Source organism: Hevea brasiliensis, chromosome 16, assembly GCF_030052815.1.
Source record: "Hevea brasiliensis isolate MT/VB/25A 57/8 chromosome 16, ASM3005281v1, whole genome shotgun sequence".
Classification (NCBI taxonomy): Eukaryota; Viridiplantae; Streptophyta; class Magnoliopsida; order Malpighiales; family Euphorbiaceae; genus Hevea; species Hevea brasiliensis.
Genome location: NC_079508.1, coordinates 59,269,444 through 59,411,624, shown reverse-complemented (window position 1 = coordinate 59,411,624; position 142,181 = coordinate 59,269,444). Strand labels below are relative to the sequence as shown.

The 142,181-nt window shown below is 34.5% G+C and overlaps 13 protein-coding genes and 1 pseudogene across 25 annotated transcripts in view; 9 read left to right on the top strand and 5 right to left on the bottom strand.

Annotated features, from left to right (window-relative positions):
- Positions 1-1,479: 1,479 nt before the first annotated feature.
- On the bottom strand, positions 1,480-3,884 carry LOC110634337 (protein RADIALIS-like 3). 2 transcript variants are annotated; one of them, XM_058137461.1, is made up of 2 exons: positions 3,251-3,884; positions 1,480-1,669 (listed from the first exon to the last, which is right to left on the bottom strand). In XM_058137461.1, exon 1 carries the CDS (start codon positions 3,537-3,539, stop codon positions 3,282-3,284), a length of 258 nt encoding a protein of 85 aa, XP_057993444.1. In that variant the 5' UTR covers positions 3,540-3,884; the 3' UTR covers positions 1,480-1,669; positions 3,251-3,281. The 2 variants fall into 2 exon arrangements, with proteins under 2 accessions (XP_057993444.1, XP_021638979.2); XM_021783287.2 differs by having other exon boundaries at positions 1,480-1,608; positions 3,251-3,878.
- A 50,669-nt stretch (positions 3,885-54,553) lies between these two features.
- On the top strand, positions 54,554-62,280 carry LOC110645347 (U-box domain-containing protein 5). Of its 3 annotated transcripts, XR_002492975.2 has the most exons (7): positions 54,554-55,299; positions 56,195-56,248; positions 56,740-56,925; positions 57,375-57,482; positions 58,182-59,350; positions 60,104-61,046; positions 61,783-62,280. XR_002492975.2 is itself a non-coding variant. In XM_021798473.2 (6 exons), exons 2-6 carry the CDS (start codon positions 56,216-56,218, stop codon positions 60,861-60,863), a joined length of 2,256 nt encoding a protein of 751 aa, XP_021654165.2. In that variant the 5' UTR covers positions 54,554-55,299; positions 56,195-56,215; the 3' UTR covers positions 60,864-61,230. The 3 variants fall into 3 exon arrangements, 1 of the variants encoding a protein (XP_021654165.2); XM_021798473.2 differs by lacking the exon at positions 61,783-62,280 and having other exon boundaries at positions 60,104-61,230; XR_009145006.1 differs by lacking the exons at positions 54,554-55,299; positions 56,195-56,248; positions 56,740-56,925 and having other exon boundaries at positions 58,213-59,350.
- A 1,382-nt stretch (positions 62,281-63,662) lies between these two features.
- On the top strand, positions 63,663-65,398 carry LOC110645346 (transcription factor BEE 2-like). The gene is made up of 6 exons (XM_058138743.1): positions 63,663-64,044; positions 64,223-64,411; positions 64,528-64,662; positions 64,743-64,814; positions 64,909-65,100; positions 65,202-65,398. Exons 1-6 carry the CDS (start codon positions 63,970-63,972, stop codon positions 65,265-65,267), a joined length of 729 nt encoding a protein of 242 aa, XP_057994726.1. The 5' UTR covers positions 63,663-63,969; the 3' UTR covers positions 65,268-65,398.
- Positions 65,399-66,238: 840 nt separating this feature from the next.
- LOC110645341 (anaphase-promoting complex subunit 10) lies at positions 66,239-69,909 on the top strand. Of its 6 annotated transcripts, none has more exons than XM_058138289.1 (9): positions 66,239-66,486; positions 66,595-66,699; positions 66,843-67,021; positions 67,450-67,641; positions 67,743-67,803; positions 67,928-68,020; positions 68,138-68,208; positions 69,370-69,474; positions 69,568-69,909. In XM_058138289.1, the coding sequence occupies exons 4-9, from the start codon at positions 67,463-67,465 to the stop codon at positions 69,635-69,637; spliced, it is 579 nt and encodes a 192-aa protein (XP_057994272.1). In that variant the 5' UTR covers positions 66,239-66,486; positions 66,595-66,699; positions 66,843-67,021; positions 67,450-67,462; the 3' UTR covers positions 69,638-69,909. The 6 variants fall into 6 exon arrangements, with proteins under 6 accessions (XP_057994272.1, XP_021654156.1, XP_057994270.1 ...); XM_021798464.2 differs by having other exon boundaries at positions 66,245-66,486; positions 66,846-66,919; XM_058138287.1 differs by having other exon boundaries at positions 66,245-66,486; positions 66,846-67,021.
- A 1,479-nt stretch (positions 69,910-71,388) lies between these two features.
- On the bottom strand, positions 71,389-74,257 carry LOC110645360 (tubby-like F-box protein 5). Its single transcript, XM_021798490.2, has 5 exons — positions 73,945-74,257; positions 73,012-73,395; positions 72,827-72,914; positions 72,368-72,497; positions 71,389-72,289 (listed from the first exon to the last, which is right to left on the bottom strand). Exons 2-5 carry the CDS (start codon positions 73,366-73,368, stop codon positions 71,617-71,619), a joined length of 1,248 nt encoding a protein of 415 aa, XP_021654182.2. The 5' UTR covers positions 73,369-73,395; positions 73,945-74,257; the 3' UTR covers positions 71,389-71,616.
- A 12,572-nt stretch (positions 74,258-86,829) lies between these two features.
- Positions 86,830-89,732, top strand: LOC110645343 (laccase-11). 2 transcript variants are annotated; one of them, XM_021798468.2, is made up of 6 exons: positions 86,830-87,012; positions 87,118-87,269; positions 87,492-87,736; positions 87,957-88,085; positions 88,287-89,216; positions 89,388-89,732. In XM_021798468.2, exons 1-6 carry the CDS (start codon positions 86,899-86,901, stop codon positions 89,516-89,518), a joined length of 1,701 nt encoding a protein of 566 aa, XP_021654160.2. In that variant the 5' UTR covers positions 86,830-86,898; the 3' UTR covers positions 89,519-89,732. The 2 variants fall into 2 exon arrangements, with proteins under 2 accessions (XP_021654160.2, XP_021654159.2); XM_021798467.2 differs by having other exon boundaries at positions 86,844-87,269.
- Positions 89,733-94,324: 4,592 nt separating this feature from the next.
- LOC110645349 (syntaxin-112) lies at positions 94,325-100,787 on the bottom strand. The gene is made up of 7 exons (XM_058138446.1): positions 100,451-100,787; positions 100,264-100,335; positions 99,593-99,652; positions 98,995-99,089; positions 97,593-97,662; positions 97,356-97,454; positions 94,325-95,468 (listed from the first exon to the last, which is right to left on the bottom strand). Exons 1-7 carry the CDS (start codon positions 100,568-100,570, stop codon positions 94,548-94,550), a joined length of 1,437 nt encoding a protein of 478 aa, XP_057994429.1. The 5' UTR covers positions 100,571-100,787; the 3' UTR covers positions 94,325-94,547.
- Positions 100,788-104,075: 3,288 nt separating this feature from the next.
- LOC131174679 (uncharacterized) lies at positions 104,076-105,966 on the bottom strand (annotated as a pseudogene).
- A 1,669-nt stretch (positions 105,967-107,635) lies between these two features.
- On the top strand, positions 107,636-109,100 carry LOC131168986 (uncharacterized). The gene is made up of 5 exons (XM_058138445.1): positions 107,636-107,810; positions 107,926-108,021; positions 108,282-108,369; positions 108,817-108,987; positions 109,079-109,100. Exons 1-5 carry the CDS (start codon positions 107,636-107,638, stop codon positions 109,098-109,100), a joined length of 552 nt encoding a protein of 183 aa, XP_057994428.1.
- Positions 107,667-116,058, top strand: LOC110645361 (uncharacterized). Of its 2 annotated transcripts, none has more exons than XM_021798491.2 (17): positions 107,667-107,810; positions 107,926-108,021; positions 108,282-108,420; positions 108,817-108,987; positions 109,839-110,068; positions 110,183-110,274; positions 110,562-113,333; positions 113,469-113,579; positions 113,684-113,716; positions 113,987-114,164; positions 114,257-114,438; positions 114,662-114,798; positions 115,050-115,145; positions 115,335-115,404; positions 115,493-115,567; positions 115,641-115,686; positions 115,841-116,058. In XM_021798491.2, exons 7-17 carry the CDS (start codon positions 111,975-111,977, stop codon positions 115,900-115,902), a joined length of 2,349 nt encoding a protein of 782 aa, XP_021654183.2. In that variant the 5' UTR covers positions 107,667-107,810; positions 107,926-108,021; positions 108,282-108,420; positions 108,817-108,987; positions 109,839-110,068; positions 110,183-110,274; positions 110,562-111,974; the 3' UTR covers positions 115,903-116,058. The 2 variants fall into 2 exon arrangements, with proteins under 2 accessions (XP_021654183.2, XP_057993809.1); XM_058137826.1 differs by having other exon boundaries at positions 110,534-113,333.
- On the top strand, positions 109,430-110,807 carry LOC110645342 (pheophytinase, chloroplastic-like). Its single transcript, XM_058138444.1, has 4 exons — positions 109,430-109,508; positions 109,839-110,068; positions 110,183-110,274; positions 110,534-110,807. Exons 1-4 carry the CDS (start codon positions 109,430-109,432, stop codon positions 110,805-110,807), a joined length of 675 nt encoding a protein of 224 aa, XP_057994427.1.
- A 611-nt stretch (positions 116,059-116,669) lies between the features above and the next one.
- On the bottom strand, positions 116,670-119,198 carry LOC110645362 (protein RER1B). Of its 2 annotated transcripts, none has more exons than XM_021798492.2 (4): positions 119,041-119,198; positions 118,407-118,788; positions 117,118-117,298; positions 116,670-117,038 (listed from the first exon to the last, which is right to left on the bottom strand). In XM_021798492.2, the coding sequence occupies exons 2-4, from the start codon at positions 118,745-118,747 to the stop codon at positions 116,988-116,990; spliced, it is 573 nt and encodes a 190-aa protein (XP_021654184.2). In that variant the 5' UTR covers positions 118,748-118,788; positions 119,041-119,198; the 3' UTR covers positions 116,670-116,987. The 2 variants fall into 2 exon arrangements, with proteins under 2 accessions (XP_021654184.2, XP_021654185.2); XM_021798493.2 differs by lacking the exon at positions 119,041-119,198 and adding an exon at positions 118,899-119,034.
- Positions 119,199-132,472: 13,274 nt separating this feature from the next.
- LOC110645359 (soluble inorganic pyrophosphatase) lies at positions 132,473-136,420 on the top strand. 2 transcript variants are annotated; one of them, XM_021798489.2, is made up of 9 exons: positions 132,473-132,728; positions 133,359-133,503; positions 133,636-133,664; positions 134,211-134,276; positions 134,820-134,927; positions 135,028-135,093; positions 135,545-135,665; positions 135,832-135,913; positions 136,019-136,420. In XM_021798489.2, the coding sequence occupies exons 2-9, from the start codon at positions 133,371-133,373 to the stop codon at positions 136,059-136,061; spliced, it is 648 nt and encodes a 215-aa protein (XP_021654181.2). In that variant the 5' UTR covers positions 132,473-132,728; positions 133,359-133,370; the 3' UTR covers positions 136,062-136,420. The 2 variants fall into 2 exon arrangements, with proteins under 2 accessions (XP_021654181.2, XP_021654180.2); XM_021798488.2 differs by having other exon boundaries at positions 132,517-132,728; positions 133,353-133,503.
- A 5,442-nt stretch (positions 136,421-141,862) lies between these two features.
- LOC131174822 (auxilin-like protein 1) overlaps positions 141,863-142,181 on the top strand; it is a 7,143-nt gene continuing 6,824 nt past the window's right edge. Inside the window, exon 1 of the mRNA XM_058138858.1 lies at positions 141,863-142,181. This exon is cut by the window's right edge and continues 454 nt beyond it. The gene's annotated coding sequence lies outside the window, so the exon portion shown is untranslated.

Below are 142,181 nucleotides of genomic sequence, written 5' to 3'. Positions count from 1 at the left end.
GATAATTTTATTAAAATCATTTAATAAATTTAACTCAATACAAACTAAGAAAAAGACCAAAGACATCCTAAGTCGTGCTGAAAATCCGGCAGAATCTTCCCTATACCTAGGACCTACCCAACCTGCAAATGGGTTTAAAACACACTTTTATATCCACCAACAATACACCCACAACTCAATCATATCACACAGCCCCTCCTGAACCCATCCAAACAGTCATCAATCACAATATATAAAATTACAGTTTAGTCCTTATAATTGACCCTTTTTGCAAAAACTATCCAAATAAACTCTAAAAATTCTAAAATTTTGCCCCGCGGTCCTTAGCAATATTAGTAGACTATTGCAAAAAGAATTATAATTTTCTGAGCTATCACGAATATTTTATGGATTTTTAATCCCATTTAAGCACTAGAAAATTATGAAAAAGTAAGGTTCGGGTTTACCTATGCCGATTCCGACTCCGGGGACACGCACGGGACGTCTGACAATGGTGGGTAGCCAAAATCTAGATCCAATTCGGAGACCTTTTTGTTAGTCAGTCTGTCTGGCCAAAAATTCACAGACCTGGACAACTGTCGGATTTCTGCTAATTGAAGGTACCTCCACGAAGCCCACAACACGGGGGTTAGTATATAATTTCTACGAAATTTTCTAAGCTCATTTAATGCTCGAAAAAATACTACGAAGTTCCGTGGGACCCACCGAAAATGGTGTCGAAAAATTTTGAAATTTATATTGCCGCGAAGCTATCGACGAGTGGAGCGTTCTGGTACTCTCGGTTTTCTCGTGGGGTTCACGGTTTGTGAGAAATCTAGCCCAAAAGTCAAAATAGGTTAAAACTTCTCGGACAAAAATTAGACAAACCGCTTAATGGATTTTGGTGTTCTTGGTGTCTATGGAAAGCGCTCGAGGTGTAGATGGTGTTTGACACAAGACCCGGCCCAATCGGTAGCCGGATCGACCGAATTTCGGCCAGAAAGTCGAAACGGCGCGCGCTCATCGGGTGGTCTTCGCGCGCGTTTTCCGGCCGCCTGGAGCGTCGGCCGGCCGTGGGGAGGTGGTGGGGCGGCGCGCCTGCGAGTTGGGGTGGCTGGGGAGACGGCGGCGCGGCCGGGGGTGAGGGAGGAGAGAGAAAACGGGAAGGGAAGGAGGAGAGGTCGGGCGCGTGAGGGAGAAGAAGGAAGAAAAAGAAAAGGGCCGGTCTGATTCGATCGGTCCAATCCAGTCCAGTTCGATTCGGCTGGTTCGATTCAGGATACAAAATTTTAAATTTTTACTCTGCCTTGAGATCGAAAACAAGACCCAAAAATTCTGAAAAAATTCTAAAAACTCAGAAAAATTCGTAGACTCCAAATATATTTTTAGTTTTGCCACATGGTCTTTAAATTAATTTTTAAAAATCATCAAAGTTTTATATTTTAGGAAAATCAAACCCGATTTCGAAAATCCAAAAAAATTTTAAATAATTTCCTAAAATTTAAATAAAATTAAAATATTAATATTACTCACAAAATAATAACTTTAAAAATTTGGAGTATTACATTCTCAATCATGCCACTGAGCTGCATCTTTTGGTCAGCTTTAGCTTTTGACACATGAGGGAGCCTGCATGGCAGAGAATAGGGTAGAAGAATCACTTTTAGCCCAAAATAAAACAGCAACTAACCTGTGGAGGTAGTAGTTTAGGAGTTTTCAATAATAACTAATAAATAATGCAGACATAAGTTCCATATAGATTGGAATGAAGACAATGTCATGAATCCTAGAGTAAGAATAAAATATTAAGTTTAATGGTTTGCAAGTGAAAAATAAAAGGCTAGCGGCTTAGATATCACATAGGAGCTTTTTTTGTTTTTGGTTCTTTTTAACTGCAACAACTTTGGACATCCCTCCTGCAAATTCCAGCTATTGATCAAATATTGAGTAGCGGACACCATTAAATATCGTGTTACCAAAAATAGGGATGTTTGGTTTATGTTCAGTTCAGAGTTTTGTCAAGAACTAGAACTAAACTGAAATTTCGATACGGTTCTGGTTTGATTTTTCATTATTTCGGTTCCAATTCGATACGGTTCTCGATTCTTCGATTTTGGTTCGATTCAGTATGAATCAGATTCGGTTCTCAGTTCTTAAAATAATTTTATGTCATTATTTTCTTAAAAAGTCATTCTTAAATTAGCATTTAAATTTTAAATTGGGTTATTAATATATAATATATCATATAATATATCTTTTAGTTATACTTAAAGTATATATATAATTTAGGATTAAATGTATAATATAATAGTATAAGTATGTCATATAATATACATTTTAATTATTTATTAATCATATAATATTTAACTATAAGATATAAATATAATTAAGAATATATATATATATATATATATATATATATATATATATATATATATGTAAATGATAATAGTATATTTATAATTAAGAATTATAAGATAATTTAATATATTTATAACTAAAATTATTAAGAAAATATAGAAAAATAAAATATAATATTGGGTTGTATTTAGTTCAAATTATATATACATATATAAATATATATAATTATATTGAAAGTATATAACACATCTAAAAAATAGAAAAACATATGTATAAATTCGATTCTTGGTTTGGTTTCAGTTCGGTACGGTTCCGATTTGGTTTCGATATCGTTCTGATTTGATTCTTAGTGAAAAATTATAACCGAATTAAAATATCAAAATAAATTCAATTTGTTACGGTTCTGTTTCCCAAAAAACCGAGCACAACCCTATCCAAAAATAAGTAATGTTAGGCTTAGATCTCATGTGATGTGAACAATCTGACCTATGGCTTAGAGACAGGATAACAAGTTGAAGAGATTACGTTTCAGGGATAGCTTTTTCTATGTTAAGCAGTTAGTGGAATATGATGTTGGCCTAGCCTGATGATAAGTGGGGATATCGGTGGACCACATAAATGATAAAACTGACACTTTAGAGTTCTCCATCTCTACTTTCTTGGATTATTCCATGGTCCCCAGGCATGTCAATAATTTTCTCAGCTCAGGGCTCATCACTTATTGCTCAATTTTAGTCTGCAAAAATCTACTTATACGGAGGGTAAAAGCAATAAATTTAATATATCAACTACCAATACTATGACATTAAAAGGAAATGGGGAATGCATATATACTTATATTGAATACAGGAACGAAGCAGTTCTTATGAAAGAGCTCAGATACAATGAAACCATGAAGCTCTGATATTACCTCTGCACTTGAAACTTGGAAGGCAATGCCATTAGTTGGTTTTTCGACCGGACCTGTAATTAGGAAATGGAACTCGGCCGGATTCAATTTCCCTGACATCCTTAATAAGAATTTCATAGTGTCTCTTGACTTCCTCTGGAGATTTCCCACCTACAGCTTTTGCCACATTCTGCCAGCGATCAGGGGTGTCCTTATCGTATAAAGCCAGGGCCTTTTCGAACTGCTTGTTCTGCTTAGGTGTCCAAGAAGAGGAAGAGTTTCTTAAGGAGGTGAGAGAATTGGATGCCATTAGCTTGAAAGAATAAATGTGATTGAATTTTGATTTCAACAGAAGAAAAACAGATTATGGATTGCTATGGGAGCTGGAAATCACCATAGGGAGCTCCTTATAAGCAGGAGGAAAAAAGGTGGTGGGGGAATATATCCACCTAAATGGTAGAACAAAGGGTGACTCGTCCCTTTGACAACCACATGATGGTGGACGACAAAGAACCGCAAGCGAAAGAGAAGAATCAGTATCGAAAGGACAGCCTCTTTAATTTTCTGAATGAAAACAATATTCTTTGAATTTTTTTTCAATCAGGTGGCAAGTGGGATTTGAATTTGATTTCACTTTGATAGTTACTGGTCAGAGGATAACAATATGGTTTGAAGTACGGCATTAGCTACCACATGTAGTGTTCTGGCAAAGTTGTGGATACAACACAAGCCTCTTGCTCACTGCTTAACGTGGCAACTCAAATTACTATCTTGTAGGACTCATCTCTTATATAGGATTTTGACACCACACCAACCCCACCCCAACACCCCCACCCATCCTGTCTATGAATAGGTAGCTTGGCCGCTGGTCGTCGTCGTCTTGTAGTAGGACGTAATTGAGAGGTACTTTTTTTTTTCTTACTGGAAAGTAAAAAATAGCTGCTACTAATTGTGAGGAATATTCTCCTTTCAAGATAATATCTTAGCAAATCCTGAGAAGACCTCATTTGCCTACATAGCAAGTTGGCTACATCTGCATGGAATGGCCTTTCGCAAGTGGATTACGTCATTCTTGTTTCACTCCAAGATCCAGAAGCTGCTTTTCCAGGTCCAAAACAAAGCAGCTATGCCGGAAAAAAAAAAAAAAAAAAAAAAAAGTGAATTTCTACTTCTCCGTGCTCTTTACTTCTATACGATAGATATTATTTTGTATTAGAATATAAACTCATAATTTTATAATTTTAAAAATAATTTAAATATTATTAATTTATAATTCATTAATACTTTGATTCTGTCCAATATCAAGTCAAATCGATATTTAAAAAAATTCTAATAATTAAATTTAATAAAAATTAAAATTAGAGAACTCTCAAAATTAATTCCAGTTCTCTTAAACCTTAAACTTAACCACCGATTCTAGTTTGAATTTTTATTTTTTTTTGAATTACAAAAAATAGAATTCCCCTCGCATGACGATTTGAATTTTGACCACCAACTGCACAATAATATTAACTAGCGGAATACCGTGCTATGCACGTAATATATATATATATATTATTTTTTAATTAAAAATATTTTAATATTATTATTTAATATATTAAAATTATAAAATATTAACAATAAATTTTAATAAAAAAAGTTAATAATTATTTTCAAATCAATGAACTCAATAGCTATAAGTTTTTTTTTAATGGTCATAAATTATTTTTCATATATAATAATAAAATAATAAAAATAAAATAAAATTAAAATAAATTAAAATTTATTAAATGCATAAAAGAAAGAGAAAAAATTTTTAAATATTAATTTTTCTTCAAATTAAATATGAGTTTTGATTTTAGCGCAATTAACTTTTTAAATTAAAAATTAAGAACATAATAACATGTGATAATTATATTATATCTATTTAAAAAATATAAAAAATACTTAATGTTGATTTTTCTCTTTTAAAAAATTAAAAATTAGATAGGCATTACCTTTAATAATTCAATATATTTAAAAAAAATTAATCATTAATTTCTCACAAAAATTCAAATATGTTTGATTCTAATTTAGAGGAGATATTTTAAAGGAAATTAAACTTTTAGTTGTAGTAATAATCGGATAATCATTATAATATTAATTGAATTTTAAAATTAAATGTCTTGAGTTGTCAAATTATTAGTAATTAAATATTAAATTTAATTGTAGTAAATGTGTTCAAAAATATTTAACTTTCTTTTAAAATAACTGCCATTGACTTTTTAAATTAAAAAGTAAGAAACTTATAATGAATGACAATTATATTTAGTAATCAATACTTTTTCTATTATTTAAATTTGGAACATCAAAATAATTAAGATTCTTATTTAAAAATAAAATTATATAATAATTATATATCACAACTGTTAAAGAAATAAACTCAACTCAACTCACCTAAACCTTTATCCAAAAAATTTAGAGTCGACTATATAGATTTATTTTCTCCACTCTAAACGATTTTGGGTTAAATCCTCATAAATATGTAATGCTTCTAGGTCATGTTGTATCGCTCTCCTCTAAGTCAATTTAGGTCTACCCATTTTTTTCTTTCTATCCTCTAACCTAATGCACTCTACTTGTCTAACTGCAGCCTCCGTATGTCTATGCTTCACATAACCAAACCATCTCAATCTCCCTTCTCTCAACTTATCTTCTATTGGCACTACTCCTATATTTTCTCTAATACTCTCATTACGGACTTTATCTAGTCTAGTATGGCCACTCATCCACCTTAACATTCTCATATCTGCAACTCTTATCTTAAACGCATACGACTCCTTCAGTGCCCAACACTCACTATCATATAACATAGTCGGTCGTATGGCTGTACAGTAAAATTTTACTTTCAACTTATTGGAAATCTTGCGAACACATAAAACTCCCGTGGCGTGTCTCCACTTCAACCATCTGGCTTTAATCCTATGACTAATATCCTCCTCACATCCTCCTCACATCCTCCATCTACTTGAAGGACTGAGCTGAGATATTTAAAGTGATTACTTTGGGACAATACCACACCATTCAAACTAACTCCTTCCCTATCACTAGTTTGGCCTTCACTGAACTTGCAATGCATGTATTCTATCTTCGTTCTACTTAACTTAAAGCCCTTTAACTCTAGAGTACTTTTATGAAACTCTAGCTTTCTATTGACTCATTCTTGCGTCTCATTTATTAAAACAATATCATCCACAAACATCATGTACCAAAGAATACTCTCTTGTATATGTTTCGTCAATTCATCTAAAACTAATGTAAAAAGGTAAGGGTTTATGGCTGATCCTTGGTGTAATCCAATTGAGATCAGAAAATATCTTGTGTCCCCTTCCACTGTGCACACAATAGTAGTTGCTCATTCATACATATCTTTTAACACTTGTATGTACCTAATAGATACCATCTTTTATTTTAACACATTCCATAAGACATCTCTTGGAACACTATCATAAGCCTTCTCCAAATCAATAAAAACCATGTGTAGATCTTTCTTCACATCTCTATATTTCTCCATTAAGCTTCTAATGAGAAAGATCGCTTCCATAGTTGAACGACCAGGCATGAAACCAAATTGATTGAGAGAGATAGAAGTATCATAACGTAGTCGATGCTCCACACATCTCTCCCACAACTTCATAGTATGGCTCATGCGTTTAATTTCTCTATAGTTTGAGCAACTCTGTATGTCTCTCTTATTTTTAAAAATAAGTACTAAAATACTCCTCCTTCATTCATCAGGCATTTTCTTTGAGTTTAGAATCTTATTAAATAATTTAGCTAACCATGCCACTCCCATATCTCCCAAACACTTCCACACTTCAATTGGTATACCATCGGGTCTACAGACTTTATCTACTTTCATTCTCTTAAGTGCTTCATTTACTTCTAAATATCTAATCTTTCTAGTATAATTCACATTCTTTTCTATTGTTTCATAGTCTATATTCACGCTATTACCATTTTGACTATTATTAAAGAGATCATTAAAATAATTACTCCATTTTTCTTTAATATCCTCATCTTTCACCAATACTTTTTCTTCTTTATCCTTAATACACCTAACTTGATTTAGATCTTGATATTTTCTTTCTGTCCTCCTTGCTAATCTATAAATATCTTTCTCCCCTTCTTTAGTTCCAAGTTTCTCATATAACTTTTCAAAAGCCTGTGCTCTTGCTTGACTAACTGCCTTTTTTGCCTCTTTCTTTGGTATCTTGTACTGTTCATATGTCTCATTATTATCACATTTAGATAATTTCTTATCCATTCCCTTTTTCTCTTCACTGCCTTTTGTACTTCCTTATTCCACCACCATCTCTCTTTTGAGGGTGGTCCATGTCCTTTAGACTCTTCAAGTACTTTTCTAGCTACTTCTCTAATCTTTGATGCCATCTGTATCCACATATCATTGTGTGCTCTTGCTTGACTAATTGCTTTTTTTTCCTATTTCTTTGATATCTTGTACTGTTCATATGTCTCATTATTATCACATTTAGGTAATTTCTTATCCATTCCTTTTTTCTCTTCACTGCCTTTTGTACTTCCTTATTCCACCACCATCTCTCTTTTGAGGGTGGTCCATGTCCTTTAGACTCTTTAAGTACTTTTCTAGCTACTTCTCTAATCTTTGATGCCATCTGTATCCACATATCATTGGCCTCCATATCCAGCTTCCATGTTTCGGACTCGAGAAGCTCATTTTTTAACTTTACTTACTTTACTCATTTGAACTCCCACCACTTTGTTTGAGCTATACTATTTCTTCTGACCTTACTTGAATTATTCCTAAATTTGACATCTAATACCACTAACCGATGTCGACTTGTTAAAGCCTCTCCTGGTATGACCTTGCAATCCTTGCATAGAGCTCTATTTGTCTTACTGGTTAAGAGGAAGTCGACTTAGCTTCTATGTTGCCAACTTTTGAAAGTCACTAAATGTGACTTTCTTTTTATGAAGTAGGTATTTGCTAGTATTAGGTTGTATGCCATTGCAAAATCCATGATGCTTTTTCCCTCCTCATTTATACTACCAAAACCAAAACCTCCATGAACATTATCATAACTTTGCCTATCACTTCCTACATGTCCATTCAAATCTCCACCAATGAAAACATTCTCTTCATTCGGTATTCTTTGCATTAAATCATCCATATATTTTCAAAACCTTTGTTTACTCTCACTATCTAGCCCTATTTGTGGGGCATAAGCACTAACTTCATTTATTGTTTCTCCTTCTAATACTAGCTTTACTAGTATAATTCTATCTCCTACTCTTTTCACAGCTATTACAGCGTTTTTCAATGTCCTATCTATGATTATGCCCATTCCGTTCTTGTTTCTCTCCTTTCCGATAAACTACAGTTTGTACCCTGAATTATCCACTTCCTTGCTTTTCTCTCCTACCCATTTAGTCTCCTGAATGCAAGCAATATTCACCCTTATCCTTTCCAAGGTATCTACAAGCTCCATTAATTTTCCTGTAAGTGATCCAACATTCCAAGTACTAACCCTGATCCTCATCCTATCCTGTTCCTTCCTAATTGGTCTCCTTCTATGATATCTTCTATTATTTTCTATATCTGTCTTGTGTTTTGTTCCACCATCTGTTCTACTATCTTTCTATGGACTAACTTCTTTATCCATATCTGTCCATGATGTGGGAACCCTTGCTCACTTAACACCACACCTGGGCGCCGGCATGGCGAGTCACTTTCGGTGAATGCCCTACACTCTTGCATATTTCTCACTACACTCGAGCTCCGATGTAGTTCGTTGTAAGTAGAGGACGCCTCAACTTTTATATCATTTGAATCCATATCATAAGGTGTGACAAAATTTTTATGTTGGTTGTCACCTACCACAACCCTCCTCCTTTATCTGGGCTTGGGACTGGCTAAGAACAAAGTACTTAGGCGGAGTTTGTGTGTTCATTGAGTATAATTAATAAATTAATATGATTAACTCTTAGTTTTTCCTAACTCTAATTAAATTAAACTTTTCTAGATATTTATAATAATAATAATAATAATAATAATAATAATAATAATAATAATAATAATAGCTACTTATTAAAATATAATAATTATATAATTTGTAACTTACATATACATAATTAGGGAATTAATAACTTAATCACAATTTATAGAAATTGTATCATTAATTAAATTTTCTAAATAATAATAAAATAATATAACATAACATGATTAATATTAACTAAATTAATAATATTAATTATTTATTAATATACTATAAAAAATATAAAAAAATAATGAAAATTAAATATCAATATAAATTTATTATTTACCATAACTATGAAAATAAAATTTTATTTTATTTTATTTTTTCACAATTCATTTTATATAGCATTCAATATATAATTAAAAATATGTATTTGTTAAATGAATACTAAAATAAGATAAATAAAAATAAAATAACATTAAAGTAAATTAAAAATTATTAAATATATAAAAGAGAGAGAGAAAGAAAACAAAGTATTTAACTCCATGTAACTACTTTCATAGCATAATTTTAAATTATTTTATTAATTTTAAGATTTATATATTTATTAATTTTTTATAATTAAATGAAATAATTAAAAATTTATGAATCATTAAATAAGAAATTTATAAAATTATTAAAATATATATAATATTTTTAATTAGTTAACCATAAAAATTGTGATAATAATTAATTATATTAATTAATATAATTATTAAATATAACCTCTCTATATATATAAAATAAAGAGTTTTTCCTATATCTAATTAAATTGAGGTTTCTACATATTTGTTATAATAATAATAATAATAATAATAATAATAATAATAATAATAATAATAATAGCTACTTATTACAATATTAAAGTAATAACTAAGTAAATAATTTGTAACTTATATACACATAATTAAGGAATTAATAACTTAATCATAATTTTAAAAAAATTATATCATTAATTAATTTTTCTAAATGATAATAAAATAATATAACATAATTAATATTAACCAAAGTAATAATATTAATTATTTATTAATATATTATAAAAAATATAAAAAAAAGTGAAAATTGAATATTGATATAAATTTTCTATTTACCATAACTATGAAAATAAATTTTTATTTCATTTCATTTTTTCATAATACATTATATATATATATATATATATATATATATATCATTTAATATATAATTAAAAATATATCCCTAATTCCTGATTTTAATTTAGAGTATATATTTTAAAGAAAATTAAACTTAATAAAAAATTTTAACATTAATTTCTAAAAAAAATTAAAATATTTTCTGATTCTTAGTTCTAATTTTAAACATATATTTTTAAAGAAATTAAATCTAATTATGGCGGGTGTGTGTATATATATATATATATCACTAATAATCTTGGTCTTAATTTAGAGTAGATATTTTAAAGAAAATTAAATTCAATTAAAGTTATTTAGGAAATATAAATAAAATTTAATGTTAACTTTTCATTCTTTTTAAATTGAATATTAATTACTTTTAAAATTTCAATCATTAATTTCTCATAATAATTTAAATATCCATAGATTTCTTATTTTAATTTAAAGCATATATTTTAAAGAAAATTATACCTAATGAAAAATTTTATCATTAATTTCTAAAAAAAAATTCAAATATCTCCTGATTCTTAGTTCTAATTTTAAACAGATATTTTAAAGGAAATCAAACCTAATTATAGTAATTAATAATTTTTTATTATTTAAATTTGAAATATCATATTAATTAAGAATTGTATTTAGAAAATTAGATTATATAATAATTATATATTACAACTATTTACGAAATATAGATAAAATTTAATTTTGATCTTTTTTTTTAAATAACCTTTAATAATTAGACATCTTTTAAAAAAAATTCAATTATTAATTTCTCACAAATATTCAAATATCATTGATTCTTTGTTCTAATTTAGAACAGATATTTTAAAGAAAATTAAATTTAATTAAAACGACTATTTAGAAAATATAAATAAAATTTAATGTTGACCTTTATTTTTTTTTAATTTAAAGATATTTAAATTGAAAAGTTATATAATAATTATATATTTAAACTCTTTAGAAAAATACTGAAAATATTAAGCTTCCAAGGCAGAGTTTTTTTTTTTTTTGTAGTTACCATTCTTTTCTTTTTCTCCTTCATTTTATTAGTGTTTTATTTTAAAATGACAATTCCCCTTGTGATTCTTTCTGGATTTCTACTTTTTCTATCACTCTTTATGGTAATTTTGCTATATTTTTTTTTATTTGACTTTGTTACACTCGGTTATGTACTCTATTTCTTATTGAGATTGTTGATTTTTTGCTTAATTTCTCTAAGAATAAAAATATTTTAACTTTATTTTCAAAGAATAAGAGAAACCTTCCTTACTAAGAAGATTATTTTTTTTTTTTTTGCTTATTCTTTTGTAAGAACATGATTATTTTATTCTAATGCCAGTTAAATAAAATTGTCTTTATTTATTTATTTATTTTTAATACTATGGGAGGCATGTTTTATTTGTTGAAGTAAATCTTATTATGGATCTTCCTAGTGTTTAATTTGTAAATTTGATATTGTAGTGCTGATCTAATAATATGTTTGTGGTACAACCTCTAAATGAAGACACATGGCCTGCAGTGACTTCTTTGTCTCACTTCAAGTCTGAATAATCATTATAATTCACAAATGATAGAATTTGGATCACAGAGAATATAATATTATTCTTTTAATTTATTGTACTTAAGAAATTGAACTTTGATATTGATAAAAAAAAATATGTATATTTAGGCATATTGAAGATCTTTTTTATATGTATTTAGACAGTAAAAAATTAAATTTGGATTATAACTTAAAAATTAAATAGGGAAAAAAATTATTATCAATAAAATTGACAAATAAGGTAAGGGAAAAAATTACTAACAATAAATTCAATTTAATATAATTGGCATATGTGGGAAGAAGAAAATATTGCTAGCAATAAGTTCAATTTGATATTGCCACTTGGCATTGCACTTAGCACAAGAGAAAATTTGACTACTTAAAATATTACCACGTGATATAAATATAATAGTGTTAGAATCTTATGTGACAGCACCAGAGGAACACTACTCTGCTTTATATATATATATATATATATATATATATATATATATATATATATATATATATATTTAATTGAAAATATTTTAATATTACTATTTAATATATTAAAATTATAAAATGTTAACAATAAATTTTAATCAAATAAATTAATAATTACTCTCGAATCAATGAACTTAAAAGCCATATGTTTTTTTTAATGGCCATAAATTATTTTTCATATATAATAATAATAAAATTATTTTAAAATAATAAAAATAAAATAAAATTAAAGTAAAATAAAATTTATTAATTGCATAAAAGGAAGAGAAAAAACTTTTAAATATTAATTTTTCTTCAAAGTGAATATGAGTCTTGATTTTAGCGCAATTGATTTTTTAAATTAAAAATTATGAATATAATAACATGTGATAATTATATTATATCTATTTAAAAAATATAAAAAATATTTAACTTTTCTCTTTAAAAAAATTAAAAATTAATTGATAGGCATTACCTTTAATAATTCGACATATTAAAAAAAATTAATAATTAATTTCTCACAAAAATTCAAAAATGTTTAATTCTAATTTAGAGCATACATTTTAAAGGAACTTAAACTTTTAGTTATAGTAATAATTGGATAATCATTATAATATTAGTTGAATTTTAAAATTAAATGTCTTGAGTTGTTAAATTATTAGTAATTAAATACTAAATTTAATTGTAGTAAATATATTCAAAAGTATTTAACTTTCTTTTAAAATAACTGCCATTGACTTTTTAAATTAAAAAGTAAAAAACTTGTAATGAATGACAATTATATTTAGTAATCAATACTTTTTATATTATTTAAATTTAGAAGATCAAAATAATTAATATTCATATTTAAAAATAAAATTATATAATAATTATATATAACAACTGTTAAAGAAATATAGAAAAATTATTATCAATAAATTTAATTAAAAATTACTACTTGCTATAAATATGATAAATTTAAAATTCTATATCTTATTAAATTTATTTTATAAAATTTGAACAACCTCTTTATCAGAAAGTGAACATGAAATATACATAAATTAACATATGTGTATTTATTGAGTATAATTAATAAATTAATATGATTAACTCTTAATTTTTCCTAACTCTAATTAAATTAAACTTTTCTAGTCATTTATAATAATAATAATAATAATAATAGCTACTTATTAAAATATAACAATTATATAATTTGTAACTTACATATACATAATTAGAGAATTAATAACATAATAATAATTTATAGAAATTGTATCATTAATTAAATTATCTAAATAATAATAAAATAATATAACATAACATGATTAATATTAACTAAATTAATAATATTAATTATTTATCAATATACTATAAAAAATATAAAAAAATTAATGAAATTAAATATTAATATAAAATTATTATTTAACATAACTATGAAAATAAATTTTTATTTTATTTTATTTTTCCACAATTCATTTTATATACATTCAATATATAATTAAAAATATGTCTTAATTAAATGAATATAAAAATAAGATAAATAAAATAAAATAACATTAAAGTAAATTAAAAATTATTAAATATATAAAAGAGAAAGAAAAAGAAAGTAAAGTATTTAACTTCATGTGATTACTTTAATAGCATAATTTTAAATTATTTTATTAATTTTAAGATTTATATATTTATTAAATTTTTATAATTAAATGAAATAATTAAAAATTTAAGAATCATTAAATAAGAAATTTATAAAATTATTAAAATATGTGTAATATGTTTAATTAGTTAACCATAAAAATTGTGATAATAATGGTAATAGTAAAAATAATTAATGGTAACAGTAATGGTAATAATTAATTACATTAATTAATATAATTATTAAATATAACATCTCTATATATATAAAATAAAGAGTTTTTCCTATATCTAATTAAATTGAGGTTTCTACATAATAATAATAATAATAATAATAATAATAATAATAATAATAATAATAATAATAAAGTAATAACTAAATAAATAATTTGTAACTTATATACACATAATTAGATAATTAATAACTTAATCATAATTTAAAAAATGATATCATTAATTAATTTTTCTAAATGATAATAAAACAATATAACATAATTAATATTAATAAAAGTAATAATATTAATTATTTATTAATATACTATAAAAAATATAAAAAAGGTGAAATTTGAATATTGATATAAATTTCTTATTTATCATAACTATTAAAATAAATTTTTATTTCATTTCATTTTTTCATAATTCATTATATATATATATATATATTTAATTAAAAATTTATAATGAAATAAAAATTTAATATATAATTAAAAATATATCCCTTATTCTTGATTTTAATTTAGAGTATATATTTTAAAGAAAATTAAACTTAATAAAAATTTTTATCATTAATTTTTTTAAAAAATTAAAATATTTCTTCTTTCTCAGTTTTAATTTTAAACATATATTTTTACGGAAATTAAACCTAATTATGGGGTATATATATATATATTAAAAATATATCCCTTATTCTTGATTTTAATTTAGAGTATATATTTTAAAAAAAATTAAACTTAATAAAAATTTTTATCATTAATTTTTTAAAAACTTAATATATATATATATATATATATATATATATATATATATATATATATATATCTTAATCACCAATAATCTTGGTCCTAATTTAGAATAAATATTTTAAAGAAAATTAAATTTAATTAAAATTATTTAGAAAATATAAATAAAATTTAACGTGGGCCTTTCAATTTTTTTTAAATTGAATATTAATTATTTTTAAAATTTCAATCATTAGTTTTTCATAAGAATTTAAATATGAGAAAACTTCCTTATTAAAAAAAATTGTTTTTTTTTTGGGCTTTTCCTTTTGTAAGAACATGATTATTTTATTCTAAAGCCAGTTAAATAAAACAGCCTTTATTTATTATTTGTTTATTTTTAATACTATGAGAGACATGTTTTATTTATTGAGGTGAATCTTATTATGGATTTTCCTAGTATTTGATTTGTAAATTTGAGATTGTAGTGCTGATCTAATAATATGTTTGTGGTATAACCTCCAAATGAAAACACATGGCCTGCAGTGACTTCTTTGCCTTACTTCAAGTTTGAAGAGTCATTACAATTCACAAATGATAGAATTTGGATCACAGAGAATATAATATTATTCTCTTAATTTTTTATACTCAATAAATTGAACTTTGATATTAATAAAAAAGAAAATATCTGTATTTAGGCATATTAAATATCTTTTTTATATGTATTTAGACAGTAAAAAGTTAAATTTGAATTATAACTTAAAAATTAAATAAGGGAAAAAAATTACTATCAATAAAATTGACAAATAAAGTAAGGGAAAAAATTGCTAGCAATAAATTTAATTTAATATAGTTGACATATGTGGAAAAAAGAAAATATTGTTAGCAATAAATTCAATTTAATATTGTCACTTAGCACAGGAAAAAATTTGATTACTTTAAATATTACCACGTGACATAAATATAATAATTTTAAAATCTTATGTGACAGGAGAACACCACTTTGCTTTATATAAATATATATATATATATATATATATATATATTGTATTCCCTTCTTCATTTCACGTGCTAGAGCGATTCACAGTTTTGGTAAACTTGTATGCTTGGAGAGCCTGCAATTGATAAATTTCATAAGTGATATTATTATCTGCTTCTTATTTTTACCTTTCTTTTTTTTCAATGTCTATTGCTGATGATATGACTATCTATTTTATATAAAAACAAAAATTATATGTATTATGGTGGTTCTTACGGTGCAATATCTTCTTGGCATTAATTGGGATCTTTATCGCCTCTCAAGTTGGCCTCCATGAAAGCGATTCCATAGATTCTCATATGCTGTTTGCTTCCTCAAATATGAAAGCATGTGCATACACAGAAGTCTTTTTTGGATTTGGATTCAATTGTATGATTTACAAACTCATAAATCAAATTAATTAGTTGGGCGAGTATTATTTGTTTTAAAACGATTTATCAAATTAAATCGACGAATTGGTTTAATTGGGAATTTTTATTAATTTTTTAATAAATTCAAGTTAATTTATTGTAAATTTTAAATAATTTTACTATTTTTATTTTTTAAAAACTGAAATAATTAGTTCAAATTAAACAAATCAATTTAATTGAGTTATATTAATTCACTGCAGTTGTTTCTTTTCAACTAAATTGATTAAATGATTACTCTTAAAATTAGCTTTTTTTTCTTTTCATAATTCTAATAGGTTTTATTTAGAATAAATTATTTATAAAAAAAAAATTAATTCAATTTTTATAAAATCATAATTAAATTTTTTTATTTTAAACATGAAAATTAATTATAAAAAAAATTAATTAAATTAATTTTTATAAAATTTTATATTTCAAATAATAAGATGGTGAAACATTTTTAAAGAAATTTACTTCCGAAGGGAAAAAATCTAAAAATTTAATCAAAGGACCTGCGTTAGGAGAGAGAGAGAGAGAGAGAGAGAGAGAGGACATGGCCTTCCAAGTTTAAACCACATGTAGGTTCAAGGGTTTCTTGTTTGGACCTTTAGCTCTTCAGTCATTCTTGCGCTCTTCTTAGCCCTTCGGCCCATTTAAAGACTTACAATCACAACTATTTCAGTCTTAGAGATGACAGTCACTTGATTATATGCATGACTTTCTGTGATATATTCATTTGTGTGTATGCAATCCACATATATAACAAAGTAATGTAAAAATTATTATTTTTATAGCAAAAGTGAGATTTCTTTTAACAGTCTAGTAATATATAATCATAGATATTCATTAAATCAATTAAATTTTAAAAATTTATTTTATTAGGCTCATAATTAGACTTTATTATATTATTGTCGCAAGGTATTTTGTGGTCGCCTGGACGAACACTCACCGAAGTGGGAAAGAGTGAGGAGTCGCCACTTTAATTTTGAGGAGAAATTAAAGAAAACCATTGGTGAAAATAAATTAAAAGAAACCACTTCGAAAATAGAGATTCTAGGTTTGGAGCCCTTATACGAGCGGGGAATGTGTTAGCACCCCTCCTCGTCCTTCAATGAAGGTAAACAGATTTAATATTATGCTCTTTTATAAATTAAAAGGGTAATTATGGGGGTTGGGATAGTGACAATGTTAATCCTTTGTGCAAAATAAAGGAATATTTGATATTTCACTTATTTTAGATTGTCCCAAGAACACAAGTTCATGAGATGACCCTTTAGTGATTAGGTGTCAAGTAAAATTATTTAATGTATTGAAATTGCTTTGTTTTAATTTGAATTTTGTTAAGAGAGCTCGGATAAGAAGCTTTCCACCGATCTCCAAGTATGTTTTTAGTGTTTTAAGCGGAAGATTTCGGATAAGAACTCTCCTCCGATCTCCCTGTTTTAATTAAGGCGAGAATCAGGTAAGAACTCTCTCCTGATCTCTTAGGGTGTTTGTCTTAAAGTTCGGTGAAGGATCTCGAATAAGAACTCTCCTTCGATCTCCGTCTTCTTATTTGAATGAGGATCAGATAAGAACTCTCTCCCGACCTCTTAAAGTATGTGGTTTAAGGTTTTTAATGAAGGATCTCGGATAAGAACTCTCCTCCGATCTCCGTGTTTTTATTTGAATGAGGATCAGGTAAGAACTCTCCCCTGATCTCTTAAAGTATTTGGCTTAAGATTTTAAGGAAGTATCTCGGATAAGAACTCTCCTCCGATTTCCTCGTTTTGTTTAAATTTTGAATGAGAATCAGGTAAGAACTCTCCCCCCGATCTCTTAAAATATTTATTATGATCGTATATCGTAAGAACCTTTGATTGAGGGTTCTGGCGCCTGAAGACGCCAGGAACCCGAGCGAGGCTTTTCTTAACCCATTGATGCCTTATAACTAGGGAGGGGATACCAGACTGAGTCTTTGCCGATCCCCTTTGTGATCGCCTTAGCAGTACTCTTTGGCAGGCAATGTCCGATCTTTTTCGTTTACTAGTCTGGGATCCGATCTTATATCGATCCCCACTATACCAGGTTATCCCTTGAACTCGTTTAGTGGTTCGACTTCATAACTTTTTTTTTCGATTTATTATTCAAACTTTTATTATTTGTATTTGTTTAAAGAAACTCTCGTGTTGAGATACAGCTACCAATATTTTATTAGACTACCTACACGTTACTCGTAACCAGAACACCTATATTTGAAGGTAATAAAAGCTAAAAACAAATAAATAACATGAACTGATGAATAAAAGGTAAACTTCAGAGAATAACTATCTACGTGGGGCTCTTTAGCATAACTAAACTTAATGAAAATTACGAGCATTTGATAAAGCAACGGTCTAGACACTTACCTGTGAGGGATTGAGTCTATTGAACTAACAGTGGAGCCATAAATATTGTAGAGCTGCGAGCTAATAGTCTGGGAACTAATGCTTACTTTGAAATAAAAAAGTACCAAGTTAGAATGCAGTTGAGCCGAAGTGACAGTGACCGGGTTGGAATGAGATTAAGCTTGGAGAATATAATGTTGATACTAAGACAATGAAGACGAAACTGAATTGAGAAATGGTATTGCAGAGTAGTGAACGAACTGAAAATGAAGAGTTTCAGGGTCCAACACTCTTTCGATGGAGATACTTAAGAAAACTGGTTTCTGAAGTTTCTCTATTTCGAAAGCTTAAAATAGCAAAGTAGCAAGACTGAATTAAATTTCAGAGCTTCTCCACTATAATTACCACCTTTTTTCGTCTGTCCTCTTCAACAGTATTGCATGCAAGTATTTATACGGAACGGGTGCTCCTAATGAAGGGTCAGGATCTCTTTTGGGGAGATGGAAAGTTTGGATTTAAAAGGACATGATCTGATGCCTGAGAATCAGAATGGATGATTGAGATCCTATTCAGAATATTTGTTCTTTCTCTTTTCCAATCCAACGGCTTAGGATGTTCCTGTCAAGATGGATCCAAAGGCCGAGAACAAAAGGCGTCGGTCCTGTCGTCTACTTTTTGATCCAAAGGCTTTGAGTTTGTCCTTACGAGTAAGATCAACAGTGGAGATTCAGAAGCACAGGACTGTCATAACCGTCCTGGCGTCTGTCAGCTTTGCGGGCGATTCTGCAAATGAAGCGTGCGGTGAAGATTTGATCTTGCCTACAACGCTTTAACTACATCGGCTCTGATTATGAAGAGGGTTATTGGAAATTGTCTCATCTTCTCCTTACTTTCCGATCTCCCATTCCTTCCTATCTTTCTATTATGACCCTTTTCTGATCTCTCATACTGGGCCTCTCTACCGATCTCTCCCATTCTAAAACCTTTCTTTCTATCCGATCTGCCTCAGTCAAAGCATTTAATCCTTCGGTTACTAATGCATCCACTTCGATTTCTGCTAGTAATAAATGCTCAAACCCCCTATATATATGCCTCAGCGAGGAATTTCTCCCACATTCCATTTCTCCTCCTTCTATTTCTCTCTTCTCCTGTTCTAATTTCTCCAGTAACATTCTAGCTATGGTGACCGCTTTTGATCTTTTTTTGATTATTCTCTTAGTTCCCGACTGAAAATGTATGACCCCGATGATCGAAAAATCATGATAACCACATCTGATGACAGTGAGAAAACCGGACTAATTTACCAATCAGGATGGAAAATATCAATCATACCGATCTCGGGTCGATCTACCGATATAATCGATGAGCCGATTTCGGGCGAGAAGACTGCTAATTTTCCTCTTAACATCGGTGACTGCCTTTTGAAGTTCATTTGGCTTCTCACCACATCGGGCGTCCCGACTGCGGCTCGGTTCTGGTCGATGACATCGATGATGACTCCTCTCATTATCATGAGAGTCATAGTTACTCCATCTGAGCTGTACATCTATCCGATGCCTATGGCTGGCTTTCTGATCAAACACATCTTTTGATTCAGCCACGAGACTAGGCTTTGACATAGGTCCCTACTAGCTTAGATGTACTGCCGATCTCTAGATATCGCCCAAATGATGTAATCTGACCTTTAAAGGTTTTTAATGATGTAACCCGATCTCTTGAGATCGCCCAAATGATGTAATCTGACCTTTTGGAAATGAAATGAAAGTTTTATTTTGACAGTTATCATTTTATTATTGCATTGGTTATTTTTCGATCTCTGATGTGCATATCCGATATGGTTCCTAATTATATTACCCTTAACCGATCTGTAGCTCTGAATATTCGCCTTAATCCGATGATCTTTAGCCAGCCAATTTCCTCTCATTTTATTTATGGGGTTTCTGGAATGTTCCTGCGACGTGTCAGAAAAGTGGGCGGATTTTGCTTACCGATGCGTCGCTTGGGACACTGTGAGCATTGAATGCTCAGACGGTATAAATAGGGGAAGGGTCAGTCAGTTGTTCTCTTATGTCATTTTCTGCACTTTGCGAGCGATTCCAAAATCCTTTCATTTCTTTAAGTTTCTCCGACACCGATCACATTCCGGTAAGAGTTTTGATCTTTCCTCAATTAAACTTCTTTGGTTTCTTTGAAAATGAGCGGCGCCGGAGGTCAGAGAGCTGCGAGTCCGTCTTCCGTCCACATTTCGTGGACCTTGGAAGAGGGTGAAGTGATTAGATTAGGTGGTCAAGCCAGTAGAGCCCTCGTCCCGGTAACTAGTTCGGGTGCTAGACCGAGGCGAGGGGCATCTTCGAGAAGAGACAACTTGCCAATTGATGAGCTGCCTTCAGTCTTGAGGGACGCCGATCTCCAATCTATAAGCCAGGAGTATAACCTGCGGATCGACTCCTTCGAACTGTTCAAGTGCCATGGCGATCATCGGGCCGACCATTTCTTTGAGGAGGGTGATCTCATCATGGTGTATAAAGAGCAACTGAAGGCCGGGCTCTGCTTTCCCTTGGACGAATTTTACAAAGCCGTCCTAAAATTCCACCATGTCTCGGTAGCCTAAGTGCATCCGAACTCCTGGCGGACTTTAATAGCCTTTTGGGGCCTCTGCCGAGATAAGGGACTGGAACCCATGGCCAAAGTTTTTGCCGAGCTGCATAGGCTCGCTCGAAGGAAAGATGATAAGTTTTGGTTCTTCCAAGCTAAACCCAATTGCTCTCTCTTTACCGATCTTCCTTCTTCATTGAAGAATTGAAAGAATCGGTTCTTTATTTTGAGGAGCAAGATTCGGAACGGCTTTGAGGGAATCCCCCGGAGTTGGCAACACCTGGTCGCTCTGACCCCAAAAAGGATCACATTAAATAAGGATGAGGACACTGTGGTAAAAGAGTTAAAGTCTCAGGCGTCCACTCAAAAATTCTCTTACTTAGACGCAGTGATGGCTGAACTACACCATTGGATGATGCGGCTGGTTACTGGCGAAGAACACGAGCTTCAGCTCTCTGACCTCGGCCCTGGTATTGTCCATATCTCTAGTCTTTAAACCTCAGCAAACTCACTGAATTCCTTTTTCTTGCAGGTATGGTGAGCGATGATGCTTCTAGGGAGAGCAGCAAACAAAAGAGGGAGGTTTCTAGATAAGTGAGGGCGATGAAGGGGGCCGCCACTATTGATGCCCAGACCCCTCATCGTGAATCAATGGAGGTACCGAGCTCTCCTCCCCGACCTCAAGAGCAACCGATCCCTGAGGTAGAAGTCATCCCTCTGGCTCCTCAACCAATCGAGCTTCCACCTCCCCCTCCTCCTCCGACTTCTTCCCATGTAGAAGGGGAGTCTTCCAGTCCCACGGTCAGGGCACTTTCCCGGGAAGCACAACTTCTGATCCAGTCGTTGGAAAGGAACCGCTCTACTAGGGGAAACCCTAACCTAGCCAAAGTCCTGGGAGCTTCCATTTGCTTTCAAGAAGATCGGAACCGGTTGGCAGAGGAGAGCTTTGATGATCTTTTGGCTCAGATAATGAGCTTAGGCTTAGAGGCCATTACAAACCAGCATATGCTCAGAGAGAAAGCGCAAGGCTTGAAGAAGGAGATCCTCTAGGCGGCCCAAGATGCCTCTACCGCACAAGCTCAGGTCTCCTCTACTAACGAGTATATCACCAGAATGGAGGATCAGATGAAGCGTTATGAGGAGAGGATCATTGAAATGGAATGGGAACTCGAAGACTCTCGGGCTAGTTGGTCTGCCGATCTCGCTCGCTATGCTGAAGAGCTTCGGACGAAGGAGGAAGAGCTCCGAGCCAAGGATGAAGAGCTTCAAGCTAAGGAAGAAGAGAGCACAACGAAGGAGGCCGGGGCTTATGTGAACGCTCATAACGACCTTATGGCCGAGCTGAAGAAACGGTATCCTGAAGAGGATTTTTCTTGGATTAATGAGCTCGGCCCAGAGGCTGAGGATGAGAGCGATGAGGAACCGGAGGGAGATAGAGAGACTGAACGAAACGTAAAAGAGGCTGGGGGTGATCCTCCAGCCGAATGACTTGTATTTTATTTTGATATGAAATGTGATTCCTTCTTTTCAATTTCTTGATGAGCTCGAAAAATATCCAAATTGCATGAATGCTTGATTGCTCGAACATATTGGGACATTTAACTTAACAGCGATTATTAATCTAAGTATAAGAGGTCAAAAGAACATTGTAACCATGAGATCGGCTTGAGCTGAGACCAAACACCGGATAGAACTTAGATCATTAAAATTGGAAACACCATTAAGTCTGACTGAAACCTTAACTTTATTAAACGATTATCCACAATATTTATAAAAGAGAGATTGAAAATAAGACTTGATGGCACGGAGACCTGATGTTGGTTTGATTTCCTTTGACGAGGGATTGAAAATATGATGAGGAGACTTGATATTGGTTTGAGAGATCAGAACTGAGGTTGAACGACATGGAGACTTGGCATTGGTTTGATCTCTTTGAAGAGAGATCGGTAATGATATTGGATGGCGTGGAGACTTAATCTTGGTGTGGTCTCTTTTGTCGAGAGATCAGAAATGAGATTGGATGACATGGAGACTTAATATTGGCGTGGTCTCTCATGTCGAGAGATCGGAAATGAGTTTGACTAGATGTGGGATCGGTTTATTTCCTGATCGAGTCACTTGTAACCGAAGAGTGTTGGTTGGGGTTAATTTCAAAGTTTATTGACTTTGGTGATCGGCCAAAATATGGTGTCGACAGCTGCCCCTCTTTACATAATTTCTATTGAAGGGAATGACATTTTCCGTATAGGAATTATGTAAAGATTCAGACCCATATTTTGGGCGATTGGTTTGAGAATTAAGAATTTGGCTTGTAAGTCAAAGTCGGAAACTAAAACCAGTTTAGGTCAAGGGTCCAAAGATTTATGGCAGAAAATTTAAATGCTTAAAAATTAAAATCATCTTAGATCAAGGAACCAGAGGTTGATAGCAGAAAATTAAATACAAAAAAATTAAAATCAACTTAGATCATGGAACCAGAGGTTAATAGCAGAAATTAAAATGCTGGAAAACTAAAATCAACTTGGATCAAGGAACCAGAGGTTGATAGCAGAAATTAAAATACTGGAAAATTGATTAAAATACTGAAAAATTAAAATCAACTAGGATCAAGGAACCAGAGGTTGATAGCAGGAAATTAAAATGCTGGAAAATTAAAATCAACTTGGATCAAGGAACCAGAGGTTGATGGCCGAAATTAAAATCAACTTGGATCAAGGAATCAGAGGTTGATGGCAGAAATTTAGATGCTAAAAAAATTAAAATCAACTTGGATCAAGGAACCAGAGGTTGATGGCAGAAATTTAGATGCTAAAAAATTAAAATCAACTTGGTTCAAGGAACCAGAGGTTGATAGCAGGAACTTAGATGCTGAAAAATTAAAATCAACTTGGATTAAGGAACTAGAGGTTGATGGCAGGAAATTAGATGCTAAAAAATTAAAATCAACTTGGATCAAGGAACCAGAGATTGATGGCAGGAAATTAGATGCTGAAAAATTAAAATCAACTTCGATCAAGAAACCAGAGGTTGATAGCAGAAAGTTAAATGCAGAAAAATTAAAATCAACTTGGATCAAGGAACCAGAGGTTGATGGCAGTAAATTAAAATGCTGGAAAATTAAAATCAACTTGGATCAAGGAACCAGAGGTTGATAGCAGAAAGTTAAATGCAGAAAAATTAAAATTAACTTGGATCAAAGAACCAGAGATTGATGGTAGGAAATTAAAATGCAGGAAAATTAAAAATGCTTATAAAGCAAGCCTAACCTGACATAAGAAGTTCTTCCATGATGAAGTGTACTTAACAGGATCCCGAGGATAAACGATTAATGGAGGACGAGTTACAAGACTTGACCTACAACTTCGCTTCCCTTACTCACTTCCCTGAATACCCCTTTTCTGTTCTCGACTTTCTTCTTGTTTTGCGGACAGCGCCCTTGCGGGTTTTCACTTTCCCCTCTGCCCATTCGACTAGAAGTGCCCTTTCAGGTTTTCACCCCTATTTTTTTTTTTCAGCTATTGACCATTCCCTGCAAATCTCTTAGCAAAGTATATGAGGTTATCAATATCCAAATCCTAATCTTATGACAAAATTTTAACAGATTAATAGCGCACGAAAAACAGCATTAGAGTGTGAGTATACGAGAAAGATAAATCCGAGTATAAGCAAAACAATAAATTAAAATGTAAATGTGTAAAGAAGATAGATTGAAGTGAAAGGATGACTTTATTATAGTTTGAGAGAAAGGTACAGTTTCAAAAGAAAAGGGGTATAAGAATGGATCTCACAGATTCCTTGTAGTTAACTTTGAGGTCCTTTAACTGCCATTATTTCAAGTACTCTATTGACGAACATTCATACCGTGTTGGTTTATTTCCTTCCCTGGTCCAGTATCCCCCCTTATTTCTCCATTTTCTGGTTCTAAGGGCTCCCTTTCGAGTTTTCATCCCTAGTTTTTTTTTTCTTTTTTTTAGGCATAATACCTTTTGACAGTGTCGACGTTCACGGGTCTTGGAAATTTTTCTCTGTCCATATGGGTAAAGATCAGGGCCCCACCAAAAAATGCCTTTTTAACCACGTAAGGTCCTTTATAAGTTGGCGACCATTTACCCCGGGCATCGTTTTGATTCGGGAACACCTTTTTTAGGACCAGATCTCCTGGTTGAAATTCACATGGGTGAATGCCTTTGTTGAATGTCCTAGCCATTCTCCTCTGGTATAGTTGCCCATGACACGCTGCTGCTAGTCTTTTCTCGTCCAGCAAATTCAATTGGTCCAACCTCGACTGGATCCATTCTGACTCATCAATTCCTGATTATTTCAGAATTCTTAGGGAAGGAATTTCTACTTCAATAGGCAAAATAGCTTCCATCCCGTAAACCAGTGAGTATGGAGTTGCCCCAGTTGAGGTCCTTGCGGAGGTCCGGTATGCATTAAGGGCGTAGGGAAGCATCTCATGCCAATCCCTATAGGTAATGGTCATTTTTCGGATGATCCTCTTGAGATTTTTGTTAGTGGCTTCCACCGCTCCATTCATCTGGGGATGGTATGGTGAAGAATTGAGATGTCGGATCTTGTATTGGTCACATAAACTTTGGACCTTTGGACCATTCAAATTCTTGGCATTGTCAGTGACGATTTCGCTGGGGAGGCCTTATCGACAGATGATATTATTTCGGAGGAATTTGAGGAATGTGTTCTGTGTGATGTGGGCATATGACGTCGCTTCGACCCATTTTGAAAAATAGTCAATAGCTACCAGGATAAACCTATGCCCATTGGATGCCTTGGGGTTAATGGGACCAATTACGTCGATTCCCCACATTGCAAAAGGCCATGGCGAGACGAGGTTGAACAATTGGTGAGGCGGAATATTTATCGGATCTGCATAAATTTGGCATTTATGACATTTTCGAACGTAATCCATACAATCTCTCTCCATAGTAATCTAGAAGTATCCTCGTCTCATGATTTGTTTGGCCATCATATGTCCATTAGCATGGGTCACACAATTTCCCTCATGAGTCTCAAAAAGGATCTTTTTTGCTTTTTTTGCATCCACGCACCTCAACAGTTCGCCATTGGAGCTCCTTTTGTACAGAACTTCACCACTAGGGAAGTATCCCAAAGCTAGTCTCCTGATCATTCTCTTTTCATTTCTGATTGCCCCTGGAGGGTATTCTCTGGTTTTGACATAAACCTGGATATCATGGTACCAGGGTTTGTCGTCAATTTCTTCCTCGGCCATGAAACAGTAAGCTGGCTCACTCCTTGCTTTGATTTGCAATACCTGAGTCGTCTGCCCCTCTTCCATTTGAGCCATGACAGCCAGAGTGGCTAAGGCATTCGCGAATTGATTCTTGTCCCAACCGAGGTGAGTGAAAGAAATTTCTTCAAATTTCTTGATCAATTCCAGTAGGTACTTCTGATATGGAATTAGCTTCGGGTCCTTGGTTTGCCATTCTCCTTTGACTTGATAAATGATCAAGGTCAAATCTCCATATACCTCTAACTTCCTAACTTTCATTTCGATGGCAGCCTGCAAACCCATCACACGGGCTTCGTATTCTGTGACATTGTTGGTGCAGTCAAACCTTAGCTTGATAGCTATCGGGAAGTGTTTTCCGTTAGGGGATACCAGCACCGCTCCAATCCCATTACCAGGCAAATTGACAGCTCCGTCAAAATACATTTCCCATACATCAGCTGATTCTTTTTCCTTGCTGTCGACTTCGTTAATATGCTCATTAGGGAACTTGAAATCCAGGGCTTCATAATCTTGGATGGGGTTTTCTGCTAGGAGATCAGCGATTACACTATCTTTTACTGCTTTCCGGGTCATATAGACAATGTCATATTGAGAGAGTATGACCTGCCATTTGGCTATCCTCCCTAGCACAAATGGGCTTTCGAATACATACTTGTTGGGATCCATCTGCGATATGAGCCATGTCTTATGATTCAGCATGTAGTGTTTTAGCCGATTCACCGTCCAGGCCAATGCGCAACAGGTTTTCTCTAGGAAAAAGTACCTTAACTCGCAATCATTGAATTTCTAGCTCAAGTAATAAATAGCCCTCTCTTTTCGCCCTGTATCATCATGCTGCCCCAAAACACATCCCATCGAATTCCGCTGGACTGCCATGTATAGAATCAACGGCCTTTCCGCCACCGGAGGGACCAATATCGGCGAGTTTAATAGGTACTGCTTAATTTTCTCGAAAGCTTCTTGACAAACTGAATCCCATTGAGAGGTGTTATTCTTTCTGAGTAATCTAAAGATGGGTTTAACTTTAGCAGTGAGGTTGGAGATAAATCTTGAAATGTAGTTCAGCTTCCCCAGAAAACTGCGCACCTCCCTTTCTGTTTTTGGGGATGGCATTTCTTGAATGGCTCGAACTTTGTCTGGATCTACTTCTATTCCCTTCTCACTCACTATGAATCCCAACAGCTTTCCAGATCTAGCTCCAAACACACATTTGGCTGGGTTCAACTTCAACTGATACTTTCTGAGCCTTTCGAATACTTTCCTCAGCACCTGTACATGGCTTTCTCCCTCCCTGGATTTGATGATCATGTCATCCACATACACCTCCACTTCTTTGTGCATCATATCGTGCAATAACGTGACCATTGCGCGTTGGTAGGTAGCTCCAGCATTCTTTAACATAAATGGCATGACCCGATAACAGAGTACTCCTCACTGAGTGATGAAAGCGGTTTTCTTCTTGTCTTCTTCATCCATGGGGATTTGGTTGTAACCCGATGCCCCATCAATACATGAACATCTTCCCAATCCTACAGCATTGTCTACTAGCACGTCTATGTTTGGGAGAGGGAAATCATCCTTTAAACTTTCTTTATTGAGATCTCTGTAATCAACACACACCCTGACTCTCCCGTCCTTCTTCATTACCGGGACCACATTAGCTATCCACTGAGGGTACTTGACCACTTCCAAAAATCGGGCCTCGTACTGCTTTTTGACTTCATCCCTAACTTTAAGTAATGTGTCAGGGTTCATTCTTCTTAGCTTCTGCTTCACTGGAATCATCTCTGGAATTAGGGAAATCTTGTGTGTCACAATTTGAGGATCTAAACTGATCATGTCGTCATAGCTCCATGAAAATACATCCAAGAATTCTTTGAGCAAACCGACCATGTCTTCTAATTCCCCATTCTCCACTATCTTAAGTTCCCTTTTTATTTCTTCTGTGCCTAGGTTGATGGTATGCGTTTCATCCCCGCAAGGCACCAAGGAAGGTTCATTTCTCTCACCTCTTTCTTTAGCCAGTTCTTCTTCAGAGTCACTTGAAGTAATGGCAGTTATGGGAGTTTTAAAATTAACGTGAGGAATTTCTGAGTTTATTGAATTATTAGGCATTAATTGATGAATGGTCCTGAAAAAACGAAAGTGGGATATATTATAAAAATGGATTTCAAGAGAAAAAGGAAAAGAGGATCGGATGTAAAATGCGCTATTAATTCATTAATATTTGTATCATAAGAAAATGGTCCATTTACAGTATTGCACTTGTCACCATGGACAAAATGATCAAGTGTTGATAACCAAAGGTACTTTACTCGAGATTGAGTACAGGAATGTCCTCTACTATTTAGTTGTCCAGTTCTTGCCCCTCATCAATTGGCGAGATTAGGGCTTCATACAGGGAGTCCAGTTGTATGACATCAACAGATGGTTCTTCGGGTAATTCTTCACCCTTCTCGGGGTTCTCGAGGATTGGTTTGGTGAAGACATCTATGATTTTCGAGACAACCTTTATTTTCCCGATTCCCTGGTCAAATCTCTGATCCCGAAGGAGGTTCCTCTTCCAAAATCACCCCTCTATAAGAGCATCTTCCTCAAATCCCAGGCCGAAATGGCCAATCTTCTGGATAGCCGATATGGATTCAACAATCCCCTGTAATGTGGTGCCCAGCCCCTTGCCTATCTCATATCCGCTTTTAAGCATCACCTTGGCGACCATAGCCATGGCCCTTTCATCCCTCAGGATAGTTTCTTGTAACTCTAGAGCCTGGAAAGAACTTTCCAAGGACTCTTCAGCTTCTTCCACATAAGGAAGTGATTGCGGCTTGGTGACCAGCATGGCTTCCTCCCCTTTCACAGTGATGATTCTGCCGTCCATAATGTATTTAATCTTCTGGTGCAAGGTCGAAGGTACGGCATTTGCTGAATGGATGCATGGCCTCCCTAGCAGCATGGTGTATGCAGGTTCAATGTCCATCACTTGGAATGTGACGTTGAAAGTGCATGCCCTGATTTGAAATGACAAGTCAATATTTCCCAGTACTTTCCTCCTTGTGCCGTCAAAGGCTCTTACCACCATGGTACTTTGCCACATGTTTGACTGGTCGACCGGTAGCCTAGCCAAGGTGGCATTGGGAAAGACGTTAAGTGCAGACCCGTTGTCAATTAGGACCTTAGCAATTATGCAGCCATTGCATTTTACTGTCACATGTAAAGCCTTGGTGTGCTTCAAGCCAGCTGGGTCTATCTCTTCTTTGGAGAAGGTGACAAAATTGGATGCCTGAATTTGTCCCACTATCTTCTCAAATTGCCCCGGTGTGATATCGGGGTTTACGAAGGCCTGATCCAGAATTTTCTATAGGGCTTGGCGGTGCACTTCCGAGCTTAAGATCAATGACAATAATGAAATCCGGGCAGGCGTTTTCCTCAGTTGCTCAACAAAGTCATATTCACTTTGCTTCATTATTTGAAGCAACAATTCCTCTTCCCCACTTGGTCCGACAGGTTCTCCTCTCTCCACTTTCTCAACCTCCTCTTCCATGTTCTCTTGTGGCTCTCCCATTTTTATTTTCCCTCTCTCCTTTTCCTTCTCGTCATCCCCGTAACATCTCCCGCTTCGGGTTATAAATTCTACCTCTTGCTCAGGTAGACAGGAGTTGCTGGTAGTGACAGGCTCGGGGTTTGATTGGGGAGTAGCATCACCGGAGGGTCTGGTGTAAGTTATCTTGAAGTGCTTATGAGGAGCAAAGCACGGTTTAGGAGGTGCTGAGGGTGGGGCATGGGTAAGGCTAGGAGTTGATGTACTGTTTGATGCTCCTTGAGTGTAGACTTGGAAATTATAGTTCCAAGGCACAGCATGAGAGTTTGTGACAGGGAGCTGAGGCGGGGTTCGGATGACTGTCACTGGTGGTGGTGTTATTGGTGTATTGGGGGTGGAGAAGGTTAATCTGGGATTGGGGGTTGAGGCATTCTGGCTGAATCTGGCGGTATTAACTTCGCCTTCCACTTTCAATCTTTTCTGGCATCTCAAAATTTTAAGGGACAACAAGTTCTGGACCTCTTGCCGAAATTCTTCACAGTCTCGCAGCTCGTGGTCAGTTGCCCCTCTATGATAAGGACATCTCATACCCCTTTCTACTCCTGATGCTTGGGGAAAAAGATAGCCCTCCCTTATTGCCATAACAAAGATTTCTTCAAGGTCAGGAATTAGTTGATCCATCTTTGCAGTTAACTTCTCATCCCTGGACTTTACCATGTTCACACCACTGCCTGTACCATGATTGGGCAGAGGGTTTAAAGTGACATTGGGGAGGGAGCAATTTCCTTCAATCTTTAGCCACCCATTTCTAATCAGGGCTTGTACCCTTCCTCTAAGGGCCCCGCAGTTGTCAGTTGAGTGTCCGAGTGCCCCTCCATGATACTCGCATCGGGCACTAGCATCATACCACCTGGGATATGGTGGCTGAATTGGGTCAAGGGGGATTGGCACTATTTGATTTGTACCAATAAGGTATCAGTATATTTTGCCGAGTGGAAGGGGAAGGGGTGGATCAGGATGCCTCTGCGGTCTAGAATTATTTTGGGGTGGTCTTGGTTGAGTAGGTTGAGGAGGTGGTCTAGGCTAGTAAGTTATTGGTGGTGGATATTGTGGGCGTGGATGAGGATAATTTGGGAAAGGGGGTGGAATGTTTGCAATTGTTGGGCCATGAAAAGGTGGATATGGCCGAAAACTGTTTCGTGGGAATGAAGATTGGGTATTCTATCGAGTGATGGAGTGCACATCACCTTCCTTCTTTTTGCTAAAACTGGCAGTCTTCTTTGCAGGATTCTCAGTCATATCTTGCAATCGTTCTAACCTGAGGTTAGCTTCGATTCTCTAGCCAGCTTGAATAATGTCTGAGAAGCTATTGGAGGTATTTTCAATCATCAGATTGAAATGTGGAGCCTTCAACGTCTCAATGAACAGGGAGCAAAGCTCATTATCAGTAACCAGAGGATACACCTCCGCTGCCTTTTCTCTCCACCTCTGGGCATACTCTTTAAAACTTTTCTTGTCTCTCTGCACCAGATTTTGGAGGTCTCTCCTTGTGGGGGCAACATCACAGTTGAATTTATACTATTTTAAGAAGGCGTCAGCCAAATCTTTCCAAGAGCGCAGCTTGCTCCTGTCTAACTGAATGCACCATCTCAGGGCTGCCCCGGAGAGACTCTCATGGAAGAAGTGGACCAGGAGCAATGTAAGTAGCTAAGTGAATGTGAGGGTCTGAGTTTCCAGTGTATTTGTCGAAGTCCGGGACCTTGAACTTGGGTGGTACTACCACATCTGGTACCAGTCTCAGTGATGATACATCTACTGAACCGTACATATTCAGTCCCTCTATTGCTCTTAATCTCTCCTCTAGGGCAGATAACTTCTCATTCTCTCTTATTTTATTTTCTCCTCCTACTGCATGAGATATTCCCCCAGTTGGGAAATGAGGGGCAGAATGAATCGGAGGGATCGAAATTGAAGGGTGTGGTTCGGCATTTGGGACAGCCGAATAGTAAGGGAAGGGTAGGTCATTATTCAGGGAAGTCGGATTGAAAGTGATTGTCAAATCCAGAATATGTGGCTGAAAAGTAAAAGAGGCTGAAGCTTGGTGAGAATCAACCGTTGTAGGAGGTGGGAGAGGTAGTGGCAAGTTGGGCTCTGATGCAGGCTTATTTTAGGACATCTCCCTCATTAATCTCATGAGCTCTGAGACTTAGTCTTTTAATTCGGAAACTTGTCCCTGCAGGTTCTAGACTTGCTCCTGATCTTCCATTAGCTTATTCGTTCGTGATCTCGTTAAGTACACTCATCTTGGTTGAACTGCTTGTTTGGTCAAGCTTGCTTTGCTTGAATCAATGTTAATTTCCTGTGAGGAAAAAAAAAGGTTCTTTAATGAATATCGAATTTTTGCTGAAACTTAAAAGGTCCTGGTTTGGACAAAGGATACGGTGGCATCTGAAAGCCAAGAATGAAATCTGCAGAAGAATAATTGCATCAATTTTATCATGGCATCATTCGATAGTCCGACGGTGAATGACTGGATTGAATGTGTGTCTATGATACTTGTCCATATGGCGCATTCAAATTTTCACATAACCCTTGCGAGGGTAGTTCCTACGGGAGTCATACTATTCATTCACAATTTTGCTAAACCATGGCTCAAAGCTATTTTATTGATCAAATAGTTCATACATAGCATTATTTACATTGGCCTAGGCTCAAGAAGACTCTTTATAATGTAATGACATCTTTTGAGATACTTGTAAAGCCTTTCTTCTTGTCTAGCGGGGTCAAATATCTTCAGGGCATACTCGGATTCTGGCAAGAGCTCTTGTTTTCCCTGTGCTATCATTCTCTCCAGCTGGTCAACATTTTCCCTTAGCTCTTGATGGAGAGTTGCTTGTCTTTCTTTTTCTTTTCTTTCTTTAGCACATTCTTTCAGGATATCATTGATAAGTTGTGCTTGCTCTTTCAGCTCAAGCTTCTTCTTTTTGCTCTCTTGTTTATACTCTTCCATGAGTATTTCTTGGTACTTCATTTTCTCTTGCAATTCGTTATTCCGAACTCCTGTCTCCTTGATTGCGTCTTGGAGAAGGGTCTTTTCTCTTTCCCATTGCACTTCTTGTTTCTCAAACTCTGTCTTTCTGGACATTGCCTCTTCCCTGAGCCTTCTTACCTTCCTTTTAAGGATCCACTGTTGGTCCTCCAACTGTCTTACTCGTTCTTGTAATTGCCGGTTCTCGGAATCCGCTTTTTGTAGAGAGTCGGTCGAACGAGCACTAGCTTTTTCTGAAAGGATGTTCCAATGAGGGATGCTACCTTCGAGTTCGATTGGATCTACAGTTAGGTGTCTTTGATCCTTGCTGGCCCTCCATTTGAGATAATCTTCTGTGGCACCCGGACCTTTAGGCGATCTTTCCATCATAGTGACGGTCTCCCAGGATTTGCGGGCCATTTTTAATTCTTCCTCACTACCGTGCTCATGGTAGAAGTGATCTTGATGGTATTCTTCAACACTGAATACGGACTGGGTTGAGCCGAACTGCCTCATTACCAATGCTGGGATGTAACTTGTATATCCGGTTACTCCAATCAAAGATATTGAATAATTACTCCCCGTGCTTAACAAAATAGGTAGACCTGGCACCCACAATTTCCTCCAGCAGTAGTTGTGACTGTTGAAGCTCAGAATATGCTCTTGCTACTGCAGCTCGTTCTTTGGGCTGATTACCAATCTGGTTATTTTCTCAATAAGGGGCTGGTTCGGGTACCAAGTTAACCCTTTTCTTTCTATAGGGCACATGTGACTGACGATCCAGAGGTGCAACAACTGAGAACAGCACTTAATGGATCCCCTGCCTTGTTGTCTACAGTAAGTAAGAGTCAACAGAGTTTTCGCAAGGATATTCGATATTGGATTGACCTTCTGCTTCTTTACTGCCCAAAACATCTCTGTGACACTGCAGGTTATAATTCCCGAAGGCCCAGGGAATAAGATCAGGCCATAGATCCCCAAAGCTAGTGCTAATGTAGCTTGCTCCCATTGTTCATTTTGGATGTACAGGTCCAACTGCTTCTTGAGGTAGATCCAATACCACTCGTGTGTGTTCCCTTTGACAGTTTCTCTTGCCTTTGCTTCTTCTGGGGGAATCCCCAACATATGTGCAAGTCGTTTCTAGGTTTGCCTATGCTCGAGGTGGAGGTAGATCAGATCCTATGCCACATAAGGAATTTCAAATAGCGCCTGATATTCTTCCATAGTGGGGGTCGTATCGATGTCGTTGAAGGAGAACACCCCATACTTGGGGTTCCAAACTAACAGCATGGCCTTTAACGCCGGAATTTGAACTTTGACCCTTAACAAGGTCGCAATCCTCCCATATTTTTCCTCGAACTTTGCCTTGACGTGATCGGGAAGCGACCTCCAACTACTAGATAAACCCTCGAGACCGGTCATTCTGACTTCGATTTTGCTTGGGTCTAATGAAGGTAATAGGCTAGCATCTGTCCTGGTGACATCACTTTGTGGGGGCGCTGAACTATGAAGTGGTCTGGACCACGGTCTAGCATTTTGTTCTTGTCTAGGAACCTCTTCTGCCGACTGACTCGAAGATGCCATGTTAAAGTTGATGATTATTCTTTTACAGACCTTAATTCTGTGATACCTATGGAGAAAACTTGTTGGCGGGGTGATACCTACACATTTATCAAAGTAGGAAAATGTGCAGATCCTCCTAACGGTATGATTAAAAATTGCTCTTAAAAATAAAAACATAGGAAAACACAAACAGAGTAGGGTGAGAGCAAGTATGTCCCTTTTGTCCTACAATAGGAAGAGTCCTAGTACTGAGTAGGTACTACCTAATTGGATAGTTCTATCTTATGAGGTAGTTTGCTACGGCTTCCAACTATTGTGATAGTTTAGCTCAAGGTCTAATTTTTCTAAAAGCCACAGGTTCCCAAATTGCCCCTACTGTAAATAGTAGAGCCCCATCCCATCACCATGATACCAACGGGAGAGTTCCACGGGTATCACAGTAAATAGAACGAGTTTTAATTTGAGCAGAAGCCTTCACGGATACTAACGGGGTAAAACCCACGGGTACCGCTACATGACTCCCTCCTACTTTCCTAAAGGGTGAGAAAGCCCGGGTATAGGGCTGAAGTGTGTGAGGACATTGTGTGAGTATTCAGTGTGTGAAGAGACATATTTACCTCTTCCCTTCGCGAGGGGGATAGTTCTTTCCTCTTTTTTTTTTAGACGAAGAGTGCTGTGGGGGTAAGACAATCAAGATAAGCAAAACAGTTAGCAAGAATAACAATAATCAATATATTGAGATTTCAAATTTTGCAAATCAAGCCCACCTAACTACGATTTTAGTTTATATGAGCATAAAATCAAACCTGCTTTTGGACCTCTAAACCGGGGGTTAAGGTTAAGTCCCCAGCGAAGTCGCCAAGATATCGCAAGGTATTTTGCGGTCGCCTGGACGAACACTCACTAAAGTGGGAAAGAATGAGGAGTCGCTACTTTAATTTTGAGAGGAAATTAAAGAAAACCATTGGTGAAAATAAATTAAAAGAAACCACTTCAAAAACAAAGATTCTAGGTTTAGGGCCCATATACGGGCGGGGAAGGTGTTAGGCACCCCGCCTCGTCCTTCAATGAAGGTAAACATATTTAATATTATGCTCTTTTATAAATTAAAAGGGTAATTAGGGGGGTTGGGATAGTGACAATGTTAATCCTTTGTGCAAAATAAAGGAATATTTGATATTTCACTTATTTTGGATTGTCCCAAGAATACAAGTTCATTAGATGACCCTTTAGTGATTAGGTGTCGGGTAAAATTATTTAATGTATTGAAACTGCTTTGTTTTAATTTGAATTTTGTTAAGAGAGCTCAGATAAGAAGCTTTCCACTGATCTCCAAGTATGTTTTTAGTGTTTTAAGTGGAAGATTTCGGATAAGAACTCTCCTCCGATCTCCGTCTTCTTATTTGAATGAGGATCGGGTAAGAACTCTCTCCTGACCTCTTAAAGTATGTGGTTTAAGGTTTTTACTGAAGGATTTCGGATAAGAACTCTCCTCTAATCTCTGTGTTTTTATTTGAATGAGGATCGGGTAAGAATTCTTCTCTGATCTCTTAAAGTATTTGGCTTAAGATTTTAAGGAAGGATCTCGGATAAGAACTCTCCTCCGATTTCCTCGTTTTGTTTAAATTTTGGACGAGAATCAGGTAAGAACTCTCCCCCCGATCTCTTAAAATATTTATTACGATCGTATATCGTAAGAACCATTGATTGAGGGTTCTGGCACCTGAAGACGCCAGGAACCCGAGTGAAACTTTTCTTAACCCATTGATGCCTTATAACTAGGGAGGGGATACCAGACTGAGTCTTTGCCGATCCCCTTTGTGATCGCTTTACCAGTACTCTTTGGTAGGCAATGTCCGATCTTTTTCACTTACTAGTTTAGAATTCGATCTTGAATTCGATCTTATATCGATCCCCACTATACCAGGTTATCCCCTGAACTCGTTTAGTGGTTCGACTTCATAACTTTTTTTTTCGATTTATTATTCAAACTTTTATTATTTTTATTTGTTTAAAGAAACTCTCGTGTTGAGATACAACTACCAACATTTTATTAGACTACCTACACGGTACCCGTAACCAGAACACCTATATTTGAAGGTAATAAAAGCTAAGAACAAATAAATAACATGAACTGATGAATAGAAGGTAAACTTAAGAGAATAACTATCTACGTGGGGCTCTTTAGCATAACTAAACTTAATGAAAATTATGAGCATGAGAACAAAGAAAATAAAACGCGAGCATTTGATAAAGCAACGGTCTAGACACTTACATGTGAGGGATTGAGTCTATTGAACTAACTGTGGAGCCACAAATATTGTAAAGCTGCGAGTTAATAGTCTGGGGACTAATGCTTACTTTGAAATAATAAGTACCAAGTTAGAATGCAGTTGAGCCGAAGTGACAGTGACCGGGTTGGAATGAGATTAAGCTTGGAGAATAAAATGTTGATATTAGGATGATGAAGATGAAACTGAACTGAGAAATGGTATCGCAGAGTAGTGAACGAACTGAAAATGAAGAGTTTCAAGGTCCAACACTCTTTCAATGGAGATACTTAAGAAAACTGGTTTTTGAAATTTCTCTATTTCAAAAGCTTAAAATAGCAAAGTAGCAAGACTGAATCAAATTTCAGAGCTTCTCCACTATAGTTACCATCTTTTTTCATCCGTCCTCTTCAACAGTATTGCATGCAGGTATTTATAGGGAACAGGTGCTCCTAATGAAGGGTCAGGATCTCTTTTGGGGAGATGGAAGGTTTGGATTTAAAATGACATGATCTGATGCCTGAGAATTGAAGAGAATCAGAATGGACGGTTGAGATCCTATTCAGAATATTTGTCCTTTCTCTTTTCCAATACAACGGCTTAGGATGTTCCTGTCAAGATGGATCCAAAGGCCAGGAACAAAAGGCGCCGGTCCTGTCGTCTGCTTTTTGATCCAAAGGCTCTGAGTTTGTCCTTACGAGTAAGATCAACGGTGGAGATTCAGAAGCACAGGACTGTCATAACCGTCCTGGTGTCTGTCAGCTTTGCGGGCGATTCTGCAAATGAAGCGTCCAGTGAAGATTTGATCTTGCCTGCAACGCTTTAAGTACCTCGGCTCTGATTATGAAGAGGGTTATTGGAAATTGTCTCATCTTCTCCTTGCTTTCCGATCTCCCATTCCTTCCGATCTATCTATTATGACCCTTTTTCGATCTCTCATACCGGGCCCCTCTCCCGATCTCTCCCATTCTAAAACCTTTCCTTCTATCTGATTTGCCTCAGTCAAAGCATTTAATCCTTCGGTTACCAATGCATCCACTTCGATTTCTGCTAGTAATAAATGTTCAGACCCCCTATATATGCCTCAGCGAGGAATTTCTCCCACATTCCATTTCTCCTTCTTCTATTTCTCTTTTCTCCTTTTCTAATTTCTCCGGTAACATTCTGGCCATGGTGACCGCTTTTGATCTTTTTTCGACTATTCTCTTAGTTCCCCGACTGAAAATTTATAACCCCGTTAATCGAAAAATCATGATAACTACATCTGATGATAGTGAGAGAATCGGACTAATTTACAGATCAGGATCGAAAATATCGATCGTACCGATCTCGGATTGATCTACTGATATAATCGGTGAGCCAATTTCGGGTGAGAAGACTGCTAATTTTCCTCTTAACATCGGTGACTGCCTTTTGAAGTTTATTTGGCTTCTCACCACATCGGGCGTCCCGACTGCGGCTCGGTTCTGGTCAATGATATCGACGATGACTCCTCTCATTATCATGAGAGTCATAGTCACTCCATCTGAGCTGTACATCTATCCGATGCCTATGGCTGGCTTTCTGATCAAACACATCTTTTGATTTAGCCACGAGACTAGGCTTTGACATAGGTTCCTGCTAGGTAAGATGTACTGCCGATCTCTAGAGATCGCCCAAATGATGTAATCTAACCTTTAAAGGTTTTTAATGATGTAACCCGATCTCTTGAGATCGCCCAAATGATGTAATCAGACCTTTTGGAAATGAAATGAAAGTTTTATTTTGACAGTTATCATTTTATTATTGCATTGGTTATTTTCTGATCTCTAATGTGCATATCCGATCTGGTTGTAACACCCCCGTTTGCATAGCCTAGTATATTTCACTGTTCCGGTGACCGGTGTCGGTCCGGACAATTAAGGAGATTAGAGCCACACTTAAGACAACTTGAGAAGCTATAAACACAAATAATTAGTAATGTTTAATTAGTTAACTATAAATAAGAAAAACAGAACATAAGAAGTTAAACGAGCCGAGAGTCACAGCGATGAGTGACCTCCTCGGGAACGACTGCGAAGTTATTTTAAACTCAAATTTCGAACCGTAAAAAGTGACGCTGCGGTCCTTAGGACCCTTATGAACACAGTGGAAAAGAGAAAATCCCGAAAAAGAATTGTTAAGTCAGTCAAATAATTAGGTCAGGGAGCCGAAAGAAATATGAAATTAATTGCAAACCGGGATGAACCGGCGAGGGGCAATTTGGTCAATTGACCCCGAGAGCTGACTCCTGACCTAACTATCCAATAAAATCGGAGAAATAAAAATTTTTGAATCAAGGATTAGATTAAAGAACTAATAAGAAATTTAAGAAAATTTAAAAAGAAAAGAAAAAGGTTTATTGCATCATGTGGATGACATCATTGTGATGTCAAAAATCAATTTTAATTTCCCAACTTTTTTGACCAAGTCAAATACATAAAATTTCACTTAAAATACTTAAAAAATTTAGAAGGAAAAGTCATTTCTTCTTCTTTAAAAAAATTCAGCCGGCTCCCTTTTCTTTTCAATTTCCTCCATTAATGGTCATTTAAGCTTCTTAAACCCTATTATTCCTTCACAAATTTCATACTCTTCAAAGTAAGGTCTTGCTCTTTGGCTTTGATAGAGAGATTTGAAATAAGAAGGATCAAAAAGAAGTGAAGATTTGGAATTACAAATTATGCTCAACAAGTAAGTCCCTCTCTCTAACTTAATTTGAGTAAAGTGCATAGAAATGAGCTTGAATAAGTAGCAAATTACATAGAAACTCAAGAAATCACTCATGTATGAAGCTTTATGAAAGTTGGTCTGCATGAAATTAATTAGGGTTTGATAGAAATTGTTAGAATTAAAGAGGTACTCATGCTTGATTGAGTAAGTAAGTGAGACTTGTACACTTAGAATTCATGAATTGAGGAAATTGAGGAATTAGGGTTCTTGACCCTTAGGGTTTTGGGAGAAAATTTAAGAAATTGGTAAATGATGACTTTGATTTATTGTGAGATGAAAAATGGTCAATAATGACCAAAAGAGATGTGTGGGAATTGTTGGAATGAAAACCAAATTCGTAGGTCCAATGGTCATGCTGCTGGCAGCATGACCAAACCCATTTTGAAGGACCAAAACTCAAATTTTACAAGTCCAATTGATATGCCACAAATTGGGGGTGAAAATAGACATAAAAGAGCACAATTTTCATTAAGGAACCATGCCCAAAAACTGACCAAAACTTAGTGAACCAATTGACCAAAGTGAAATGAGAGCAGGCTGCCACTGCACAAATTGACTAAATGAACAGTAACTGTTTATTTGGTCATAACTCGAGCTAGGAAGGTCAAATTGATCTGAAATTTTACCAGAAATTAGATAAGGTATAGATCTAAAACTGTTATGAAGAACACCACCCAAAATTATGCCATTAACCCATTCAAATTATTGAGCAAAGTTGAGTTACCAAACCTGCAACTCTGCAGAATTTATATTGAGCAGTAATGTTTGAAGGGTTATAACTCTCTCAACAAAACTCGGATTTAGGCGATTCTTGAATCGATGGAAACCTAAGACATATTAGAACATTTCATGTGAAGAAATTTAGGCCAAATTATGAACTTAACTTGATCAAATTACTGAACAAAGTTGGACCAAAAATCTGCCAGAACCAAAATCTCAGTATGAACAGTGCACGTGAACAGTAATCTTATTTTGGCTATAACTTGAGCTACAAAATTCCAATTGGGGTGATCCAAAAATGAGAATACACTTAAGACAATAAGGAACATTTTCTATGAAGGAAGTTTTGCCAAATTCCAACAGTAAAAGGGCCAATGAAATAGTACAACTTAGGACTCCAAAACCGAAAATTTGCAATTTTGCCTAAAAGACCTAAGTTTTGAGAAAATGACCAAAACCAACAAGTTTAGTGACCAAAATGTGGTATGTGGGTGAATTTGGAATTCTCATGCCTATTAAGCCTGAGAAAGTCAACAATTTGACTTGAATAGTGCAGTGAATAGTAACTCAAAACACAAAAATTTCGAGAACGTCGAATTTAAAACGTTAGAGCTAGGTATAAGTGAAGCTAAATTTATTTTGGATTTATGTTAAGTTCTAGTACTAAAACATTGTAAAATTATGTGTTTCAGTTAAAAAGAATATCGGGAAGGAACCCGAGGAACCGAGTCGAGGCTAAAGGCGACTCATTTGAGGTTTGTGCACAACATCTCCATGCTTTAAAAATTCATTGATAAAGTGAACGAAATATGTATTCTACTTGTGCTTTGAAATTGTTGAAAGTTTATTTGTGACATTATTTATGATGTTTTGATTAAACTGTGAAAGTTATTGTGTATATTTGAAATAGCAATGTTTAGCAAATTGTTAAGATAAGTTTTGAAACCACAGTGTCATGATCATATATTTGAACACCTCACTAGCACGACTAGTGGAGGTAATTAGTTTCGAATTTTGATTCCTTCTCTGGAGAAGTGTTGAGGTGTGCCAGTAGAAGAGGATGTGAATGGATATCCATATATTTGAGCTAGCTAGCCTTGTGATATGATTTCTCTTTAGCCTCTGGCTATTGAGATTCTATTTGTTTCGAATGGCATGATCTAACTGTGGGTTTTATGAAATGTGTTTTGATACTTCGAAATGAACGTGGTTTGCATTAAAATCTCATAATTCATGTTTTGTATTTAATGCTCATGTTTAGTCAAATTTTTGAATAAATGCGATTTTATTTTTGCATAAAGATTATTTTAGTATGTTGTGCACCACTGAGTCCTAGTACTCAGCGATGGCTTCTATTGCTGTCGCAGATATAGAGACTAGAGGAGCAGCAGACTGAGCTGCTGAAGTGTGGAGAGCTATCAGCCTAAAGTCATCGAGTATAATTTATACCCTAATTGTAAATATTTCTTTTGATGTATATATTGCACATAAATGTATGGACATGTAAAAATGGGTCTTGAGCAGCTTGTACAAAATCTGTATAAAATTTGTAATAAACTTTAGTTTGGATTTTCTTAATGTAAATTTTTGTATGATGTATACATAAATTGTTTATCTTTAAAGAAATATGAATGTATGAAATTGATTGACTGTACCTTGAGGACTATTGAATTTTGAACTTGAGAAATTGTTTGAGATTGAGTTTGAAATTGAAGCAGTTGTTGAGAAAATTTTTAGAAGTGCTTTTTACAGGTATTTGAAGAACTGTTTTCTCAAAATACAGAGGGAACTCTGTCAAAATTTTTATAAAATTTGCGGAAAAATAAAATGGGCCAAAATTTCCAACTAGCTTTTCACTTAAGTACATGTTTTAAATACTTATTAGAAATGCTCACCACTTACCAAAAGTAAGAAATTGTTTTAAAATCCCTTGTAGGGTGCTTAATGAGTTATCGGTAGGTGAAGTTCGGTAGTTCATTAAGTATTCTACGGGATCATGTTATGCCTTACAGAGGGGTAAGGTGTGACACTGGTTCCTAATTATATTACCCTTAACTGATCTGTAGCTCTGAACATTCGCCTTAATCCGACGATCTTTAGCCAGCCGATTTCCTCTCATTTTATTTATGGGGTTTCTGGAAATTTCCTGCGATGTGTTAGAAAAGCAGGCGGATTCCGCTTACCGATGCGTCGCTTGGGACACTGTGAGCATTGAATTCTCAAACAGGTATAAATAGGGGAAGGGACAGTCAGTTGTTCTCTTATGTCATTGTCTGCACTTTGCGAGCGATTCTAAAATCCTTTCGTTTCTTCAAGTTTCTCCGATAATGATCACATTCCGATAAGGGTTTTGATCTTTTCTCAGTTAAACTTCTTTGGTTTCTTTAAAAATGAGCGACGCTGGAGGTCAGAGAGCTGCGAGTCCATCTTCCGTCCACGTTTCGTGGACCTCGGAAGAGGGTGACGTGATTAGATCAGGTGGTCAAGCCAGTAGAGCCCTCATCCCGGTAACTAGTTCGAGTGCCAGACCAAGGCGAGGGGCATCTTCGAAAAGAGACAACTTGCCAATTGATGAGCTGCCTTCAGTCTTGAGGGACACCGATCTCCAATCTATAAGCCAGGAGTATAACCTGCAGATCGACTCCTTCGAACTGATTAAGTGCCATGACGATCATCGGCCGACCATTTCTTTAAGGAGGGCGATCTCATCATGGTGTATGAAGAGCAACTGAAGGCGGGGCTCCGCTTTCCCTTAGACGAATTTTACAAAGCCATCCTAAAATTCCACCATGTCTCGGTAGCCCAAGTGCATTCGAACTCCTAGCGGACTTTAATAGCCTTTCGGGGCCTCTGCCGAGCTAAGAGACTGGAACCCATGGCCAAAGTTTTTGCCAAGCAACATAGGCTTGCTCGAAGGAAAGATGATGAGTTTTGGTTCGTCCAAGCTAAACCCCATTGCTCTCTCTTTACCGATCTTCCTTCTTCATTGAAGAATTGGAAGAACCAGTTCTTTATTTTGAGGAGCAAGATTCGAAACGGCTTTGAGGGGATCCCCCGGAGTTGGCAACACCTGGTCGCTCCGACCCCAAAAAGGATCACATTAAATAAGGACGAGGACGCTGTGGTAAAAGAGTTAAAGTCTCAGGCGTCCACTCAAAAATTCTCTTGCTTAGACGCAGTGATGGTCGAACTGCACCATTGGATGATGCGGCTGGTTACTGGCGAAGAATACGAGCTTCAGCTCTCTGACCTCGGCCCTGGTATTGTCCATATCTCTGGTCTTTGAACCTTAGCAAATTCACTGACTTCCTTTTTCGTGTAAGTATGGCGGGTGATGATGCTTCTAGGGAGAGCCGCAAATGAAAGAGGGAGGTTTCTAGAAAAGTGAGGGCGATGAAGGGAGCCGCCACTGTCGATGCCCAGACCCCTCATCGTGAATCAATGGAGGTGCCGAGCTCTCCTCCCCGACTTCAAGAGCAACCGATCCCTGAGGTAGAAGTCATCCCTCCGGCTCTTCAACCAATCGAGCTTCCACCTCCCCCTCCTCCTCTGACTTCTTCCCATGTAGAAGGGGAGTCTTCCAGTCCCACGGTCAGGGCACTTTCCCAGGGCACACAACTTCTGATCCAGTCGTTGGAAAGGAACCGCTCTACTAGGGGAAACCCCAACCTAGCCAAAGTCCTGGGAGCTTCCATTTGCTTCCAAGAAGATCGGAACCGGTTAGCAGAGGAGAGCTTTGATGATCTCTTGGCTCAGACAATGAGCTTAGGCTTAGAGGCAATTGCAAACCAGCATATGCTCAGAGAGAAAGTGCATGGCTTGAAGAAGAAGATCCTCAAGGTGGTCCAAGATGCCTCTGCCGCACAAGCTCAGCTCTCCTCTGCTAACGAGTATATCACCAGAATGGAGGATCAGATGAAGCGTTATGAGGAGAGGATCATTGAAATGGAATGGGAACTTGAAGACTCTCGGACTAGTTGGTCTGCCAATCTCGCTCGCTATGCTGAAGAGCTTCAGACGAAGGAGGAAGAGCTCCGAGCCAAGGATGAAGAGCTTCAAGCTAAGGAAGAAGAGAGCACAACGAAGGAGGCCGGGGCTTTTGTGAACGCTCATAATGACCTTATGGCCGAGCTGAAGAAACGGTATCCTGAAGAGGATTTTTCCTGGATGAACGAGCTCGCCCCAGAGGCCGAGGACGAGAGCGACGAGGAACCCGAGGGAGATAGAGAGACTGAGCTAAACGTAGAACAGGCTGGGGGTGATCCTCCAGCCGAATGACTTGTATTTTATTTTGATATGAAATGTGATCCCTTTCTGTTCAATTTCTTGATGAGCTCGAAAAGTATCCAAATTGCATGAATGCTTGATTGCTTGAACATATTGGGACATTTAACTTAACAACGATTATTAATCTAAGTATAAGAGGTCGGAAGAACATTGTAACTATGAGATCGGCTTGAGCCAAGACCAAACACCGGATAGAACTTAGATCATTAAAATTGGAAACTTGATTTGAATACTTAAGATTGGAAACACCATTAAGTCTGACTGAAACCTTAACTTTATTAAACGATTATCCACAATATTTATAAAAGAGAGATCGAAAATAAGACTGGATGGCACGGAGACCTGATGTTGGTTTGATTTCCTTTGACGACAGATCGGAAATGTGATTGACTGGCGAGGAGACTTGATATTGGTTTGAGAGATCGGAACTGAGGTTGAACGACATGGAAACTTGGCATTGGTTTGATCTCTTTGAAGAGAGATCGGTAATGATATTGGATGGCGTGGAGACTTAATCTTGGTGTGGTCTCTTTTGTCAAGAGATCGGAAATGAGATTGGATGACATGAAGACTTAATATTAGCGTGGTCTCTCATGTCGAGAGATCGAAAATGAGTTTGACTAGATGTGGGATCGGTTTATTTCCTGATCGAGTCACTTGTAACCGAAGAGTGTTGGTTGGGGTCAATTTCAAAGTTTATTAACTTCGGTGATTGGTCAAAATATGGTGTGGCCAATTATAATGAAATATTTAATATTATGAAACAATAATAATTTTCAATCTTAAACCCATGTCAAATTACATGATTTATTAAAATTAATTAAATTATATGATTTGATAAATCGTACAATTAGTAATTAATTAATAAATCTATTACAAACATAATTAAATAAATTAATTAAATATCAAAATAAAATTTTAAATTAAATGAAAGTGTTACCCAAGTCTTATTATAATTTAAGAAAAAAAAAAGATATTGTGAATTATGTGTATATATTATTATATGTAATAAAAAATATTTAATAAAATTATGAAAGTAAAATATTAAAATAATTTAAATTAGTGATGAATTTGATTATATATATATATATATATATATATATATATATATATATATATATATATATATGTGTATATATTTAAGAAATCAGAATTTTGTAGTTTTGACTTTGAGCTCTGAGAACTCGAAGGGGTTTCTCTATTTCTTCACGGTCGATCCATGCTACGTGAAGCGAAGGAGCGTTGTGCTACGAGCGTGTTTGTCTCGGGAACGAGCTTGATAGCCATCCGCTCCATCGCTGTCGATGCTCCCTAAGTACGCATAATTGTGGAGTCGAGGCGTTGACGTAGTAGCTTGGCTGCTTCTAAGCTGTGAATTAAGTCTTCACCTCACGCTTGTATATATATATTTTTTAAATTTATTTTCAACAAAAATCTCTATTTAAAATAATTATATTTTCAAGCTTTATTTTGTTAATAAAATAATTTTTTCTATCCAAATTTCACAAAAATTAAAATATATTATTATTTACTTATTTAAAGCGCTATTTTTTTAGTGGAAGAGTTGTGTTTCTCCCAATAAAAATTAGAGACATTTATAGTGATGGGAATCTTATTGATAGAATTTAAGTCATTGGACACGTTCAAAGCATGAAAATCAATTTATAGCTTACTATAGCTATCAAATGAAGCGTTATTTCTACATAATTATAAATTTAAATATTTTGCCAATATGATTGGAGAATATTAGAGAAAATGATCACTTTTTTAACATTTATATTTCTCTATTTATTGATACATGTTTTATTTTTATATTTATTTAAACAATGATACATATATATGTGTGATATTATTAATAATAATATATTATAAATTAATTAATATTTTAAACAAAATTTCATAACTCAAACTCAACTCAACTCAACTAAGCCTTTATCCAAAAAATTTGGGGTCGGCTATATGGATTCGCTTTCTCCACTCTAAACGATTTTGGGTTAAATCCTCAGAAATTTGTAATATTTCTAGGTCATATTGTACTACTCTCCTTCAAGTCAATTTAGGTCTACCCCTTTTTTTCTTTCTATCATCTAACCTAATGTGCTTTAATAGTTTAACTAGAGCCTCCGTATGTCTACGCTTCACATGACCAAACCACCTCAATCTTCCTTCTCTCAACTTATCCTCAATTGGTATCACTCCTACCTTTTCTCTAATACTCTCATTACGGACTTTATCTAGTCTAGTATGGCCACTCATGTAACGATCGAGAACCAACCACTAGAGGAATTATCCGCTTTGGCCATAAGCCTCACGGTTTTGTCCCATAGGTGGAATGAAGAACTTCCCAGGAGGTCACCCATCCTAGGATTTCTCTCAAGCGAGCACGCTTAACCCTGGAGTTCTTCAAACTCTCCAGGTCATTCCACCAAAAGGCGCCTCTAGTGATTAGTTCTCTCATTTTATATATCATTACTTTTTGAACCCAAGACCATCTTCGTGCTTTGCCGATGTGGGATTTGCCTAAGGGACCTTTCTCCCCCCCTTTCGAGACTCAGCGTCCTCGCTGAGGTTTGCCCCACCATTGCCCAAGAGGACACGCGAGTGGCTCTGATACCAATTGTAATGATCGGGAACCAACCACTAGAGGAATTGTTCGCTTTGGCCATAAGCCTCACGGTTTTGTCCCATAGGTGGAATGGAGAACTTCCCAGGAGGTCACCCATCCTATGATTTCTCTCAAGCGAGCACGCTTAACCCTGGAGTTCTTCCAACTCTCCAGGTCATTCCACCAAAAGGCACCTCTAGTGATTAGTTCCCCCATTTTATATATCATTACTTTTTGAACCCAAGACCATCTCCGTGCTTTGCCGATGTGGGGTTTGCCTAAGGGACCTAATTGTAACGATCGGGAACCAACCACTAGTAGAATTGTCCGCTTTGGCCATAAGCCTCACGGTTTTGTCCCATAGGTGGAATGGAAAACTTCCCAGGAGGTCACCCATCCTAGGATTTCTCTCAAGCGAGCACGTTTAACCTTGGAGTTCTTCCAACTCTCCAGGCCATTCCACCAAAAGGCGCCTCTAGTGATTAGTTCTCCCATTTTATATATTATTACTTTTTGAACCCAAGATCATCTCCGTGCTTTGCCGATATGGGATTTGCCTAAGGGACCTGTATTTATACTTAACTAATTGGCAATTGCTAATTATTTGTGTTTATAGCTCATCTAGTTGTCTTAAGTGTGGTCCTAATCCCCTTAATTGTCCGAACCGACACCGGTCACCAAAACAGTGAAATATACGAGGTTATACAAATAGGGGTGTTACAACTCATCCACCTTAATATTCTCATCTCTGCAACTCTTATCTTAGACGCATATGACTCCTTCAATGCCAAACACTCACTACCATATAACATAGCAGGTCGTTTGGCTGTACGGTAAAATTTTCCTTTTAACTTATTAAGAATTTTACGATCACATAAAACTCCCATGGCATGTCTCAACTTCAACCATCTAGCTTTAATCCTATGACTAACATCCTCCTCACATCCCCCATCTACTTGAAGGACTGAGCCGAGATATTTAAAGTGATTACTTTGGGACAGTACCTCTCCATCCAAAATGGCCTTCACTGAACTTGCAATGCATGTATTCTGTCTTCATTCTACTTAACTTAAAGCCCTTTGACTCTAGAGTACTTCTCCAAAACTCTAGCTTTCTATTGACTACTTCTTGCGTCTCATCTATCAGAACAATATCATCCGCAAACATCATTCACCAAGGAATACTCTCTTGTATATGTTTCGTCAATTCATCTAAAACTAATGTAAAAAGGTAAGGGCTTATAGCTGATCCTTGGTGTAATCCAATTGAGATCGGAAAATCTCTTGTATCCCCTTCTACTGTTCGCACAATAGTACTTGCTCCTTCATACATATCTTTCAACACTTATATGTACCTAATAGATACCCTCTTTTGTTCTAACACACTCCATAGGACATCTCTTGGAACACTATCATAAGCCTTCTCCAAATCAATAAAAACCATGTGTAGATCTTTCTTCACATCTCTATATTTCTCTATCAAGCTTCTAATGAGAAAGATAGCTTTCATAGTTGAATGACCGGGCATAAAGCCAAATTGATTGAGAGAGATAGAAGTATCACGACGTAGTCGATGCTCCACAACTCTCTCCCACAACTTCATAGTATGGCTCATGAGTTTAATTCCCCTATAGTTCGAGCAACTCTGTATGTCTCCCTTATTTTTAAAAATAGGTACTAAAATACTCCTCCTCCATTCATCAGGCATTTTCTTTGAGTTTAGAATCTTATTAAATAATTTAGTTAACCATGCCACTCCCATATCTCCCAAACACTTCCACACTTCAATTGGTATTCCATCGGGTCCACAGGCTTTACCCACTTTCATTCTCTTAAGTGCTTCCTTTACTTCTAAAGATCTAATCTTTCTAGTATAATTCACATTTTTTCTATCGTTCTATAGTCTATATTTACGCTATTACCATTTTAACTATTATTAAAGAGATCATTAAAATAATTTCTCCATCTTTCTTTAATGTCCTTATCTTTCACCAACACATTTCCTTCTTTATCCTTAATGCACCTAACTTGATTGAGATCTTGACATTTCCTTTTTCTCCTCTTTGCTAATCTATAAATATCTTTCTCCCCTTCTTTAATTCCAAGTTTCTCATATAACTTTTCAAATGCCTATGCTCTTGCTTGACTAACTGCCTTTTTTGCCTCTTTCTTTGCTATCTTGTACTGTTCATATGCCTCATTATTATCATAGTTAGGTAATTTCTTATACCATTCTCTTTTTCTCTTCACTGCCTTTTGTACTTCCTCATTCCACCACCATCTCTCTTTTAAGGGTGGTCCATGTCCTTTAGACTCTCCAAGTACTTTTCTAGCTACTTCTCTAATTTTTGATGTCATCTGTATCCACATATCATTGGCCTCCATATTTAGCTTCCATGCTTGAGACTCGAGAAGCTCATTTTTGAACTTCACTTGCTTTACTCCTTTGAACTCCCACCACTTTGTTCGAGCTACACTATTTCTTCTGACCTTACTTGAATTGTTCCTAAACTTGACATTCAAGACCACTAACCGATGTTAACTTGTTAAAGCCTCTCCTGGAATGACCTTGCAATCCTTGCATAGAGCTCTATTTGTCTTTCTGGTTAACAGGAAGTCAATTTGGCTTCTATGTTGCCCACTTTTGAAAGTCACTAAATGTGACTCTCTTTTTATAAAGTAGGTATTTGCTAGTATTAGGTCGTATGCTATAGCAAAATCCAGGATGCTTTTTCCCTCCTCATTTCGACTGTCAAAACCAAAACCTTCATGAACATTCTCATAGCCTTGCCTATCACTTCCTACATGTCCATTTAAATCTCCACCAATGAAAATATTCTCTTCATTTGGTATGCTTTGTATTAAATCATCCATATCTTCCTAAAACCTTTGTTTACTCTCACTATCTAGTCCTATTTGTGGGGCATAAGCACTAACTACATTTATTGTTTTTCCTTCTGGTACTAGCTTTACTAGTATAATTCTATCTCCTACTCTTTTCACAGCTATTACAGCATCTTTCAATGTCCTGTCTATGATTATGCCCACTTCGTTCTTATTTCTCTCTTTTCCGGTAAATCATAGTTTGTGCCCTGAATTACCCACTTCTTTGCTTTTCTCTCCTACCCATTTAGTATCTTGAATGCAACTAATATTCACCCTTTTCTTTTCCAAGGTATCCGCTCCATTAATTTTACTGTAAGTGATCCAACATTCTAAGTACTAACCCTGATCCTCCTCTTATCTTGTTCCTTCCTAATTGGCCTCCTTTTATGATATATTCTATTATTTTCTATATCTATCTTGTGTTCTGTTCCACTATTTGTTCTACTGTTCTTTACCCACACTCGTCTATGATGTGGGAATCCTTGCTCACTTAACACCACACTCGGGCATCAGCATGGCGCGTCGCTTTCGGTGAATGCCTTACACCCTTGCATATTTCTCACTACACCCGGGCTTCAATGTAGCGTGTCGTTAGTAGAGGACGCCCCAACATTTATATCATTTAAATTCATATCAAAAGGTGTGACAAAATTTTTACGCCAGTTGTCACCTATCTACCGCAACCCGCCTCCTTTATCTGTGTTTAGGACCGGCTAAGCGCAAACTACTTAGGCGGAGTGTACAAAATTTCCTAACTATATTATGTTTATAATGATAAATAAATTTCATTTGACATATTTAAATAATTCAAAATTATAATATAAACAGGCAATTATAAAATTGGGCGGACCCTTAAACTTATTAATGCTATCCGTTTCTCATTATTTTAGAATTAAGGAGAAAAAAAAAAAGAGAAAATTTTCTTAATTAGCAAAGCATAATAATAAATAATAATTGACAAGCAAACTCCATTGGCCTATTCGCCTGACACTCTGAAAGGGACTTCTGATTTTTAAATGGTTTTTATTCAGAGACTGGGGTCAAACGGACCCTACATGCTTTGTTTCACATAAATATTATATACACTATTTTTACGTAAGTGAAACTCCATGATATTTCCTCGAAAAATCTCGTTGATATTTTTAAAATTTACATTTTATTTTTTATTTCTTCAGAACAATTTTTTATTTTTTAAAATATAAAAAATTAAAAAATAATAAAAAGTTATTGTAAAATTTAAATATAATTCGTTAATTATTTAAACAACAAATGAAAAATATTAATTTTATACTCAAGAGATTCTCTCTTGAACTAATAAGGGAAATATTATCTACAAAATTATGAGATTTTAAATTTAATTATTAATTGAGGATAAATAAAAAAATATTAAACATAACAATTATAAATAATCGATATTTAAACTTTGTAGAGAAGAAAGAGAGTTTAATGTAATATCTGATTTTTTTTTATTAATAAAATTTTAGTTTAATGATATTTAAATAAAATGATGAAATTTTAAATTTAAATTTTTAAATAAAATTAAATAAATAAAAAACGATGATTTTCCTTGTTGAAATTAAATATTGATCCGACAAGACATACATTTCTTCTTGGACTAAACAAAATGTTAACCAACATAATGATAACAGCAATTAATGTTTAGTTACTTAGACTAAGTTTTATTTGGGTCTAACTCCCACCGTAGTTTAATAAAGGATTAATTAGAGGATGGATATAATAAATATTATCAGGCTTTTCATATTATTTTAAATTATATAATTATTATTGTTCAATGGATAAAGCATATCAATCTCTTTACCGATTCAAGTTCAAATTTTCGCTTTACTAATTATTAAAAAAAATCTATGTGACTATTTATATAGTCAGCAACTGGAAAGCAGCAAAACTATTGCAAGTTCCATATAAGAAGAGGCATGTGGCGAATGGAGTTAAGAGCTTCGAGGGAGGTTGAGAATTGTAGCTATGTTAGATAGGAGTTTAAAGACATTAATGTCACATGCAACGTACATAGGCCCACTAGGATTATTAAAGGCAAAGGTGGTAGCTGCAATTGCACAGGACAAATTAAGAGCCGCAAGCTAACATCCAAGCTTCAAATTTGAAAGTGATAATGTGTGTGTATATATATTCCTCATTGATTAATTTATGTAATTGTGTGTTTGACAAAGATGATGTAATCATGGAATATTGAACTTTTCTTAATTAGTTTCATTCGCTTAGTTAACTTGATTTATTAATTAAAAATATATCATTTATCTTGTCAAATTTGAGTTTTTATTTTTTTAATGTCTAAAATGAAAGGTCTTATGCTACTTTTATATATGGTGGTTATAAAATAATTATTTCAGAGCTAATTATATTTTGTTTTTAAATTTATTCCATAAAATGAATATTATGAGTATGTTTTAATATAATATAAAGACTTACTTAAAATTTAAAGTAATAGATAAAAAAAAAATTAAGGCAAGATTACTGGATGGATAATAATATTCATGCCCATTATAAATTGCAATTCTATATGGTTTATACATTATAATATTGTCATAATGGTTGATGATTTTAAATCATGATAGTTGTTTTATTTAAAAATGTTTCATGTACAAAAAAGAAAGCATTTAAAAAAAAAAAGGAAAAACAAAGCACTAATTATTGATAACTAGTGAGAGGGACCAGAGGGTCAACTCACAGCAAGTGGGTGGGTGATGTTTTGGGTCAGAATTACTTAATTTGCTGTTGAGAAAAATATTATATGAAATATATTAATTAAAAGTTATTAAAATTTAATTTTAACTTAAATTTAATATATTTAAATATATATTTTTTAAATTATTCATTAATTTGAAATATTTTTTTTATTAAATATAAGACTTGTATAAATTTATTTTCTTTAAGAATTTATTTTCTTTAAGTTAATTTTTGAGATGGGTTAAATTTGAATTATTTTATATATATAATATTGAGTTTACTTTATTTCAATATTGAGTTACTCTAAATGTTCATATATGCAAACTCCACATCTGACATGTTTGAGTTAAGGCCAGCTTTAACTCAAATTCCCTAAAAACAGTTAAAGCAATTCTGAAATCTATTAATGAAGTGTTGATACGTTCATGTAATAATAGCAATCTCGTAACTCAAACAGAAATTCAAACTTTTTCCCTACCTGGCATCCACTCTTGGCATCCACTCTAAAGGGGAGTTTTTCTACAGGTTAAGTGTTGAATGGATAAACGAAAAAAATCAGGTGTGCCTCTCCTTTAATTGAGAAAGCCCTACCTATCTTTTATACGATAAGATTAGAAAAAAGTATGGGTTGCTGCCTAATTATTGTTGAGTCTGACTCATCTTCTATAATTTCTTGATTACAACACCTCATATGCCATGGGAAATTCTAGTAGTAATGCAGTTTATTTTAGCTTTAACTTATTCTTTTAACATTTTAATTTTCTCTTTTAATTTTCTCTCGTGTAAAAAGAAAAGTAAATGAGGCAGTTCATCATTTAGCTATGCTAAACTTTTCTAATTAGCTTCACTGTAATTGATTAGTTATTTATCAGGATTTTTTACTATTTATTGTATTTTCAGATGCCCTTTAAACTTTGTAATGTAAATTTAGTAATTTTAAAAAAAATATATTTGAATTAAGTCAGATTATTTAAAAAAAAAATTAAAATAATATATATTTTTTTAATATATCAGATTAAAAATGTGGTTCTTTTTAATATAATAAGGTTTAATTAAGATTGGAAGCCCCACTAAACTAAAGATACTACGGTTAAATACACGATTCTAAACGCGCTGCTAGAATTGTCTTTCATTAATTCACTCGGATGTTCAATAGAGACTGCGTGTGGAAATGTAAATGTCAAACCTTATGTTATATTCGTCGATCCGGTCCGCGTCACGAGAATCTTTTCCACAAGACCATTTTCTGATTTTATTTTTATTTTTAAGCCTTTTAGCCATTGATTTAGAATTGGCGTCTGATGAATATGACATTTAAAGCAATTTATTATAATTAAAATTTTTATGATACGCAATTTATTATTATTAATTAATAATTAATTGTAACCATTGAATTAAGTGAGTAATTATATTTATTATAAAATTATAAAATTTTTATTACACTTCGGTTTTTAATTTTTTAAATTAAATTATGGAGTACTTCAATTATTAAAGTTTTAAATTTTATTAAAATTTTCTTTTTTTATAAATAAAATAATTATAAAAAAAACTCGTTTAAATGATTACGCGGAGCAAATTAAGGGGTTTTATGGTAGTTAAGCCCATTTAAAAATGGTTTTGTCGTGAAGATTGAGAGGGACGGACGCCCGCTGTGCGATGGTTTCTTTTGCCTTTCCCATTTCACTTTCTTCATGGCGGACCAAGAAAAATCTGATATTTTTATTATTACCAGGCTAAGAACCTGTATTAAGTTGCACTGCATATTAGCTAGTTGACGGGTCTTTCTTTGTCTCTCTTTCGCTTTAGTCTAAATTATTAGATAAACTTTCTCTCGCTGTTGTTGGTTTTCCTTTTCTTTTTGCAAGGGCTGTTTCTTTTTCCTTTTTGGGTTGTCTGCTTTCATGTTCTTGAAGGGCTAAGCCTGAATTCTTTCTGCTTCTGGTTCTTACAGCGGAAAATCATTTCTGGGTTTAGGGTTTGTGTTATATACGGGAAGATATAAAGAAGACTTATGTGCACAGATTCTGTGTGTTGTTCATCATCATCATCATCTACAAGGATTCTCTTGGGTTATTGCTTCGGCAACTTGAATTTTGCTTGTAATTGGTTCGCTTTGGCTGGTGTTCTGTTTGTTTTAGAGCTAAGCTGGCTGGTGGCTTCAATGATAACGGTATTGTAAGAATTTTGTATTCATTGACGAATATGAGAAAAATTTTGTGATCAAGAATTTGGCTTTGGCTAGCTTGGACGCTCTAGTGCTAACAAAGAGAGAGAGAGGTTGTGTTTTTCAGCTTCCTTATCAGCAGTGAAGGGAGCTTCTTCTTCATCTTCTTATTGTTTTTGTTTCCACCTTACTAGGTGAAGCCTTTTCATTCTTATTCTTCTTCTCTCCTCCTTTTCTTGTGCTTTTGTGGTCTTTAATTATGGTAGTTACTAGTTAGTAAGATCGACTCAAAGAAATCTTTTATTGTCTTCCAAATGTTATGCGTTGGACAAAAACACAAAGGGTTGCTTCCAGCAAAATTCTAAGAATGCTCACATTTTTATGTATGAGTGTGCTAGTTGGCTAATTGATTCTTTTTTGCTGAAAAGGGTCTTAAAATATGCCCCATAGTCTAGTAAATCTACCCCTATAGTCAACTAATCAGGAAGATTCAATTTAACACTGTGTATATACTTGATTATTGTTGTGGTGGTTGTTCAAATGCTTTGGAATTGAGGGGGAAGTGTATGAGATGATGGACATGGTACCTAGACATCACCTGGTCCATGGAAAACTAAAAATTTGTTTCCAATTGGAATGTAATAATGATTCCTTCAAAGTTGGTAGTTTCAACTCTTGAGAATTATCTTGAAATGGTCAATAAAGAGTGCTGCTTTCAGCATGGGTTTTCTGCAGATCTTTTGCCGTCTGGTTTCTCATGATTTTCACTCCGCAAAAAGTTAATATAAACAATTCTTATCCACTTAATGTCAGAGATTCTGGATTAACTTTGATGAACTCTGTATACTGTAGTTCATGTATCTAGTGTCAATTGGGTTAACCTAATCCTTGTTTTTGTATTGGTGTATTTATGTTTTGGATAATTAATCAGTCTTGGTGGTTAACTGGTAATGCTATTACATTTTTCTGTTCGTACTTTGGTAAATTACGTGATTTTTTCTTCCTTCTCATAATATCTTATTTTTTAGGTTATATATTTGACTTTTAAGTAGGTATTATTTGACATTTGAATTGCCAATTAATCTGCAGACCCTGCGTTCTTCTCTTTGAATGGGGACACTGCCATACCTTTATTCCTTTAAGGTATTGTCTCAAGTCAATATGCTGTTCAATTGAACCGTCTGCATTATTATAATTTGTATGGAGTATTTTCAGATGCAACTTTTTAAATTACCTCTTTGGCATCTGGTTCATGTACTTCCATGAATGAATTGGAATATATTTAGAATAAAATGTGTGCATTTGTTACGGAGGTGAAATTAGATATGCACCTGATGTTCCATGTGACATATTTCTCTTATTGTGCTGTGGATATTGAACTGTTTAATGTAACTTAGGAGTATGAAAAAACTTAAGCTATGTCAAGGCTTTTCACATGACGCCTTCACTGGCACTTGAATAGGTTAGATGCCTTCCAATTAAGGCAATAGGTACAGAGGAAAGGCTATAATTTGGAGAATGAAGTGTTTCCTGTAAAGTTTATGTTGCAGATTTTGTTTGTACTTCTATATTTATTTGATTCAATTCTATTTTTTCTTTTTTCAAGATAACTTAAATGTAATTCATGTTTTCAGGCGCATCGCTCAATTTGCACTGAATTAATGAAATTAGTTGATAGAATTGGACGTGTATTTCCAGAAATAGAAGCAGCTCGGCCACGATGCGCATCAGGAATACAGGCACTATGCTTGTTAAATGGCACAATTGAGAAAGCAAGGCAAATTCTCCGGTACTGCTGTGAGTCTAGTAAACTATATTTGGTAAGTATCCTTCATTAATTTCAGATAAAGAAAGTGGATGAAATAATAAACTCGTCACTGATATAGATGCGCATGCATATGTGCAAATTTTATCCTTTTCAGTGACACATTTCTGAGGATTTAACCCAAAATCGTTTAGAGTGGAGAAAGCGAATTCATATAGCCGATCCCAAATTTTTGGGATAAAGGCTTAGTTGAGTTGAGTTGAGTTGAGTGACAGATGCTACATACACTTCTTGATTGGTTCTCTCTTTTTTTTTTTTGTTCCATCCTTAAGAGTAGCAATCTTTGCCTAAATGTCACAAAATATATGTTTCCAAATGGATTCCCTGTGTTGTAGTTTGTTACTAGGATAGTCATGCTCTGAATCATTCAATTTTTGTGTAGAAATTGATATAATTTCCATCTACTTCAATTTTGGTTGATACTGCTTCTTGCATTACTTTCAGGTAATAACTGGGGATGTAATAATCTCAAGATGTCAAAGATCAAGGAACAATTTTGAGCAAAGTTTAGGCCAAATTCAGACTATGGTTCCAACTATGTTGGCTGCTGAGGTATGTCAAATTACATGGGTTCTTGAGTCTTCTTTTGTTCTCTTTTTCTTTTTTCTGTTTCTCCACTAGATGCAATGATGGATATGTTTCAATGAGAAAATAACCAAACTTGCAATTACATGTGTCTATAGAAATTGCTTAGCTATTTTCTTGCATCAACATAGAACTTAGTTTTGTTCCTTGATGCTACAACATTTGCATCAAACTTGTTCATTGTGGTGTGTGCCTTTCATGCAGACTTGTGTTCTTGAGCAATGCATTACAAATTATGCTCTCTCTCTCTCTTTCTCTCTCTCTCTCTCTCTCTCTCTCTCTCTGTTTTTGTTATTTTTACTACTGAAATGGGTTTCAACTAGATCTGGACTGAAAGTCATATGAAATGGTCTGGTGACTGCTGAAATTCCTGGACTGAAAGTATATGAAAAGGAATTTGGTTCCTTGTTCCTGATCCATCCATGTTTTAGCTGTTAATCATAAGTTTACCATGAATCCTGCTTATCCATGTTCCGTTTTGCATCATCACTTTGTCATTGTTAACTTTGGATTAATTGTTATTGGGGTATCTAGTTTACAGAAAACAATGTCTGTTTGTGTTATTCTTTTTAGATCAGCTCAGCTCCATTTTGTAATTCTGTGTGTTACTTTCTTTTATTGATCATCAGTTCTTTGGTAGAATTGATAAGCAACTCTCATTTGCAGATATCTCAAATTATTGATGATTTAAATGCAGCAACATTTATGCTGGACTCTTCTGATGAAGAGGCTGGTAAGGCTGTGCGTGAACTGATTCAGCATGGCTCTTTTTTATCTGATTCTGTGGCATATTCTGAAATGAAAGCTCTTCAAGTTGCTGCTCCAAGGCTTCATATTACATCCCCAAAGGCTATACTAATAGAGAAAAGATCTATTAAGAAGCTGTTGGATAAAGTTGGTGACACTGATCCTACCAAAAAGAAGATCTTAAAATATTTTTTGTATCTGTTGAAGAAGTATGGAGACTTGATTATGGAAGAGCAAATAGAGAATCCCAAAGCTGAGCATGAGGGATCAGTTGCACGGACAAACTCTACCAATACTTCTGTATATAGCCAATCTGTTGAAGAAGTAGAGTCTGATATAGGAATTCAGCAGTATGAGGTGCAAACTGATGTTCTAAGTAGAGATACACCCCCTGAGGAGTTTAAGTGCCCCATATCCATGAGATTGATGTATGATCCTGTTGTCATTGCTTCTGGACAAACATTTGAAAGGATGTGGATACAAAAGTGGTTTGATGATGGTAATAACGCATGTCCAAAAACAAAAGTGAAACTGCCTCACTGTTCATTGACCCCAAACACTGCCATGAAACACCTGATATCAAGGTGGTGTGAAAAGCATGGAGTCACCATTCCTGATCCAAGTGTGCAAGTGTTTCACTCATTGGACGTATCCTCTACATCCATTACTAGCTTAGGCAGCTCTATGAATGATCTACACCTTCCACTGGATATCAGCAATATATCATTTGGGTCTTTAGATGCTAGTTACAGTTCAGACTCTTCACGCACTAGGTTTGCAGATGGATCTAGTTTGATGTTGACTCGGAAAACTGAGGATTGCCTTCAATTCCAGTCTCATGCATCCATAATTGAGACAGACTCAGAGTTTTTAACTAGACTTTCTGAGCTTAATTGGGACTCCCAATGCAAAATGGTTGAAGATATCAATAGCTATTTGCAATATAATAATCAATCATGTTATTCTATGTCTTCTGAGAATTTTGTTGATCCTCTCTTTAGATTTCTGAAGGATGCATGTGAGCAACATGATGCAAGAGCTCAGAGAGCTGGATCTCAATTGTTACTTGCCTTTGTGAGCCAAAATAGGTAATTTGTTCTTTGTACATGATATTACTTATACTGGAATTCTTCAATTTCTTCTGACGCTTCAGTGTGTTGGAATCATGAGTTCTTATCATTGTTACTTTTATTTTTTCTCTCTTATTTAACTGCTACGAATCCTTATATTGGCAGTCAATGGCCTGAATAAAGAAGAGCTATGAGAAGATAAATTGCCAACTAGTAAATAACATATGTTACTGCTGAACTTAGTTATCTGCTCTATGATGATTGAAAATAACATGCTAATAGACTTACTAATGAGCCCAGGGAACCACCAGTTCAGCATGCTAAAAAGCTTTTTTCCCCTTGCTCAGACCCATTTAAAGTAGGCCAGGTTGGGATTTGTGTTTATTAAGGGTCATCCAGCCTGATTGATAAAAGAATAATATTTATATAGTTTTTATTGTATTAACTGGGCTTGGTCGAAGATATGGGCCTAGATAGTTGGGCCGGGCTGGGATCAGGCCAAGATTATAAATCTTGACCCACATTTTGAACAGCTCTACTTGCTAAAACATGTTGAATTAATGTTGTATATTTGACTTTTGTCCTTTGCTCATGTTCATGAAGTATATTGTTGTATTGCCACAAAATTGCATGTTAAAATTGCATGGCATTTGGCAGTTTATAGTGCAAAATGGGGCTTGACTTCGCTGAATTGACTTTAAGTTCCATTCATGTTTCTCTTTTGCATGGATCTATGTCTATTACTTTCAATATATGTGCTGCTCCATGCAGAAGTGGATTATCATATTTACATGAAGATTCATTTAATCTACTGGTGTCTTTCCTGGACTCTGAAGTAACTGAAGAGACTCTTGCAATACTGGAAGTGTTGTCCGGTGATCCATATTGCAGAACTAAAATCACAGCAGCTGGTGCTCTTGTTCCCGTATTGAAGATCCTTGATTCACAGAGCAAAGAATTCCAGGAACGAGCCATTAAAATTCTGCATAATCTGTCCTCAAACTGTGATATTTGTTCCCAAATTATATCTTTGGAGTGCATCCCAAAGTTGGTTCCTCTCATAAATGAAGGCAGAATTGCAAGATATTGTATGGTTCTGTTGAAAAATTTGTGTGAAACTGAAAAGGCTAGGATTGCTGTTGTTGAAACAAATGGATTTATTTCTTCAGTTGCTGAACTACTTGAGAGTGGCAGTCGTGAGGAACAGGAGCATGCAGTGGCTGTTCTTCTTTCTTTATGCTCTCAGCGTATCCAATATTGTCAGTTGGTCATGGTTGAAGGTGTTATTCCTTCCCTTGTTGATATATCCGTCAATGGAAACGATAGAGCAAAGGCAACTGCCTTGGAATTGCTTCGGCAGCTGAGAGATATAGACCATGGAAATGAACAAGAATGCTTTCAGTCTGATGTTGATACCAGTAGAGATGGAAGCCAACACACTAAAGAAAAGAAATCTTCCAAGACATCTGGATTTTTCAAGATGAATTTATTCTCGAAGCCAAGTTCCCATGCATCAAAGAAGAAGAGATGACACTTGGATCTTACTTTTATTTGTTGACTTTGTGGAGACTCAGAATCTCTTCTCATGGTTAAAAAAAAAAAAAAAGAATCTGCCTGGTGGGATATCTGTTTCTGCCTTTTTGTTGGGTTTCACTTTAACCTGGAATGGAGCAGTAATGTCATCATACTTTACCTAAATGTATATTATTAGTTGGTAAGTGATCTTGATTTTTTTCCCCAGGGCTAATTCATGATATGTAGCATTTGGTTGCTTTCATTATTTTCCGATGATGTATGTGCTGCTGTGTTTCAGCAGTATATATAATAACATTGTATAGCCTAGTTTGATGTGTAATTGGCATCCTAAGCTGATGATCTGAAATTTGAGCGTTTATCAATATGCATGACTCCACTTATTGTTGCTCATTGGCATATATATTCCCTCTCAAGTTCAGCTAGCAAATAGGCTCAAGTTGCCATTATCTTGGGGATAACCTTTGCTTTCTAGAAAATCACAGACTGGTGTTATGCTCACTGCTCAGAGAAACTAAGAGTAGATTTGAGTAGATTTATTCAACGTTTCTCTGATGGGATCGAAAATATGTATAGACCATTATAATATCAAAACGTGCTATACTTATTTATTTCCCTTAGTTGTGAAAAATGCGACCCTTCCCACCATTTTTTTACTGCTTTTACCATCTTGTCCAATGTGGTGCAATTTTATTTTTCATGAACATAATTCTTAGCACAAAAACATTAACGATGAACCACTCATAGCATGCCACATTAGCCTGGATTAGAAGGCAGTATGGTTAGTTTACATTTGCCTTTTTATTATTTTATTCTTTGCACAAGAATATTGTGCTTTTCTGGTTTCATCTCGTCTTTCATACAATTTCATTTGATTCTATTGTTTGATTGGTATTCCATTGGAAAATATTTTGCAGATATTTTTACTGGCTCCAAATACAGGTGAGGGAATTTAGACAAAAGCATAAGTCAGTTGTAATCTAGGTTCTGAATTTGCAGACGTTGATTTCTATTGCAAACTGTCCAAGAATTTAAAAGAGCTTTATGGTCACCAAGAGGTAGATCAATGGGTTGGCAAATGGCAACGGACAGAGGCTTATATCTGATTTGAGCAAAATATAGAATGTAAGATTTCCATGACCAAAAACCTTTGGCCTTGGGGACATGCTTATATGAAGCGGGTGGGCTTCCTCCAATGCTCCAATAAGTCCTCCAACCTTTTGTCTCCCACCTTCACATCACTTATCCTCATACCCATCATGTTAAAGGTGGCTCAAGTTTAGCTTATGCCTATATGATTTCTATAATCTTTCTCCATTAAATATTGTGATCTTGTCAATATAGTCAAATTTGATGTAATTCTTCCTCTTGGCCTGTAGGAAGGCTCAATGTATATAATATGCTGAATTATCCAATTTATTCCGCCTTAAAGAGTTATTAGAATATGACTATAATCTAGCGTAGAATGGAGCATTTGTCTCCTAAAAATAATGGATTTGAACTCCAATAACCTCTTCTGTTTAAAAATTTTCCAATATAAAAAGAAAGAGTGGTACCTTGGAGGAGGCAAACCATATGGAGTGATTGATCGAGTTGCTGTGATGAGATTATTAACAAGTAGATAGGTTGGTGTGATTGTTTTCTGTTGTCCTAGTTCGGCATATAATGTCGGTGGGTTGCCCTGGAATCTTCATGAATCTATCAATGCATGGACTTTTTGCAAATCCTGCTAGTGATTCATGATCCTTCACTTATTCTTATCCTTCTTATTAAAATGTTGAATATGTTAGTTTGTGTTTTTGGGATGAAGGTTCACCATGCTAGCCACACTTATTGACCATTAGTTATATATTCACAATGATGAAAATTTAAAACAGAGCTTTATCAAATTATCCTCATTCCTCATGGTGCAAAATGTAATTTTCCATACGATAGGAAAAACCCATCTTGACCTCTTGAATTTTTCATGGTTGGCTTAATAATTTATTTATTTATTTATTATTTTGCATTGCTAAATAAGCAAAATTCAAAAAGTTCAAAGGTACCCAAAATTTATTTATTTTTTTTTAATTTTAATGATTTATATTTGTCGAAAATTTTTTGGCTATTTATACAAATTTCATATGTAGTAAAATTAAATGATAAAAAAAATATATACAGACGATTTCAATTAATTTGAAATTAAAATTTTACTGCTGTTTTGTTAATAATTTTTTTTGAATTCCATAATATATAATTGAAGAAAAAAAAAGATTTCAAAAGATGATTAAAAAAAAATTCAGAGATTCAGAAATGGATTTTCTCAATTTGGTACATCACATCACATGATAAAGCTTTGAAATTAAATAATACTTCTACAATTGATAATTAAAATAATTTATATAATATCTTCGATAAGTTATAATTCTCTTTCCGACCAGAAGGTGCCGTGGTTAACGGATATCCCCGTTGTACAAAGCAACGGAGATCCGTAGCAAAGCTTGAAAGGCTGGAACCCTTAAAAAACCCGTTGAAGGCTCTGCATTTTCCTGTTCAGCGGACATTCTCACATGGCGATTATGTTATTGGGGACCATTGCCCACTGCTTCTCCGTTTATGGTCTAAATTCTTCTATCATTTCCTTGCTTCGCTCTCTTCTCTCTAGTTCCATCTCTATCTTTACTTTATCTATAATCTGTCAAATCTCTCTCTGTATATATTTATATGTGTGTGTGTTTTAGGACCATTTGGTAGCATCACCTACCTTCTGCTCTATCAAACACGCCTTTTGCATGGACATGTCTACTGTGTTTGAGAAACAGCAAGCAAGGCTCAAATGGCTGCAGCACTATTCCCTTCAATCTGATTCCATGCCTCATTTTCTTGGTTTCTTTGATAATGGAGATACTGTTCATTCGAAGAGACGGCCTGGAAAGTTTCTGGGTAGTAGTGATTTGGAGAAATATGGTGATTTTTTTTTTAAAATAATTTGCTCATAGTTTGTTGCTAATGATAAGATTGGTTTTGTGAGAACAGATGTAGCAGCGCTTTCTATTGAGATTGATCATTGTCTTCCAAAGACTTCCTGCCGCCAAGTTGGGATTGAACTTGAAGAGGCAGCAAAGATGGAGGATGGAGCCTTGATGGAGAAGATGCAATCCAGCCACGAAAGAGTTTGTTCAAATAAGAGAAAAGCAGAGGTGGGTATCTTTGTCCTTACTCCAAGTTCATTTAGCGGACTGCAGGAATCTGAAATTAATTATTTTTTTTCTCATAATTCTTCAATTCTCTGCAATTCAAGAAGCAAAGATGTTACACCTGAATGATTAATTTGTTTACTGAATACAAGTTCAGTTCTAACCTATCATTTCTCAATAGCATTTTGCAGCAGAAGAATTTAGAGGACAAGTGGAAGTGCAGTCCAAGGTCAAGGAGAAAACCAGTACAGAAATTTCAGCAGATTCTTGGAAGGAAAATCACAAGACTTCAGAGGTTCGAAATCCAGATTACAATCATGTACGGGCGCGTCGTGGCAAGGCAACTGACAGTCACAGCTTAGCAGAAAGAGTAAGCTGGATAATTTTCAATTATCACTGTTCATGTAAATTGTTCATAGGATTATGCACTTTGGTGTTAGCCTTGACTCTTGATTGATTTTGGCTATACATGTAAATGAAATTTAGGCCAGGAGGGAAAAAATAAGTAAGAAAATGAAGTGTCTACAAGAACTGGTTCCTGGATGCAACAAAATTACTGGCGGGGCTGGATTGCTTGATGAAGTCATCAATTATGTTCAATCTCTTCAAGGACAAGTTGAGGTAACCAGAACCTAGTTTTTTGTTTCCTCGATGATGTTGCTTTTAAGCATTCGTGTAATCAGGTTCTGATTTTCTTGCAGTTCTTATCAATGAAACTTGCAACTCTGGCTCCAAGGCAAGGATTGAATGGTGACAACTTTTCTGGGAAAGAGGTTAGACTGTAGCTACATAGAATATCCTAAACAGGAAAATTTCTCTTAGTTTCTTCTACAGCTAACCTGTTCTTCTAAATAATCATCAATGAAGTTTCCTGCTTACGTCGCAAGTTTTCAGACGGCCACAATATCATCAGGATTTATCAATTTGTCACAGCTTGAACATAATTTAGTGCAACAAGATGCAGGAGCAGATAATCCTACTCAAGCTGCGCCTGAAAGAATTACAAAAAGCTCCTCAGGGTTCATCCCTGAACCATGCCTCGACTCATCTTGCTTCTCTGTAATTGCTTCTTCACCAACCGGACTCTGCCATTTTACTCTTCTTTTTTTTTAATTATTATTATGTCTCGCTAACTAAAAGGTGTCACAATTGCATTGCAGCAAGCTCAACCCTTCTTGGATCCTGACTCCCAAATCCTGCACAATGTAGGATTTCACCAAGGTTGATCAAAATGCTTTTCTTCTCCAACATTTATTGCTACCACTAGCATTGATAATTTATGTACATAATTCATGTCAGATCGTGTTTAGAGTGTAATTGAGTCAAGCTGTAATAATAATGTATTTTTATCCGCAAACTTGGCTTCACGTGGTGCTCAAGATACTCATATTTGATTTGATTATCATTAAGAGTTCGATTTAAGTTTTAATTAATCTCAAATTAAAACTTGAATAAATTCGACTTTGAACTCCAATTTGTACTTTTTTTTTCCTGTATATTTAATGTAAAATGATAAATAACATAAGTTATTATTTCAATATAATATAAAAAAAATTAAATACTCAACTCAATATGTTACTTTAATTATTTAAACTGGAGCTCAACTTGATTAAACTCGAATTTTATTCCAATGTTTTGCAAGTGAAATCCGAATAATTTGACTCTTTATGTTTTAAAATCAAAGAAAAAAAATTTTTCATTTTCTTATTATGAAAAAAAAATGAGCTTAGCAAATATAATGTAAGATTTTTGAATTAAATGGTGATTTTATCAAGGACATCACTTATTAAATTATGATGAATTGAGTTTAGTGAGAATTTTGATATATTCTTAGACGATTAACTCTAACATAATTAATACTAGTATTTTGAACCAAAAATCACATATAATTAGAAATTAAGTTCTTATTTAAAAATTATAAATTTGTAAGAATTCAATTCTTTTTTTTTTAAAGAATTTAAATTTTTTTAATTGAAAATTTTTATTTTAAAAAAATTAAATATAATTATATGAAAATTAAATTGAATTTTTTTTTTATAAATTATTTACAAAGAAAGCCAATGTAATTTTTTATTAAGAATATAATTGATACGTTATTTATAATATTTAATAATATAAAAACTGCACAGGAAAAGGTACATTCATTAAAAGGATAAAATGTGAGGCATCAAACGGCACCGTTCTCATATGCTAGTCTAATTTAACCCAATTTCCCTCCTTTCCAGGCCGAAATCATCCTCCGTCGCCGGTACTTGCTGGGCAAAGCCACCGTTTGGGCGTCTACAACCACAATCTTCAAAGCTTCTCTTACATACAAACATACATCCTCAGTCCTTTTCCTGCAGCTCTACGAAATTACCACCTCCATTCCTACCTCAAAATCAACTACCATTGCAGCCTCAATTCCAACTGATTTTGACGAAAACCTCCCACTACATCTACGCGGTACTGGATAATACAGCTTCCATAGCATCTTCTCCTCTGTTGTTTCTCTTTTCTCCTATCACTCTTTCACTTCATCCCTTACATACCTATTATTTTTTGTGTTGCCAGCCGCACTGGGTTCGTGCCTCCGCTTGAGAGGGTCCAAGTCAAAACACTTTTCTCACCAAATCGCTTAAACTCAACGGATCACGTTTCATCCATTCCCAACAGCTGGTAGGTTCGAACACTCAACCTTACGCCTTCAATTGATTAGCCTTGCCCTTGTCTGTGATTGTATTGATCGTTTTTATTTCATTACACTACTTGATTTTAGAATGCATTTGGGTTGTCCCTTGTCTGACGATTTGTTTACACAGCAGCACCGGGGAGCGTAATTCATGTAATTCTTGAAGTAGCATTGCAATCGAGCTTTTGTTTGGAACAATGAATTGAAGTACTCACCTATTGCTGCATTAGGATTTTTGCAGTAGAATTTTGTTTGCAAATTCATGCCTTTGAAAATCTGAATGGGTTATATAAATTTTCTTTTCAAAAGGTCAGTTTTGGCTTTTGGGAGTTATGTTTTGTAATTCAGTTGTTTGATCAAATGCCTCAAAGAAATACTGCATATTTTCTAGAATTCTTCTGCAATTTGCACCAAATTAATAGTTTTATTTTTGAAAGCTGATTAATTTAATCTTTTGATTCTTTTGATTGATTGTTTGTACTGGGATGGTAGTTTCCATGATCTGATGGAAAGGCTTCATGTCCATATGTTTAGAATTGGGTTAGAGACCGGAGGCCAATTTGTTTAGTGATGCGTGACTGTGTGTTACTATAGTATCTAACTTGTTTGGATGACCCTCCACTACTAGGATTTGATTGAAGGTCCCATTTACAAAATCCAAATTTCAAAAATGACATCTTTGTTTTTCTGTTTCTCTTTCTATGCAAGTTGAAACAATTTGAGAGTTACATTTGCAGAGTGTACTAGAAAATGGCAACAGAGTCATCGGAGGGAGAAGAAGAAGGGAAGATTACAGGATGGAGTCAGCACCTGATTGTGGACGATGACCTCAGAGAAATGGGCAAAAAGGCTGCTTGGAGTGTCAGCTCTTGCAAACCTGGCAATGGTGTCTTCTCTCTACGAGATGACAATCTCGATTCCTTTTGGCAGTAACTAACCCAACGCGAATGCCATCTCTATTTCTCTTTGATATCTCTCTGAACTCTGTAAAATTTTTTTGCCTGTTTGTATTTGTCTGTGCATGTGTTAGATCTGATGGTGCACAGCCTCATTTGGTGAACATTCAATTCCAGAAGAAAGTAAAGCTGCAAGTATGAATCCAGTTTTCTGATACTTGATGTGTTGCAATTTCAGGAAAAAAAAAGTTATTTGTTTATTGGTTTTTGGAGGCTAGAACTAACTGTGGGAATATTTTCCTTTTCTTTTGAATTGAAGTTGGTTGTGCTTTATGTGGATTTCAAGCTCGACGAGAGCTATACCCCCAGTAAGATCTCTATTCACGCTGGCGATGGATTTCACAACTTGAAGGTATGTTATTAAGTTTTATCACATCCAGTTGTGTGTGTGTGAATGTATTTCTCTCTATATTGAATATCTTTATAATTTCAATTTGGTTTGATATTGCCTGTTCTAAACTGCCTTTAGGAGATCAAGACTGTGGAGCTTCTAAAGCCAACTGGCTGGGTTTATCTATCCTTATCTGGAAATGATCCTAGGTAACAACTAGTATCTCCATGTGCTGATCCTCCCCTTCTCATGCCCACTTTGCCAATTTTTTCTTCTCATGCTTTATCTTTTGTTCAAGATATAAGTTGATCGTGGGTTAAAGTTCTCACGATAGGCTTTTATATGGTTACTACTTACTAGATCTGAAATTTGAACATTCAAGAGTATGTCTGTTGTTCCCATTTTCTTTGAGTTCATAGGTGCTGCTTGATCAATTCCCTTGATGTCAAGGCAGCAAGTGCTTGAGGAATATTAAAGCAAACTTGAGTTTGAAACATTTACAGTTTTTCTAAATGGGATCAAGTGTTTGAGAGAGAGCATAATTTGATTGATAGTCTTGAGCTGGTGGATTTGGAATTTCTATTCTTTATTTATTTATTTATATTTTTTGCCCACAAATGCCTATGTCATGTGGCAAATTGTTGTTTCTCATGCTTATCTGATCATGAATGACATAATTATTCTAAGATAAGGGCGTAATTTCTAGTCCATTTTTGTCTCATCAACTTCCTATTAAGCTTTTAACTGTTCCCCTATTCTGATTTCGCATGAGTTTGGGTAAAAACTATAATAGAATGTTTATTTTGGAAATTGTAGTAGTCCTTGTCCTTGTAGGGCTTAAAGTTTCTTTTCATTTCTCTCTCAGGGTGGCATCTTAAGCCCAGCCTTGGTTTGTGAACCTGGGCTTGCTTTGAGTCTGTACAAATAGATAAACAAAAAAAAAAAAAAAAATTCAAATGCCATTTGGACTTGGTATAAGGAACTTATTGTGGATGATTGGATTTGGATATTACTTATCAATACATTGATTCATAGTTGAATAAAAGAAATTATACACTTGACCAATGTGAACAAATGAAATTTATGAAAGCATGACAACTAGAGTGGGCAGCTCTAATTAAAAAGTTTGCTGGAACTTCTATATTTGTTCTCCCTTTTGATTTTGTTGAGATATAATTAGTAAGAGAATGTATCTCCATGTGAGTGAATCATGAGATTATTCAGATCTCTGGTTCACTAAAAATGAAAGAAATACTTGGCTTAAGGAAACTGAAGGCTAATGAATGTTGTTGATCTTTGTCAGGCGACATATTAAAATGTCCAATATGATTTCTTAGCTTTATAACTGTTTTTACTATTTTGTTTGGCAGGGAAACTTTTGTCAATACATTTATGTTACAAATAGCTGTGCTGTCAAATCATCTTAACGGAAGGGATACTCATGTGCGTCAGATCAAAGTTTATGGGCCTCGACCGTAAGTCATCTTCTGCATACGTACTAATTTTGCTGATCAGAAATTGGTCATTACTCTTCGCGCTGATGTTTTCTTTTTAATGCTTTGTCGCAGGAATCCTATACCCCATCAACCTTTTCAATTTACTTCAAGAGAGTTTATTACGTACTCATCTGTGAGATGAGAAATATGATCTAGCAGGATAACAGAGAAGTGGAACCATCCCTGAAACTGTGAAGAATGCAGCTGAAAGGAGCCATAGCATCCAAAAACCATGTGTTTTGGACATCTGAGATCTATTACGTTCTGCATTTACCAAAGAAAGAAGATACAAAGATTTGAGATAATGTTACTATTGTATGGTTTGAAGTCAAGGGGAAAGAGTAAAGACTCTGTGAAAAACCGTAGTTGAATCTTTTAACTCAACCTTACTGGATTACTATTTGGGTTTTTCTATTTCAGTGTCTTTTTTTTTTACTTTTTTTTTTTTGCACTTTTTTAATAATAGTATGGTTTTTCTTGTTTACATCAATAGACTATCAAATTATTTAATTAGAAAAAAATTCCTCACATAACTTGTTCATTCCTTTTCTCATAATTTCTGCCTATAGAAATTGCAATCTTTACTATTTTCTTTTTTTAATCGGTTGGAGAAAAAATTCATAATAATGAAAAGAAATAGGATTCAAAAAGAAAAAGTGAGCAGAGGGAGTGAAAAAAAGTTGATGAGATGTATGTGAGGGTACATAGTTTTATTCTAAGTCAAAGCATTAAGGTGTATGTCAACATTTTTTTTTTAATTGTGGGAGAAAATGTCAAAGCATCTTGATCGTAAATTATTCTTTTTCAAAGAGAATCGGATAATGAATAATCCTTGACATGATGTGCCACTTCGGCTTAGACCTCCTAGTTTATTGGTTAACCAATCCATTTGCCCAAGATTCAGTGCGTCTAAACAGAAACAAAGCAAAAGCATACACAGAACCCCTACAGCAATTTGAGCCCAGTATTCCATGACCATGGCATCTAAAGAGACCAAACTTTAGTTGAAACAAAATCACAGAGATGAGATGCTAAACCCGCCAAAGGGGTTAGAATCAAATTGCTTTCCTCGGAGTCTGTGTCGTCTAATGCAAGTGGCAAGCATATTTGTTCCTTGCAATTGAACAATCAAATTTTTTAAATTAACTTGATTCGTAGACCTGGTAAGAAGGTTCTCTCTTGATTTTTCAGTTTCTCAAGAAAGTGTATGCTTTGGCGGTCTTAATCTCACTGTTAAAAGTCTTGAGAGATGAGTGATCATTTTACTTGAAGCAAGGACAGGCAGCTCCCTTCACTGCAATCCACTCACCAGCATGCCTCTGCACTGCAAGGTAGACCCATTTCCAGGTTTCAAAGTGCAACCAGGACAAGGCAAATAACATCCAAACTGATCAAAATAGGCAAAATACCTAAAGCATGCAACGGAGCAAGCTTGTCAATCTAATAAATACAGGCAAAGGCAACAAGCTTGTAAAAATAAGGGCACGACAATAACAACCAGAGGCCAGGGGAACGACTGCAACTAATTACATATATAGAGTGAAGACAAACATATCCAGAAAATGCATTTAAGGCGTTTAGTTCGTCGATTAATGAACAGACGCACCCTACAAATTGACAAGTATTTACAAGCAAAAGTTAAAAAGCGTAACCGTATGTGCATGCATGAATTTTAGTGCCACTTGAAGCAGAGTGCGATAATATGCGTAGGCTCGCAGCTTAACATAAGGTAATATCGTTTCATCTTCATTCATCAGAAAAAAAAAAAAAAAAAAAAAAAAAGAGTAAAAAAGGTAATGTTGTTAAAATCTAAACCAGTGCCTCTTAATAGTTAGAATTGAATTGTGGCTCCAGCCAATTTCGCAATTTTTCAACAAGGGAATACTGCACAACTTTACAGATAAAATCCACTGAATTTTTTTTTTTTAATTTAACATTAGCGTTAAGATGATGAAACAAAATACAAGTCAAATTCCATGATAAGAAAAAGTAAGGATTATGCAGCTAAGATCAGTTGTGAATGCTCATGCATGAAGAGCTACACATAGACTGCACTTGCATTTCAAAACTGGAGGAAGCAATTCCGCAAACTATGGTAGATATATTCAGGCACTACATTTATCATTCACAGGCTGGTTTGGTGTCAAAGCTGCTGAGGCAGATGGCAAAGGCTTGGAAGGCAGAAAGGGGGTAGCGATAATCCATTGTGAAGATGTCTTTTCCAATTTTTCCAAACTGCAAGATCACCTTCTCTTGCTCTTCAGCTGGAACATTGTGGGATGGCTCAATAGCAGCCACAAGTTGAAAATTCTTAACGGAAGCAACAGTAACACGCCCTCTGAAATTCAGGCACCAGCACTGTAGCTGTTCATGCCATCTGGGGGCCTTGTTTTTAAGAACTAGGGGCTCTCTAGAGCCATGGACTATTACTGGAGACTGTGACAGGCTTCCAGAACTGACATTCAAGACTGGTTCCTTCCCTTTTGGACCTGCTGAGAGAGATAATCTATCATCAAAAGTCTCTGGGAAGGATGTTGGCGTTGGGGCGGAGCCCCCCTCCTCAATGGAAGAGATGGGAATTGAATGCATGACGCAATGCATTCTCCTTGGCCCTCTCGTGCGGAGAACATTGAGCTCATAGGTGATGGTGCCTATACTGTAATTACATGCAGGTAATTTTGGAGACACCTGCCTAGAATGCAATCTTCGATGTGTCTGGCTAGCTGGTTGTACTGGCACTTCACATGTAGGTTGGCAATCAAACATGGTGAACTTGGTTCCTAGAAAATTAGACCTGGAAAAAACTTGAATATAAGTTGTTTGTGACCCAAAGATATTGAAAAGGTTAATTAACATCTCTTGTAAGACTTACCTCAGTTTACCAACATATGTGTTGCTGGCTCGAGAAAAATCATCTTCGACCAAAGATATAATGAAGTCTGTGCATGTTGCTCTTCTGACCTTTCTGGCAGCTAATAGCAATTTATCACGCTCATTCTCAGCTGTCAAACCATTAAAAATGATGAAAAATTAATATATATTTATATTTAAATAAATGGTACATTGAGTTCCCCAAATTTTCAATCCAAAAGAATTATTGAAATGTCAATCAATACAGGAGGTGCATAAGAACAATCACATGTAAATTCCAGCAGCCATAGATATCAGCAAGTGCCCAGACAGACAAATAATTGCAGAAAAACGTTCTTATACATTTCTTATAAGGCATATATATGAATAACTTAGCAAAAATGGCATGAATAGCAAAAAGTCTAAATTGCCAATGCCATCATTGAAAAGATAAAATAAAAGAGAGGGTAGCATGACTTACAAGGCACCAGACCACAGTACAATAGATAAGTGGAAGTTGCAGTATCTCTCTTAATAAAGCACTGTATGGGAGACTCACGAGGACCCGGCTAGTTAAAAGAACCATAGACAAGTTACAACAAACAGCAATAAGTACAGTAAATAAATCAGGGGAAACAATGAGAATGGGGAATGGAAGAGAATTACCTGCTTCAACGAGATGGGAAATGTTAGCCTCCCACATTGCTCAGGAGTTCTAACAACTTCCTTTGTGATTTCCCTCCACAACCTACAAACCAAAGCACAAGAAACAACAACAGCACGAGCAGGCCAAGAGATCTCACTCTCTTCTACCCTCCTAATGATATCCAAGAGCAATTCTGGTGGCAGATTTGCCCACTGGCCCTGTTGAATTGGTTCAGATTCAGGTGGTGTTTCATCGGGTGCAATATGCGACCTTGCCCTGCCATGCCAATGCTTCCCTTCAACCCCTCGTCTTGACATGCTTCCAATTCCACCCTTCATTTCCCTCAGCTCACGCACAATGCTTTTGAGGGACATCATAATTCAATGGAGCACATCAATCCTTCCCTTCAAGAATCAATACAGAGAGAGAAAAATGATAAAATTCAGTTAAAATAAAAAAATAAAAGTAAAACTCAGTTCATGACTTAGAATAAAAAAGGACCAAACTTGAGTACAAAATTTATTTCATTAGACTTTTTTGCTTGATGGGTAAGTAAATTGGGACTCTACTACAGTTCCGCGTTTTGGATGTTATAATTTGAAATCCAGTTCAAAGGACAAGAATCGGATGCAAATATATAAAAGCCATGAAAACCACCCATTAGCACCTGTGAAATCAGTGAAGATTCTAACAAGGAACACCCAAAAATCATACCTTTCACAATTCTGTCATCAATCCCCAAACTCAAAACTTTCCCATTTGAAAGAAAACATACAGACACACACATTCCAACGTAAAATAGAGAATCATATCCTCCTCATATCACCATAAAACAAAAGCCATTATTAGATCCAACAAAAGATCATGATTTCCAAAAAAATGCATTCCATTAGATTAAAACTCTAAATGAAACAATAATGGCAATAATAAATTAAAAAAAAAAATAAAACAACCTGAACCAGATGGACCAGATAGCTGTCCAAACCCAAACAGCTGAAATGCCAAAAACTTCCAATCTCCCAGATCATCAATGAGAAAAACCACTGAAAACGAGATCAGAGAGAGGTGAACAAAGGAGATCACGTCGGAGAGAGATGGCCATGGTTTTCACTTAGCTGTTAGCACCGCCATTGACGAACCACCCGGCCAACGCCAATGCTACCACGGCCACCACCGAGCCAAGAGGAGCAGCAGCAGGTTAGGGACCAGAGTGTCAATCAGAGCCCCGAAATTCGCTCCCTTAAAACGGATCCAACTCATCTTTTCCTTTCCCGTTCTATTTATTCATTTTCTATTATTATATTATTAATTTAAGACCGTTAAAAAAAGTGGGAGTTTCTAATTTTAATAAAATAAAATTTATTTTTATTTAAGCTCTAATTGAAAAAAAAAAAATAAATTAAAAATAGAATATCCATTAAAAAAAACACGTTAAAAATTATATCTATTTCGGTGCATGGATTAGTGTACTGTGACACTGTCACATGGCCTAGCACTTTGAAATAGTATCTTTTAAGGGAATTTACTATTTTTTTTATAAAATAAATATTATTTTATCAGTTGTTATTATTAAAATATAATTTAATAATAAAATATATGAAATAAAAAATTAAATTAAAATAACTATAGAATACACAGTTATTTTAATGAGTTTGTCTCCCTTTTTTTGTTTCACACAATGGCTATTTTACCCTCATTTGTAAGGATCCATTACGGTGCAACGAGTCCAATCCACAAGTTTGTAAACCCACGAACCTGACACCTTGACCACCCCATTGTCGACAATTTTTTGAAAGGACCGTGAAATCACCTTATTTAAATTTATATTTAAATTTAATTAATATTTTTAAATTTTAAATTTATTTTAAATTTAATTATTATTACTCAAAAAATTTTCAAATCAGTTTATTTTTATATATTTTAATTAAAATTTATATAAAATTTTATTTTTTTATTAATAATTTATATTTTAAAATTATAATAATTTTATAAAATATTTAAATTCTATTGCTTTTAAAAAAAAAGTTTATAAATTATTAAAACAATCAAAATCAGAGGTATTCAAAGGCATGTATTATTTAATTATTTTAATGCTTTAGCTTTTTGGTGGTGGACATGTGCCGTTTTGACAGACTTACAACGTGCGTGTGCGTGTGTATGTAAATATATATATATATATATATATATATATATAAAGGGACATTGCATTAAGAGCTCTAAAAGAGTAAAGAAGTTATTATTGGATCAAAGGATTGACATAAAAGGGAATTATATACTAAGCACTTCCTAGCAAGACAATGCGCTGTGGAGTTCCTTATCCTATTGGCATGAATAAAGTTCATCAATTCTAAATCTTGACACAAAAGAATCGAATCAGTAATAATTTCTTGAATTGTGATGGAATGATGACAACTTGACATTGCTTGATCACTATTAAGAAATCTCCTTCAAACAAAACTCTATTAAAATTCATGCGCCTAGCCATAAGAACTGCCTCTCTATATGCTAAGGCCTTGAGAAGAAGGGGATTTGTAATGCTAGGAAAAAGCTTGCAATTCCAATAGAGCAGTCTACTTGCTGGTTATATTTGTATTATACATACTTCACTGGTGAGTAGGGGAGAACTTTTCCAATCCTGGTATTTTCTCTTAATCTTTGTATCGCTGTTTTCTGCCATCTTCTCTTACCTTGGTATATCGGCTGGAAACCAGTAACTGCTTAATTCCTTCCTAGAAGGTAGAGCGATCTCTGGCCACAACGCCACGTACCAAATATGGCTTGCCAAACACCTAACCCTGTTTCTGAAACTCATATCCAAACCCCTTCTCCCTCTGAGATTGTTAACCTCACCTCTTCTCTCTCTTTCTCTTCACCACTTCGAAGAACACTATCCTCCAGAATTGATAATCTCGTAGAAATATCCACTTTGCCTGAAGATGCTCAGGTTGGAGAATCTCTCCTTCCTCTTCTCAGTCCATACAACATCTACAGACGATCTGGATCTTTAACCAGATCTATCAGATCTCTCATTTCATCTAGAAGATCTTTGTCAAAAGAATATGTTCAGGCCTCCAGGATGGATCAATGCTCTCTCCAGAGTTCATCTGCTGAACAATATGTGACTTTAGAAATCCCTCCTCAACTCATTCCTAGATGGAGACAAGAAGGGTTTTCTCATCTTCACTTTGGAGCTGTTCGACTTATCCTCAGTCTACATGGGAGACGAGGGCTTCCAGTTACAGCCAGAGTGTCTCTCCTTGATACACGGTTCTTGCAGTATGAACATGCGGTTATAGGAACCTGCCTCACCACCTTACATGCTGGGAGTGTGGTGCTGACATTCTTCCCAAACTATAATCTCTCGCTAAGAGATCCACATCTTAGCACTGCCCTTAAAGTTCAGGTTCAACTCACTGGCGCCGGTCAGGTGACCTCTTCGATGATGGCCACCTTACACCATCAAATTATCTACAGATTGCAGGATCATGCTGTAGATCTCTCACAGCCATCTATTTCCAATGATGCTCTGCTTGTATTGGCTGATACTGAGACCACCCCAACAATTGTCCAGATACCTAGGCAACTGCCTAGAAATGAGCTTGAACAGCTCATCCCAAAGGATTGGTTAACCAATTACGAAAGGCTTCATTCAACCTCTCAGCCTATCCAGATCACAGAATCTTCCTTCAGACGGAATCCTGATGGAACAGTACAAACTTCCTTCCAGCCACCACGGCATTCTACAGGATCCTTGCCTGTATTCCAGACCATGATGGTCCAGCCATTAGAGAAGGAACAAAATGACTATCCCATTGGAGCAGTAACACCAGACAATCATTACATCTATCCTCAGAAAATAGATGGTCACTGCCCTTGGGATCTCCCAGGTTCTGGAGCATGCGACGAAGATTGTGACTGTCGTGACAATTACTGGGAAAATGAGTATGATCATCCTCTGTCTGACAAAAATTGGAGGAAGCTCACCAAACAAACAAGAAGAGCCTCTTGCAAGCCACAACGAGTTCTCAGAAGAGACTATCCAGATAGTAGCCCATGGATTGGTATCCATGAGGAAACCAAGCAGAAGAAGCCTCTTCCCATCTATGAGCTTGCCCTTGAGATCATCAGAAAGGAAGAAAAGAAACTACCCCCTCTTAAACCAGTTTCTTCCCCTCCTCCTGCACTTCCTCTGGTACAACCCTGTATGATGTTCTCACCTACCTCTTATGAAGCAGATTTTCCTCCATTAGCACAACATTGACGATGAGACTAAAATCTCCACTGGCCTTTCATTCACTCAACTAAGGTTGATAGTGAAGGTCAGACAACCCCGATCACTCAAGCTGAAGAAGTTTTGAACTGGCAAACCAAGAATGCTGTTGTCCAGAATAAGGCACTACAACGTATTGATTCCAAGATTGACCAGGTCCTTACCAGGACTCAGCATGTTGATCAAAAGATTGACTCCTTCACTGCTTTTGCCCAAAACATGTACAAGGACTTACAAAGCAGAATTACCCAGCTTGATAGAGATCTGAAGGCTTTGATCCAACAACGGAGATTTGGTGCAGAATTCAACCAAAAGGAACAGGAGATAAGAAGGCTGAAAAAACAGTTGGCCCAAGTTGAGGCAGACTTACATAAGCCCACAGAAGCTCCGGTCTCTTACAGCCCATTCAGCCCTTTCTCTGCTCAAACAACTCCTAATCCTTTTCTTCCTACTCCTGAACCTGCTTACTCCCCTTTTGGACCTTTTAACTATTCATATGAACCACCTCCAACATATCACCCGTCTCCTTTGTTCAAACCTGCTCTAACACCCGCCAGATATGAACAAAAGAGTCCATCTTCCTCAGAAGAATCCCATCCTCCAAAAAGAAAGATTGATAAAGGGAAGGACAGAATGTATCCTGATCCTCCTCCTCAGCATATGGTGTCCATACCCTCTGAGCCAGAACCAGAAGAAGATTCTTCTGATGACTTGTCTGATGACAGTGAGGACGGACGAATGGATATCACGACACTGCTCATGGCTGATCCTCAGCCAACAGCCTCCCAGACAGGTCCTTCACCAACCATAGATTTTACCAGTGGCACTACAGGCCCTACAGGACCTCCCCAAGACCCCCATGTTGAAATCCCAGATGATGAACCAATCCTAGACTTTGGACTACCAGGCGCTCCACAACAGCCCAGGCCCAGTTCAGGCCCATGGTTCACCTTGGATGATGTTCCCCCATCAAGGTGGAGAGATCGCCTTGCAGAATTTAAAGCTTGGCTTGATGTTCAAATGCTCCGGGAAGGTGCTGACTCCCACACTATACTCAGAGAATTCATCTCTCGAACTGTTGGCACATTGCAAGATTGGTTTTCCTCCATTGGAGAATACCAGAAAGCCCAATTTTGCCACCTAACTCCCTTACAAGCAATCAACGCTCTCTTTGCTGAGTTTCTCGGAGATGCATCTTTATACAGCAAGCAGTTAAGACAAGAGTTCTTTGATATGCGCTGCTGTTCTTTAAAAAGATCAGACATTGAGAGACACTACCAGCGCATGACTCAACGCTATTATCTGCTTAATGGATATAATGATGTCAACCTCAGGCATACCTATATTGCCTCATTGCCAGAAGCATTATAACCAGAACTCCACAGAAGTATTGCTGCTACCAGAAGAGCAATGAATGCTATCACTATAGGGGAAATTCATCAAATGACTCGGCCTGTCTTGACAAAATGTGTGAACGACAGAAGTTGTTCAAAGATATCATTGACAACAGCAAAGCTTTGAAGAATGTATGCCAGAAGTCTCACCTTGCCATTAAATGCAAGGAAAAGAACTGTGAATGCAAACCAAAGAAGAAAGCACATTACAAGAAGCATCCCTTTGGATTCAAACCCCCTTTCAAGCAAAAGAAAGGAAGAAGGTTAGTAAGATACTTCCGAAAGAAAAGGACGGGTACAAAGAAGTCTGACAGATGCTATATCTGTGGCAACCGAGGCCACTATGCCAAGAACTGCCCTAAGAACCCCAATAAGGCAGTTAAGCTATTACAACACATACAACAGGCTTCTCACATCTCCCTGGAGCATGATGATGTCGAATCCTTGTTCTCTGAACAGGATGAGCCCGATGAAGATACAGTCTTTGCCCTTAGAATGGACACTGGAACAGAAGAAGATTACTCAATCACTTCAGAAGAATCCAGTTCGGATACTGAAGCCCATTACCCGTCTTACCTGGCCCAACATATACAATCTTCCCAATCCACTTATGGCCCAGACACTATTCTAATTCCTTTAGTCCCGATTCATATTCTTCCCAGTAAGTATGAACGGCCCATTAGTGTCATTGGCTTCCTGGATACCGGGGCTCACAAAAGTATGATGAACCCAGCCATCTTACCTCGTAATCTGGGTCCCTCATGAAGAATACTTTAAGGCTGCAGATGGAAATGTTTTCAAAACTAGCCTTATCACTAAGCACCCAATTAGAATCCAGTTCTTCCCCACTTGTATCCTTTGGACTAAGGTCATCGGGTCGGATCTTCCTGACAAGGATTTGCTGATAGGCTTTGACTTGTATCAACAAAGTAAGCATTTGAAGATCCTCCCCACAGGATTGAAATACAAGAGAAATTTTCAGCCATTTACTTCTGTCCCAAGGTTATATTCTCTGGCTGATGCCTCAGCTGAATTCCAAGAGCACAAGGAGCTCCTTTTAAGGTCTTGTGCTGACTCCCATGCACATTTTTACCATCACCATCCCCTATGGAAAAACCCAGAATTCTTTGTCAGTCTTCCATTCAAACTCAATGAAGATATCAATCCGACAAAGGCATCACACCCGGGAATGAATCCTACAGACTTGGCTTTAGCCCAAGAAGAGTGCATGACCTTCTCCAACAAGGCCTCATAGAACCCACTTCCTCCCAATGGGCTCGCTGTGCCTTTATGTTGAAAAAGATCTAACGACTAAGAGGGAAGAAAAGGCTTGTCATAGATTACAAGCCTCTGAATCATTTCCTCCAAGATGACAAGTTCCCATTACCAAAGCCTGAAGCTTTGTTGACTCAACTACACGAAGCCCATATTTTCTCCAAGTTTGACCTTAAAGCCGGTTTTTGGCAATTGGGTATTAATCCCTCTGATAGGCCCAAGACTGCCTTCTGTATTCCTACGGCCCAATACCAATGGACAGTCCTTCCATTCGGCCTTAAGAAGGCCCCATCAGTTTTCCAAAAGGCCATGACAAGGCGAGCCCATACTGCATAGTGCTCTTATTTATATAGACGATATCCTTTTTTTCTCCAAAGATGTTACAACCCATAGGGCACTCCTCTCCGCATTCCAACAATTGGTGGATTCCTATGGAATTATGCTATCAGAAAAGAAGAGCTCACTGGCCCAAACTGATATCGACTTCCTTGGAATGAGATTCAAGGATGGAAAGTACCAACCGGGACCTCACATTGCAGAAGAATTACTAAAGTTTCCTGATAAGGACTTGACAGTAAAACAAATACAACAGTTCCTGGGTATTATCAATTACATCAGGAAGTTTATCCCGCATGTGGCCGCCCACACTTGCCACCATCAAAGATGCTTAAAAAGGATTCCCCACCATGGAGGGAAGAATGACATGTGCGATCAAAAATTAAAAGAAGTGGCTTTAAACCCGCCACCACTAAAGATTCTCAAAGATTGGACACCGCATCCTTCAGACTGATGCTAGTGACACCCACTAGGGTGCAGTCCTCATCGAAGAAATTCAAGGAGAAAAGCATATATGCGGACATGCTAGTGGAGAGTTCCCAGAACCTCAGAAACATTATCATTCAGTCTATAAAGAGATATTAGCTGTCAAAAATGGGATAAAGAGATTCGAATTTCATCTGATTGGCTACCACTTCACTGTGGTTATGGACAGCTCATCCTTCCCAAAGGTTCTAGACTTCAAAAACAAGTCTCTTCCTGAACCACAATTACTGAGGCTTAAGGACTGGTTCGCCAAGTATAAATTCTCAGTTCAGCATATCAAAGGAAAACACAACTTGGTTCCTGACCTCCTATCCAGGCCCAAAAACCTCCACCTGATTCAGTCTTTCTCCACACTTCCTCTGATCCTTATGGCATCATCCTCTTCCTCTCCACATACTCCTTCTCCAATGCACAATTTCCTGGTTCCTACTCCAGACAGTTTTCCTCCTGGATGCCCACCCAACCAGCCTATCACAAAGATGGCTAAGTACGCAAGAGATCATCTGTTTCACTACCTGAGTGCAAGAAACACCCTAAGGGGATTACTCCCCTCCTCGACTGTCTTTATCCCTGACAACCCTTTCCTCACCTGTTTGAAAGATCCAACCCGGCAGAACTCATCCTAGAAGAACTATGGCTCCTCCGGTGCATGGTTACACTCTATTCCACAGACTGAATTCCGCTCATGGCCCTCAGACGATGTTATGAACAATACTAACAGGACTCTCCCGTCTGTGTTTCTAGAATGGTTCAAGCCCATTTCAAAGATGGCGCTACACCAAACGCATCATAGACACCCATGGAATAGAAGATGTGCCCATTCTCGCCAACCCAACATCAGAACCTTGTTCATTTTTCACAGGCCTTTCTCTAGAAGGCCCGATGGACTCCTCTGGACCCAGAATACTGAATATGAGTGGAGGACTTACGAAGGGTCAATTATTGACAAAGATGCCATGGGACCCTTGAGAAAGCAACTAGCTGAGTACCTCTGTGAAATCAATAGCTATTATTGCCTGGTGCCTCCCCATGTGAATTGTACATCACTTGGTCCCATCCGGTCTCTCACTGATGAGCCCATTGACTGGACCCATCCCATGTGGCAAGATTCCCAGGATCCAATGGACACAGAGTCACGAGATGCCATTCAGAGTGCTGACCCACCATCTCCTGTACAACGACAGTGGCCAAAGGACTTTTTGGAATCGACTCTGATGACTCTGACTTTGACACCCTTAATCTGTCTGCCACCCCATGATAAAAGTTAAAAAGTTTGACAGTCAATAATGTAATAATGTATCTGTCTTTATTTTGCTTTTCTTTATGTTGCTTTAAGAGTGTCGGTAGCCAGTTTCTAACCGGTTGCCTGTAATGTTAAGAGCCTCCTCGCCTATATAAGGAGTTGCTCTCTTCAGTTGTATTCAGACTCAGTCTTTCTTTCAATAATATTCTCTGAAGTTCTCTTCTATGGCTTTCTAAACTCTTCTCCTTCTCCCTGAAAATCTTTGAATGTGTATCATACTCTTATAATCAGAGATACGTATGCTCTACACTTGCCTCTTTAAGAGGATCATGTGTATCAGAAATATCTTTGTTTTGACATTAAGGTGCGACGGTCCCATTATCACTTATATAATGAACAAAAGGGCACAGCCAGAGAGTACCTATGGATAGGGAAGAGGCATAGCATGAGTTCATTCTATGAGTGGTAAGGGCTCCCGGCGGGTTAACCAAGTCGAAAGAGGCTAACGGAGTGCCGTTTGGGGAAGTGTGGAAGTAGAAATTGAGGCATAAAGAAAATCTTCATACTCTGATAATGCTGTACGAATTACTTGGTGGTGATCCATTCTCTCTTTCAGGAAAATAGCATGATTTCTACTCTTCCATAGATTCCACAAAATGAACACCATCAACACCAAATGGCTCTGATCATGATTACTGTCCATCACAAAAGAAGATAATTGGGTCCAATAAGTAATCATAGAGGATGCCTTGATTAAGGATGATCGAAGCATAATAGGGGATAAGAACCAACAATGCTCAGCTCTTGGACATTTGAAAAATAATTGAGTATGAGTTTCTCTATCTCCAAAAAAGATACAGTTAGCAGAAAGAAGGGGTAATTTCTTGATAATTTGATCATTTGTCAGTAGTCGTTCCTTCAATAATTTCCACATAAAATGGCTATCTTTGTGGCAGCTTCAACTTCCATAAATCCCGCTAGAGTTGAGCACTAAGATGATCCGAAGTTGGCCCTGGTCCTTCTTGGTTCAATTGATGGATGACTTGCCGTTATTTACAGGCCAAAAAATAATCTGATTTGACACTATAAGCCCCAAAGATGAGTAGTGCCATATTAAGGAATTTTCTTCCCTAAACAAATTGTTAGGCATGAAGAGGATGTTGTTAACTTCCTCATCCTCAAAGACTGATTTAAGCTTATCAATATTCCATGATGGAGAATGCTCATCCATAAGCTATGCTGCCCATATAATTAGGAGTATAAATGAATTAAGCTGCTTACGGGTTACTCGAGACTCAACTCGATTCGGCTCATTTTCTAAACAAGTTAAGCTCGAGTTCGAGTTCGAGTTCGGCTCGTTTACAGGCTCGCAAGTTGGCTCATTGAAAGGTTCGCGATTTGGCTCGTTAAACAGGCTCGTAAACTAGTTTATTCATAAGTTCATAAATAGGCTTATTTTAAGGCTCATTCATAAGTTCGTAAACTAGCTCGTTTACAAAAGCATTGATATTAGTAATTATAATTTATAATGTTGTAAATATATTAATTTTATTTAGTATTGTTTTAAAAATAATATATATATAAATATGTTATTTAAAATTATAATATAATTAATATATAAAATATAGTTATTTGTAATTTATTTTTTAAATAAATTAATTTGTATAAAAATAAAATCAGAATATTAAATATATGGTCCCAATATAATAAAATAATATATTATTAAATATTATAGTATTATATAAAATTATGATATAATCAAAATAAAAAGTGCATTTATAAAATATAATTATTTGTATTTTAAATATAATTTTTATAAAAAAATAAGTTAATTTTATATGAGAAATAAATTTAAAATATTATATATATATATATATATTAAATACATAAAAATTATTTTGAATTATTTTTTCTATATTAAAGTACTAAATAAATCAAAATTTAATTACACAGTTTTAGTAGTGGTTGTACAATTTAAAATATTAATTTATTTCTTTCTCTTTCTCTTTCTCTCTATATTTTGAATTGTTAAAAGATTAAACTCCAAATTTAATACTAATCTATCTAATTATTATTATTACTTTATCTTTTTTTACAGTCTCTCACATATTTTTTTTCTATTAATACTAACTAATCTATTTATATATTATTACTCTCTATATTATCCTTTTCCTAGTATTTATTTTTATAACATCTATCTCTTTAAATTATAAACATTTAAAGGGTTAAAATTTAAGTTTATCACTAGTCTATCTTCCATATATATAATTTAAATATGGACTTTCATAATTATTATTATACTTAATATTAATTATCTACTTATTTCATATAACTTAATTTGTTCATATCTTAAATAGAGTATTGGTAAAAGGTATAAAGCACCAAATATAATTTGATAAATTAAATAATCTAATATATTTAATCTTTTTAAATTTATTTAAATAAATTAAATATAAAAATAGTAAAAAAACTCAAATTATAATATATTTATATAAAAAATTAATACAAGTTATTAACGGTATAAATTAATTAATAATACAAAAAGTAATATATTTTATCGAAATAACATTAGAAAAATAAAATAACAATTCAATTACAATTACGTAAAATTTATAATGTAATTTTAAAACTACGACTATATAGTTTTGAATTGAAAGAATAAAAAATAATTAATTTTATTTGAATTATGATGGTGTTATAATTTGTATTATTTTAAAATAACTTGTAATGTGTTTTAAACTATTTTTTTTGTTTTTTTCTATTATTATGACTATAGATTTATATAATAATATATTATGAAAATAATTGTGAGTTAAAATAGGTATAATAACAGTCGAGCTTGAGCTTAATGAACTCAAACTCGAATTTAAGCTCGAGCTGATCGAATTTGAGCTCGAGCTCATCGAACTCGAACTGAGCTGGATTTTACTGAGCTCAAATTAAACTTGATCTTATCGAGCTCGCGTTCGAGTTTGCTTTAATAGTTTATCGAACTTAATACAAGCTGAGCTCAAATTTGACTCATTAATATAATAAAAGAATTTAAAATGAATCGAACTCGAATCTTAATGTTAAAATTCGAACTGAATTCGAGTCTGAATCAATATTAACGAACCAAACCTAAACAAGTCAAAACTTAACTCGGTCCAATTCATTTACACCCCTACATATAATAAAAAGGATCTACATTGCTCTTAATCTTCAGCAAGTAAAGGAAGGAGTTTGGATTCCATTTATCAAATTTGCACATGATAGACTTTTCGTCATTGACATTCCATCTGATTTCATCCTCCAGCAATTGTCTTCCCCAAATGATGTTTTGCCAACCCCATGAGTCGAAAACCCTACCTAGTTTGCAAAAATATAAAAAGGGATTTAAATTTTGCACACAACCAACCCATTGTTAATTTGATTAAATGATGTGTTCCATTCATAAACTCCAACACATTATTTTTTTGTTTGACTTAATCTGCATACTTTTTGAGAAGTTAATCTCCATACTTTTTTGAGAAGTTTATTTTTCAAAAAGTATTACCTCTATAAAATTAGTAAATTACTTTTTGAAAAATAAAGCAACTATATTTTTATAAAATGCCAATTGAATAAGTTAAATTTATTAACTTTTCAAAAATTTATAATTACTGAGTGAATTTACCTACAATTAAATAATATCTAATTTTATTAGATGGTGTTTTATTAAGTGTATTATATTCTATTAATAACTAAATATTAATATTTTGTTTGTTTTATATTTAATAAATAATTACCCTTATTTAAATATTTTGTACTCATTTATTTATAATATTCATTTATTAATTAAACAAAATGCATCCAATCGACAGGAGCCTTTTACCTGGAGGAGAAGGCAAAGCTAACGTAATTAGGCATTTGCATGGTCCCTTCATTTCTTTACTTGAAGGCTGATATTTCTCCACCATTAATTATTTTTATTTTATCCAATTGGGTTGGCCTAAAGCAAAAGGAAAAGGAGGTTTTTGACAAAATTAAGCATCTTTCAGGCCCATGAATAAGCAATCATTTAGTATCCTTGTTCTCAGCTCTAATGGAAGCCTAACAAAAGCTTTAAAAAGAAATCTTTATGAGCTTTTAATATGGTTAAAACCAAATCTAGATTATTATTATTATGAGATTGTTTATTATTTTTAAAATTAAACTGTGATATTAATTTAATATTAAAAAATTTGAAAAATGAAATCAGACTTGATTAAATTAATCACTGGTTTGATTCTTGATTTTCTTAGTATAACAAGTCTATCTGATTCAATTCTTGATTTATTATTGCCAAGAACATCCATGGAAAGGGATGAATATTGGAGTTTTGAGGATGATGATATCTAAAAAGAAGAAAATTTTACTTAGATCTGATATAGATATGTGAGTTTTACCAATTTAAACATGTGGTCTCACCAGAAAATTAATAATCTTTAATATAAATCTGAAAGGCAAGATCATCATCCAATCGGATACTCCATTCCTCCTAAAGCTGTTCCTTTCCCTTGACGATAAAGCTTAAGCGCATTTTTTGGCTTTGGTTGGCCTTATGTACCTCTCACGCTCAAAATTTCATTTTCCTGAGTATAGACAAAATTGAAAAAGTTATCAGCTCAATAGCAGTATTAATCAATCTTATGAATTGATGCTTACAGTAAAATCTCGTCCATGGGATAAGAATCCCAGCCTCTACGTCAGTCAATGATGGCATTTGAAGTCTCTTTCAGTATTTTGCTTACAAGAATTGGAGCTAGCATAATCCACTCTACATTTCCACCTACTCATATTTATATGCCAGCCAATTCCTTTTTTCTTTATGCACATATATATATGCAAGCATAAGAACAAAAGAGCATATCAACATTCACCAGAAAGAAAAAAAGAATATACTATGGCTAGTAAGGGAATTTTCCTTTCAGGTTTAACCTTTATTTTCATTGGAATCCTGGAGCTGGCTTTCATTTCTTTCCCAGCAGAAGCTGCCATAAAGAAATATCAGTTTGATGTGAGTACTGCATCTATTAGCTTAATTCGCTATTATCATTTGCATGGAAATAGGCTGGATTTATTGGGTGATGAATTTCTTTCTTTCTTATTTGTTTCTCCACAGATTCAAGTGAGGAATGTGAGTAGATTGTGCCATGCAAAACCAATTGTCACTGTAAATGGGAGGTTTCCAGGGCCTACAATTTATGTAAGAGAAGGAGATCGGGTTCTCGTCAATGTCACCAATTATGCCCAATATAACATGTCAATTCACTGGTACTATCTGTTATACTATGTCTCAAATTTTTATTTTGTTAGTGGTTTTAGTAGTTGAATATCTACCTTTTAGTGTAGTGCATGATTTCAGTTAATCTTGCAAACACTTTTCTTTAAAGATTTTCTTGTCAGTGTACCATAGGATTGAAATCTCATATTTCTGAAGTTAAGCTGTGGATTATTCCGAGTACAATGGGATTTTGTTTTGATATATAATTGCAGGCATGGACTGAAGCAATATCGCAATGGGTGGGCAGATGGACCAGCTTATATAACCCAGTGTCCAATTCAGAAAGGAAGTAGCTACAATTATGACTTCAATGTCACAGGGCAGAGAGGGACCTTATGGTGGCACGCACATATTTTTTGGCTAAGGGCTACAGTTTATGGTGCAATTGTCATTATGCCTAAACAAGGAACTCCATATCCTTTCCCACGGCCAAATATGGAATTCAATATTGTCTTAGGTGGGTGCTTTCTAAACGGATAATTTAATTAATTCTAAGGCAGACTACCTATGTTGAGACCAGAGATTCATAATCAAGAATTCACACCTTAATCAATCATATATAGGAACAAATCCACTTGCCAAGTATGATAATATAAATAATTGGTGATTCTCATTTGGGTTTTGCATTAATTCTTTCAAAAAACAAATAATATCTATGATTGTTGTTGGTGCTCTAGGAGAATGGTGGAACACTGATGTGGAGGAGGTTGTAAGGCAAGGAACCAAAATGGGCTTGCCTCCAAACATGTCTGACGCACACACAATCAACGGGAAGCCAGGGCCTCTCTTTCCTTGTTCTGAGAAATGTAAGCGAAATTTCCTACCTCATAGAGAATGCTTCAAGCGATAGCATCTAACAGTAGTTCCACTAATTTCTTTAACACTAAAATAATTGTGGCCAATCAGGTGTAACCTAATTAATTATAAGCGATTTTGAGTTCGAATCTCTCCATCCATCTTAGGTGTTAAGTGCTATGGTCTTTCATTTTTGCTATTGTTTGTTTTAGATACTTTTGCAATGGAGGTTGAACCAGGGAAGACATACCTCCTCAGAATTGTGAATGCCGCCCTCAATGATGAGCTTTTCTTTGGCATTTCTGGCCACACCATGACAGTGGTGGAGGTTGATGCAGTTTATACAAAGCCATTTACCACTCAAACTATACTAATTGCACCTGGCCAGACCACAAATGTTCTGGTGAAAGCCAACCAAGTTCCAGGCAGATATTTCATGGCTACTAGGCCTTTCATAGATGTTCCTCTTCCTATCGACAATAAAACAGCCACAGCAATTCTCCAATACAAAGGCATTCCAAACACTGTCCTCCCTTCTCTTCCTCAATTGCCTGCACCAAATGACACAGAATTTGCTTTAAGCTACAACAGAAAGCTTAGAAGCTTGAACTCTCCCCAGTTTCCAGCAAATTTACCCCTCAAAGTCGATCGAAAACTCTTCTACACTATCGGTTTTGGTAAAGATTCCTGCCCAACTTGCGCTAATGGAACACGCCTGCTAGCTTCTTTGAACAATATCTCCTTTGTTATGCCTCAAACTGCTCTTCTTCAAGCTCATTACTTCAACCTCACAGGAGTTTTCAGGACTGATTTCCCTGACAAGCCTCCTACTCCTTTCAACTACACTGGTGCACCACTTACCGCCAGTCTTGGAACTGTCCATGGCACCAAGCCTAGCCTCAGCAAGATTGCATTTAATTCTACGGTTGAGCTAGTTCTACAGGATACCAACTTGCTAACGGTTGAGTCACATCCCTTCCATCTTCATGGATATAATTTCTTTGTTGTTGGTACTGGAATTGGAAATTTTGATCCTGTCAAAGACCCTGCTAAATATAACCTGGTTGATCCCATTGAGAGAAATACAGTTGGTGTTCCTACTGGGGGATGGACTGCTATTCGGTTTAGAGCTGACAATCCAGGTAACTTATAAGCACCCACTAGTAGACATTAATTATCATATTTAGATATGAGTTTTAGCTCAATATTACTGTTGTTGTCTTTGAAACTGTAGGTTTACAAGTTTGAATTAATTAAAAGTAATCATAGATTAAGCATATCCAGTGATGATGGTTCTGTATTTGATTGTGTAGGTGTTTGGTTTATGCATTGTCATTTGGAGCTCCACACTGGCTGGGGACTGAAAACAGCATTTGTGGTGGAAGATGGACCTGGGCCTGATCAATCCATTCTGCCTCCACCTAAGGATCTTCCGGCTTGTTAGCTACTTAGAATCTTATTCAACAAGGCAATTGTATATTTTAAATATTTTCTTTGTTAAACGTTAGAACCATACTAATGCATGCTTCCTTCAAAAGTTGGAGGAGGTTCCTTGAGAGATTGGATGGTTTGTTTTAGACCCAAACTGTAATAAGCTACAGCAAATGTAATATAAAAATTAATACACAAGTTTGGAAATTTGACTATGGATCTTTTAATTTGTTCTTGTGGTTTTGCTTCATTAACCTTTTAAGATATTTGGAGGTGAAGAGAGTAGATCATGAAATATCATCCCTCTTAATTTTTAGCTTCATTTTAATTAGAGTAAAAAAAATAATACTATTATTTTTATTAAACACCTATGTTTAACTTACTATATAAATAATTAATTATTGATAAATAGTATCTAACAAATAAAAATTAATAAAACAATGAACAATTATTAAAATAGTTGATATTTGCTAAAATAACTGATATTGCCAATCAAACTCATAATACCATTTTTAAATTAATTATATCCACTGTAAACCTCAAACAATGTTATTTCCATAATTCATAATAAATTAAGTACACTTAATAATTTCATCTTCTAAATTTGCATAAAACATTTAAAACTTCATTTAATTTAATTTAATTTAATTTAATTTTTAGTAGATTTATCTTTTAAAATTGGGGTGGCAATATTGATACTACTTAAAAGATTTTAAACACGATCCTTAATGATTTCATTATTTAGATGGATAATTATATTATTTATCCGTTAAGAAAAATTTTTATATGTCATTATTTTTCTTAAATAAATTTTCTCATATATTTTGACTTTAATAAAATATTAAAAAATTTATTTTTCTTATTTATAAATTTTTAATATTTCTTCCTATTTGTTGTGTCTATTTTTTTTAAATTACTATTTAATCTCTCTCTATTTAATAAAGCTAATTACTTAATTCTTATATTCTGAAAAATACATTATTTAATCTATATAGTTTGCATTGTTAAATTATTTAGTCCTATAGTTAAATTTAATATCAATCAAGTTATTATTTAGTCCCTTTATTTTAGTAAAAATAATTAGTTTATCAATATATTTTGAAAAACAGTACTATTTATTTTTTTTTATTTTTAATAAAGCTAATTAGTTAGTACATATATTTTAAAAAATACAATATCTTGAGGAACATATTCCTATATGAAAAATAAAATTTTTTTGTATGAAAACTAAATTTTTTTGTTGATCATTGGATTTTAATATCAATTAAACTACTATGTAGTCTTTCTATTTTAGTGAAACTAATTAGTTGATCACTGTATTTTTTAAAAGTAGGACAACTTAATCTTTTTATTTTAGTGAAACTAATTAATTTATCTATATATTTTGAAAAACACAATATTTTAGTGAAAAATAAAATTTTTGTTGTATGGAAACTAAATTTTATTGTGTAAGGAAACAATTTTTCTATTGAAGATCTAGATCAAGTAATAATATTTGATCAAGCATTGTTTCCAATAAAAAAAAACAAAAAAACAAAAATGATGCTCAATGAATTAAATGAAAAAACTTAAATAATTTAAGAAAAATATAAATTTAGATTTAGTCTCCACACATAACAAAATTTTAAATTTTCATCTAGGAATATGTATTTTAAAATATAGAAATAAATCAATTAATTTTACTAAAATAAATGGACCATATAATAGTATTTTCAAAATATAAAAATTAACTAATTAATTTTACTAAAATAGAAAGATCAAATAATAGTTTGACTGACATTAAAATTTGATAATTAAAAAAAAATTAACTGGTGGATTAAATAATTGAACAAATTAAAAATAAGAATACTAAATAATATATTTTTAAAATAGAAAAATTAAATAATTAATTTAATTAAAATATATGAATTAAATAATAATTTTTTATTATACATTCTTTATTTCAGAATAACAAAGGTAATCGTATAAGAATACCAATAGTTTTTATAAATAATATCCTTGCCAAAAACTATAATCGATGGTTTTATTTTAAATCCTTGAATTGAATTATTAGGACACTCGCCGTTTTCCTAAATTTTTGAAGATGTGAAGATGGAAATAATAGTAACCGTATCCCATTAAAAAAAAAATTAGTGGTTTTATAATATTATTTTTTAATTAATTTTTATAATTAATTTATAACTCTAAAATAAAAAAAAATATATTGATTCATATGCATTTAACTTCAATTTTAATTAAATTAGGTCAAAAAATAAATTTATATTATGATGTAATTATTATAAACCCGACTTTGTATAAACACGAATTTAGTCATTTTTAAAATAAAATGTTATAATTAAATTTATATATTTATTATTTTTATTATGCATATACTTTAATTAATTTTATTTAAATTTTAATATAAATATTTAGTTTATTAAAATATACAAAACGAGTTTATATCGAATTTAGAAAGGAGCAAGGCAAGGCAATGGCATGTAGGATCGAGTAGAATTCGATTCAAATCGAAAAATCGAATTGAAATGAGTCAATTCGGTTCAATTGATTTGATTTTAAAATTAAATGAGTTCGGTTCGGTTTTATATTATAAAAATTTCAGTTATTTTGGTTCGGTTCGGTTTTGAAGAGAAAAAATTTGATTAAACCAAACCGAACTGAATAGTAATTTATATAGTCAAATCAAACTAAATCGAACCGAATCGATTTTTGAATTGATTTATTTTTATGAAAAAGTTATAAATTATATTTAATTTTATATATATTAATTGTTTAATTTTATTGATTAATGGTTATTAGGTTCAAATCAAAGTTAAAATTAAACCAAATAACTTAAAAATCAAGTTTAAATTAAAAAATCAATAAAAAATCAAACCAATCAGTTTAAACCGAATCGAACTGAAATAGAACAGTTCGATTCAATTCGATTTTTTATCTATTTCAATTTGGTTTGATTTCTAAAATTTATGATTTAATTTTTATAATTTAATTTGATTCAATTCAATTCAATTTGATTTTAATTTATGCTCACTCTAACGCATGGACGAAAACTACTATAACCGACATGAACTACCAAACAGCAGCGTGTCTGCCGTTTAACCCATCGCTCATTGAAGAGGCAGCATTGTATTCAGCCCCACCACTGACCTTTTCTCTTCATCACTTGCTATGGCGATGCTTTCTATGCCTTTTTCTTCTCTTCCTACCCTTAATCTCCGGCGAGTCAACTGCTGAGTTTCTTCAATTTCTTTCTTTCTCCAATCTCTTTCAGATTCTTCGAAATTGATGCTCTTTTTGCCTTTTCTTATCGATTTTCGGATTTAGTTAGTAGTTTGATTTTGGATTTCTTGATCCTATAAAATTTTATCGCTCTAAATGATCAGCATTTTCTAGTTAATGGATTGTTTTGCAAATCCAATTTGCTACTTTTCTATTTTTTGGGGATTTATGTGATGTAGATGCTCTGGCATGGCATTTGCAAGTGTAAACAAAGAAATTGGGACTGTAGGAGTAAGAGTCACCGAAGGAGAAGGTTGCTTGCCAGAGGTTGTACTCACTTCTCCTCATGGTCGGTAAGTATATAGCTCCTGAACTTTTACTATAATGGCTGATGCTTAAATGTGCTCTCTAGTGTGCGTGTGCGCCCGCCTCTTTTTTTTTTAACAAGATAATCATGTTCTTTTATGTGGCCACTGCAGATTGGAAATGTCAAGCTAGAAGCCAAGCAGTCCTGGACATCTAAGCCGCATGTTAGCGTTGGCTGTAGGGAACCTGCTATTTACCTTGTTCATAGAACAAAACCTTTGAATCCCCTTCCAGTTCTGCAAAAGCTTTCCAGCACTAGCAGTAGCAATAAATCAAGATGGTTTAATTTCTTTATAATGTCATTTCAAGTTTATGACATTCTGATGACAATTCTATATATTGATTTTTACATTGAACATAATGTGGTTGCTATTTTCTGCCGGCTCACTTTCTTCACCAGTAATCACCTCTGGTAGATTTCCTGTCACTGAAAAGGCAGAAACTAGTTCTACCACACAGTCTCCCGATAATAAATTTGGGAAATAAGTCTCATTACCATGTGGCAGTCCTCATACGCTCCCAGGTTCTTAACGATGCGTCATTTTGTCCCAATTTAGTCCAAACGCATAACCAGCTTCTTTCTGTGCTGATTTATGGCAATTTCTTTCTCATCCTTGAGATTATGTAATAAATTTCAGTGTTGCAGGTTTGTATTCTTCTTGTCATAGTTGCTCAGCAATTATGTACCACACGCGATATTTGAGGATGGGACCATCCCCAGCCAAAAAGCCATGGACAGCACAGCCCCATCTAGAATGATTGTGCTGCATCCTGGAAGTTTGGATACTCCATATTCTTTCATATGCCTTCTTGCTTCAGCCGCTACATCCCATTCCCCTGCAGCAGCATGAATGTTTGCCAATTGAATGTGCCGGCCAGCATGGTCAGGAAGGATCTAATTCAATTAGAAATTTCCTTATCTGTTTACCTGACTCTGTATTTTCATGAATGCGACAGGCATTAAGCAGTGTCCCCCACTACTCAGTGTTATAGAGGTGATAATTTGCTGGTCTCCTCATTCTCATTCTCGCTCTCGATATCAATTTATTATTCTTGAACAAAATTAACAATATAGATGACAATGACACCGTGAAAAGTAATCTTCCGCTAAAGGAGGAAATGCTATAATTATTTGTTAATGCACCATCATTCAACATCTCTGCAAATTTGAAAATAATAATAACAAATTAATGCATGCAACTAATCAGTTAAGTCTCGTGATATTCAGTTTATTCAGAATTTTTCAATAATCTATTGCTCAATTCAAAACGGTGACTTCACCATAAAATTCAGGAATTACTGAAAATTTGACCCAATTACAACCCATGAAGCAACATACAAATCATCTACCAAAATTCTACTCAAAAGTGAAAGATCACTTCCTGAACTATAAAAACTCAACTATGCATGATCCAAAGAGGCAAAAACTCTGTACTTCTTCAAATAATATATATCCTCTCTCAAGAAGCCAACATTGAAACAATACAAACCAAGAGAATGATCACCATCACAGCCCAAACCCAATAAACCCAGGCCTTCCTCTTCTCCTTCATCTGCTTGGCATAGTAAAGATTGTTGGTTCCTCCACTGAGAAAGTTTCCTGCCTTTGCCACATTTTCTTCAATATCATCCATCTTCTCTCCTTGTGTTTCAACAATAACAGCCATATCAAGAAACACCTGGTGCAGCTTTGTCAAGCTTCTCTTTATGTCCATCAGAACCTCATGCCTCTCTTTATCATTCACATCTACCCCTGCTCCTGCAAATTTTTGAACTTCCCCACCTCCCGAAATGATCTGTTCGATGACTTCCTCGCTGGGTTCCTCTCCTGTTGCAGTATAGTACCGTCTCATGAAATCAGCTTTGTAATCTGATAAAATCCGCTCTCTCAGGAGCTGAAACTCGTTCATCATCTCCCTCAGTTTAACCCTCATGCCATTGGTGACTGATATCCTTGTCCTATCAACAGGACTACCTTCTTTATATAGTTCTGATATCCTGCGATTGTTTTCATTGGATCGATCAAGTGACTCTAGCCTTGCTTTGATAACCTTGGCCTTTCTAAGAACACTAACAACGTCTGATTTCATTCTGTCTCTCAGGCCACGAAGAACTTTGGCACTATGAGTGGACTTAGACTCTTGATCAAGGGCATAGAGATCAATCAAGAGATTAGTGATCTCTTCCATTTCAGCCTTGATTGCCGCAACTTCTTGGAAGAACTGAGATAGGTTTGGTTCATCTGCAGGGTTGAGACAGCCAGATTCCACGTCAAGTTCGAGTTCAAAATCCTTCTGGGCTTGCTTTTTCAGTTCCACATAACTTAAGAACGATTCTGTCATTAAGTCATTCATCTTTGCAAAAATTTTGCAAAAACCCTCCTACAAAACAAATTCAGCAGAAACAAAAAAAAAATAAATAAATAAAGAACCAAGAATCTCTCAGAGATAAAGCCAGAGAATTATAGAAAAGGGGAGTGTACCGTCAAAGCAGATTCAAGATGCTTGAGATATTACACAAAGTTCTCGAGTAACACTACACAAAAAGGAAAGAATGGACGTCAGATTCTGCAAAAACCATGAAATTGTCTGGTTTTAAAGATGGTTTTGAAATGAAAAGAAAAAAGAAAAATCAACCCATCGATCTTGGGAAGTAAAAGGGTATTCTGAATCACAAATAAACCAAGAAAATTCAGAAACATACAAAGAGAGAACCTTGGATAAACTGATACCTCTGCTCTGTCTTTCTTCTGATGCGTGATTAAAACCAAAGGAAAGAGTATCAATGGATAAGGAACGCTTGAAATTTGGAGTTTAAAGAGAGTGAGGAATGGAAGGAGATGGTCAGTTTTCTTATAAGAGAGTTTTCAAAAGAATTCAAAATTCAGTTGCGCAGGAATGGTAGCCGTTAAACTACGAAGCCGCTGCAACTCCCCAGATTTGCTCGGTAACGCACTCTCCACGAAACGACAGCGTTTTACAGCGAAGAAAACAAAAAGGTAGAACCATTTTATATATCATAGTAATAGTATATTTTAAATTAAACCCAATGCATAAATTGATTATTGATTGTACTTGTCGTGTCAACTCAAATTTTTATTTCAACTTAGCAAATATTTTAACTTTTATTTTTATATTTATTAAAAACTAAGTTATCTGGTTAACGAATCAAGTCCATCGGTACATACGCATAGACACAAAAGTGTTGACATGGTTCTTTTGACAATACTAAACAAGCCCCACTAAAAAAAAAAAAAAAAAAACAATACGAGGTGAGAATTGCCATTTGAAAGAGAAATATATGAGCGATATGATAGAAAATGAGATTATTTTTTTAAAAAAAAAAGGGAAAAGTGATGTAATAAATGAATTAAAAAAATTGTTCAACTAAGACCTTTTTTTGGGATTGTAGCTCGAATACGTGTTTTGAATAAAAAAGCAACATTTTGATGTTTCGAAAAAAATTTGTTTTGCAATTGTTATAATTAAAATATGTTCAATTTAATTTAAAATTAATTTTTAATAGCATTTAACTAATATATTAAGTTAATGACTTTCTAAAAAGTAGTTTAAATAATAATATTGATTTCAAAAACAAAATTCTAAGAGCAAACATAAGGGCAATCAACTATTCAGTATAATGAAAAATTTGGTATTTCATCTTTAAAATATTTTTTTAAGTACCTTTAAAATAATTTTATACCATACTAAAAATTTTAAATTATAAATTTATAAAGATTTATAGGTAAATAAAAATTAAAAAAAAAAGTTAAAATTAAAAAAAAATTAATTTAAAAATTTTTAAAAATATCATAAATAAACTAGTGAATTTATTTTTAAAATTTATAAATTAACCTTATAAGCTAATTCGAATATTATCTTTCCATTGACTATCGAAAAAGAGTAGACATCATCTTTAATTATCTAATACATTTCTGTAAAGAGAGATTTGATTGATAATTGGCATTATAAAACAAATACAACAACTCCAGCACCTGAATTTGTGGGAGTCGAGTTAATTCCGAGAGCTCGTATAAATCTCCTGCAAAAACTGATATACTGTAAAAGAATCTGTGAGTATGTTTTTATGTGGAAAGTTTACAAAACCATGTGAAGTAAAACATTGATTTGTTATCCTGTCCCATATTTTTCCACGTGGAGACGCTCTCATTGAATTGTAGTTTCCAGATCGCCTCTGCATAACGCTTCCTTAAAATAATTGAACTGAGTTTATATCTCATCAGAGATTGGGTTTCATTTTTATGCTACTTCTTGTTTTTTCGCCTTCCCAGCTTCAAGCCTCCTTAATGTAGTAGAACTAAGCTTATCTCCGCTAGATTCTTCCGAAAGTAGATCTACAACTTCAATCTACACAAGATCCATATTGTAAGGTTACAATTCTAATCCTATAAAAAAAAAAAAAAAAAAATCTGTAATAAATCTATTTTAACATTTCATACCAGAGGACAAACAATATGCCAAAATACATGAACTGGAAACTCAAACCTTTAGGAGCGTAAAGCCTTTGTCAGCCCTCTTCTTATTAACTGACAGCCCACCTGGCACTGTCTCCTTGCTGCCTCAAAAATAATATTGCCACATATTAATGGTGGATAGCATTAAGAATATTAAAACTAAAAGCCTGGAAGAGTAATTCAAAAATAATTCAACCATATTTTAAAGATAGAGTATAAAGAATGTAACAAGGGCGGAAGAGTTAGTTACAAGAGCACAGTTATTGTTTTCTTTCCTTTATTTACAGGAACCAGCTTTATTGATCACGAAGGCCATTAAACAATTGAAATTTCAAGCAACTGAGCAGGCATTATATATATTGACTCCTAAGCAGAACAAACATTAAAAAAAAAAAAAAAAACACAAACACCATGTAAGGTAGAACTAACATCCATGTTTAATTAGAAAGGTGATATAATTCATCCAAGGAAAAATAAAAACAAAAATACCTAAAATTAAAAAGAGTAAATCATTAATTAGCCTTTTATCTTTTGCACTTTTGCTATTAAGCACTCAAATCAAAATTTTGAGCTGCCAACTCCCTAAACTCCTTTATTGCGCACTAATTTAATGCCTGTTTAATGCATGTAAAACCGTTTAGTTGGAATGCTGAATGACATTAAAAATTTAAAAAAAAAAATCATTTAATCAAAATAAAAAATGATAAATGAAAAATCAGAGTGCCTAAATCTTATTTTCCATATGGGTCTCAAAACAACCCACTTTCCATAACTTATTTTATTTTCCTTTTCTTCAAAGCCCAAATCCCCATATCCTTCAAAACACAACATCAATCCACACAATCCCATAACATAAACAATTGATCACGTGGTAATAAAAGTTCCATCGTGAAAAGCTAAAAGGAGGTGTTTTAGTCCTTGTAGACACCTATGAACTCACAGTGAGACATCTGAGGCAACTAATTATATTTCAAAATTATTATCCCTAATCAAAGCCTCTAAATTTAAGTCTCTTTGTTCGGACTAGATTTCACTCCTCTCAACACTACCCTAAGAAAAGCACAAGAATCAGGAGCAACATAGGAGAAGAGATCTCATGCCCAGCTGTATTGCAACCTTGTCAGACGAACTGCCGGGGCCAGCCCTGGAAAAGTTAGCAATAGATATCAATTACTCATATCTCTCCTTGAATCTCATTCTCACCTCTCATTTCCTGCCTCATTGTTGTTACTTTCTTAATTTAAAATTCCTGCAGTTTATGTTTAGTATTTTCTTCATCGAAAAAATCATTTTCACAATATTAAATGTCTGCTGTTAAACTTAAAACAGGGGTGGAAAGTACAAAATTGTTAACTAATAAGGATTCAATAGCACATGGAATAAGAAGATGAAGATGATGTGAAAACTTACTAAAGACATGCAAGAAAACTCACCTTACAACTATAGCCTCCAAATTTTCATCAACAATTGAGGGTCCATAGGGATCAATAATAGGTTCAACTTGCACTACAAGTTCTGGTTTAACAAACTGCACACAAATTTGAAAGAAAACAGATGATCATTCGCCAATCATAAGAAGGACGTAAAAAGGCTTTCAGGAGATGCAAAAATGTCCAGAGGAAACCACCTTAACCATTATGCAGTAATTAATTTTAGATTCCATGGCTGACTGCTAACATCTTTTGCAAATTTGCCACTTGATCTAGAGCCAATTCCAGTTTCAAATAAAAAATATAAAACATTGGCAATCAGCTACTCTCCGTTATTATATTACAAATCATTTTTTCAGACACAAGGCAGACAGTCATCAGGCTGAATGCCAAGACGTCAGGAGAAAGCATCATAGGAAACACAAGAACCACAATAGATTACCTCTCTATGCATTTATTGACACGTTCACTGTTGTTGGAAATCAATTTTTTTGTCTAGTTTATAAAACCAAAATTTCGAAGAAAAAAAAAAAGCAAAAGCATTCCTTTGTAATTGAAAATTTGAAAAAGAAGGAGAGAACATCCTCGTCTCACTGATTACCTTGATGTAGTTTTCAACATTTTGCATCCTTTCCTCAATTGGCCGTATCAAGTCAGCAAACTGCGGAAGCAAAAATTTCTAATCACTAAATCTCTACTGCACGACATAAGGCACATTTGAATCATAACTTAAAAGGGTTTGCTAGCAAAAGTTGCATAGACAACGAATTAATAGCAGACATAACAGTTCAGTATGCATTGCAGTCCCTAAAGGCCAAGAAAGGCATATTATTTACATGGTAGGTTAAATAAAATCACAGTGAGGGCACTAAAACTTTTCAGGTAAATTAATATTAATACAAATTGGGATTTTTGAAAACTGCTTCTGAGGAGTGACCGCAAGATAGGTCTTGGACCTCTTGGTTTGATTGGGTAATTAAAAGGTTAAGAAATCCACTCTAAATGAACAGCAATAATTGAACGTACGGAGTAATTGAATCAGCCAATGACCATGCCATTTTTATGAACCCCGTTTCTTGGGAATTCCCAAACATAAATATATCTACTCTCCTACCTGGGTGGCAGCCATGTGGCTTGCACATGGAGTTCTTAGTTACTTCGAAAAGTGTATAAGATCACTAATTGAAGTAGCTAAAAAAAAGGCTAAAAACAGATTACTATTAAGGAAACAAGGAAATAATTCGAAAGTTCAACTTCACAACATCACTTAACCTGCTTGTTAGTTAGCATTGGGCTGTCACAAACTCCAACAACAATCCGCTCCCTTGCCAGCTCCGCCGACGCCTACTATTTTACTCATCATCAAAACAAATTTTCCAAAAACCTTTTAAAGTTGAATTTCCATTCCTCGAGCGAGTTTGGGACCTAAGAAGAGAGAGAAAAGGAGAGAGAGTAATACCTTGAGGAAAAGGCGATGGCCGTCGTGTAAACGATCGAAGGTGCCACCAAGAACCACCGCTCCGTAGGTATTTGACGGTGATATCTTGGGATTGACCATGGAATCGTCTAGCAACGCCATTTAATAGGAATTAGAAGCTGTGATTAGTAGCAGAAGTAAAAGTCGAGGGAGAAAGAGAAACAGAGGCGTCTTTGTATACGAAGAACACAAAACCAAACGGCAAATGGCAAATATATATAAATTTTATGGTTATTTTTGTTTAAATAAATTTGTATAGATTTGTGTAGGTACAACGAACCTGGACATTTTCTGATGTTGCCTTTCTATCTGCTCGGAACGAGATTGCTACAACTTACGTCGATGCTCGCAGCTGTGTTTGATACTGATGCTGCAACTGTCGTTAAAAGTATTATTTTTTAAATATATTAATTAAAAAATAAGTTAAAATTAAATTTAATAAATTTTAATTATAATATTATTAAAATAATAAAATGAATTTTTTAAAATTATTTTTTTAATAATATTTTTGAAGAAAAATATTTTAGTACCTATTTTAAAAAATAAAGGAGACATATATAATTGCTCAAACTATAGGGAAATTAAATTCATGAGTCATATGAGTGGTGGAACATTTACTACTTCATGACACTTCTATATTTCCCAATCAATTTGGTTTCATGCCTAGTCGTTCAATTATGGAAGCGATCTTTCTCATTAAAAATTTGATGGAGAAATATAGAGATGTGAAGAAAAATTTACATATGATTTTTAACGATTTGGAGAAGGCTTATGATAGTATTCAAAGAGATGTCTTATGGAGAGTGTTAGAACAAACTATGGTATCTATTAGTTACATACAAGTGTTGACAGATATGTGTGAATGAGCAACTACCATGATGTGCACAGTAGAATGTGACACAAGAGATTTTCCTATCTTAGTTGGATTACACCAAGGTTCGACTATAACCTATTACCTTTTTATATTAGTTCTAGATGAATTGATGAAACATATATAAAAAAGTATCTCTTGGTGCATGATATTTACGGATGATATAGAGAATGAGTTAATAGAAAGCTAGAACTTTGGAGTCAAAAGGCTTTAAGTTAAGTAGAACGAAGACAAAATACATATATTGTAAGTTCAGTGAAGGCCGAATTAGTGATAGGGAATAAATTAATTTAGAGGAAGTGGTATTGCCCCAAAGTAATCATTTTAAATATTTCGACTTAATCTTTCAAGCAGATGGGGGATGTGAGGAGGATGTTGGTTATAGGATTAATGCCGGATTGTTGAAGTGGAGACGTGCCATGAAAGTTTTATGCGATCGCAAGATTCCCAATAAATTGAAAGGAAAATTTTACGGTACCGCCTTATAACCTACTATGTTATATGGTAGTGAGTGTTGGGTAATGAAGGAGTCGTATTTGTCTAAGATAAGAGTTGCGGATATTAGAATATTAAGGTGGATGAGTGGTCATACTACATTAGATAGAGTCCGTAATGAGAGTATTAGAGAAAAAATATGAGTGGTGTCAATTGATGATAAGTTGAGAGAAGGGAGATTAAGGTAATTTGGTCATGTGAAGCGTAGACATGCGGATACTCCAGTTGGATAAATATAGCACATTGAGTTAGATAATAGAAAAAAAAGAAAAAGTAGACATAAACTGACTTGGAGGAGAGTATTATTAACATGACCTAAAAGTATTATACATTTCTTAGAATTTAACCTAAAATTGTTTAGAGTGGAGAAAGAAAATCTATATAGTCAACCCCAATAAATTTTTGAGATAAATGATTAGTTGAGTTGAGTATTTAAAATAATATTTTTATTAAAAAAGTAAGTTTGACCTTATAACTTTAATGTCAAATAAACATGCAATGAAAGCTGGCGTACTGAGTGAGAGAGCATGGGAAAGAGGGGGTGGATAAAATAAAGAAGGATAAACTAAAAAATAATCTTTAAAATTTGATTAAATATATAGTTTAGTTTTATAATTTTAAATTAATTAATTTAATTATTAACATCTTAATAAGTTTATAGAATTTCATAAATTATTATTAATTTTTGTAAAAATATTAAAATGTTCTTAATTCTATTTTTGTTATAAAAAATTTTATTAATATTTTATTTTATTAACAATTTAATCTTAATATTTTTAAAATACAGGTTTCATTAAATTAAAAAAAAAATTACTTTTAAATTATAATTATTAAAAAAATAAATTAATTGCTTTAATAATCTTAAAAATTTTAGATAATTATAAAATTATCCACATATTTTATAAATTGATCCTTAAAACTATAACTATTAACAAATAATTCTTTATAATTTTATCAAATTCTATTTATTTGGTTATTATTTTCATTATATATAAATAATTACATATATATCCATATATCAATTTATAATATTTTCATATATCATATTATATATTAAAAAAAGAAAAAAAAATATAAATGTAGATGCAAACTGTTAATAAAATAAAATTTTAAAAGTTAAATTATTTTTTATTAAAAATAAATTTAAAGATATTTTTATCATTTTTATTAAATTTAACAGATAAAGTAACGATGATTTTAACGGCAGCTTATAAGCCTACTAAAATAATAAGGATTGAATTTGTTATTTTAAAACTATAGGATTAAATTATAGATTTAAATAAATTTTAGGAATTAAATTATTAATAAAATAAAATTTCAATGGCCAAAATACTTTAAAATTAAAAATAAAATTAAAAGCAATTTGATTATTTTAACTAAAATTAACAGAATTTTAGAGATTAATTTATAAGTTTATTAAAATGTGAATGATTAAATGACTTGATTTTAAAATTATAAAGATAGATTTTTTTTTATGATTAAATGGATATATTTAATTTTATATTATATAAGAATAAATTAATAATTTTAAGGACAATAAAAAAAAAATACTAACAACAACATTTGATTCACTCCTCAATTGACCATCCAACCTCTGATCTGCAAATGAATTGCAAATCAAGCATGCTTAATTCCTTCACTAACCATTTGTCAACCACTAACCAAACACATCTACAACTACTCAAACAAAACAATTGAATTAAAAAAAAAAAATGAACAACTCGACATTTTTATGCTGACTATTCTTGTTATAATTTTGAAAATTTTCGTATGAAGCAACTCCAAATATGGAATTCCATAGCATCACAAGAACCCACATCGATCCAAGCGCCAGAGCATTCATTCACAGGGGGGAAAACGGTTATTGAATTCTACGAAATTTTACCTTCAATAGATTCTATTGCAGCGGTGCTAGCATTAACAAACGTTATAAAAAACAGAGCTCCACCCAATTGGGTGACCTATCCCTTAAGATTTGTCCCAAGCAACCACCTGTAGTGGTTGTCAATACAAAAAATTAGACAGGCAATTGACATTGAAGTCCATTACTCTGTAGAGATGAATGGTATTAGGAACGGATAGAACATGCCCTATTGATTTCGTTCTAAAACTTCAATTGAACAAGTTCCTATACCACCCTAGAGGCGGATACGAAGCCTAAATGACGTTTTAACGTAAATAAGATGCCTTTGCAAAAGTTATGTCTGCTTAGCTACCGCGAAATACCCTTTCAAGAAATTATCAGGCACTCATATCGGGGAAAGTTCTGTAGTGATCCACAATAGGGGATGACTCAAAATTATAGGATAGTTCTTTTCTCCCTGTCTTTCTCTGGTCCTTGATCAGCAACTCTATGGACTGAAATGAAACAAGAATGTGCCAAACCTCATTGTGTTTTCTAATTAAATGCATCTATATTTTCAATTGTATTAGTAAAATTATCAGATAATCATTGAATTCAACAAGCCATAACAAAGAAAACATTGGGATTAAGGGCTGTCCTCCTCCTGAATCAACAACACATTCTTTGATCTTCTCCTTTAGGTCCTCTCTACCTTGCAGAATGTCGAGAATGTAACCATACCTGTCAGTGAAGAAGAAGAAAGAAAACCATCTCCCGAATTGCAAGAACAAAAATAAAAATATTGCGCAAGACAACACCAATATATCAACAAAATTAATCAACCTACACAAAACAACCGGTGTTACTAAAAGTGTGAAAAACCAAACATCGTGTTCTACATCTTCCTGTCTCTCTGAAACCCACGAAATGAACTCATTTGCCAATGCAGTTACCCGCTTCTCAACTCTCTCCCCCAAATCAAACCAAAGCAACTCTCCCACTCCAACAACGAATGTAATAGCGTTAATCCCTCTTGAATTGTACCACTCGACGTGCTTCTTTAGATGTTTCTGCTTCGCTCCAAGCCAGCTTAACAACACCACGGTCACAAGTCTTTGGCACCCCAGGCACTCGCAATGTTACACTCCGGAGCTTGGTGCCAAGTGAAAACACCGTATGGAATTTGAAACCGAAATTGGAATAAGCGGAGCTTATTTGGTTGAATTCCGAAACCCAAAATCAGCAAGTGGAAGAGGGTATTGTGTCTTACATTTACAACAAAGTTAGAGAAATGCTGAAAAAATGGTGTATAATTAATTATTGTTTATTATATTGTTTTCCTGGTAAAAAAAAAAGGGAAAAAAATATATTTGTTTTATGAATGATGAGTGATGCTAAATGGATCAAATTGATCCGGATCAAATGGGGATATTATTGGAATTCCATAATTTATATTTTTCAAGCTTCTATTAATGCACTAAAACTAAATGAAATTACAATTATAGCCCTAACACATTAAATGGGGAAAGTAGCAACAAAACTTTTCCCTCTAAAATGCATTTTATATTTTCAAGAAATAACTTATTGCTTTCTTATTTACATATTAATGCTCTACTGATTACTTATTCAATGGTGCTAATTAAATACATTATAATATATTAAGAATATATGAATCTATACATACATACAAATATATATATATATATATATATAAGGGATAAATGTATGAATATATATATGCGTGAATCTTAAAAATAAATATATGCATAACTAATATAATTTTAAGATATAGTTCATTTCACATATGCCAAAAAGATTTTATATCTCTAATTAAATTATATATGAAAACCATTAACTATTTATTCTCTAACAGAATTTTTTTATAAGATATGTTTTAAATTTATAAATGTAGAACCATATACTATCTAATTAAATTAAATATGATTTACACCTAATTATTGCAATATATGCTTCAATTTGTAAATGTCACATACTATTTAATCTCTAATTGAATTGTAAGGAGCAATTTTATATAAAATTAGTATATATTATAGTCCAATATACTAATTATATGAAACACATGTATGCATAGTTAATATATTTATAAATATATTTATAAATGTAGAGCCATATACTATCTAATTGAATTAAATATGATTTATATACATGCTTTAATTTATGAATGCGATATAATATTTAATCTATAATTGAATTATAAAGAACAATTTTATATAGAATTAGCATACATTACAGTGCAATGTGATAATTATATGAAGCAAATGTATGCATAACTGATATATTTATAAGATATGGTTTAATTCATAAATGTAGAGCCATATATACTATCTCATTGAATTAAATAAGATTTTATAATTCATGATTGCAATCCATGCTTCAATTTATAAATGCCATATGCTATTTAATCTCTAATTGAATTATAAACAACAATTTTATATTGAATTAGCATACATTATAGTGTAATGAATTAATTATATAATGCTAATGTATGTATAACTAATATGTTTATACAATATAGTTCAATTTATATATGCCAAAAGTATTTTATCTCTATAATTAAAATGTGATTAGCTATTTTATATCTCTATTTTATATACCATTTATTAGGGGTTAGTAGAATTCAATTTAAATTGAAATAATTGACCAAATCAAACAGATTTAAAATTTTGATTTAATTTATGAAGTAATTCGATTCACTTTATTAAGTTGTTTGGTTTTATTTGATTTTTAGAGAAAAAAAATCAAAGAATAAAAATCAAATTGAATTGACATATATTAAATTTATAAAGTCAATAAGACAAACATACTATCTCACAAATCCTAACCTAATGCTCTTATCTTCTGTTTGTTTACTTTCCTTTTTTTTTTTTTTTCTGCATAAATTGTAGCTGCCACCTCTTTCTCTCTTTTTCCCTCCTCTCTTTTTTGGCTAATAGAGCAAATAAAACAAGTTTTCTAATTCTCAAACTTTTCAGCTTATGAAAAGTTAGTATAATGAACGTAATTTGAGTTTTTGTTCTTGTATTATATTTATTTAATAAGTATGAATAAATGATGAGTGCTGTAATTATATTAATTCAACACTAGCAGCTATTGAATTTAATGAAGTTATTTGCATTGGGAATAATTATTGTAATTAAATATTGCTCCATGATCAAGATAAATTTTGACTTTTAAATTTCATTTTTCAAAAAATTACCCTTATTATAATGGTAATTATCTAATTAATGTAATTAATATGTGAAAACACCATTCTAACCCTCTTGATCCGGATCAAATCGATCCGCAAAGCATTATTGATAAGTTATTTAATCAGAACATATATTAAAATTCCAATTTAGTTAAATTAAATAAAGTCCATTGATTCATGCCAAGTCCGTGTAAAAATATACAATTTTTTTTTTTAAATAAAGGATTTTTTAAATTAAAAAAATTAAAATTTTCATTTTAAATATAAAAATTAATAAAAAATAAATCAATTTAATTCAATTGAATTGTTGTAAAATTTTATGAATAGTAGCCTTCTGAATTCCTCTTTGATACTCTGATGCCAACAGAATCAACTGCTCCTGTTATTCTTCTAATCACTTTATTCTATTTCTTCAATGTTTCCATTGTTGGATCACTTGTACATTCTTCATTAATCATTATCTTTCTGGATGTGAACCGGTTTTCTTTTGTAGATTGATGGCGAATCGCTGTAGGGGAAAAGATACAATCTTTTGATTAAAATGGAAAAAACAATAGTCTTTCTCTGGTTTTTGGAAGCAACTGCTTTTTGGGTTTCTTTTAATTCAACTGTTTCAATTATTACTGTAATTAATTAATTAATAATTACTAACATGTCAGGTGGGTTTCTGGCTTGGAGGCAGCCGCAACTCCAAACGCACGCCGACCACACAAATTCAGAAATCCTTAAAGTTTTATATATAAAGCAGTAATGCGCTTTGCTTTTGCAAGAATTCGTGTTCCTTTTTTACAGCTTCAAGGATTAGTTTATGGTTTTAGGGTGGGTTCAGTGTCTCCTTCATGTCCCTTGTCGCCTCCGCTTAAGTCACAGCCCTTCAGTTCAACCAACACCAGATTTATTGCACCTACCAGACTAGCTCAATACAGTAAGCTTTTTAAACTTCTCTCAATTTTTTGGGTTCTTATCAATCTTTTAATTGAATTGGGAGGGTTTTTTATTTATTGCCCTTTCCCTTTTTTCCCCCCTTTTTTGGCTTGAAGGAAGCAAATGCGTAATGAACAGGAAAGTTTTGCTTTCAAAGGAATTGTGGCTTCTGGGGTTTCAGTCATGGGTTCTTCTCAGTGAACCTGTTAAAGGTCAGTTTTTGCCATTTAGCTACTCAATTTTTGTGTATTTTAGCCTTTCCTTTTGGGTCAAATACAGAAAAATCTTCATCTAATTTGACGCCACTTTCGTAGTTGATTAGCTAGCCTAAAATCTCATTGACTAACGGTATTTGTATTTGTTTTCCTTACAGAAAGCCGTGTCATCGTCACTAACAGTTTTGATTCTTACATCTCTGCATATCATGTGCTCACTTGAGAGCAATTTGATTAAGCTGGACATTTTTTTTCAGGGCTTGAGAGCTTGCCATACAAGCCAGAAGGCTACAATTATTGGACATGGCGGGGTCACAAAATACATTATGTAGTGCAAGGAGAAGGGTTTCCTATCGTTCTCATTCATGGTTTTGGTGCTTCTGCATTTCATTAGAGGTACTTCGATTTTTCACTCATCTTTGATTTAATAAATGTCTCTGCACCTATTTTTTTATTCATTATTGGAGTCATTTTGTGAAGCTTAGGCAATATCAATACTATGTGTATATATATATTAAAGAGATAGTCACCCAATTACTGAATAGAAACTTTGATACATAGTGAATTATATACTTGAAGCAAAATGCAATAGAACAATAAATTTAATCATCAAAGCATTTTCAAGTGCAAATAATTGAAATTCAGAAAAAAAAAATAATAATAATAAAATGTCCTATTGTCATGGTTTTTAGTTTGACACGAGTGATTAGAATTTTTTGTTTGTTGGTTATGAAACATGATTTGCTATGTCTTAAACTTTGAAGGACTTTTTTTCCTCTTGCATGTTCACAGATACAACATACCTGAGTTGGCCAAAAGATATAAGGTTTATGCCTTAGACTTGCTAGGTTTTGGATGGAGCGAGAAAGCAATTATTGAGTATGATGCCATGGTACGGAGGGATCAAGTGGTAGATTTTTTGAAGGAAATTGTGAAAGAGCCAGCAGTTGTAGTGGGAAACAGGTAAATATTCAAGAATAAGCTGTGGATGTTTATTGAATTTTCTTTTTATTTGTGATAATTCAATAATTATGCACTACTTTTGCTTTATTAGGAATCTAGTTTCGACATGCTGATAAAGAGAAAGGCAATTGAGATTCTTTAAATTGTAGTTTGCAGTCTGATCTCGCAATTTGTTTTTGCTACGATGCAATTCTAGTGATTTTTATATTTTCTCTGCTCCAAAATTCATGTTTTCCTTTTGAGTGCTGATATTACTCTAACCCTATAACAGCAACCAATAAAATTATTAACATCACCCAGTTTTTCTCTCTCCTCTAAGTCACTATAAGGCTTTTTGAAATGGTCTTGTGCCTCTTTTACTTTGATGGGGGTATAAGCATTACAGTCCTTAGCCCCTTAATCTTAGAGGCAGCCCATTCAATTCATGCCGTATCTTAGTACCATGGCTCTTGTGTGGTCATACCATTGTAACATCCATTCACATAGGGCATTCCATGAGGTTTTTGCCTCATGGTCTGTGGGTAAATACGTTGTTTGAAATGCTTAACAGGAGGATCCTAAATGGGCACTCTAAGCAAATGTAGAGAATATTTTTTACATTTAGAATTTGCATTGCATGCTTAGAGTATAAATTTGATCCAATTGCCCTTGTTTGCTTTAAAGTTTAAACACTAGAATGTGAAAATTTGCTGATGGAATTTCAATTGCTTTATAACGTTCTATTTGGCGAGAAAAGAACCTGTTATATATGCATAGACAAGAAAATGTGGATTTGTTTTATAATGATAAAAGAACATGTAACGGTTAATCTTTTCAGTGTTTGCACCATATTAACTCATGGTAATTTTCAGCCTTGGAGGGTTTACAACTTGGGTTGCAGCAGTGGGGTTGCATGAACAAGTTGTTACTAAATTCTGCTGGACAGTTTGGAAACCCAAATGCAGAATCCAACAAGTCTGAAGAATCAATCTTACAGAAATTTGTCCTGAAGCCGCTGAAGGAAATTTTCCAGCGTGTAGTTCTTGGATTTTTGTTTTGGCAAGCAAAGCAACCAGCTCGCATTGAATCTGTATTAAAGAGTGTAAGTCATCTGATCCCGAATTTAACTAGGGCTCCTTGTTTTACGCATGAATTATTTCTCTGAGCAGGGAGTTTGTTTTATACCTAACAACATATCTATAACTTGGATTTGCAGGTGTATATAAATACTTCCAATGTGGATAACTATCTTGTAGAATCAATTACAAGACCAGCAGCTGATCCCAATGCTGGAGAAGTTTATTACAGGTACATGTGTGACTACAATCATCTCATTCAGAAAAGAGATATTCTACATTGGCTTTTCTACACATCTAGTTCATGCATTAAAACTTTTCAAAAGACTAGATGTGTCCCATTTGCTCGTTCAATATGATTAATATAGTCATATTGATAGTTATTATAAGGGAAATGCTGTAAATAGTGTGTCAAAATCCATAAAATTAGTAATTCACAGTCACTGTTCAGACAATCTTGCTGATGATGCTGTCTTAGTCTTGTTCTGCAGATTAATGACTCGGTTCATGTTGAATCAGAGCAAATACACTTTAGATAGTGCCTTAAGCCAACTGAGATGCCCATTGTTATTGCTGTGGGATGACTTAGATCCATGGGTTGGTCCTGCCAAGGCTAATCGAATCAAGGAGTTTTATCCAAATACTACTCTTGTGAACTTACAGGCTGGTCACTGCCCGCATGATGAAGTTCCAGGGCTTGTTAATAAAGCTTTAATTGATTGGTTGTCGTCTGTAACACCACGAGCCTCTATCCAGACACTGTAGAAATACTCAAAATTTTACTGCAATACTGCCAACAAACATCTGCTTTGAGGTATTGCTTGTAAATTAATTGCATATTTATTGATAAAAATATGAAAGCTTTCATTACAAGTATAGTTGTAAGATATGGTCATCATGGACCCCTTCAGGCAGAAGACAAAAATTTTAAGAGAGTTGGCCATCATTTTCATGGACTTTTTTTTTTTTCTTTATTTCGTTATCAATTGAGTCCTTGAATTTCTTAAAACTCCTCTTGTAAGTTCTTGCGTTGTGATATCATAGTTGGATGTTAAACTTCTCTTATATTCTCTCGTATTGACAAATTGAATGTTGATTTTTGAATATTTACAAGTTGTAATGAGTCACGAGGAAATGGTTTACCGGTAAAGAAATTTACGTTTTTATGGTATCGATGATCATGATCTTTTCTTTCTAAAAGTTCTATATTTTGTTTTCAACTAATGTGGATTTTTTTTTTTTTTTTGATGCAAGTATGTGGCTTGTCAAATATTCCCATGAAATTTCATTTACGCGATTTGAGTTGCAGGTTAAAAAGATTATAGCAAAAAAGGGCTTATACGGAATTAAAGAAAATCCTGCAGACTTTTTTTTTTTTTTTTTCTAATTTGAGGCTTCTTAGGGCTGGGGCTTATGAGCTTTATCACGAAGCAAGATGTGCTATCACTGAGAAATGAATTCATCCATTGCCTGCAATTTTCACAACTACAGTAGTCTCATTTGTGAGGATTGTGTCAATTTTCACTTCATAATTGATGAAATAGAATAAGCAAAGAAAGATGGAAAATTGGCCAAAATTAGACAAAACAAACTATCAAGCAGTGGAATATAGAGAGGGGACGAAGCGACAAAGCATCCTCGATGATCAGCTTAGAAATTAACGGAAGCGAAAAACAAACTAGCACTTGGAATTTGTAACTTTGGGCTGGATAGAATATCCATCACCCACACCGAGCATTGTCTTCACCGATGTTCTAACTTTGTAACCATCGTATCCTTAAAATTTAAGCATGTTTCTCCATTTTCTCAAATGCTTCCTTTATCTTCCTTAGATTCTCCAAAAGCTTTCGTCTTCTTTCGATTCCTGGACTTTTAGAAAAGGCTGTACAAAGAGTTTTACCACTTACAGGACTCACAAGAACAATTGGTTCAATGGAGAATAACGCATTGAGATATGGCAGAGCCTCTCAGCCTTTCTCTGCTAATTCCTCAAAGCAAAGGCGAAGCGGATATGAACCTTCTGATACAGAAACTGATTGGCAAGAAAGTCCTCTATGTGATCAGAATAACAGCAGTATAGTTGGTCCTCCGAATCCAAAGATGGATTTGGATTTAAGAAGAAACATTAGTCCTATGAGACATAACGGGAATTTTTCTTCAAAATTTTATGATTCTTCTCCTAAAAGGGACTCTATGGCCAGCCCAGTCCGGAGGAGAAACACCAGCAAGTCACCGTACAGGACGCGAAAAGAAGATGGTCGACCTATTTCACCAGCTTCAGTTCGTAGAAATGTTGGTCCCTTCTCAAAATCTGAGCATAGAAGGCAGGTTTCTCCATTTAAGTCTGGAAGAGAGGAGCATGATATGTGTAACAATGATCAGATTATAGGCTCTAGCATAAGGAAAAATCGTAAAACTCCTAACACAGAGGAAAGGGGTTCCTTCTCAAAATTCGGTGAAGTTAGTAGAATGAGCGAGAGATCAGCCCATAGTCATAGATCGGTAACTGCACCTAGAACAAAAGCCAAAGAGAAGGACCAAGAAAATGATCATGGTCACAGGGAGCAAAAGGGGGAGAGAACCCCATCACCTTTGCCAAGGAGCATGACTAGTAAACAAAGGGAGAGAGAAGCTTCTCACAGAAACACGCCTTCTGTTGGTGAACTAAATGAGATGGTAGCTGATATTAAGATGTCTAGAAGTGCCATGCTTAGTGCTTCAAATTTTGAAAGCACAGAGTCTATTTCTCCTGGTGACATCTTCTTTTCTCGCGAGAATACAGCCTTGATGAGGCAGAAGAATGGCTTGCCAAAAAATGGTAATAATGGAGCTATTCTGATCCCAAGGCCCACAAGGTTTCCCCAGATGGATCCCGCACTTCAACAGCTGAGCACAACTAACGATAATATTGAACATAACTTACCAAGATCTTTGATGAGTTCTGGTTCACGATCCACTATGATTTCCAGCTCGGCTGCAAGTGGACAGAGTAGTGGCAAGTTTAGCACTGAAAGCAGTAAGATAAGCGATACGAGTAGGACAAGTATGAGCTGGAAAAAATTCGCAGCAAGCAGAAAGAAGAGTCAATCAAGTGTTTGGTTTTCTTGTATGAGAGGGGGACCTTGCAGGACCTCAAGATCACCTGAAAAACAACATTTTGATGAAGATTTATTCATCGAGAAGGCATTCGTGGTCGAAAGCTTGAGAGAGTTTTGGGCTGATAAACATCAACCATGTTCTCTGAATGGATTTACATGCCACAAACAAGAAGCTCAACTTCTTAAGCAACTTGTAAGTTAAACCAGGATTTAGAACTGCTTCGTCCTCTTAGCCTGATTACTCTAAAATTGATATGTTATATGTTATTTTCCTTTATTAGCTTTTAACTGCGGGCCTTATTAATTCAATTTCTTTGTGTAACTGCAGGTATCTCTTGGTAATATTCCGCATATTTTGTTAAAGGGACCATCTGGTGCTGGAAAAAGATCACTAGCAATGGCTCTTCTATACGAAATATTTGGTGACGCTTGTCGAAATGTATGTTCTTTCCGGCAAATGATACTAACTTCAGAAAATCTCTCTCCCTACAATATTATTTGTGGGTTCTTAAGCTGACAGAATGAACAATTTTTTTCTTGCAGATATCTCATGATTTAAGATATTTCCAGGTTCAGGTATGTTTTACTCTCATTATTTTTCCCTAATCATTTTTCTTTGCAATATTTATTTTTCCAGGAATTCAATCCTTTTTTTTAAGCTAGTGGCATAAACAATTACCTACAAATATAAATGAATAGTTATAAAATATTATGTTGGTGGATCTAAAACACTAAAAAATCAATCAACATTCTTCTTAATAAGTAACAATAGCATAACATTTAACCAACTTTTTCTATATGTCTGAAGTTATCGGAAATCAATATTGTGTAATCTTATGCTGGCAGGAAAAAAGGGAAATGCAAGTAGCTGTTCCAGCAACATACAGTGTTCACCATGTGGAGCTCAATGTGAACTTGGAACCAAATGCTAAATATGCACTAATGGGTATTGTAAAGGAAATAAGCAACACCTACGCTATTGTCCCTGAAGTCAGCAAAGTTAATTTTAAGCCAGATTATAGAGGTCAATTCTTCTAGCATAAGCACATGATTCACTTCTTACGTAACGGCTGAACTCAGCCACTTGAATCTAACACAGTGCCTACTTAATTTCAGTGCTAGTTCTTTACCAGGTTGACAAAGCAACAGAGAACATTCAGCACTTGATAAAATGGATAATGGACTGTTATACAGATGCTTGTAAAGTCATACTGTGCTGCGAAGATGATGTAGACATCCCAGAATCAGTGAAGAATCGCTGCAAAGTTATTGAAGTTGATGCTCCAGTAACTCATGAAGTAAGTAATCCGCTGATTTCGGTTTATAAGGTTCATTGATTGTACTTCTATGCATATGATTAAATGGATTGATAAACTATTAGCAGGAACGGCTGTTTCCATGTATGGGATTGCTGCTTTCTTCTGTAGAGTCCTAACTATCAGTGAATAAATGTTTCTCAAATTATGTCTTACTGAAACCTTTATTAATTCACAATTCTTGATTCAACCTCTACTTTCCCAGATCATGGAGGTTCTCATTCAGATAGCCAGAAAAGAGGACTTTGATCTACCTATGAACTTTGCAGCTAGGATTGCTGCCAAATCAAAGCAGAACCTGAGAAAAGCAATCATGGCTCTTGAAGCATGCAAAGCACACAAGTAAGAATTTGACTAAAGAAATCCTAACTTAAATTTTTCTTTCTTTCTTTCTTCTTTTTTGTCAAGAGATAGAAATCATGACAATTACAACTAAGTGACTAGCCAGAATTGGTCTATTCCAAAATAGGTTTGAAAGACCAAAGCCTCATTGTCATTGGCATCCTAACTTCAATATACCTGCACCACAACAATAATAATGATGATGGCTATAGTCACAAATTAATTATATTTTTATGAATTTGGCTGTGCAGCTATCCTTTTGCTGATGATCAACCAATTCCATTTGGATGGGAAGAGGTCTTAGTAGAACTTGCAACAGAAATCCTAACAGATCCATCACCTAAGAGGTACGCTTTCTTTGCATTTGTTCAAATTCTATTTCTTATAGGAATGGGGGAGGACTAAAGTTTTGGGAAGAGGCATGCTTACTGTGGAACATACTTCTGGGAACAAGAGTGATCCTTGAAGTTAAAGCATGGATGCGAAATGATAGAACTCAAATATCTGATAATTTTCCACGTCGATGGATTTGACAGATTGTTTTCAGTACGCGGAAAGCTTCAAAAGCTTCTTTTGGATTTTGTGCACCCCGAATTGATTCTTCTGGTAATGTAATTGATACGTAAGATGGAAGTTCTCATATTATCATTCACCAATAATTACATTCTGATAGCGTTATGAATCCAACAAGCAGAATCTCGTCGGACAATTCCTTAAAGGAGTGGAGGCCAGTTCAAGAAGGGAGCTTTATTATTGGCATGGATATTATGTAAGTTCTGTTGTCCCTTCAGATTCTTTAGCCTGTCAAGGATATGAAAGTGACTCAAGGTTATTGTTAACAGGATAAGAGGCTCCCAACAGGAACAAGTGCTTTGCTCAAATTAGAAGGTAAAATGAATAAACCACTCTAAAAGAAAATGATACTTCCACGTCCATTTTATAATTCTAAAGAAAAATCCAAACTTAACATTACCTATGTGCAAGGAATTTAATCCGAAGCACTCACTATTACTTGGTAGTTGACTGACACTTCTGTCTGCAGAATTTGTGGCCAAGTTCATGAGCATACACAGAAAGAGCTCTAGCAACTGTCAGTATGAGTGATTTACATGGAGCTGGTTTTGGAATCCCTTTCTACATGCGTATAAAGCTATGTTTAGGTAATACTGCTATAAAACTGCTCAGAATTGAAACTATATCAGTTTCTTTTGCTTTTTTAAAAGATGAAAGGAGATAATCAATACACAGTATACTTGTATCCATTGTTGCCTTCGATGGGATATGATTCATCGCAAATAAGTGAAAGATCCAGCAGACTGCTCTTCCATCACCAAGCATCTGGGTACAGTAACATCTGATGCTTATGTCAAAGTCCTTTTTGATTAAAATTTATATATTTGTTGACTTACGTTTTTCAGAATAGCTTGGTTGCACCATACTACAATGCCAAAAACACGTTTACTGAACTTTGGAATTGTTTCATACCAGAAAGCACATATTTGGGATGAGTTTTGGTACCATCATTTTGGATTCTCATCTTAGAGACAATTCAGTACCACTAAGTCAATGCTCATTAGCAACCGAGCTCAATGCTCATTAGTAATATATTAATGTTCATCAATGTTCCCGAGCACACTTATTGATACTTTGCTCACTCCAAGAGTTCATATCAACATGCAAGACCTTCAGCTTCAATGTTTCAGTCCAACTTCTCACACATTCAGCCATAGTTTTGATACTACGAGTGCAAAGAAGCAGTTATCACATTTGATAAGATTAAGATTTCATTTCCTCACAGCCATAATTTGGCAAGTAGTATATTAAAATTGAACTCCCTCAGAAAGATAGAGTAGACAATTTATGCAAGATCATATCTAAAAGCTGCCAGAGTGTTCACTATATAGCTGTGATGTCATATCAAATACAGAATTTTCATCCAACAAGTATGCACAATGAACATTATGTCTACCAATGATTGTATTTTGTTAGCTATACACAATAAGCAGCCCAGGCCAAAAGTGAGTCGGTTGTCCCAAAAGTTGCACAAATTCGATAACACTGTCACTAGCATAAAGTTTCTAAAAGTGACAACTGTTGAAGTTGCTGACTCTGCAGTATCTCATCTGTTTGAAATGTCTCATGCTTAGATCTGCAGCCTACTTCTGCCTTATTTAGAAGTTCTGCGGCTTTCAGTCTGTGGCTGTGCTGCTAGTTGGAGTTGATTTCTTACCAGCGTACCTCTGTCAAAATCAAAGGATAACTATTGATAAATGAACAAATAAAATATTGCAAATCTAACCATACATTTGACTAACTCACCTGCTTTCCAATATTGAAAGGGACATATTTGTACTTGATCATATGTAGGATTTGGCGTTTCATTGTAAGGAAACATAGAACAATCCAGTAACATAACAATATCGGCCAGAAAACAGGTACATCCAATACAGAGAAGAAGGTCAAAAGAAAAGCCACAACAAAAGCTTTTGTGATGGCATACCTGAAACCATGATGAAACAATACATTCAGAAAATTTCCACAATTTAAACAGTAACATATGCCCAAAAGAACCTTACACCGCCACCCCCCCCCCCCCCCAAACCAACAAAAAAAAAAAATCACAAAATCTATAATGTCAATAAGAGGATTTAGACATAATGAGTTGCACTGATGAAGTTGTTGAAAGGCACTGTAAACACTTTTGTGCATTTGTTTCAATTTAGCTTACTTTTACTTCCTAAAAACTGATTTTCATTAATTTGGATAAAAGAGGTGCACTGATGAAGTTGAAAAGCACTAGAACCACTTTTGTAGCGTTTAGTTCAACTTTTTGTTTTTTATTTTTTACTCTTTTAAAAAATTGATTTTCATTGGTTTTTTATTTTTATAAATAAAAAATGATAACAAAAAAAATATTTGGCAAATATTTGCTTTTTTAAACTTTTTATAACATTATCTCACTCGTGGTAGCAGTGGTGGTGGAAGTTGGGTGGCGGTGGTGGTTGGCACATCTATACAAGACCTAACATTATTGCTAGAACCAACAGCCTCAATATCAACAGTAAGTCACCCAGTCTGTGACAATAGAAGTATACTAAGTTAATATCCAAGCAAAACTAAATCAAGAGATCTTTCCTTTCTTAACATTGCTAGCAGAAGTAGATGAAATTAATTTGCCAAAATTTCATGAAACTAATGACACGGAAATTGCCAAAACTCAAGCCTTTTCCTTTTCATCAATAGTACAAAGCACAAAAGAATGCCAAGGGATGACTAACATCCGAGATCAAGAAAGCCGGTTAAATTCTGGCAAACTGGAACAAAGCCTCCTAAAACACCTAACACCTGGATTTTCAAAATGCTTTTCCCCTTTCACCAAGAGCACAAGTCACATGCAAGCCAACGGCATAAACAACTATTTGGGATCAAATAGGCCCGTTAGATGCTAAATTATGCACATGCCAAAAAGCTTAAGTTTGGCATCCTAAACATGCTAGGTTCCACAGGTAAATGTATTTGGAAACTTATTTCAGAAAGAGGAAAAAGAACAGCTCGATAATTTTGAAAAGATTAAAGCACGTATTGATAAGGCAAAAATAACAAATTACCAGAACTTGAACTCAGGTAGGCGGCGAATGAAAGGTTTGAATTCATCAGAACCTTTGGTAGGCAAGGAAGCTCCATCCAAAGCTTCAAGCTCAGGATCATCCTTGGGCGACAGAAAACCAATCAAGAGATTCAAAATATAGATCCCCAGACCATAAGAAACAACATAAAACCCTTGAAGATAGTAAACTCGTAAAACATATATCATTGCCACAGCCAAAGTTCCTAGCCATCTCCGCATTGTATGAGGGGTTGATCTATCAAGATAATACTGAAATACCCTCGAAAAATCACTCCTCCATTTAGCAAGAGGTGCCCCATTGTCATCTCCCACTCCCTCCATGAAATTTAAGAATTGCCGCTCAGATTCCAATGGTATGAACCCTAATTCAGTAACATTAAAGAACAAGGTAAGTATAAAAATTAAATTAGGCGGTATATAAAAGATGTCAAGATAACTCATCAAGAACTATAAAACCTAGAAACACTTTGACCTCAATGCTACAAATTCTAGCTAACAAAACAGAGCGTTGAACGATATTTATTTCCTATAATGGTGACTGTATTCAAGTGACATGCGATTGCGAGCCAGTGAGGGTTTAAGAATCCAAGTGAAAGATAGTTACAAAAAGATACCAGAAAAATGCTTGAGAGCATCTAGGGTTTTATCCGGTAAGCCAAACGAGGAAGAAAGTGAATTTACGATTGGCGCAATCCAGTAACGGTGGCTCCTTTGTATTTTTCCTTATTTGGACCGGAACGTCGTCGTTTTTGTGGGCTTATTCATTCCGATATTTTCACTTTTTAGTCTGCTTATTCATATATATTTTCAAATTACACTTACAACATTTAATTTGAATATTTGGAATTTTTTAAGTTACTCGAGCGGTTATTCACAAAAAAAATAATTTTTAATTGTTTATTTTAAAAAATTATTATATTAAAAATTTATGAATCTATTTAATCAATAAATGCTCCTCCCTCCCTTCCACAAAAATGAGACTTGTTTTTATTTTCATATGGATTAAAAAATATAAATAATATAGTTAAAATAATAAATTTTCTCTAATCTTTTTTCTAATATATACTCCACCCATATTATTTTATTAAAAATTTTACTTTTTCAATTCATACTATTATTCATGTTAGTTTTTTAAAAAATTGTAATTAGTAATTTATTTATTAACTTACTAATATATTTCTATTTAATATGCATTGAAAATGTAAAATTTATTAATTTCAAGTAGTGCTATGCAAGATTTTTGAGGATTTTGAATTGAACCAAAGAATCATATAATAATGTAACACTCCTAATTTTTAAATTTATTATTTTGGGTAAATATTGATATTTTATTTTATTTGAAATTTTAGGAAATTATTTGAAATTTTTCTGATTTTAGAAATCGGGTTCGATTTTTCAAAAATATAAACTTTGATGATTTTTAAAAATTAATTTAAAGACCACGTGGCAAAACTAAAAATATATTTGGAGTATATGAATTTTTTTGAAATTTTTAGACTTCGTTTTCTGTCCCAAGACAGAGTAAAAATTTAAAATTTTGTATCCTGAATCGAACCGGCCGAATCAAACAGAACCGGATCGGACCAATCGAATCGGACCGGCCTTTCTTCTTCCTTTTTCTTCCTCTCCCGCGCGCGTTCTCCTTCTTCTATCTCTCTCCCATTTTCTCTCTCCTCCCACCCCACCACGGCCACCGCCTCTCCGCCACCCCACCACTGACGCACCTCCCACCGCCCACTCGCAGCGACCACGAGAGCTGGCAATCATCGCACAAAGCAATGCGACGCGCAAGCGTACTGCTTCATCTTCTCGGCCGATCCGGCCACCAATCGAGCCGGGTCTTGTGTCTAAACCCATCTACTCGTCGAGAGTTTTCCATAGACACCAAGAACACCGAAATCCATTGAGCAGTTTGTCCAATTTTTGTCCGGGAAGTTTTAACCCATCTTGACTTTTGGGCTAGATTTCTCGCAAACTGTTAACCCCACGAGAAAACCAATAGTACCAAAGCGCTCCACTCGTCGAGAGCTTCGCGGCGATATAAATTTCGAAATTTTCTGACACCGTTTTTCGGTGGGTCCCACGAAATTTTGCAGTATTTTTCCGAGCATTTAATGAGTTTAGAAAATTCTGTAAAATTTATGTGCTAACCCCCGTGTTGTGGGCTTCTTGTAGGTATCTTCAATTCGCAGAAATTCGATAGTTGTCCGAGTCTGTGAATTTCTGGTCAGACAGACCGACTACCGGAAAAGTCTTCGAATTGGATCGACGTTTTGGCTACCCCACCATTGTCAGACGTCTCGAGCGCATCCCCAAAGTCGGAATTGGCATAGGTAAACCCAAACCTTACTTTTTCATAATTTTCTAGTGCTTAAATGAGATTAAAAATTCGTAAAATATTCGTGATAGCTCAGAAAATTATGATTCTTTTTGCATTAGCCTAGTAATATTGCTAACGACCGCAGGGCAAAGTTTTAGAATTTTTAGAGTTCATTTGGGTAGTTTTTGCAAAAAGAGTTAATTATAAGGACTAAATTGAAATTTTACATATTATGATGGATGACTGTTTGGATGGGCCCAGGAGGGACTGTGTGATGTGATTGAGTTATGGATATATGGATTGTGAATATAGAAGTGTATTTTGAGCCCTTTTGCAGGTTGGGTAGGTCCTAGGAACAGGAGAAACTCTGCCAGATTTTCGGCACGACTTATGACGTTTTTGGTCTTTTTCTTAATCATATTGAGTCAAATTTATTAAATGATTGTAATAAAAAATTGTCAGGTGAGTCGGGACAGCCTTCTTCCTCCGCCCAGTCACCGCAGTGACCGCTGTCAAGTCTATGAGTAAAATATTAATTTTAATTGTAATTTCAATATTATTATATGTTTAAGCATGCCCATGCATCACTTATATGTATGTATCTATGTAGTTAAACTCTAGGCACGTTTTATGTTGCATTCATAACTGTTAAAGTGCCATGGATGTTGTTATGGTAATTTGGAGCAGTGTGCGTGCGTTGGTGTGCGTGTGATGTGGTGTTGACTATGGATAGAACAGGTAGACACGGCTTGAGATCTTCGCTAGGACCCGATCCTTCGGGGTAGACACGGCTTGAGTTCTTCACTGGGACCCCGATTTGGTTATTAAGTGGAAGTCCGAGCTGAGTTCTTCGCTGGCATAGGTTGGATTAAGAGAGCTGTATAGGGGATCAGCTCCCATATATATATTGTTTGACATTATCGAGTGTGTGAGTGCTCCAAATTACCTTTTTACTGTTATGATGTGAAATTATTGCTGATGTTGCATTTCACTCTACAGGGAGCATTAGCTTTAGATAGTTAATAGAGATTATGGTTAAAATTGATATTTTACTCTCTAAGTCGAACGCTCACTCCTGTTCAATATTTTTCCAGGCCACAGGAGGATATTTTTTAGGTTAACCTGCTTTTCTCCCTCGCAGGTCGTCTATTCATGTTTGTGTAATTCTATAAATTTCTAGAATTTCTGCATGTGTTAGCAATATTTATTTGAATTGGGTTTGTAATATAAATTGTTATTTTGAACCTGTAAACTTATTATTTTATGCATGTTGATGGACTGGATGAGGGAGCTGAGCTCCCATTTATTTTTATATTGTATGAGTATGTGGAGGGTGAGCTGAGCTCCCCAATTGATTATATAATGTGTTTACAGGTTGGGTGAGTAAAAAACTCCCTTTTGAAAGGTCCATTTTATGGCCGGACTCTGTCCGATTGAATTCTTGAAATTGGGCCCAAATGGGCCTTAGAGTTGGGTTAAGGAATAGTTAGGTTTACTACAGGCCTCGGGGGCTTTAGGCTGGCCCAGGTCCTAGTGCCGGTCGGGCCCATAGGTTGGGTCGTGACAAATGTGGTATCAGAGCTTAGGCTCTAGATTCTTAGGGATTGTTTGTCTAAAGTGTTAGAAAGAGTCTACTAGGAGTCACATGCGGAAAATAGGATCCGTATTCATCTTGCATTGTCATCTTTGCTTATAGTCTCTGCTTCATATATTGTGTGTAAATATGAGTCTATAGAGCTGTGTAATGTGCAGTTTTGAATTTTGTGGGCTAATGCTGCTGAATTTCAGGAAAATGCGTAGAAGCAGAAGAGCTGCCACTGCACCAGAACCAGATGTGCCTGACGAGGTGTCAGCACAGGATGAGGCGCCTGTCCCGAGGAGGAGGGGTAGGAGGCCTAGAGCTGCTCAAGTAGAAGAGCAGTTGCTACCAGTTCAGGATCAGTCTTTTATGGCACAGGGTCCCATGGACCCAATGGCAGCTACTCTAGCCGGGTTGCAGAGAACCATTGATATGATGGCGCAGTATATGGTCCACCCTCCAAAGCAGCAGCAGTCCACCTCACCAAGAGGAGAACCTTACAAACAGATCATCAATTTCAAGAAGTTGGTGCCTGGTACTTATGATGTGTCAGACGATGCATATCGATTTTTGGATTCCTGCAGACAGGTAGGAACAGAATTGCAGTTGACTGATAGAAGACTTATTGAGTGTGTGTAGCATGTCATGGGGCCTATGCCAAGACAATGGATGAATGACTACGTATTACCTCAGATGGAGGGTTTGTCATGGACTCAGTTTGTGGAACTGTTCATCAATCGGTTTGTGCCAGAAAGCTTCAGAGATCAAAAACAGTGGGCCTTTGAGGCCTTAAGACAGAATGGCAGGTCTATAGATGAATATGCTATAGAATTTATGGAACTGAGCAGGTATGCCCCTACAGCAGTAGCTACAGAAACTATGAAGGTAAAGAGGTTCCTAAAGGGGCTTGACAGGAGGTATGCAAACCTGGCCATGATGTCTGATCAGTATTTTGATGTGGTAGTTAATTGAGCCAGACAGATTGAGATTAACTATGCTGTGGATGACAGCGGAAGGGCAAAGAAAAATAGAGCAGAAGGTTCTTCAGGTATTCCCCACATGGGTACTACGGATAGTGGTGGCCAAACTAATTACAGAGGAAGAAGCAGGAATAAGAGGAGTGGTTTTAGACACAAATCCCGAGGGTTCAAACCAGGGTACGGATCCAGCAGTGGTCACAGTTCGGAGTACAGCAGTTCTGGGTCTAGTTTAGGATCCTCCTTGGCACCTTGTGCACAGTATGGAAGAGGACATTCAGGACCTTGTATGATGGTTTCAGGAGTATGCTTCAGGTGTGGCCAACCAGGTCACTTTGCTAGGGAATGCCCCGTGTTCAGCGAGCCACAGATGGGGGCACAAGGTTCTGTTGCAAATGTTCATCGTCAGTTGTATCCTGGTGCTTCCAGCATGGCAGGCAGTGAGTTCAGTGGCCAACAGGGCCAAGGACAAGGGGGACGTGGATTGGAGGCAGATCAGGAGGTAGAAGTCAGTATCAGGGTTCTGCCACTCAGGGTAGGAGTCAAGCTCGAGTTTTCACCCTGACCCATTAGGATGCTCATGCTTCCAATGCAGTTGTGGCAGGTATTCTTCTAGTCTGTTCCTATAAGGCTCGTGTTTTGATAGATCCAGGTGCTATGCACTCATTTGTCTCCCTTGTGTTTGCCATGAGATTGGGTAGAAACCCTACCACTTTAGAATACCCTTTGTTTGTAGCTACCCCGCTTAGTGACAACATAGATGTAGATATGGTTTTTCTGGGTAGCCCAGTAGTAGTGGATGGAAAGATCCTCCCAGCAGACTTGGTTCCTCTACCAGTAATGGATTTTGATGTAATCTTGGGAATGGATTGGTTGGCAACTCATTATGCTACTTTAGACTGCAGGAACAAAAAGGTGTATTTCCACATACCTGGTGTGGAAGAATTTAGTTTTGATGGTGACAGGAGCGTGGCTCCATATAATTTGGTGTCAGCAATTAGTGCTAGAAAAATGTTGAGGCGTGGATGTCAAGGGTATTTGGCATTGGTGAGAGATACATCTGTAGAAGGTGTCAATATGGAAAATATTCCTGTTGTTAGAGAATTCATGGATGTCTTCCTTGAGGAGCTTCTAGGGTTGCCACCGGAAAGGAAAATAGAGTTCTGCATTGATATTGTGCCGGGTACAAACCCCATATCAATGCCGCCTTATAGAATGGCACCAGCAGAATTGAAAGAGCTAAAGGAGCAACTACAGGAGCTTTTGAATAAGGGTTTTATACATCCGAGCACTTCACCCTGGGGCGCTCCTGTGCTATTTGTAAGAAAGAAAGATGGGTCATTGAGGTTGTATATTGACTATAGACAGCTGAACAAGGTGACTGTGAAGAACAAATATCCACTTCCTAGGATCGATGACCTGTTTGATCAGCTCCAAGGGGCTAGATTCTTTTCCAAGATAGACTTGCGATCAGGCTACCATCAGGAATGAGGACGTGTCCAAAACGGCATTCAGGACAAGATATGGTCATTATGAGTTCTTGGTGATGTCTTTTGGACTCACTAATGCACCAACAGCCTTCATGGACTTGATGAACCGGGTGTTCAAGCCATTTTTGGACCGTTTTGTCATCGTATTCATAGATGACATTTTAGTATACTCTCGGACCGAGGAAGAACATGTGTGGCACTTGAGGATGGTGTTGCAGACTTTGAGGGAGCACCAGCTATATGCCAAATTTTCAAAATGTGAATTTTGGCTAGAAAGCATCTCATTCTTGGGACACGTGGTTTCTAGTGAAGGTATTCAAGTGGATCCCAAGAAAATTGAAGCTGTAACTGATTGGCTTAGGCCTACAACAGTCACTGAGGTGCGAAGTTTTCTGGGTCTAGCTGGCTACTATAGGCGTTTTGTGCAAGATTTTTCCAGGATAGCGGCTCCCCTAACTAAGTTAACTCGGAAGAATGTTCCATTCATTTGGACAGATGACTGTGAGGAGAGTTTCCAGAAGCTTAAGGAGTGTCTAACCACCGCCCCGGTGTTGACACTACTGATGAGTGGTGAAGGATACACCGTGTACTGTGACGCCTCCAGGGTTGGCTTAGGGTGTGTTTTAATACAGAATGGAAAAGTGGTGGCTTATGCTTCAAGACAGCTGAAGAGGCATGAGCAGAACTACCTCACCCATGATTTGGAGATGGCGGCTGTAGTCTTTGCACTAAAAATCTAGAGACACTACCTGTATGGTGAAGTGTGTGAGATATACACCGACCACAAGAGCTTGAAGTACATCTTCCAACAGAGGGATTTAAACTTGAGACATAGGAGATGGATGGAGCTTCTGAAAGACTATGATTGCACCATTCAGTATCACCTGGGAAAGCCAATGTAGTAGCAGATGCTTTAAGCAGAAAATCTTTTGGTAGCTTGGTGCACATTTCAGCAGAGAAGAGACCGTTGATTAAGGAAGTACATGAATTGATGGATCAAGGTTTAATCCTAGATCTTTCAGATGAGGGGGTATTATTGGCTCATTTTCAGTGAGGCCAGACTTGCGAGATAGAGTTAGAGTTTCCCAGCACAGAGACCAACAATTGATGAAGATCATAAAAAGAGTACAGCAGGGTGAAGGTGGTGAGTTTGGATTTGCCAATGATGGCGCCCTAGTGCAAGGTTCTAGGATATGTGTGCCCGATATGGACAATCTCAGGAATGAAATCATGCGAGAGGCACATTATACACTGTACAGTGTCCACCCAGGTTCCACCAAGATGTATCATGATGTGAAAGATAGCTATTGGTGGAATGGCATGAAGAGAGACATAGCAGACTTTGTGTCCAAGTGCTTGACTTATCAGAAGGTGAAGTTTGAACACCAGAGACTGTCAGGGAAGCTGCAAGAGCTCCCTATCCCATAATAGAAGTGGGAAATGATTACCATGGATTTTGTGATTATATTGCCTCGTACCACACGAGGATATGATTCGATATGGATAATTATAGACCGCCTAACTAAATCAGCTCATTTCTTGCCTGTGAAGACTACATATTCTGTGGCACAGTACGCCCGGCTCTACATTCGAGAAATAGTCAGATTGCATAGAGTTTCTGCTTCCATAATATCTGACAGAGGGCCTCAGTTCACTTTTTGGTTTTGGAGGAAGTTACAGGAGGCACTTGGCACACAGTTGAACTTTAGTACTGTTTTTCACCCTCAGACAGACGGACAGTCCGAAAGGACAATCCAAACACTGGAAGACATGCTTCGCATGAGTGTTTTGGATTTTGGAGGTCAATGGGATGACCAGCTAGCTTTAATAGAGTTTGCCTACAACAACAGTTACCATTCCAGCATAGGGATGGCACCCTATGAGGCACTATATGGAAGAACGTGTAGGTCTCCTCTGTGTTGGACGGAAATGGGAGAAGCAAAGGTGCATGATGTAGATCTAGTACAGTACACTTCAGAGATAGTTCCTTTAATTAGGGAACGATTGAAAACAGCCTTCAGTAGGCAGAAGAGTTATGCAGACCCAAGACGGAGGGATGTGGAGTTTGCAGTAGGCGACTATGTATTCCTGAAGGTTTCTCCGATGAAGGGAGTCATGAGATTTGGAAAGAAGGGCAAGTTGGCACCTCGGTATATTGGACCTTTTGAGGTTACTGATAGAGTTGGAGCAGTTGCCTACCGGTTGGAGCTACCACCCAACCTTTCTCACGTTCATCCTGTGTTTCACATCTCTATGCTCAGGAAATACATTCCTGATCCTTCTCATGTGCTACAGCCAGATGTAATAGAGATAAAAGAAAACTTGACGTTTGAGGAGCAACCTGTAGCCATAGTGAACTACCAAGTGAGGCAGTTAAGATCAAAACAGATCTCTATGGTTAAGGTTTTGTTGAGGAGCCAGTCAGTGGAAGAGTGCACCTGGGAGTCAGAACGGGACATGCGTAGCAAGTATCCTTATTTGTTCAATGTATAATTCTGTACTTTATTCTGCCTTGTGTAAAATTCGAGGACGAATTTTCTGTAAGGGGGAAAGAATGTAACACCCCTAATTTTTAAATTTATTATTTTGGATAAATATTGATATTTTATTTTATTTGAAATTTTAGGAAATTATTTGAAATTTTTCGGATTTTAGAAATCGGGTTCGATTTTTCAAAAATATAAACTTTGATGATTTTTAAAAATTAATTTAAAGACCATGTGACAAAACTAAAAATATATTTGGAGTCTATGAAATTTTCTGAGTTTTCTAGAATTTGTTTGGAATTTTTGGACCTCGTTTTCGGTCCCAAGGCAGAGTAAAAATTTAAAATTTTGTATCATGAATTGAATCGGCTGAATCAAACCGGACCGAATCAGACCGGTTGAATCGGACCTGCCTTTCTTCTTCCTTTTTCTTCCTCTCCCGCACGCGTTCTCCTTCTTCTCTCTCTCTCTCTCGTTTTCTCTCTCCTACCACGGCCACCGCCTCCCCGCCACCCCACCACGGCGCACCTCCCACCGCCTCAGCCACAACCGCCGCCTGGAGGCGGCCGGAGCGCCAGCAATCGTCGCACGAAGCGACGCGATGCGCAAGGTCGTCGTTTTATCTTACCGGTCGAAATTCGGTCGATCCGGCTACCAATCGAGCTGGGTCTTATGTCTAAACCCCTCTACTCATTGAGAGCTTTCCATAGACACCAAGAACACCGAAATCCATCTAGCGGTTTGTCCAATTTTTGTCCATGAAGTTTTAGCCCATTTTGACTTTTGGGCTAGATTTCTCGCAAACCGTGAACCCCACGAGAAAACCGAGAGTATCAGAGCACTCCACTCGTCGAGAGCTTCGCGGCGATATAAATTTCAAAATTTTTTGATACCGTTTTTTAGTGGGTCCCACGGAACTTCGTAGTGTTTTTCCAATTATTTAATGAGCGTAGAAAATTCCGTAAAATTTATGTGCTAACTCCCGTGTTGTGGGCTTCGTGTAGGTATCTTCAATTCGCGGAAATTCGACAGTTATTCGGGTTTATGAATTTCCGGCCAGACAGACCGGCTACCGGAAAAGTCTCTGAATTGGATCGAGGTTTTGGCTACTTCACCATTGTTAGATGTCCCGAGCGCGTCCCCGAAGTCGGAATTGGCATAGGTAAACCCGAACCTTACTTTTTCATAATTTTCTAATGCTTAAATGAGATAAAAAAATCCGTAAAATATTCGTAGTAGCTCATAAAATTATGATTCTTTTTGCATTAGCCTAGTAATATTGCTAACGACCGCAGGGCAAAGTTTTAGAATTTTTAGAGTTCATTTGGATAGTTTTTGCAAAAAAAGTCAATTATAAGGATTAAATTGAAATTTTACATATTATGATGGATGACTGTTTGGATGGGCCCAGGAGGAGCTGTGTGATGTGATTGAGTTATTGATATATGGATTGTGAATATAGAAATGTATTTTGAGCCATTTTGCAGGTTGGGTAGGTCCTAGGTATAGGGGAGACTCTACCGGATTTTCGGCACGACTTATGACGTATTTAGTCTTTTTCTTAATCGTATTGGGTCAAATTTATTAAATGATTGTAATAAAAAATTGTCAAGTGAGCCGGGACAGCCTTCTTCCTCCGCCCAGCCGTCGTAGTGACCGCTGTCAAGTCTGTAAGTAAAATATTAATTTTAATTGTAATTTCGATATTATTATATGTTTAAGCATGCCCATGCATCACTTATATGTATGTATCTATGGAGTTAAACTCTAAGCACATTTTATGTTGTATTCATAACTGTTAAAGTGCCATGAATGTTGTTGTGGTAATTTGGAGCAGTGTGCGTGCATTGGTATGTGTGTGATGTGGTGTTGACTATGGATAAGACGGGTAGAGACGGTTTGAGATCTTCGCTGGGACCCGGTCCTTCGAGGTAGATACGGCTTGAGTTCTTCGCTGGGACCCCGATTTGGTTATTAAGTGGAAGTCCGAGCTGAGTTCTTCGCTGGCACAGGTTGGATTAAGAGAGCTGTATAGGGGATCAGCTCCCATATATGTATTGTTTGACATTATCAGGTGTGTGAGTGCTCCAAATTACCTTTTTGTTGTTATGATGTGAAATTATTACTGATAATGCATTTCACTCTACAGGGAGCATTCGCTTTAGATAGTTATAGAGATTATGGTTAAAATTGATATTTTACTCTCTGAGTCAAACGCTCACTCCTGTTCAATATTTTTCCAGGCCACAGGAGGATATTTTTTAGGTTAACCTGCTTTTCTCCCTTACAGATCGTCTATTCATGTTTGTGTAATTCTATAAACTTCTAGAATTTCCGCATGTGTTAGCAATATTTATTTGAATTGGTTCTATAATATAAATTGTTATTTTAGACCTGTAAACTTATTATTTTATGCATGTTGATAGATTGGATGAGGGAGCTGAGCTCCCATTTATTTTTATGTTGTATGAGTATGTGGAGGGTGAGCTGAGCTTCCCACTTGATTATATAATGTGTTTACAGGTCAGGTGAGTCAAAAACTCCCTATTGAAAAGTCCATTTTATGGCCGGACTCTGTCCGGTTGAATTCTTGAAATTGGGCCCAAATGGGCCTTAGAGTTGGGTTACGGAATAGTTAGACTTACTACGGGTCTCGGGGGCTTTAGGCTGGCCCAGGTCCTAGTGTCGGTCCGGCTCATAGGTTAAGTCGTGATAAATAATTAAAAAATAATCGTGAATTTAAGAACCGAACTAAACTTATATTTACTGTTTTAGCCCAATCATAATTCTTTATCAAAAATCAAACTGAAACTGTATTAAACAATAGCTAAAAAATATATTTTATACATATGTTTTTTTAATATATTTTATAATTTGAATAAAATTGTGTACATTTACATGTAACTAAGATTATATATATATATATATATATATATATATATATATATATATATATATATATATATATATATATATATATATATATATAATTTATTTATCTTATAATTTAATATTATATTTTATTTTTCTAAATTTTTAAAGTATTTTATTATTAAATACATTAAATTTCTCATAATTCTTAATTATATGGCTAAATCACATGTTAGTCATACAATGTGCTTTTTAGTTCTTAATTATACATATATTTTATAGTTAAAAACTATACAATTGAGAAATATGTAAAAGATAATATAATAATATTCTTATTAAAGAATATATTTTTGATATTAATATTATTATTTTAATGTCAATATTATCACTTTTTATTGTGTTTTTATTTTAGAAATTTAATATTGTATTTTCTATTCTAAAATAAATAAAAATATTATAATTTTAGGTGTAAAAATTAAGATTTAAAATTAAATTATTATCAAATTTGAAATTAAAATATAATCAAAACTAAAACCAGAATCATACTAAAATTATTTAAAATTGAATCGAAAACAAAATCAAAATTTAATTATAATTTTGGTTTCTAAAAGTCAAAAAATCAAAATTTTAATTATGATTCTTATTTAGAATCGTACAAAACTAGAACTAAACACCCCTAGTTTTTAAGTAAACTCACCTTAATGTTCTTGGTACTTCAAAAACATATTGACCAATAAGTCGAGTAAAAAAATTTCAAGAATGTAAAAACCTTTTCTCTCTCAAATCTCATAACCTACCCCTATACGGTAACATATTATTATTATTATTATTATTATTATTATTATAAAAAATAATTTATTTCTATATATTTGTACAATTAAATATTAAAATTTTAGAAAAAATATAAATATATTGTAAAATTTATATTTTTAATTATATTTTATTTTAATAAATAAATTTATATTGCATACTAATAGCTTAAAATAAAAAAATAAAATGAAATAATCTCTGCCAAAAAATTCACTTCACCCCGCCTCTTGACAAGAAAAATTTCACCCTGACTCCAAACTCCTGTGATCTCACCTCTACTTGCTCCTTTGTAATTCCTAAGAGAAGGGCCGCTCCGAATTAAGAGAAGGGCCGCTCCGAATTAAGAAAAGGGCAACGCTGCCCTTGAAACGGAGTTGCAAAGAGGAGAAACGGACCGCGTACAAAGGAAGCGGAAGGCAAAAAGTGAGTAAAATCCTTCCTTTGAGAAGATACCACCGCCACGTGTGACGTTTGAAGTTTAAACGCATAGCATTATGGGGAAAGTGGGTTGTAGCCAATGCAAAACCAAACGTTAGCCTCGTGTGGCATCGCAACCATTCTACAAATAGTTGTTGGGAATTTTGATGGCCACTCACACAATACGTGGTGGACTGAGGACAGATTATCGTATGCTATTACCCCACAAATTGCTTATGCAACGCATGCATGAATCCTTATTATACCATAAAAATTCATATTTTTAGCACCTTTTGTTTGATTCAAGGCCAGTCGGGGAGGTAATTAAGATTCAATTATATTTATAAATAATAATATTTTTTTAAAAAATAAAATAGGATGAATTTATTAATTTTAGTTTATTAATAATTAATTTAACTAAATAATTTTAATTATCAAATTTTCTTTGTTAATATGAAAATTAAATTTTATTTTTTATTTATATTTTCATTTTATATTAATCATAAAATTAAAAGTTATTATAATTTATTAAATATTTAATTGAAAATAAATATTTTTAATTTAAATTATTAATTTATTAGAAATATTGATTCTAATATATTACTAGTATAATTTTTTTATATAGAATTTAACATTAGATTAAAAACTTAAGTAATTAATAATAAATATATAAATTTACTAAGAAAAAAAATGTTAAAGTCCAAATAAATCATACATTTGTCATTTGTATAAATTAAAATATTGAATTTGAGATAAAATTAGTATTTTGATATTTTAATTCTCAGTTTCCCAATTTAATTTTTATAAATTATTATTACTATGAAACTTAAAAATTGATAAGTATATTTCATAAATACTAACAAGGGCAATATTTCACTTATTGAAAAAATGGAAAAAATAATAAGCATGCATTTAATATACATACGATACAAATTTTTTACTATTTAATAAAAACATTTAATATTGTTAATTTCTTTTCTATCCATTGGTCAAAAATTTGTGTGTATGGTAATGTCGTTCGCACCAAATTGCTGCTCATCTCCTACAGGCTACATCACATCCTGAAAAGATTCCTACTTTCGAGAGCTAGTAAGGCCCTGATTGATAGTGATATTGGAAATCTACATCATTCTGATGAACTTTTCCATCCAGCGGTCCATATTGACCGTAGACTGGCCGTTGAAACATGGCCCAATTAGATACAGTAACGTCTTCGTTTACCTTCCAACAATAAGAGGCAAAGCTCTCTCTCATTTCATGTGTCCGCTCCATCTATGTATATAGATACACATACAGATGCTTTAGCATATCGAAGCAAATCTAAGCTTTCATTTCACATACAGAGATTCTCTGTAAGTTCTTTTTATCTTCTTTCAATGGCTCCGAGTACTTTGGATTCGGTTTCATTTAATGTTTGTCTCTGATGGTAGTTATTTATGTTTTATTATTATTCTTTTTGCTTTGCTTAGAAGAACAAATTTTACTTTTAGGTGCCCATTTTTTTGGATTCTGCATCTGCTCTAGAACTTACCCCAACAAAAAGGAAACGAAATCTTGTGGTTATTTGTTAATTTTTCAAATGGATTTGGTTTATGTAATGGTTGTATTCATTATAATAGTTTTGGGTTTTCCCTAGTGCGCTGGTTTGAGTTTGCATAATCTCTCTGAGCCTCTGTAGTATGTCTTTCTTTTTCGCCTGTGAGTATAATTTATACTTGTATGATTTTGCTTATCTATGTTAATTTTCAAATTTTATTTTATATTTGTTTTATAATCATCTAGAAATCTTTCTCTTTTTACTTTGTTTTTTGCATGATTGATTGATCTTCATTGAATATGCTTTCGGGGATTTTGAGTTGGTTTTTCTTTTTGGTACTTGTATTCCTTGTTAGCTCCTCACTGTAGCTTGAGTTTCAGTGATATAAAGTTAGTCTGTCTTACTTGGGATGATTGTGATTATATTTTCTGTGATCAAGTTATAGTGAAAAGTTAACATGGCTGACAATGGTGGAGAAGAAGCAAGCGGGAAAAACTCAGGGTTTCCTCATGTAGTCCTCAATGAAAGGATTCTTTCTTCAATGTCACGAAGATCTGTTGCTGCTCATCCCTGGCATGACTTGGAGATTGGTAAACTTTTCCTAGTGCTTCTTCATGGGTGTGTGATTCTTTTTTGTGTGTGTTCCAATGCTTACAGAACTTTGCCCAAATGAAATTTTTAAATCCTTTACTGATTACATTCAAATGTTACAAACTATGCAGGACCAGGTGCTCCAGCTGTTTTCAACTGTGTAAGTTTTGTTTGCTCTAGTGTTTGTAAACTCTAGCTCGGGCATGTATCATCCATTCAGTTCTTTTTTCATCTAGCAGAACTGGTGAGATTTGAGATTTCTTGTTTGTTCATGGGTGTAATTTGATGGGGGAATAAATCTATGTCTGCATGACATGTCTCTTAAAGATTAAAATAAATAACAAAAGAATTCCCTTGGGTCCTAAGACACCCCTTCCCTGCTCTTCTTAAATGCATGAGCCTTAGGGATGGAGCCTGGACTTGATGCTGCTAGAGATGTGTGACTTTGGCCTGGATAAGCTTTAGAGCCTAGGCATGTCGTTGGTAACTATTAGGGCAATTTATAAAATGATGTTGAAAATAAGGATATGATCATTTTGATTATTATTCCTCAAATACTGTCCCAAAAATGATCCTTAATGATCAAGTCTGGAATTATATATCATTGTTGCTTTTGGTAGATTAGGATGCAAGTTCTGTTTAAGAGGAGCATACAGTTTTTTTTTTAATTTTTTTTTAATTTTTTTAATGGGTTCTGTAATGGCAGGTGGTTGAAATTAGCAAAGGTAGCAAGGTTAAGTACGAGCTTGACAAGATAAGCGGTCTTATAAAAGTACAAACTACTTCTTCCTTTCTCGTAATTCCTTCTGCGTTTTGCTTTCTTTTGCTGATAGGTTATGTTAATACTCAAATGCATTCTTTTTTGTAACAATTTTATTTTAATCTTTTGGTTTATAATAATGAGTTGGATGCGTTCAAAAACTGATAACCGTGCTTGGTATGCGATTTTTGTGATGATGCTATCTCCTCTTCTTTTTCTTTTTTTTCTTTTAAAATTTTTATCATTTAATATCCGCGTTTGATAAACAAATTACATTGACCTCTTTAAGTAGCTTATAAAACCCTACCACTCATGCCCTAGAGATCAGACCATGATGAATTTTGGATCCTTGAAATATACTAAGCCGTAATTTCTATGCAGTTGACTTGAGTCCTTAAGCCCCTTGTATAATTTCAATATATGTTCTGAATAATTTTCCTTTTTCAGTATGATCTTTGCTGAGATCACCATTTGGCTGGAGTGTTGACATGCATGTGAATTTGTTGTGTTATGTTACATGAAGAACAAGAAAATGATTAACATTTTCATGATTAGGTTGATCGTGTTCTCTACTCATCTGTTGTTTACCCACACAACTATGGTTTCATCCCTAGAACTCTCTGTGAGGACAGTGATCCTATGGATGTCCTGGTACTGATGCAGGTAACACTTCTGTGGCTTTAAAAACTTTTAAGATAAGGGCGACTTATCTTTCAATTTCTGCTGTACTAGTTCATTGAGTTCTTGATTTTCTTCGAAATAGGAGCCTGTGCTACCTGGTACTTTCCTTCGTGCTCGTGCTATTGGTTTAATGCCCATGATTGATCAGGTAACATTCGATTTCCATGCCAAGTTTGTATTCTTAAAGCCCATTTTCTTATTTGATTAGATAACTAAGCTGATTGTGGAGCAATGTTGAACAAAAGAAATGGCTGCCTAAGCTGCAATCAAAATGAAGGAGAGTTTTGCATTAGGTTATTGCAATCTGTGCCTAGATCATTTAAGTAAATTCTTCTGTCTAGATGTATTGGTTCTGAAAAGATGAACTAATTGTAGTTCTGAATTATGGATAATCCTGGCATACTATTGTCAGATGTACTTTTAGTAAATTGTAGTGGTCAGTACAAAATAAAACAAGGGAAGGGCTCTGTTATTTTCTCCATGGTATTCCCAATAAGGTCTCAAATCTTAAGTTTACCTATATATTTCCTACTATTGCCAAGTGTCTGACTCAAATCTGGAAGAGGAATCACCTATCAAGGCCAAAAATTTCTTTGCAGGGTGAAAAGGATGACAAGATTATAGCAGTATGTGCTGATGATCCTGAGTTCCGCCATTACACAGACATCAAGGATCTTCCTCCTCATCGTCTAGCTGAAATCCGCCGCTTTTTTGAGGACTGTATCCACTCAGATGAATTCTGTAGTTTGGGTTGTTTTTGGTCATGGTATTTCTCATGAAGAATTAGTTCTGTACGTCAAATAAGTTGGCTGTCTGAAAAGTAAGATTCTGATTATCCTTTTACTATCTGCACTCTACACTGTGAATCCTTTACCACAAACAACAGACAAAAAGAATGAGAACAAGAAAGTTGCTGTGGAAGACTTCTTGCCAGCTGAGGCGGCCATTGATGCCATCAAGTATTCCATGTGAGTTTTTCTGAACTTCTAGGATCATGAACTAAACTGAGTAATATATAGTGCTAGATTTATAATCAATTACTGTTTCTCTTGCATAAATGTGATCTCTTGCAGGGATCTGTATGCATCTTACATCGTTGAGAGCTTGAGGCAGTGACTTTATTTGGAGATAAGTTGGTGAAATGTTTGATGGCTTTGAACACTTAGTATCATAGTACTAAGGCTTCAATACTTGCTGCATGCTGATGTGCAGAACTACTAATGCTTACATGTCCAATGAAGTGTGGTTTAACCATGCTTATGTTCAATATATACTTCCATATGCTTGTTCCAATTTCTTCAAATAAACTTCCAACTAGGGATTTGAATAGAAAAACTGATTATGCTTTGTTATCTTCTAATTTTGGGTTATCACTTGGTGATTGAAGATGCAAATGAGTATGGAACATATGAGATTTGTGGTGACTGTTCACCAAAGGTATAGAGTATGCAATAAATGAATTATATGTGTGATCATGTTTAAAATCCCAACATCCTTACCCCTTCCCATAATTGAAGGGAAAAAAAAAAGGATGGCTAAAAAATTCTTAGTATGGGATTTGTTTCAATGAAGGTTCTAATGCTAATAGTATTATAATATTATCAACTTCATGCTATATATCATACGAATATGATAGATCAATATTGTACAGAAGTGTGATTGGTCATTCTTTTCATATTGTATGGATATATTCTTGCTAACTCCATCATATTAATTACATTTTATTTGTGTCATTTAATGCATCTATTTTTATTAAAATCACAGAATTCACAAAATATGAATATATTTTATTTGTTATCTGAGCCCAGGTTTCGAACCATACCATAGCCAACAAGAAACCATTCTTTTTGTTGGGGATGTGGTACCTGCCAGCCCAGAGCCCACCCATTTCGACTTAAACGCGCAATAATTGCATCAGCCTTGACCCCAAATCAATCCTGCAAGTGCTGTGCTACATAGGTTTATTAATTTGTAGCCCATCTCATGCTATCATAAAATCGCTAAAGATATGAAATTATCCATGATCCCTCATCCTATAAATTCTAATCATATTTGGTTTCAATTACCTTGTTATATGTATTGCTTATTTTACTTTCAAAATCTATTATATTTTCAAATTTTACTAAATAAAATTTCTTTTTTTTTCTTTTAATTGAATTTTAATTTGTAGTTATTTTTATTACACTGAACATTTTTTAGTAGACAAATTTGGAGAGAGAATTAGAATTTGAGTCTGCTAGGTGAGAGATACGTATTTAATCACTAAACCAATCAGTTTTAAGCTTACAAACATTTGACTTCTTATATTGTGAGATAATCATATATATATATATTAAACTCATTTTTGTAAATCCAATAATATATGTGAGTATTACTTTTTAAGTATTATTATTAAGCCTTACATTTTTAAAACAACAAATAGAGGAAAAAAAAAAAAAAAGGCAAATGCATGAGGCCTAGACTATGTAAAATTCTAGTTTGTGTATTTTTAAAAGTTATCCGCCAATAGATGCTCCTCTACTCAACGATTTAGGCCTAGTTTTATGCTTACATTTTGAAAATTTTTTTGGAAATTTTTATCGAAATCGAGTTCATTATAAATATGTAGGATTTATAAATTTAATCGGTGAGTTTTATCATATGTTCAGTGTTTTAGATTTGTACTGAACTTGATTTAAGCAAGAAAATTCTATAAAACGTGAAATTTTATTTAGATTGGGTTGATCATGAATTTAAGATACAAATATATGAAATTTATATATTTAATTAGTGGATCTAATCATATATCATGTATTTTGAATTTATAATTAATTTAATCTAAATAAAAAAAATCTATAAAATAAAACATTTTTACTTAAATTAGGTCATCATATATCTAAGTCACATGTTTTATACTATAATTTAAAAAGTCAAATTTACAATTCATTACAGGTGTGTTAACTATGATCAATTTGATCATAAATCAAGTAATTATAATTAATTACGTCATAATCAATTAATCAATTAGATAAGAGTGAGTATTATTCGGTTCAAATCGAAATAACCAATGGAACCAAATTAATTCAAAAATTCAAGTAGGTTTTTATATAAATTCGGTTCAATTTAATTTTTATTTGTAAATTTTTTGATATATTTATTTTGGTTCTGGAAACAACATAATATTTTTCTTTTTTTTTTCCTCTTGTGAAAATTAAATCGCCTAATCAATTATGTCATAAATCAAATAACTATGATGAATCATATCATAATCAAGTACTATCGATATTTTATTAATTAATCAATTAGATCATAAAATAATTTATTATGATCAATTGCATTATAATTAAGTATTATCGAGTAATTTATCAATTAATCAAGTAGATCACAAATCAAGTAACTCTAATAAATTATATCATAATAAATTAGATCGATTAATAAAAAACTATTAACAATTAGATCATAATCAAGTATTAATGGATATTTTATTAATTAATTAAATAGATCATAATTAATTAGATCACAAATTAAGTAATTATGATCAATTACATCATAAACAATTAATAATGATAAGCATTATTTGGTTCATATTGAAATCACCAACTGATCAAATCGAATCAATTCGAAAATTTGATTCTATTTTTTTTGAAATTCAATTCGGTTCAATTTTTAGTTTTAAATTTTTTGATTTATTCGGTTCGATTTTGAAGATGACATAATATTTTTTCCTTTTTTACTCTCATTTGTGAAATTTGGATTGCCTTATCAATTAAATCATTAATTAAGTAACTATGCTAAATTATATCATAATCATCTATATCAATTAATCAAGTAACTATTAATAATTATATCAATTAATTAATTAACTATTAAGATATGAGATTATAAATCAAGTAATTATGATTAATTACACCATAATATATTTAAACAATTAATCAACTAATGATTAATCAATTAAATTTTAAATCGATTAATTATGATCAATTAGATTATAATAAAGTATTATCGAATGTTTTATTAATTAATCAAGTACATCATAATCAATTAGATATAAATAAATTAATCATGATCAATTACATTATGATTAAGTATTATCGAATATTTTATCAATTAATCAAGTGTATCATAATTAATTAGATCATAAATCAAGTAAATATAATCAATTGCATCACAATCAATTAAATCAATTAATTAAATAACTATTAACAATTAGATCAAGTATTATCAAGTATTTTATAAACTAATCAAATAGATCATATTTAATTAGTGCATAAATCAATCATGATCAATTAGATAGGGGTGAGCATTATTTGGTTTAGACCGAAATTACTAATTGATCGAACATAATTAATTTGAAAATTCAGTTTAGTTTTTGTAGAAATTTAATTCGATTCAATTTTTATTTTTAAATTTTTTGGTTTATACAATTCGATTTTAGAGATAAAATAATATTTTTCTTTTTTTGCTCCCTCTTGTGAAAATTGAACCACATAATTAATTAGATCATAAATTAAGTAATTATGATAAAGTATATCATTATTAATTAGATCAATTAATCAAATAATTATTAATAATTAGATTAATTAATCAAGTAACTATTAGTTAAATAAATCACAAATTAAGTAACTATGATCAACTCTATCATAATTAATCAATTAGATAAGGGTAAACATTATTCAGTTCATACTGAAATAATCAGCTGGACCGATTTAATTTTTAAATTCAGTTTAATTTTTGTAGAAATTTGGTTTGATTCAATTTTTATTTTTAAAATTTTCATATTATTCCGTTTGAATTTAGAAATAACATAATATTTTCTTTTTTTCTTCCTCTTTTGAAAATCGAATCATTTCCCATTATTATAGAACTTGAAGGATGTATGAGATGAAAAATATAAATTTAGTTTGGGAAAAAATCGAAAATGGATACATGAAGAAGATACTTCAGATGGGTATAAAGTATTTTACTTAAGAATAAGTTATGAAATTAGAGGTTGTGATTTGTCATTATTGGTAGAGTAATGATGAACTCTGATAGGTTAAATGAATGGTGGGTTCTAATAGGTTAAATAAATGGTGGGATAGTCTCTTATTGATTGAATAATTGATGGAACATAATAGGTTAGGGATTTGGTAGTATTTGATTAAATGACCAATAATAGAAGATAAATAAATTATAAATTTTAAAATTCAAATCGTAAAGGACTAAATAGACATTACACATAAAAAATTACTATAAATTTATTGAATTACCTCTATTTATATATTTTTATATGTAAATTTTTATACACCTAAGTCCAATTATTATCATTAATAGCAAGAAAAACATGTTCATTTTAAAAAATGAGCATCCAAACATATTATTTTAATCATACTTGGCTGAGCTTCGGCGAATGAGACTGTGACAAAGCGGCAAACACAAGGGCCCCACAAAGGAACTGCTTAGGCCATCGTTTTCTGATTGGCACTTTGTATTTTTATTAATTAAAATTTAACTTTGATAAAATCTGAAAAACCCACAATTTAAACAGAGTAAAATAAAATTCAATGATTAGTTTAAATATTTAATTTTTTAAAATATTATATTTTTTAATTATAATATAAATTAGAGATGGAATTTTTTTTTCAATTTATGAATCTAATGTGTGTTTGTACCGCAAAGTTTTGATGAAGGGTTGGAAAGGTTGATGTACATGATGCACAAGAAAAGCATAATTATTGGCTTTTTATTATCAAATGGTTTATAGCATCTCCAGTAATTAATTCCAAGCAATTAATGTCAGAAACACATGTGGGTGTGTTTTAGGTCTGGTTATAGTCAAATTATCTTTTGGGGTCCAAAACCCCAAGTCTTAAAATGTTGTTCTCATTGGAGGCAGGCAGGCAGGCCCATAAGCTATTAATTTATCACCACACGCAATTTGGCCTTAGAGGACAGATAAGGATTTGAGATGTTTTCTTCTTTCTTCTTCTTCTTGATGCCATTTATATTCTAATGTCTCCATCAAAAAAACCTTGTGAATGTATGCTATCCACGTTCTAGACATTGGCTCTCTACTCTTCTATACTTGTTTCTCATTCTTCAATTTTAATTGCCAACAACTAATCTCTCTTTCTCTTGCACAAAATTAACAACCTTGGATTATTGGATTTGGTATGTGATTAATGCTCTTCTCCAACTAATTTTGCACAAAATTAACCACTTGGAAAATGAACCTCAACATCAATAGTGTGATGCTATATCCCATTTGTTCATAGATTTGGAGGCACCATTAACTCCAACACTATATATATATATATTATACACACACAACTAGTGATATTTAATGGATTAATGAATATGTATTTGCAAAATTTCATATTAATTTTTTTATTGAAGTTATTGAAATTTTAAAATAACTCCCTTTTTTTATAATGATTAATTAGAAAGAAAAATTTATTATATGATAATGCAACAACCATTTATATATTTTCGGGAATTCAATTAACTTGATAACTGATTTAATGATTAAGACCATCCAGCTAGAAAATACCATCATCCTAATACCATTATTATTTAATTTCAACTCCAAAAAGTCATAATAGATCAGAAATTCGGCTCATGTTTTGATATTGGTCACAAGTCTGATTCCTCGATGGTTCCATAGGCAGGACAGGTACTCTCCAACAATTTTATTTGTTTATTAAGCGATATTGTTGTTGGAATTGGGATTGAAGAATATTATTGTTTTAAATATAATTAATTAAATTTAATAAATTTTAATTATAAAAATATTAAAATAATAAAATAATTTTTATTTTTTAATAATATTTAAAATAATATTTTTATTTAAAAAATTAATTTCAATCACAATTTTAAACATACTCACTTTCAAAATATAAATTAAAAACCTCCAAACTCTTTCTCCGCCATTTTCGCCTCTCTCAACGTCACATCCACCGCCGTTGCCCATCGCCGAAATCAAACACCTTTGCCGAAACTCTCCTTCTCTCACTAAAAAAAGTTAACAAATTTTTTTTTCAAATAGGAGGTTGGGGTGCTTTATTTTGAAATATTGGAAATAAAAAATAATTCCCTGCACAATAATTCAAGTCCTTTTCTGTCATTTCATGATTCCATTTTTTTTTTGTTCTTTTGGCTTGTGTTGTTTGTCTTTTCTTTTTTTTTTTCTTTTTGTTGCACTGTTTCAGACTCTGCAGAGCCTCTGCGGAGGAGGAGAAGAGAGAGAACAAAAGCAAACAAAATAGAGCCAAGCAACAA

Excerpts from the sequence above, each read along its gene's own strand:
- LOC110645343 (XM_021798467.2), top strand. The coding sequence starts at position 86,899 with ATGGCTAGTAAGGGAATTTTCCTTTCAGGTTTAACCTTTATTTTCATT. Across the intron at positions 87,737-87,956 it reads GGAATTCAATATTGTCTTAG|GAGAATGGTGGAACACTGAT; the intron begins GTGGGTGCTTTC and ends TTGGTGCTCTAG. Across the intron at positions 88,086-88,286 it reads CTTTCCTTGTTCTGAGAAAT|ATACTTTTGCAATGGAGGTT; the intron begins GTAAGCGAAATT and ends TGTTTGTTTTAG.
- LOC110645361 (XM_021798491.2), top strand. The coding sequence starts at position 111,975 with ATGGAGAATAACGCATTGAGATATGGCAGAGCCTCTCAGCCTTTCTCT. Across the intron at positions 115,405-115,492 it reads ACCCCGAATTGATTCTTCTG|AATCTCGTCGGACAATTCCT; the intron begins GTAATGTAATTG and ends TCCAACAAGCAG. Across the intron at positions 115,687-115,840 it reads TGCTTTGCTCAAATTAGAAG|AATTTGTGGCCAAGTTCATG; the intron begins GTAAAATGAATA and ends TTCTGTCTGCAG.
- LOC110645342 (XM_058138444.1), top strand. The coding sequence starts at position 109,430 with ATGGCTCTTGTGTGGTCATACCATTGTAACATCCATTCACATAGGGCA. Across the intron at positions 109,509-109,838 it reads TTTTGCCTCATGGTCTGTGG|CCTTGGAGGGTTTACAACTT; the intron begins GTAAATACGTTG and ends GGTAATTTTCAG. Across the intron at positions 110,275-110,533 it reads GCTGGAGAAGTTTATTACAG|ATTAATGACTCGGTTCATGT; the intron begins GTACATGTGTGA and ends CTTGTTCTGCAG.
- LOC110645346 (XM_058138743.1), top strand. The coding sequence starts at position 63,970 with ATGGAGGATGGAGCCTTGATGGAGAAGATGCAATCCAGCCACGAAAGA. Across the intron at positions 64,045-64,222 it reads CAAATAAGAGAAAAGCAGAG|CATTTTGCAGCAGAAGAATT; the intron begins GTGGGTATCTTT and ends ATTTCTCAATAG. Across the intron at positions 65,101-65,201 it reads TCGACTCATCTTGCTTCTCT|CAAGCTCAACCCTTCTTGGA; the intron begins GTAATTGCTTCT and ends ATTGCATTGCAG.
- LOC110645359 (XM_021798489.2), top strand. The coding sequence starts at position 133,371 with ATGGCTGACAATGGTGGAGAAGAAGCAAGCGGGAAAAACTCAGGGTTT. Across the intron at positions 135,094-135,544 it reads TAATGCCCATGATTGATCAG|GGTGAAAAGGATGACAAGAT; the intron begins GTAACATTCGAT and ends ATTTCTTTGCAG. Across the intron at positions 135,666-135,831 it reads CCGCCGCTTTTTTGAGGACT|ACAAAAAGAATGAGAACAAG; the intron begins GTATCCACTCAG and ends CACAAACAACAG.
- LOC110645362 (XM_021798492.2), bottom strand. The coding sequence starts at position 118,747 with ATGGAGGGAGTGGGAGATGACAATGGGGCACCTCTTGCTAAATGGAGG. Across the intron at positions 117,299-118,406 it reads CTACCTGAGTTCAAGTTCTG|GTATGCCATCACAAAAGCTT; the intron begins GTAATTTGTTAT and ends TCATGGTTTCAG. Across the intron at positions 117,039-117,117 it reads CTTTCAATATTGGAAAGCAG|AGGTACGCTGGTAAGAAATC; the intron begins GTGAGTTAGTCA and ends TGATTTTGACAG.
- LOC110634337 (XM_058137461.1), bottom strand. The coding sequence starts at position 3,539 with ATGGCATCCAATTCTCTCACCTCCTTAAGAAACTCTTCCTCTTCTTGG.
- LOC110645347 (XM_021798473.2), top strand. The coding sequence starts at position 56,216 with ATGGGGACACTGCCATACCTTTATTCCTTTAAG. Across the intron at positions 57,483-58,181 it reads CAACTATGTTGGCTGCTGAG|ATATCTCAAATTATTGATGA; the intron begins GTATGTCAAATT and ends TCTCATTTGCAG. Across the intron at positions 59,351-60,103 it reads GCCTTTGTGAGCCAAAATAG|AAGTGGATTATCATATTTAC; the intron begins GTAATTTGTTCT and ends TGCTCCATGCAG.
- LOC131168986 (XM_058138445.1), top strand. The coding sequence starts at position 107,636 with ATGCGCTTTGCTTTTGCAAGAATTCGTGTTCCTTTTTTACAGCTTCAA. Across the intron at positions 108,370-108,816 it reads TATGTAGTGCAAGGAGAAGG|ATACAACATACCTGAGTTGG; the intron begins GTTTCCTATCGT and ends GCATGTTCACAG. Across the intron at positions 108,988-109,078 it reads GCAGTTGTAGTGGGAAACAG|GAATCTAGTTTCGACATGCT; the intron begins GTAAATATTCAA and ends TTGCTTTATTAG.
- LOC110645349 (XM_058138446.1), bottom strand. The coding sequence starts at position 100,570 with ATGGCGTTGCTAGACGATTCCATGGTCAATCCCAAGATATCACCGTCA. Across the intron at positions 99,653-100,263 it reads CAATGCTAACTAACAAGCAG|TTTGCTGACTTGATACGGCC; the intron begins GTTAAGTGATGT and ends TTGCTTCCGCAG. Across the intron at positions 99,090-99,592 it reads ATGTTGAAAACTACATCAAG|TTTGTTAAACCAGAACTTGT; the intron begins GTAATCAGTGAG and ends ATTTGTGTGCAG.
- LOC110645341 (XM_058138289.1), top strand. The coding sequence starts at position 67,463 with ATGGCAACAGAGTCATCGGAGGGAGAAGAAGAAGGGAAGATTACAGGA. Across the intron at positions 68,021-68,137 it reads ATGGATTTCACAACTTGAAG|GAGATCAAGACTGTGGAGCT; the intron begins GTATGTTATTAA and ends AACTGCCTTTAG. Across the intron at positions 69,475-69,567 it reads AAAGTTTATGGGCCTCGACC|GAATCCTATACCCCATCAAC; the intron begins GTAAGTCATCTT and ends GCTTTGTCGCAG.
- LOC110645360 (XM_021798490.2), bottom strand. The coding sequence starts at position 73,368 with ATGATGTCCCTCAAAAGCATTGTGCGTGAGCTGAGGGAAATGAAGGGT. Across the intron at positions 72,915-73,011 it reads TTCCCATCTCGTTGAAGCAG|CCGGGTCCTCGTGAGTCTCC; the intron begins GTAATTCTCTTC and ends TCTTTTAACTAG. Across the intron at positions 72,290-72,367 it reads ACATATGTTGGTAAACTGAG|GTCTAATTTTCTAGGAACCA; the intron begins GTAAGTCTTACA and ends AGTTTTTTCCAG.